Genomic DNA, 139,322 nt, shown 5'->3' with positions numbered 1-139,322 from the left:
TAAAAAAAAAAAGAAAGAAAATCATCTTGACCACACTGCAAGTTGATTGAATACTAGGGTGTTGCAGAGATTTCATCAAAAAACAAAAGCTAAAAGTCCACAAATTTTGTGATTAACCTCATGATATAGTTATTTTATCGATAAACATAAAAATAAATCATCTTGAATTGCAAGAGTTACGTTACACCAGGATATTGACCTTCAACCCAAAGGGAGCTAAAATCAGAACATCCATAATCGACCCTCCAACAAACAAATCAAGATACGAATCCTAACTAGATTAAAAGAAAGGTCCTTCCCTGGGTATAAAAATGCTCTTGATCCTTATAACTGCCTCACATTTTACAGAATAAAGGGTCAAAAGATTGAAGGAATTCACTGTGATAGTTATTCCAACCTGCTGCAGCTGGTTAGAAAACATACAATTACATAGGGATCATCGGGTCGCTTACATTGTGTAAGTGCCGTAGGGTGTACAAAATACAGTCAAGTAATCCAAATTTTGTCAGCTTAGCGTTGGGCAGCTCCCATCAGTTCCTGTTAAGCAAGAAAAAAAATAAATTTTACGTGGTTTGCATTAAAAAGCAATTACAACCTTATCAACTCTTTTGTCAAAGCCTTTCGTAACAACGAGAGTTGTACATCAAGGGTGCCCATTAATAGAGCAACGCATCATACAGTCATATGTTTCTGTTCAAGTAACAACTTTAGCAAGTCTTGTGAACATTATTCTGGTAGGCATTGCCAAATGAAGGGAAGCAAACTTCAAAAACCGCTACCAAGTTACTTAGCAACTGCAGTTATCTTGAACTTCTACAAAATGATGATATCCCTTGGCGCACAGTTTAGGTTGCACACAGTCATAGCTAACAAGAAAATCCTCCCCATCTTATGAAATCATTTTAAGAAATAATGTGGAGAATATTGTCTTTGGTGAAGTATCTAGAACTATGACAAGCATCAGCCTTTTCTTATCTCCTGAAATCCATTAAGATATATGGGGGAAAAGATCTTCCCCAAGCAAATCCCGAGTATTGTTTTCTGCCAGTTTAGATATTGAACAGTTGTGTTCATTCTACTTTTGCCTGTGAGAATTTGGCTGTACAAGAGTAAGAATTTGGCATGAAAGTTTGCTTCCTAGAAAATTTTCCAGTCTTCCCTTTAACAGAAGACATAACCCAAAGACAAAGGACAATTAAAATATTTATTATATTTTTCATGAACATTTTCTTGAAAATAAAAATAAAAACTGGGAAAATTTTCCAAACAAACAATAGTGTACCATGCCAAAAGAAACATTCTCCCACAGTTTTGGTATCTACAATATCTCATTTCATTTTTTCTCTTTTATGGGCAGTACGAGTTCATTAGTATCTGCCAGGGTTTTTGTTTATCTCCCCATTCGTGACCTCATTCTCCTAGCTATCTACTTTTTCTTCACCAAGTTATACCAAAAAATGAGGGCATTTACACACCCACAAAATAATTCAAACACATTAACAAAATCAGCTTTGACCTGAGCAATCAATCAAAAGCCCAAGCCACATTTCATTCTAGTAATAATGCAATTAATAATTCAGTGGAAGAAAAAAAAAATCATATATATATACACACACAATCTGTCACGATTGCAAGAATAAATGTGCATTAAGAACACTTACCAAATTCCAACAATTCTGGAGGAACAAACTGCTGCAAGACTAAAATGGGATATTATTCAACCAATTGTGAGCAAGATTAGATGGATATCAACTGAATGATCCATTTGATTCATCTGGAGTTGCTTCTAAACTACCTTCATTGACTACTCTAACACTAGAAACTTCTATGCATACAGATGGTTTCTTTTCACCATGCACTTCAAGTCCAGATGTGATAGTGGTAGTATTTTCATGCAAATGAGAAGTAGAAACTTTGACATTGCTCGACAAGTCTTGGTCGGAATTTTGTGCTACTGTTGCTTTATTGAAATGATTATTTTCAACAACCAAACTCTGTGAATCCATACTGTTATTTTCATCCAATGTTCTAGGCCGTACATTGGGACTTTCTTTTGTGTTAGCTGACACTGAACTATCACTCTCAAGGTTGTTATGATTCTCACAAGGCATATCCGAATTAGCACATGCAGCTCCAGTTGTTTCCTTTAAATGATTACCTCCTAATGCATTAGATTTTTCAATGACTCCTTTAACTCTGGTTGTGATCAAATTCATTTCTATGTCAATTGCTGCAGAATCTGGAATAGCCTCACGGGCACTGATGCCCTCATTTGCAGAACTTGAATTTTGAGACACACCAGAATTCCCATTAGCAATTGCTTTCAGCTGACTAACCTTAGGGCCTGAATCTTCTGTTTTCTTAGAAGCAGCAGAATTGGGAGCAACTTTTTGCGCTGGAACAGGAGCTCGTGTAACCTTCCCATATTTGGGGGGCAAGGGCTTTCCATTGCTTGATGCCAAGCAGTTTGGGCAGTGCCATTCTGCCTTGGAGACGGCTCTGCTACCGTAAGATTGAAGACATTTCAAATGGTTTCCTTTCTCACAAGCATCACACACAAGCAGACTTTCTATGTCTGCAATCACGTTGTTGCATATTTGGCAATTTAGAGGAGCATTCATGTACTCACTTGATGGAGGCGTCCAACTTGGATGATCTGGAACCTTTGGTTGCAAAATCTTCTGCACGCTTGTAGCAATGTCATTATGATTTGTATAAAGAGCAGGTGTGTGAATGAATGCCACACCTTGAGGAGGCTGATGTGGAATATGCAGGCCTCCTTGTCCTGCTTGGATTACAGAGGACTTGATATCCTGATTTTTCATCTGATGGGAAGCTTGGACTGCATTTACACCAGAAGCTCCCTCAGACTTAATTGAACTATGATCCAACCATTTGGTTGGTTGGCCAAACCTTGCAACAGCAGCAACAGAAGATGATTGCATGGAAGAGATGGTTGAACTTTTCTTTGGTAAATTTTCAACTACAGAATAAAAGAATTTAAACATGAATAAAAAAAAAACATACGATGAGTTTATCCTAGAGAAAGAATCAAATATGGCGAAACCAACTTCCAAGCAATTAGAATAGGGAAAAGGATTCTAAGGGAAGCATACTTTATATTTCACAAGGTTTTAATAAGCAAGCACCAAGCAGTATGTTCAAACCAAAACAAATTGCAGGTGGTATATAGAGCATCTGTGGGCTATATTTTCTAAAAAAACATTAGCTACCTTAACAATAAAGCATAACATCATGGGTAAAGAACATGAGTATACATCTAGTATATAATCCTAAACAATCCCTAAATATTAATCTAAACAACCAACTGATGCATTCATATAAAAAACAAACAATTGTATGAATAATGCAAACAATATGCTTCTTGCTTGTTATTTGATGTGGCTATAAAAGGATGCAACGTGGCTCTCATTGCATAAGCCTATGATGCGCCATGAGCAGCTTATGCAGAGGCTTTTAAGAACAATGATACCCTATGTTAAATGAATGCATGACCTCGATATTAATTAATTATCATCCAAATAGAAAGGATACTACCAATCTGCAAGCAAACAATTGCATAGTGACAAGACAGGTACTGATTCCAGAAATAAGAAAGCTTCTCTTTTCTTAAACTCTGAAACATTTAACATCTCAAGGAAAAGAAACAGAAACAAGAGTCAAAGGTATTTCTTTATTAGGTTTCTGAATTAATCAAATCAATGGATTCAGGATAAAGATATAAAAACCCAAACCCACTCATGGAAAAATAGAAGCCCGAACAATGACAAATATACAGAATTCACAAAATTTGACAGATAACAGAGAAAACTAGAGTCAAAAAATATCACCTTGATCTTGCGTCACATAAGATGGCCCACTGGATCTAACATTTAATCCAGTATGTGCTGAAGGCCAACCCTTATCAAGTGGACCAGATGAATGCTTTATTTTATTAACACCAGACTGCACATTACTAACATGCAGTTGCTTCAAAGGAGAAGCAGCACAAGCTAGCACAGGAACACGAGATATAGGTGAATGAAACCCTCCAGCATCATGAGCCAACGTGCCACAAGAATCAGATTTTACACCAAAGCCTAATGGAAATTGTTGAGGTGAAAGAACGGTTGAATGCACACTTGTTTCCTTGGATTCATCCATCTATATAATTGTACCCAAAAAAAAGTAATCAGATATAGTAACTAGGCTTTAGTGGACAGTAAATCTCACATCAAAGAGAATGCCATATCATACAAAATACATGCAAATGAATCGTGCTGTAAAATCTGAAAGTAGATTATTTTGGAATGTTTTTCTTACCTAAATAACCAACTATATCATCCCTATAGCATTGAATAAAATCCTGATGTTTTACATGTCCATTTTCTACTTCAAGAACAAATTTTAAAAAAAAAATCTGATACCACATGATTACACTGATTTCACAAAGTAGCAAACTTTATATTTTTTGCTGAAGTCGCAAGAACTGAAGAAATAAAAGATGTAGCATAACATAAATGCAAATTTCTTATTAGCCAATGTGGTAAAGTATACCGGTTCCATTTGAGGAAATGAATATCTGGGAGAGAATCACTGTGCCAAGAGAGGATTAATATGTGAATACCATACAGATATGGGCAATAAGGTATGTTATAACGAATGATGCTTTGTACAAGCTTCTTTCCTTTTTCTTATGATGCTTGCTTCTATAGGAGGCAGACTCTTTAAATAAACTCTTCATAATTTTATGATTCACATAATAAGTTTGACTATTAAAGGAAAGTTCATTATTAAACCCTGCATATCCTCATTTTTTTTATTTTTTTATTTTCAAGGGAAAAAAATTTGGCTTATTATAAGGTTTTTTGAATGTTAAAGTGGTAAAGTCTTAATGGAGGAGTCACTTTTAAGGAATCACATTTGTAGCATTATTATGATTTATCAAAGGATGTTTTAAGAAAATAATCATAGTTGCTATAATTTGGTTGAAGTGAACACATAGATGCAATTCATTTCAGTTGAAAATGCCACCTTCAGTTCAGAAAAAAATGCATGAATTAATTTGAACTTGTTTATAATTTGGAAGTGGTCAGAATTTGGATGAACTGAAAATGTCTAGTATAATTCAGACAGACGGAATATACCTCCGATTAAAATGTCATCCAAGTACATAATATGTGATAGCAATTCAGATGAAATTGCATTAGAATGAAATGGAAGTTTGGTTCAGTTATCCTAAATAACCACCAAGTAACCTACAGTGTGCCGCATTCTTATACGAGCTCATGAAAGTCCTGTAAGGCAAAATCTACATGCAAATTACATGTTGGATAAAGTTTCTTAAAACTCCATAAATGAGACGCAGATGAGAGTGGATCAAAGCGCCTAAAATATGGTAAAATGAGCAGATGAGGTTGACTGAAGTACCTATGCAAAAGAAACATGTAGATGAGGGTTGACTGAAAAGCCCAAAACCCTGTTGAAGTGGTATGCAAACAAGGGTTGACCAAAAATGACAAGCCATTCAAGTGACATAACAAGGAGGATTGACTAAAATTACCTAAAAATCATTAAAATGGAAGCAAAAGAGGGGTTGACCAAAAATGTTACAAAAAACTATTTAAACCGAGATGCAAAACAGGGTTGGTCAAAGTGTCTAAAAGCTCATGATAGTAACTCACGAATGAGGTTTCAATGATATGCCAATAAAATTGTTAATGCTACATAAATGATAAGGTAAGTCTATGCTATTCAAACAAAGTGCAGATCAGGATGACTGAAATGCAATTACAACTCGTTAAACCCATATGCAGATCAAGGATGATGACTGATGAGTGGCATAAAACCAAATGAAGCTCATCAAGAAAAAGTAAATGTATGATATATAAATTCATCAATTTTTTGAAAAAGGGTAGCTTACAACAATATTCAGATATGTGATATGTCATAAAATTGAGATAATAAGCAAATTGAGAGCTCAAGGCATTCACAAAATTCTGCATTTGTAAAAAAAAAATGAAACATAGGTAAAACTGGTAGAACCAAGTATCTAGGTGGACTGAGACACCTGCAAAAGACTATATGCATATAGCATAGTTCCAAGTTTTACAAAATTCAGAACTTAAAAAAATTAAACTAGAGAAAATTAAGCTGGCTGAGATAGTAAAGGAAGACTTTGTTAGGGTTAATCTGTTACTCCAACGTAAGATCATAGTTAAAGGCCCTTAATTTCTTCTCAAACATTTTAGAGGACTGGGTAGGTATTTTGAGTTATCAAAATCGATCACTCCAATGGAAACTTCTTGATATCGGCCTCTTGAACAAACCCACCATAAACAAGCTATCCACTAAACTTGGTTGATATCAAATTTCCCTGTAGTAGCAAGGTTATAGCCAAAGAGGAAAAGATTCTTGGAGATGATAGTCATCTATTCTCTCTACTTGGTTGATTGAACCTCCCTGTACTAGCAAGGTTGTAACCAAAGTAGGGAAATTATTGGCAGATTGAACTAGTCACATTTAGAAGTTGTTTGATTCTTTGTATTCGACAATGGTAAAATATTAGCCTTTTAAAATGGATTGAATCCCCAGATTTACAACAAGAAGGTATAGTTCATGAGATTTAACCGTTTTTTAAATCAGCTTCTGACAATCCTCTTACGAGGACTCTTCAGATCGATTTGACCTGGCGTTAGCTTCTCTAAGTTGCAACTCCTAGAGAACAGTATGGGTAATGCCTAGTTCATTTCACTTTAGTTAGTCACTTTGATAAAGACAAACTAACCTTCTCTTCCTGGTAAGATAAAGTAGCAAAGAGGCGTCAAGCATCACCTTGGGCAAATTGGGGGCACAACAAATGAAGAGGACGAGACACAAGCATAACTTCAGAGCTTTTGACATCCCCACTACTTATTGCATCACCTTAGAGCTATCCTACAAAGACCTGATTCTTTAAATATCCATGGACCAATATACCAGAGTCCTGTGCTCGTGTTATACCAAGAACGTTCCACTATCTGATTGCCGTTTAACCATATTGCTCACAATTTAGAAATGATAGAAGAAAAATGACATTGGAATGAATATGGCAGTCCGCATTGGCATGTCAATCCTAAATGCCATGACAGATAGCAATCTAGTGCGAGAATACAAAATTCGAAGCTATAACAAAAAAAAAACAAAACAGAGTCACAGACTAGTCGACTTTCACCAATACTCTTCGCCCATCAATTGACTTCTTGTGAGTTATCCCATACTAATATCAAGAGCAGTTCGTCCTTATTATTTCTCAGCAAAAAGGCTAGCATTCCTCCAAGGGAATTGCAATCCTTAGCCACAGGCGAAGAATCACCAAGAAGAGAAGAAGAAATACCTTTTTCTTGGTCAGCAACAACTTCTCTGCGATCGACATCTTAGGCGGCCGGAATCCCAGACCAGGATCCTTGGACCTGCTCAGCCCGAGATCATCCGCCACGACCCTGACGGCCTCCGTTGAGAATAGCTCCTTCGGCCTGATGGCCTCGCAGATCATCACTAGCCTCTCCCTCGCCTCGGCCACCAGCGCCTTCTCGGCCGCCGTAGGCTCCTTCCCGCCGCGCATCTGTCCCATGGCCGACAAAACCATCACGATCTCCGCCACCCGCTTCAAATCTCCCTCCTCCCTCGCCCTCTTCCTGGTCTCAGGATCGCCACTCGTGGCGGGGCCTTCCTCGCCCATGCTCGAGATGCGGACCTGAAACGAGGAAACAAACCGAGAGCCATAAGCGCGCAAGGAAGAAGGATGGAGGAAACCCTAACGAGAGCGGCAGAGAGGCGAGACGAGGCGGAGAGAACAGAAGGGGGAGAATGGTTAAGTTTAAATACCAAATTGGAGGCGAGGGAGGGCGTTCGATGGAGTTTTAGTAGAAGCGATCGCGGTGGGAGCTCGAGTCGTGGGAGAGATTTGGGAAGCAGAGGGAATAAAGAGAGGGTGCGGCAAAAAGGGCTTATTTTTATTTTTATTAATTTTTAATTTGTATTTCTGTTTCTTCTCGCCCTTGCGCTTCTCCCCTGGACCCCTGTAGACCACAGAGAGTCCGATCGGATTTAATACATTGTCCATCTTCGCGAAGACCTTAGTCGTCCAGTTGAAACTGTGCACGTGGTGATCGCCAACTAATGCCAGCCGCTTATGTATCCGATCATCCGATAGAGCTGATCTAAACGGTTGCGGATTGAGGGTCCAGTCGGGTTCCCCTATCGGATTTAGCAGTATAATTTTAGCAGAGAAATAAAACAGTATTTATTTATATTTTTCAATCTAATGGGCCTCCATAATGGGCCAACTCGTTAACCCCCTCCGGTCCTTCAATGCAAATTCTAGCTTTCCAACCCCATAATTTCACAATTTGACATTTTGCCCCCTTCGAAAAGTTAAAAAGATATGTTTCTTTTCCTCCCAGGAAATACAATTATCTTAAAATTAATAGTATAAATTTCCACAAGGATCATTGAGGATTTAAATCAACCAAAAATATCTTCGGAGCTGAACAACCTTTCACTTGCCTCTTCGCTCAACAATGGCAACTGGAGCTGCTCATAGTTCAGTTGTCTGGCTGCTTCATATACTGCAATCCCGACACTGACCGAAAGATTCAAGCATCGCACATATGTATCGATCATTGGAATCCTGATAGTTCCGCCACCAAGGCATTCTGTGCTGCAATCCATCAAAGCTTGAGGGGGTAGCCCAGTAGTCTCCGAACCGAAAACTAGCCAATCACCTTTCTTGTAGGAGAAATCCTGGATGTGAGAATTATTATAAGCATTCATATCATGAGAACCAAAGTTACAGAAACAAGGTTGCTGTTGTTCAATATGTTTCTTTTCTTTTGTCAAACTGTATTCCTGGAGATAGTTTCCCTACTTGTTCTGTTAAATATTAAAGAGACAAGGATGAGCTTATTCAGTAGGCAACTCGTATCGACAAGAAGTTGTGTTCCATAGCTAGTAATTAACAATCTCAACTAACTTCAAAGAGCAAACAAGATATTTAGAGTCCTTCATATCTTAAGATGGAATATAACTTAGATTTGTTATGAGAGTTGCTGAATAAAAGTAGCCAGTATAACTACTCACAGAGTGGATATGAGTGCCTCTCTTGGTGAATGCTAAAAGCCGTTTCTCACCATCCTGATGCAAAATGATGAATGGATTAAATGTCTAAACGGGACATCATGATACTGGTGGTTAGATAAAGAAATACCTGCTGTTTGAAGTAATCGTGAAATTCAGACCAAGAGTTGTGCACTTTGACAACTACATATCTTATTCAAGAATTCATTAACAATGGAAAACTAGCCTCATCAATAGTGAGCACATTGATCTGAATAAATCAATTAATCAAATTCTATATTGACATACACAAAATCAAAAATGGAGTAAAGTAGTCCAACACATAAGCAACAACTACATAGTCCATAGAACCTATTAAGATCAGCAGTGACACTCTGAGTCTTGAATTGCAGCGAAGGAATATTGCATTGAGTTAAAGAGTGGAGATACAACGCAATATCATTTCGAAAGATAGGAAGTAAATGCAACTTCATTTTGAATGATAGGAAGTAAATGGAACAACATTTTGATTACAGGATACGGCCAATAGTCCAATCCAGCACGCTTGAGTTTGGAATCTTCTATTTTATATCCCAAAGGCTGAAAGAAAACAAGAACAAGCTAGTAATGTAAGAACAAGCTAGTAATGTGGTCCAAAGATGAGCATATGGGATTTGAAGAGATAATATCCTAACAAAATTATTAGGCTTGGTCATATAACTGATCTTAATTATACACTTTTTTAAACAATTAACAGTAGTTTAACCATGACTAACAGTATGACTATGTCTAACATCAATCTATGTGTTCTTAAAGTAATATAGATGGGTTTTTTTTTCATTCATCTCATGTAACTAAGCTTCTCTATACCGAGCTTCATCTATACCCACCCACTAGAAGTGGGCGTAGTTTGATTAATTGATTTACCAGAAAATTTTACATCAAACCCAAATCTTTTAAGATAAACACTTTCAAACCGAACCAAACCAATCGAGTCATTCAATTTAATCCAAAACATAAAAATTAATACTATATTACCTTTTCAATAATAAAAGAATCATCAAATCATACATTAAAATTCCCTATCTTCATAAATATATATCTATACATATATCCTGATTTGTTCAGTTTGATTCAATAATGTAACATTTCCCCAAGCCCAATTTTTTATTTTATCAATTGCAACTGAACAGACAAACTGAATTTTTCAACTTGGTCTGATTTGGTTTTTCCATTCTTGATTTTGAATGCCCAATCCCTGCCACCAATCTCACACAAAAAGCATGTTATAAATGATGTAGATACTTTCATGATTCAAAAATGGTTGTCAATTTTTGGTAAAGACCAAAACAGAAGAAGCAAACTGTCTTGGGTGATCAGTGGCTTATAAGAGCATGCAAGCTGTCCCAAAAAGTTTTAAATGTAAACAAAGAGACAATTGCATTACAAGGGCCACAATAAAACAATGATAAAGGTACCCTTTACATGAAGAATATTAAGCACCACCCTTACCCCAACAAGATGGAGTCCAACAGCTGAAGCAGCACATGTTCTGGCAATGGATCCAGTATTTCCAGGAATCTTCAAGAAAAACTTTTGTCAGCAAGTCATTATTTTCTCCGACTAGTTGTCCTCAAAGAAGCTTTCTATATTATGATTTATGAAGTTCTTGAATAGGTTAAGCAATTTTTAAAAGACATCATCAACTAAAGATAGTCAATACTAGGACGTCATGCATTTACATTTACAAAACATGAGAGGAAATCTTTGATAAATGAAGCATGCCATTCTTGCCAAGTACTCTTAAGGGTGTGTTTGGTTGAGAGTTATCCTTGATAACCTTGGTTATCCATCCAAGGTTATCAACGAAAACCCTATTTGGTTTAGGTAATCGATGATTCTCGAGTAATGTTCCATGCCCGACACGTCAGCAAAAGGGGCATGCAATCCGGAATCGAAAAATCTCGGAAAACTGAGGTTTTTCTTGATTCCAGGGTTAACAAAAAAATTTTACCCAAAATACCCTCGAATAAGAGAAAAAATGTGATAAAAAAGAAAATGTAAAGAAAAAAATATAAAATATAAAAAATAAAATAAAAAACTTTTAAAAAAATAAAAAACATAAAAAATTTAAAAATAGAAAAAAACATTAAAAAAAAATAAAAAATGGAAAAAAAAATGTAAAAAAATTAAAAAAACATAAAAAAATTAAAAAATATATAAAAATAGAAAAACATAAAAAAAATTAAAAAACATAAAAAAAACAAAAAAACTTTAAAAATAAAGAAAAACATGAAAAAGAAAAATAAAAAAACGTAGAGTTTAAAAATAATAATAATAATTATTATTATTATTATAGTTGGTTTTGTAATTAAGGGTAATATAGTAAAATATTAAAATAGGTTATTCATTAAAACCTTTAAAGAAATAAGTTTTTGTTGCATTACCTAGATTGAACCAAACAACATTTCGTTATGTTTTATTCCCCGTAACTTTGGTTATGTGATTACTTGGTAATTATATAACCAAGATTATACATAATAACTTGAACCAAACGCACAGTTTTTCCCTTGAGTAAATGTATTGATGACAGGACCAATTCATATGTGAAAATATGCATCACAAATTTCTTTCATGATATCCTTACACCAGCATATCAACCCTTACATTGCACATCAGCCTGGAGTGTTCAATTAAACTTTTGCAGAATTTGGAATAGGTGGAGAAATTGGATCAATAATAGACAAGCTGATCATGATTGATGGTTCATACAATTTGAGAACATTACAAATCTGGATAAGTTAGGAACATGCTTATATAGACTTAAATTGAATATAAACAACTGGGTCACCAGATAGATTAGCTAAGCAACCATTTAAAGAGGAGGGGTGAATAGAAGGAACTTAAAAATTAAAATTTTTCTTGCAAAATAAAGCAATTCAAATTCGTTAGTAGCGTAGTGCGTTCGCATAGATTGGTTGATCATGTCAAGAATGTATACGCAGAAGGAATAAGTAAAACAATTAATACAATGCTAACACTAATACTAATTTCACATGGTTAATAGCCTCGCGCTTACTCCACAGCCTATCAATTCATGAAGTGAAACACTCCCTTACATCCACTATCAACCACTGATTTATACAAGGCGGATAAAGTCTCTCGCAATCCCAATACCTTGGGATGATTACAAGTATCTCCTCTTTAATAATAAACAATAATGTAAGCTAAGGGGCGAAGAATTACAAAGAGCCTGTTGAAGAAAGTCTTCGCTTTGAATCACAAGCCGTTAGACGTTCAGCTCGAGCAGTTGGTTACAACAAGATCACACTTACTCTCATACACCCTTGATAAGTCTGACAAGCTCTAATGCTTGTATAGAGCAGCCCCAAGGGCTCTATTTCGAATTGTCTAATTGTTTGAGCAATTCTACCCATTGAGCAATCAATGACTCTCTCGTTAGTCAACTATAACCCAGTTTGATCAATTGTTGCTCAATCAAATGCATTCTAATTTCTGAACCCTAGTGCTTAGGTGACTCCCAAGTCAATTGAACGACTTCACTCTGCTACACCCTCATAAATCTATGCAAAGTTACGAGATCAATCTTGACTGACAACTATAATAGGAACTTGTTGTCCATTATTCAAAATCTTCCTACAAGCTATTAGGTAGACTAAACCCCTACTCGATGCATGCATGAGTAACGCAAGACAATCCTAACTTAAAATTTTTGTCAAACAAATCAAACCGTGATCGAACACAACCGCTTGGGACCGTCTTTGCACTAAGAACAACTGCAAGCATGCACCTGTTGTACAACAAAACATACCAAGTAGAGCTCCACCAACAATGTTGGTTAACAAAAGATCATAAATCAACCATTTATTTGCTATGATTATTCACCCAAAGAATTCTCTTTACTCATTTTACTCGCAAACCCCACGCTTCATAGGTAGAAATTACCTCTCTACAAAGGTAGTTTAGTTACAGATTATTTTTGTACTTGTAACACTGCCTTTCTGTTTCAGGGTAGACAAAAAAGCCACAAGAGTTGTTGCTTTCGTGGAATATTTCAGCTGGCTGTTTGTTATTTATAAATAAATATATTTTAATAATTCTGAATTCAACAACAGGTTTGAGTGAACATATGATTCCTAAATTTTTCAATGCAGCAAAACACATTTGCATTAGATGATGGGTTTGCCTAGTCTTGTGAGCTAGCTCCAGACAGGTTGCCTCAGATATTTAATCAACTAACCCTTATTTGTATAGTGCTTATGCTGTAGCACACAAGGTCTCCCAAGAAGTATATGAGTTACTTTTATAGGAATAATATTACACAAATAGAGTTATTATAATTTTCACAAGAAAGAGAAATAAGGCGGTGTTGTATTATCGGAATAGTTGTGTTATGGATCCATTCGACCTTGTATGGCCGGGGATGTGGCTGCGTAGGAAGCTTGAGGCACTCTTCAATAGTGCTGAGACAACATTCATACAACTTCCTCCATCAATGAAAACCTTATTGCTTGATTACCACAACGAACCAACATCTAAAAAATAGATGCCCGTCGCCAGTCTCACCTTTGACTTTTGTATTAAGAATAAGCCTAAAAACACTTGCCAAAGAAGTGTCTTCATCTTCTTACAAATCATCTTCAATACAAACTCCAAAATCAAAAGAATTTTCTTCTCTTTTTGATTTTCAACATCATCTTCATGCTCTATCCCAATAAGTAGATTCTTTTTAGGACAATTATAAGCCATATGACCTGGTTGCTGACATTCGAAACATATGCCGCCCTTGTTCTTTAACTCAGTTAGGTTCAAAGGCGGTTTAGAGTCACTTTGCTGATTAAATGAGTTGACAAATCCACCTCTTGCTTGCTGGTTGGTTTCATGAATTCTTTTATTCATCGTTGAAAGTCCAGGCTTCTTACCAAATGAATAACTTAGATACTCCTCCATATCCAAGGCAACTTGGAAAGCTTGTTCTAGGTTGTAAAGTGGTTGTCTTAATAATTGCCTTCTAATTTCATACTTTAATCGACCTTTAAACCTTGCAAGAGTTTGTCTAGGATCTTCAACAATTTGGCTCCTTGTCTTTAACTCATCGAACTTTTACATATACTCAGCCACAAGTGATTCTGCTTTAAATTAATAAGTTGATCACATGATTTGTCATAGTAATTTGTAGGCAAATACTCTTCTCGTAATTTGGCTTTCATCTCCTGCCATGAGTTGATTAGTGGTTGTCCTAATCTTCTTATGTCTGCTTCCACACCAGTCCAACATTACAGCATACACACATTTATACTAGGACTCACAAAGAACTCAAGCAACATAAATGCTAATAGATGGGCTCATTGAAAACACAAAGGACTCATAAAGACACATAGGAAACTTAAAAGACCCATAAATATGCTACATTTTCCAAGCATGGGAAATTAAAGAATATTGGAATTGTTGGCCATTTAATGCTGACTTTTGACTTCAACCCTTAGTAATTTATGAACTTTATATCATTTCCCAAGTAGGTTTATCATCTTCCAAGACATGCCAAATTAATAGTGGAGTTTTAGAATCTTCATTTCTGTGCTTATAAACTTTTAATGGAGTTTGCCGCTTGTCTCCATCAGCTTATGTTCACATTCTTGGTTAGAAAATAATTTCTAGACATCTAGACAAAAAATGAAAAAACCCAGAAGTAATAATATCATATAATGAATACGAGGAAAGCAACTATATTTCAACATGAAGAATAACATGATAAACTACTTGTAGTAAAGGAACTGGAGTTTCTTTACTGTATGATCCGACACAGCTTTTTTAGTTTGTTTAATATCTTCTGCCAGGTATTTAGTTTCTGAGCTAAAGAGAGTTTGAATTCATACCAGAGGAGAAACAAGTACTACTTGAAGAAACTTGTTTGGCGAAGTTTCACTAACAGCTCCATTAGCGCTACTGGTACAACATTTGGCATGGCCAATTTCAACTGTCAAAATATAACAAGTGTACAAAATACTCCTATATGTTAGCTCATAAAAATGTTTGAATTCAACCCAAATGAACTTAAATCGGTAACAACAGAAGATATATGTTAAAAGACCCAAATTTTTTTGTCATTTTGATTTTTAATAATAGAATTAAACTAAAATTAATGAAAATCTTAATTCTTAAAATCGTATCCCTTTCAACTTCCATAGACCTCAAGTAATGAAAAGAACCAAAAAAAAATGATTAATAGTTTTAACCATATACCCTAGGAATTGCTAAACATAACCCAAAATGAGGTTGAGATGATTTTTCTTCTCATAAAGTTTCAAGATTTCAAGCTAAACGGCTGGATTGTTTGCATAATTGTTTAGTTTAGATAACACGAAAATTAATTTACTTGGAGTCGGAATTGACTGAAAAGGGACAAAAAATGAAACATTGATCGAGTTACACTACCTAGAAATTAGTGACACTAAAAGCAGGCAGTTGCAAAGCAAGGGCAAAGTCTTCGCAATGCCAGTTATTCCCAAAATTTGAGGTTCAATTGGATGCTAACCTCGGTAGGAAAAAGGCTCCAACGATGATGAAGAATGGAAGGAGAGCGAAGCTATTTTATGAGGCGTTCGGCCCGACACCCGAAAGAGTCGACGAGTCCTGAGGTCACAGCGAAGACGATCGATGAGTAAACGGGAAGAACACGGAGGCATAGTAGGAAAAGGGCGGAGAGACTTCGGTCACCGAAGCAGGTGGAGCGCTCGTTGGCCGGCGGCCTCCATCAACCGCGGCCTCCTCCTCTACCTAGCACTAGCAGAGACGAAGGGATAAGAGTGGCAACTGGGAGTTTAACCCACTGACGAAGAGAGGCTAAATCAACCCTAAAATTTTAAAATTATAAATATATATATAGATACACACATATAATTTAATATATATAATTATATATTACTTAAAAGTATAATTGTTTACAAATGGATTCCACTGACATGTAGCAAATTAATTATCTTTCACTTTATAACAAATAAATAATACCTTCCTATCTCTCATAAATCATTCCTTATATGTCCTTTAGAGGTGGTGTGGGGACAAGATTGACTTGATTAATACGGAGTAGAATTATTATCCTAGGACCAGGATTTAAATCTTGGTAAAATTGAAAAAAAATTCTCTTTTATATTGGTTAATTATAGTTTTTCAATTTATCTTTTCATAAATAATCATAGAATTAATCGTATAAAATTACTAGAGTGACGAATTTCACTTTTTACTATCTTTATGGACAATGTAATAATATAATATTTTAGAGTCAAAACTGCACATTCAAGTATTCTCCAATATCTTGATCATCCTCCATGTTGATCGACTAATTATAAACCATTCCTTACGCAAGTATTAATTACTTTATTTTATTTTATTGTATTACCATAAAAAAGTTTAAAGGTCAATTCCTAATCCTCCCCATTCAGGTATCCATAATTTTTTAAAAAATAATATTCTCTTTATTTAATAATTTCTCAAATTGCATTCTCAATCTAATTATCAAAAATATTTTAGTGACAAAATTTAAAATCCCAATCTAGTACAATTTCTCTATCGGAAATTTATAATTTAAAGTAAAAAATATATTTTTTAATCATAAAATGTATTGAAACTAATTAATGCTTATACATAGATACAAGTTTTCATGTCATAGTATCGTTGTAAGACATTCAGATTATCATTCAGTCACTCAGTTACGACGTATTTATAGGAATTTTTCTCTAAGTGAAAGACGTAACCAAAGAATGTTAGTTTCTAGGTTGATCGTCATGTCATGAAATCGAATCGATCACCTCAGAAATAATCAATAAGGTTAAACTATTTATTTTTTTTTTTGCTTTTATATATATAAACTCCAAATGAACAACTCGATACAAACAAAATGAAAATGCTTATCAATTTATTCAAGAATCCGGTATGCATATTTGTTGTCTGAGTACATAAAATAACTAAATCCGAAGAACAGCAAGACATCGAACAGTATAAATTCGAACCGATCATATAATCAACTAGAGGTGCAAGCTCACGTCCAATCCAGCATATTTCGACTTGTCGCCGTCGTCCATGTCTTTCGCACGCGGCAACGACATTTCCATCCGACGACTGGCCATGGCGGCGAGAAAGTTAACCGTCACTTTCTCCCTGTCGCTCTCCCTCCTGACGACCTCCCGTCGGAAATACTGAGGCAGAGCCGCCTCGCGGCCGACCTCATTCTCACAGCCGGCGCCGCCGCCGCGGCTCGCGAGGTATTGCGCGGAGGCGTAATAATTGTTGCGCGGGTTTTGCAGAGAAACCAACCGATCGCTCGCGTTCGCGGCGTGCGACGGCCCGAGGAGGAGAATTCGGCGGTACGAAGAACTCAGAGCTGCGGGACTAGCAGCAGGAGCAGCGCCGACATGCCCAGTCGGCGTCGGCACGTACCTTCTCTCCTGATGATTGACGACGTGGCCGTTTTGCTGCTCGTGCGCCTGCTGCTGCTGCTGCTGCTGCGGGTTCGTCGCATGCAACCTGCTGCGCCACTGCTCGTGCGCGTACGGATGGTACGGCTGCACCGACGCCTGCGGCGGCCGCACTTCCTTCCGCGTGTCCCTCAGCACCAGCCGTCGCGCCGCCAGCGCATGCGACCGGTCGGCGGCTGACCCAAAATAGTCCTGCGGGAATTCCATGAGACCAAAGTAGAGCTGATTCGTGGCATTCCATGGAAACTAGCGCACGTTTGTGCTATTTATAAACGGGAATTGTCCATGCATTAAACGTAGAGCTGGCTCACGTAGCCAAGAACTTAAGACTTGTTAAACAGTGCACGAGTTGCCAAATTCAGCTCCTAACTGAGACAAGTGTTGATGGTTCGCGTATTTTTTAAGTCATTCCATCCATAATTCGAACGAGGGTGGAAAATGATTTTTCGTTGGGAAGGTGAACTGTAATACTCCCATAAAAAGCCCTTCGTGGGGTCGTGGCATGGCCTGACATTAATTATGTCCAATCTGACCTAATTAATCTTTTTTTATAGATGTTTTTTTAATGTGGTTTTTTGGATTGCTATTATCATTGTATTTATTGAGAGAATCATTAATGATAATAAAGCAAGTGATTTAATTTTAGATAACAATGCAACGTGCGACGGAGCAATTGTTTTTTTTTTATAAAAGGAGACTAATTATGTGAAAATCTATTTAAGGGAAAAAATTAGAATCGGCTCTTTTTTGAAAATAAAAAAAAAGAGGGGGTTCAAGGACATTCTATTTTTATAAAATACCCACAAGTGTGTCGGTTATAAATGATCTAACTTTTAAAAAGTACTATAAATTATAAATAAAAAATTATAAAACTTATAAAAAATAATAAAGATTAAAGTGATTTGAGCTTCTGATGTGTTGCCACATATTTTAAAAAACGGCTATATTGATTATTATTATTTCTTAAAAAAGATAAAGAATTTAAATTTAAATAATTATCATAAGATATAATTTTAAAAAATAATAGTCATATAAATAAATAATATAATTCTCAAAGTTTAGAATCAAATTGTTTTATTTTTCAAAAAATAAAATTAATTATAAATATAAATGTGATAATTTGAGTAGAAGACAATTAACCTGCTAATTTAGATATTCAAATTTAAAATTTAAGTAAAAGACAATTTAACTAAAATTAGTACATGACCATTTTTAATCATTTAATTGCTTTAGAAAGTTTAATTAGTTTAAAAGAATGAGTGAATTTTAAGGATTTATTAAAGTGCATTTATTTAATTACATATAAATAGTCATTTGTTTAATCGTTTAATAGTGTTCTTAATGACCTCTTAAATTCAATCTATATATTCAAATTAAAAATTGAATAAAAACAATCTTTTAATTGTTTTAACAAAAATGCTATATGGTTAATTTTGATTAAAATTATTATTATTTTTATTTGAAAAAAAAAATCATATGAACTTACCAATTTTGTTTCACTTTAAATTTGTACTATTTTTAAAATGGGATCATTCACTATGTTTTCATTAGGGATTGAGCAGCTCGTGCATATCAGAGAGACAATATCCTAATTAGCATAACGGGCATCCCAGAGGCTATAGGATAGACCCTCTCTTCTTAGTTCAGTCAAAGGCAGGGTGAGGTTGTGAGGACATATGATAACTTCAGAGACATTATAACTAAGAAGCCCTGAGCGACCATAGTATGACAAAAGGCCCTCCAACCAAGTCATGCTTTCACAGTGCGGCTTTTGGCACATGGGAGGCTATCTATGCGAGCTGGACGGGATTACCTAGAGGACAGACTATGCACCTTCTACTGACATGATGAGGAGACGTTGGATCATATTTTCTTTAGATGTGAGCTGATCTAATAGCTATGGCGACAGATTAGAGTTTGGCTACATGTGCGCCCTTAGATGGCCACATACCTGTGCATGTTGTAGATTTTCAGACGACAGTATCGGGGGACCTCCACCTTGACCAAGCCCCGCCATCTTGCCATGTCAATGATGATACATCACATTTAGATGGCAAGGAATCACAACATATTTCAAGAAAAGGTTTGACGGTGAGCTGGTCCGGAGGAAGATACAAATACATGTCTTCAGGACACTTAGCATACTCTCGGATCATGTACTCAGACAGGAATGGTAATTTAGAGGTCATGCAATTTTTTTAGATACTATCCACTTTATACATCTCTTCATACATGCACAGATAGACCTAGATAGACCTCATTGGGGGCATACAGAATAGCACGAATGTAGATTAGTATAGTAAGGGCATGCATTTTGATACGGCTTAAGTGTAGGGATTATTGTACAATTAGTGAGAACATACATCTTACATTCATAGTCGTCACCTATATAGATAGGACACTACATACAGCTAGGCAATAGTTAGTATTCATCATACATCTACATTTTGAGGTTATATATATATATAGTTAGTTAGTGATTTAAAATGATTAAAATTGGAATTAAATGAATTTATTTGAGAAAATAAAATAATTAATAAGTAAATAAATTTATAGAATTTATTAGAAGTTTATAGAATTTTTTTTAGATTTTTAAATAATTAGTAGTTTTAGATTTTATGAGAATGAAGGAGAGTCTTAGAGCAACGGTAAAATTATTGTCATGTGACTAAAGGGTCACAGATTCGAATCCTGGAAATAACCTCTTGCAAAAGGTAGGATAAGCTACGTACAATGAATCCTTCCCTGGGATCCCGCATGACGGAAGTTTCGTGCTCATAAATATTTTATTTAAAGTGAAAGTTGATAGAATCAATTTACCTAAGTTTAATTATTAAAATCTAAGGTGGTGTTTGGTTTAGAGGTTTGGGAATGAGAAAATGGATTCATTCCCAAATCTTGTGTTTGGTTGATGGGAATAAAATCAAGATTTTGCAATGAAACCAAAAAACTTGGGTATGGATGAAACTCACCCCCTCCCTTGGATTTTGATGGAATGAGAATAAAAATTAAGTTTTGGACGAAAATACCCTTAGTATATTTGTTCAATTTTTCTTTCATTTCACTCTCTCTCCTTGTTCTCTCTCATCATACTTTCTCTTTTCCCATTCTATTATCACATTTTCTCTCTCAACATACTTTCTCTCTCATCACACATTTTTACCATCTTCTCTTTATATTCTCTCTCATCACACACACTCTCTCATTATTTCCTCTCTCTTCATTCTCTCCTTATTTTTCAATGTACTTTCTCTCACCTCAATCTCTCTTACCATACTCTCTCCATATTTCATCTCATCACACTTTCTCTCTCTTCATTCTCTTCCATCACACTATCTCTCTTCATTCTCTCTCAGCACACATTTTCTACTGATCCGATAGTAAGAGCAGGGGGCCCCGCCATGGGAAGTCAACGCCACGTGGAAAACATAGTGGTAGTCGTCCGTCCGGAAAGAGATGGGTCCGATCGGACGTCCGACCGGCCGATGGAATCGAACGCCCGGAGAGGGATGGGTCCGATCGGCTTGCTGACCGGACGATATACAGCTGATGGTTAAAGGCGCCCTGTCGAAAGCAGAGTTCCGGTGCTTAGGGGAAAAGGTCGTGGGCCGAGCGGACCCCACGCTCGGCCAAAGCCATAAGGTAACACTGCTAATAGTCCCCATAAAGCATGTGATGGAGAATCTCCCCAAGTAAACCACCGCATATGTCCGGCCGGATGTTGAGGGAGTTGTCCGCCCGGACGCTAGATCTGGAGCAAAGGGGAAAAGGACAAGGGAGGTCTTTTTCTGACAGCAGGTATGTTTTACGTGTAGGCCATGCTCCAAATCTTGTGACAGGGGATTCTGCTGTCCCATCGAGGACATGCTTTGACTGTAGCGGTATGGGTCAGGTGAGCTTTCTGACAACTGTATACCGAGGAAAGGACAGAGGACACATATGCACCTCGGTATGCGTGCCCTAACCCTTCACAACTCTGTATAAAGAGCCTCAGACTTCGCCGGAGGTACGCATTCTGAGACTTTGGGAGCCACCTTTTTCATCGTTGCTTACCTGACTTGAGCGTCGGAGGGTCGCCGCCGGGAACCCCATTCCCGGCTCGACTTCTGTGTAGGTTCGCCGGAGCTTCGTTCTAGCAGTTGAAGAGCCACGTCAGTAGTCGAAGAGCGCTCCGTGCCCAGCGTTCATTGATTCAGCCTTCGGACAGGATCATCTACCATTTTCTCTTTGTATTTTCTCTCATCACACACTCTCTCTCATTATTTTCTCTCTCTTCATTCTCTCTTCATTTTTTCATTGTACTTTCTCTCTACTTAATCTCTCTTACAATACTCTCTCTCCATATTTTATCTCATCACACTTTCTCTCTTTTCATTTTCTTCCATCACACACTCTCTTCTCATTCTCTCTCAACACACATTTTCTCTCCGTATTCTCTCTCATCACACACTCTCTCTCATTATTTTCTCTCTCTTCATTCTCTCCTCATTTTTTCATCAAACTTTTTCTCTCATCATACTTTCTCTCTCCTCAATCTCTCTTACCATACTTTCTCTCCATATTTTTCTCTCATCATACTTTCTCTCTCTTCATTCTTTTTCATCTCTCTCTCCTCATTTTCTCTCATCACATTTTCCCTCTCTTCATTTTTTCCCATAACACTTTCTCTCTCATCACATTTTCTCATTATACTTTCTCTCCTTAATCTCTCATTTTCTCTCATTATATTTTCTCTCTCTTCATTTTTTCCTACCACTCTTTTTCTCTTAACACACTTTCTCTCTCATCATACTTTTTCTCTTCTCAATCTCTCCTATCACGCTCTCTCTCCTCATTTTCTCTCATCACACTTTCCCTCTCTTCATTTTTTCCCATCACACTTTCTCTCTCTTCACACTTTCTCTCTTATCATATGTTTCTCTCACATTCAACTTTATCTTTCATCTATTTTTTTCTCTTATTTTCCTCTAAGAATAAAAAAGGAAATTTAGGTTCATTCCGATTAAAAATATTCAACTAACCAAACATTATTTTTAAGAATGATACCCAAGCTCATACTCATTCTCATTCCATAATACTATGATACCCATTACCATTTCGATTTCTAGGAGAGAACCAAACGCCCCCTAAGTTTTGTTACTCTTGTGTCGTTTCGCCACCCTGTCGCTCGTGGTGCTGCCGCGTGATCACCGCACAATTGACTGGAGTCGCCACTTACGGTTGGACGACGACGTTGCACTGCTATCCTCGCATGCAACCATCACCAGTGCCCCATTTCTCTTTTGCTTCCTCCCTACGTATGCACAGACGCCACCCGTGCATCGTTGCCCTCGCCGCCTAATGGGGAAATCGCTGGTGTTCTACAGAGGCACCTCCGCTGGTGTTCTACAGAGGCAATCACTAACGTCCGACCATGATTGTCGTTAACGATAAATAAAGGGTTATTAATTAAGGTTAGTTAGGTTGTACTGTTCAATTGGGTATATTAATCTGTTAATTTTATTAATTGGTTTAATTAGGTTGATTAAAGTGATTATACGATTTATTCATGATTAACAAAAATTATTAGATGATTAACTAATTATTTACAGTTGATTAGAATTAGATAAACCTTGATTAAATCAGATTATCATTAATATGAGTTTAATGGATTTATTTATGATTAATTAGGTTAATTATCTATACGTATTGATTAATTAATAACGTGATAAGAAGTAATATAAGTTGATATAATTAAACCATAACTTAAGTGAAGAATTGAAAAGTCTTGATACAAATTTGTTATACCATGATTAGGAGGTTAAATGATTACTAGAAAAGCAGAATATATAAATGATTAACTTATGTGTGTTATTTATGAATATTATAATTAGAGAGCATTAGAGAGAAAGTCGGAGTTGCATCTATTGAGGGAAAACTCCGAGATACACGTTTAAGATGGTACGGACATATACTTAGACGACCAATAAATGCTCCAGTTAGGCGATGTAAAACTATGATAAATATGCATATCAAACGAGGAAGAGGAAGACCAAAAAAGACTTGGTTAGCGACAATAAAACAAGATAAAATTTATTTAAATATAGATGATGATATAATAGGAGATAGAGCTCAATGACGTAAAAATATTCATACAGCCGACCCCACCTAATGGGAAGAGGCTTGGTTGTTGTTGTATTATAATTACACTAGTGCTTAATTTTGATTTGTATCCTATCCTTGTAGGGTTCAAGCTTGAGATAGACCCCTCCCTTAAAGACACTTAGGGTATTCTATAATTTAAGGTGGGTAGTTTTGATTTTTGACCTCTATAATTTTTTTTATCTTAGTATATGATTATTTATTTTTATTTATTGATTAGACATCACTTACTAACCTTGACTCCACTCTATTTATTTCTTGAGTTGATATTTTATTCCTTATCTTTACATTTAGTCAATTTGATATTCATATAGTCTTATTGCTATACATGTAATTTATTGTTATTTATACTGGTGTCTTTAGGTAGTAATACAGGTAGTGTAGGATATTGAGTATCCTATTAGAACTTTGTTTGTTATTTAGGCTCATGCATATACTTTAGTGAGGTTTGACTATAGTGTAGCTTGAAGAGCATTTCCTTGGATGGATTGCTACTACTTATTTGATTTATATTGCATTGCTATTTATACGCTCTAACTGGCCACTAGGCCCAGATAGTGGTAGCATGATTTTGCCCGCAGTCAATAGCTGAGGAGCTAGATGACTACCTCACCTGTCTGGCCACTAGACCATATAGTAATAGCATGAGTTTGCCCGGAGACAATACCTTGACTATCCACTAGATCAAATAGTGGTAGCATGAGTTTACACACAATTAAGACTTCTTATATGTTTGTTATATGCTGAGTTTGTGCATGTGGTTTTTGAATGTACTATATGTTGGATCGTAAGCGTTCGATAGAGAGGGGGGTGAATATCGATTTAAAACCTGTCGAAAGTATGCAGCGGAAAAGTAAATGCAAAATAATAAAGCAATGCTAACAAGAGTCATTTTTTACTTGGTTCGGAGCCTTTGTCGACTCCTACTCCAAGGCCCGCACGCAAGGGTGCTTTCGATGGACAATCCACTAGCAATTTGAATATTTGATTACAAACTAAATTACAGGGATGCTAATAGAAAAGCAATACCGACAAAAGAAAGAAAACAAAAGAACATCGCGTGGTCGGAGTAGCTTCGCAGCGTCGCAGGAGCACATGAGAGCAGATTCTGAGTTGTTGTTGGAGCTTCAGCCTTGACCCTCCCTATATAGGAGGTTCGGGGCGCCTAAAACCTTCAGGGCGCCCTGAACATGACGTAGCCGAGCCAACCAGGGCGCTCCATGTGGCGAGGTGACGCTGAGGATAAGTTTTTGCCTCCGAGCGCCCGGGTTCCTCCCGAGCACCCGGATCCATCCCGGGCGCCCGGACCCCAGTTTTCCAGCAGCTTCCTTCCTGCAAGAAAATGTTAGTCCGGAGACAAATATATAATACATATATCCTGTAAAATAAAGTGTTAACACAACTCAAGTTTAACAAGTAGAGTATTAATTAGATTCCGTCTCTCCGAGACCGGAATCTAGTCAAGATCTCGACTTAGAGTTCCGAAATGGTTCTAAGTTGGATCAGCGCCTAAGTTCCCTTTCCGGGAACGCGTCCTTACAGTCACTCTCCTCCAGTGACTTACCTTCACTTACCTGCCAGACGTCCGGTCAGCCCTTCAACCCGTCTGGACTTCGTGTCAGCTACCTGGTCAGTCTATCGACCTAGCTAAGCTTCCCTGCAATACTGAGTTAGCACAGTATTAACAGATACCAAGTATAACCTAGGGTTACATCCGAGGGTTGTCTAGCTTCACTCACAAGGACTTCCATTGTCTGGCTTCACTCATCATGACTTCCTCCACCTACCTTCACTCACTAGGATCTGGCTTCACTCACCAGGACTTCATCCACCTAGCTTCATTCACTAGGGTCTGACTTCACTCACCAGGACTTCCTCCACCTAACTTCACTCACTAGGGTCCAGCTTCACTCATCGGGACTTCCACCACATAGCTTCACTCATTAGAGTCTGACTTCACTCACTGAGACTTCCACCACTTAGCTTCACTCACTAGGGCCCGACTTCACTCACTGGACTTCCACTTTACCTAACATTTAGTTAGGACTTACCTTTGCTAGTCATCTAGTCCTGACTATACTTCTTTCTCCCAAACATCAGGTCTTGTTTGGGTCAACCCTTGGTCATATTGTCAAACATCGAAACTCTAGAGGTCGATTACACCAATATTATATGTACTCATAATTTATTAGCTGTACTTGGTGGAGCGGGTCAGTGAAGGATTGTGTTTTTGGTTACGATTTGTTGAATAAATGATTTTATGTCGATACTCTTAATTTTATAGTAAGTATTATTATTTGAGACTGCATCATTTGTTCTCCTTATAGTAGTATCATGCACTATCTTCTTATACTCACTGAGTTGTTATACACACTACCCTTTGCTTTCCTTTGACTTTCAGGTTAGTTGATAGAGGATGTACTGTATCATGCAAAGGTCCTTTACGAGTTGTTTGATTTTTTTTTGCTGCCTTTGTTTATGGGTGTATTTCCTAATTGAATCTTGGACTTTTGTTATAATAGTTTAACTGTTTAGTGTAGTATGATTACATGTATATACATAAATACATACATTGCCATTTGTATTTTGGTGATATTATATTGCATTGGTGTTTGATTTAGCTTGAATTGGTTTGATATTAATTGTTTCTTATATTGTCATTAGCGGGTACCATTCGGTTTACTAGACAAGTATACCCTTAAGGCGTGATACATACATTTTGGCTCAGTGCATTGAGGTCTGTCGGACGCACATACATTTCTGCTATAGATACAGAACTGGGACTCTACTCTAGCTGACACCCTATCAAGCAAAAGTACAACCTTCGTAAAAAAACCTTTGAGTACCTAATTCAAAGTCGGTAACGACATGAGACTACTTACGAAGGGGACCTAATTCAGAGCTGGTAGCGACATGAGACTACTTATGAAGGGGCACATGCATCGACTCCTCACTACATTACCATGGTGGAGGACACCTCCTTAAGATACACTGAGCGACGGGCGGTCCAAATACAAAGACATCTTCCCACAACTGATTGGGAGAGATATGCATATCGACTATCAAAGCAAGATGTTGGATGGGATGCAGGACACATGGAGAAGCACTCTGACACAGTGGACAGACCTTTCCCAGGAGTCATCATTGAGCGAGTATAGTGAGGAGTGAGGAGTGAGGAGTGAGGAGTACGGAGAGTTGAGCGAGAAGACCATAGCGGGTGGAGTCATGCAATAGAATGTGAGGACTATATGTGGGAAACATCCTAGGAGATGAGGATGATGTATGAGAGAGGAGACCACACCGAAGGGAGTCATGTAGTAGAGCATGATGATTGTTTATGGGAGATATGACATAGAGTGATGGTGATGTACAGGTGAATAGATTTATCTTAGAATGATCTATCTAATCAGCAGCAAACGACTAGCGACAAAGATATGTCAAATCCGTTTATGGTCGAGGCTTTGTCAAAAAACTTAAGAGGGTGAATAGACCCACCATAAAGGTCTATCTAGTCCGCATCAAACAACTCACTGTAAGAATAATATCAAATCCATTTATGGGTAGGGCTTTGCCAAAAAGCCCATGAGGGTGCATAGACCCACCACAAAGGCCTATCTAGTATGCAACAAATGACTCACGGCAAAGACACATCAAATCCGTTAATAGCTAGTCACTTACTAAAAGTAATACTATGAAACTTGGAGATGACACTGAGCGGTCCTAGTCTCATGACATAGGAGGAGGCTGATGGAGATGAGTAGGAGTCATTGGTGACTCATGGACATAGGACAACGACACACAACATAGGGGTTGCGGAGGCAATCACTGATAGAGGACATAGGACAGAGTATAGACAGTGACGACGATAGGATTATAAGGATGAGACACGTGTCCCTCACAATCTCCATATTAATGAGGTACTATCCTGCTATCAATCAATGTCCCGTCGTATGCTTACGTTGTATATATTAATCATATCAATATGGAGAAGGTATATTGCGTAAGTATCTGTATATAGATACGATCCTCTGACAAATTCAAGCGCTGTATTAATGACAAATGCTCTGACAAACTCACATGCTGTATTAATGGCAGCAAATGATCTTATGGCCAAAGAGCTTATTGGGCTCTTTAGCTGGAGAATGAGCCCGAAAATGGGCATGTTGCAAAGAGTCCATTTATTTATTTATTTATGTTGCATGAAAAGAGCCGCGTTTGTGGTTGATGTGGTTGACTGATTTGAGAGAGTACATGGAGCTAAACCTTGAGTGAGTTCAGTTAGAGCCGTAAATAAGACCTATAGAGAGCCTATCCGATCTGCATGACTGATCGAGAGAACAGGGAGTTGAGCTTCATGCGAGTTTGGTCAGAGTCGAGAATGAGGCTCATAGAGAGCCTGCTCGATTGGCAAGGTCAATCGGGAGAGTGGAGCCCTGCTAGACCAGCCATTCAGTTCTTTAATCCACCGTGGAGTTTGACTGCTGTCTATGCAAGTTTATTGACCCCTTGGCCTCCTGAGACGGCCTTTTCCCTATTCACCATCTCAATGTCGATTTAATTCGATTGCTAAATTAAAGATAGAATATAATTTTCATCAATAAATGAATCACTATTTTAGATTATTCTGACTGTAAATATAGAACAATTGATTCAAACATCTATAGATCTGCATCGAGTCCACGAAACCTGTCGAGGCCCTTCAGTTCTAACAACCCGATAACAAATGCTCCTATGAAAGCACCACTTAAATGCCTCGTGAAATCATCAACCACTTTCATATGCTCAATACAATTTATATATTTTATAGAACAACCACGATCTTCGAGTGGACGTATAGAGGAGATAAATTATTATAACCGAGGAGGCAAATGAAAGAGGAGATAAATTATTATAGCCGAGGAGACAAATGGATAAGAGTTAGTTATACGAGACATAAGGATTTATGTCTCGTTAATCTCAAAATTATATCCTAAAATAGCCCTCTATTTACCATTTAACTATTTATTTATTGTTTTTTCCTATAACGATATATTTTTATTTCTTCTAGATATTTAAGAATTAAATAATAATTTTAAAGAATCAACGGATGAATTTTTTCCTTTAAAAGGATTGGAGTGAAAAGTCGTCTGAGTTTTTTTTTCTTTATTGATGAAAAGAATTTATGAAGACAGTATTTTCTTAAGAGTAATTGGAAAAAAATATCTAATTATAACTTCAATTTTATATGTAGTCTGTGTATTTAAAAAACATTATTTCTATTTTTTTTGTATGTAAAATTTTATTTGCTTCAATTTCTTCATGCAAATATGTTATCTAATTATCCCTCATATTTTTTAGTTAGTCTAAAAATGAGTATAATTCATCTTAAATTCAATACTTTAAATTAAAATCGAATTGATTTTCTATCAAATTGAACACGACTTTTTTCCACTTAATATAATTTTCCTAACTTCAATATTATTTTAAAAGAATATAGTCTATTTTCTATCTGATTGAACATTATTTTAAAAAAATTTAATATGTTTTCTATCCAATTGAGATGAAAAAAAAAAGTCATGTTCAATTGATAGAAAATATATTAGATTATAATTTAATATGTTAAATTTAAAATAAATTATAAAATATAAGGAATAATTAGATAAATTAATATTTATTAGTTTTGTAAACATGAAAATTATATATAAAATTTAAATTGTGATTGAAAACACTATGCAAGTTTTCCCATTTCTTTTTCATGTTGATGGAAGATAAATTTCTATGGAGCTACATTAGGTAGATAATACCAACCAGTCAGTGTAGAGTTTGTTATTGTTATTACGTCATCAAACGTGGTTTCGGTTGTTCACCCATTGAAACGACGATTCTTTTCCCCCCAATTTCTCGGAAACGTGTCGACGAAGGAGAGAGAGATCGGAATGTAACGTGTGACACGGTGAGAGAGAAGGAGAGAGAGAGAGGAGCGGCGTGACTTCGCTTGCGAATTGCGATCCGCTCCATTCTTCCTCTCCCGTTAATTGCGTGTTTATCCTTTTTTTTTTTGAAAAAAAAGAAACTTCTTTCCCTTTCTGTTATTTACTTAACCCCATCTCATTCCTCCTCCGCTCCCAGAACCAAATCTGTGTGCAGACTTCAGCTTTCCCTAAAGAGAAAAAGGGCAGATCCAGGGTTTATCCGTCGAACAGGTGGAGGGCGGCAATGGCGTCGAAGCCCGTCAAGGTCGAGGAGCTGATCGCCAAGAAGCTGGCGCTGTGGCACACCCGTACGTTCCGCCCCATCATGACCCACGAGGAGCTGGAGCCCCTCCTGGCCGCCGCCGGCTTCGTCCCGCTCCCCCTCCCGCCGCCGCCGCCCGATGGGCAGAAGCAACCCCCGGCCGTCGTGTGGAGGGAGTACGCGTCGCGGTTGGAGGCGGCTGCGGAGGGAGGCGGGCGGGGGAAAAGGAGGAGGCACGCCGCGGTGGTGCCCCGCCCGCGTCTTCCGCACCCCCGCATCGACGGCCTGCACCTCATGACCTACAAGGCCTTCTTCCTGGCCCTCGAGTTCTACCTCGGACCCACCCTCGTCCCCAATCTCTTCCACGTCAGGTGCGCCATCACAGACCCCTCCTCCGCCCCCAATTTGTCCACGACTTCGAACAGTCCCAGTTCAATCGCCCTTGTTCTGTTCCAGGACCATGTCCCTCACGAGGGCGCACGACCGCGTGTTCGAGAGATCGTACCGGCCCATGAGGGACTGCGAGATGGACGACGAAGGCATCCTCGTGTACCGCGACGGAACCCTCGATCAAGTTACCAGGATCGTTTGCAGCCAACACGGCGGTGATGAAATCGACGACGACGACGACAGCAACCGCGGCACCGATGCTTCTCGAATCAGCTCCAGCGCCGATAACTCCACGAAGAAAACCAAGTGCGACGATGGCCTCAAGAACGCTGTTAACGCATCATCGTGCCTGGTTCCGCTCAAGGATCTTTTCCCAACCGGCGGCTTAAGTTCGCGTAGGGATGTTTCTTGATTTACTTCTTTCTTCTTTAGCATTCTTTAATATTCGTGGGATTTAGGCCTTTTTTAACATGTTCTACCGATTGTGCTGCCTAGGAGTGCGATCAAACTAACAACGGCAATCAGATTCTGTCAAGTGTAAATACATGTGAAGTAGGATTGTATGAACAACTTACTAGACTTGGCATGGTAAGAAGGATTCATGGAGTTTGCTAGTATTATCATCCAGTTAGTTATCTGAAACTACTTACAGATTTTAGATCGATCAAACTCTAGGAGATATTTTCAGTACTGATCCTTGGAAGAATGTGAATGGAGTTCAATACTTCATCTGTTGGATGCAAGTAGATGGGGGGAAGCAATGCCCCCCACCGAATACACAGCAGTTGTCGGTACCAGTGAGTCGTTGGTACCAGTGTGTTACCAGTGTGTTGAATATAAGTGAATGGAGAAGAGGTGGAAGAGAAAATGGATTTCATTTTGAATGGAACTTTAGTCCCACATTGGAAGTTTCATGGCATGATGGTTAGTTTATATTGATTCACATTCATTGAGGATGTGAACAAATGCATGAGGAGAGGTTCTCTCTCACGTGTGGGTGCACAAGGGGAGTGCAAATCCAGGATCTGAAGTATTGAACCATGTTGATTCGTGTGCGGGCACGACTTGCGTGCGTCGAATGTCAGACCGGTTGGGGCAAAATTTGATCTAAGCTTCCTATATAAGGCTGCAATCACTGGCACAAGCTTTTCTCCACCTTCATTCCCTCGTCCTCTGTCATGCAACTCATGCTCGACAAAGTGCCCGTGATAGCCCAACTGCTCTCTCAGTGCGCTCGCTCGGCCAATTTCTACACTTCGCTCGGTCGGTTGTGGTTGTTTGTTCGTCTGGTAGAAGCTCGCTCGACCTCGGTTGTTCAGCACGCCCGATTGGCTTCTCACTCGACCACTCGTTCAGTTCACTCGGTCGCTCACCTAGTTCGATCACCGACTTGTTCGCTCGGTTGCTCAGCTTTCGCCCATCTGGCCACACACTCGCTCGACCACCCATTCTTTCTGTCGGGCTTTCGCTCGTTCGGTCGCTCTGCTCGATCGGCCACTTGGCTGCTTCGCTCGCCCGACCGCACGTTCACTAGGTCGCCCGACTCGCCCACTCAGCCTCTTTGCCCGTCTGGCCCCCAACTTGCTCGGTCGTCTACTTGCTTGGCTAACTCGCCTAGCCAATCGCTCATTTCGCTTGCTGGGCCGAACTCTTGCCAGACGCTTGCTATGCTCGCTCGGCCACTGTGAAGCCTACGTTCAACACTTGGCAGACACCAGCCCTTGCTGGCAGCCTGAGATTATTAGCTTAGGTTATTTGAACAGATAAGTTGAATTTAAGTTTGTATATTTAAATTCAACTAAATACCTCGTAAATCTCCGGCATATTGTTTTTGTCTAGTAATCTTGAAACGAATTCGATCCTGTTGAGATGGCCACATAATAGAATGTTGAGGTGCAACAGACTCAACACATGCAGCCTCCCTTCGCCCCGATTGGAATTGTGCCAATCAATCACGAGGAAAAGCTAGAGGAGTTCAATGGACTGAACTTCAAGAGGTGGCAGCAGAAGATGCTTTTCTACTTAACCACGCTCAATCTGACGCGATTCATGACTAAGGACCCTCTTAAACGTGCTGAGGATACTGATGCGCAGATCATCAGTGCAGTGGAGGCATGAACTCATTCTAAGTTTTTTTTTGCCAAAACTACATCCTCAACTGTCTTGCCGACTCGCTGTACACTGTGTATAGCACGAAGAGAACGACTAAGGAGCTGTGGGAGTCCCTAGACAAGAAGTATAAGACGAAGGATGCAAGGGCCAAGAAGTTCATTGTGGGATGATTCCTGGACTACAAAATGGTTGACTCCAAGACAGTGATCAACCAAGTCCAGGAGCTTCAGGTGATCTTGCACGAGATCCACTCAGAAGGGATGGTTCTTAGTGAAATCTTCCAGGTGGCAGCTATCATTGAGAAGTTGTCTCCTAGCTGGAAGGACTTTAAAAACTACATGAAGCACAAGCGGAAGGAGATGAATGTGGAAGAACTCATTGTTCGACTTCGCATCGAAGAAGACAACAAGAGTTCAGAGAGGAAGTTATTATCTCAAGCTACTATGAAAGCCAACATGGTCAAGCACGGTCAAATCTCGAAATGGAAGAACCCCAAGTCTTCTAAGATGGGACCCAGAGTAGGCATCAGCAAAAAGTTCTCTGGGAAGTGCTTCAACTGTGACCGAGTCGGTCACAAATCTTTAGAGTGCAGAAAGCCGAAGAAGAAGCAGGAGGCCAACCTAAACGAGGGACCAGAAATGGATGACCTCTGCACAGTGGTCTCAGAACCAAACCTAGTCGGTTCAAACTCGCGGTAATGGTGGATCAATACTGGAGCCACCAGACATGTTTGCTGCAATAAGGAGCTGCTCCACAACTTCAAAGAAGTCGATAGAGACAAACTGTTCATGGGGAACTCAGCAACCTCGGACATCATGGGCCAAGGAAAAAGTGGTGCTAAAGATGATCTCGGGCAAGGACCTCATTATGAACAATATGTTGTATGTTCCGGAGATTCGGAAGAATCTAGTGTCTGGATCACTGTTAAGTAAGCATGGTTTTTGTATTATTTTTTAGTCAGATAGAGTTATACTGTCTAAGAATGGAATGTTTCTAGGAAGATGCTATGTATCTGATGGATTGTTTTAAGTTTAATGTAATAGCGATTCGGCCTAAGATAAATAAAAATGAAAGCTTTTCCACTTATATGCTTGATTCTTTATGTTTGTGGCATGGTAGACTAGGACATGTTAACTACGATGTGTTACATAGATTAATAAATATGTAAAGCATACTTGCATTCCATCTTGACCCAAAACACAAGTATGAGATTTGTATTGAAGCAAAAATGATAAGGTCATCCTTTCAACATATTGAAATAAGCAACGAATAACTCAAGCTAATTCACGCCCACGTGTGCGACCTCAAAGGTATACCAACACGTGGTGGGAATAAATAATTAATCACTTTTGTAGATGATAACACAAAATACTGTTATGTGTATCATCTCAAAAGTAAAGATGAAACTATAGAGAAATTTGTCGTCTGTAAAAATGAGGTTGAAAATCGGCTTAATAGAAAGATTAAGGTGGTTCGAAGTGATCGAGGTGGTGAATATGTTTCACCTTTCGTTGAATTGTGTGCTGAACATGGGATTAGATACGAAATTACAGCTCCTTATACTCCTTAGCAAAATGGAGTTGCTGAGCAAAATTACAGCTCCTTATACTCCTTAGCCCTAGGTAGTCTCTGCCAGAAGAAATTTCGACAATATCTCCCCTGTACGGGTGACAATATGAGACTTACTACAAAGCCCTCTGGGCCACATATACCTCGGCCAACACGGCCGGAACAATAAGAATAATAAAACAATCCATAACCATGCAATTTAACTATAAAACAGCCTCCAACTGTCAACACAAATACGAGAATCAAAAACAACATTTACACTTACCTCTTCTGTCGTCCGAGCAGGCACGTAGCAAGACAAATCAAATAACACCCATCGATACATAAAAGACCATATAAAATCCATGGTGCAAAACCAATACAAATCTGAAACATAAAGTAGATAGTATAATAAGAAAACAAAAGACCCAAACGAAAAATCCTTGCGATCTGGAGGGGGGACTAGCGACTGGAACCTTCTGACGATCTCAACCTGAAATAGATAATATCAACGGGGTGAGTCAACTCCTAAGCGGATACCAAATTGACATGCATAGTAAACTATAACTAATAGTAATAAATATGCGTACAGTCTCCTGAGATAATCTACAATGCAAAACTGAAAGAGAAGGGAGAAGCTATACTCACCAGGACCTCCTATCAGGATAGGTTGTCAGATCGAAAATAACATGTCCCTGTATGCATGTTAATTATATGTTATCCTGTCCGAATCGCTGAACCAACGGACGCTGGGCACGTGGCGCTCTCCTACTTGCTGACGTAGATCTCCGACTGGTCGTGTGGAGCTCCGGCGAACCTGCAAAGAAGTCGGGTTGGGAAAGGGTTCCCGGCGACGACCCTCCGACGCTCAAGTCAGGCAAGTGGACAACAAAGCAGTGACTTCGAATATGCAAGAATGCGTACCTCTGGCGAATGGTGAGGACCCTTTATATAGAGCTGTGAAGAGTCTCGGGCACATATACCGAGGTGCATACGTGTCCTCTGTCCATACCTCGGTATGAGCTTGTCAGAAGAGCTTACCTGACACCATACTGTTGCAGTCCGAGCACATCTATGATGGGACAGCGGGATCTTCTGTTGTAAGATCTTGCGTATGGCCTGGTCGTTGAACATACCCGCTGTCAGGAGATGTTCCCCCGATGTTTCCTTTGTCCTTTTGTCTCTTATGTTCCCGCGCCGAGCGGCCAGCCGCTCGGCAGGCATAGGTCCGACCGGGCGTAGGTATCGGTCCGACCGGGTGCTCGGCTGAGAGTGTTCCACAGCAACGATGCTTTATGCTTCGGCCGAGCGGGCTATCCGCTCGGCCAGGTGACCCTTTTCACTATGAGCGTCGGAAACCCGCCCATGGTCGGGTTGTCTTCTGTCCGGCCCGGGAAGCTCCTGGTCGAATGTCAGGTCGGCTCGGCATCCTTCCATTCGGCCCGGCATCCTTCCGTTCGGCCCTGCATCCTTCCGTTCGGCCCGGCATCCTTCCGTTCGGCCCTGCATCCTTCCGTTCGGCCTTGCATCCTTCCGTTCGGCCCTGCATCCTTCCGTTCGGCAGGGCATCCTTCCGTTCGGCCCGGCATGCTTCTGTTCGGTCCGGCATCCTTCCGTTCGGCCTGACATCATTCCGTTCGGCCCCACATCCTTCGTTCGGCCCCACATCCTTCGTTCGGCGCGAACTTGGGGTTGACATCCACGTGTCTTTGACCCTCCACCAATGAGGGTCCCCCGTCCTTACCACCGGATCACATGCCTCCCCTTCAAGTCTAGTCGAAGGAGGAGCATAGTCCGATTGACTAGACGTCCGTAGTGCCGAGCGGCGCATCCAAGAAACCATCCTCCGCTTCTCCTCGTTAATCGCCTCTCATCCCACCTCTCTTGCGTTTTGCAAGGGATTTCTCACGACGTATTTTGTATAGCTAGTCCGCTCGGCTGAATATATCTCGTTTCGCAAATGGGATTTTCGTCAGATGTTTACGGGGTACTCTTGGTAACCCGCCCGCTTTCACACTTGGTCCGCCAGACTCGCTTAGTTGAATACATGCATGGCTTTAACTGGAATTACCGCTAAACAGCATTACTTCCGGCTAGAGGGTTTATAGACGCCGGTCCGACTCTCGATATTTAACGTCGGAGCTCGACGGTCTTCTGCTCGGAGGGTTTATAGACGCCGGCTCGTCTCTCGATTTTTAACGTCGGAGCTCGACGGTCTTCCGCTCGGAGGGTTTATAGACGCCGGCTCGTCTCTCGATTTTTAATGTCGGAGCTCGACGGTCTTCCGCTCGGAGGGTTTATAGACGCCGGCTCGTCTCTCGATTTTTAACGTCGGAGCTCGACGGTCTTCCGCTCGGAAGGTTTATAGACGCCGGCTCGTCTCTCGATTTTTAACGTCGGAGCTCGACGGTCTTCCGCTCGGAGGGTTTATAGACGCCGGCTCGTCTCTCGATTTTTAACGTCGGAGCTCGACGGTCTTCCGCTCGGAGGGTTTATAGACGCCGGCTCGTCTCTCGATTTTTAACGTCGGAGCTCGACGGTCTTCCGCTCGGAGGGTTTATAGACGCCGGCTCGTCTCTCGATTTTTAACGTCGAAGCTCGACGGCCTTTAAGGCTAAATTTAACACTGATGATATACGCCCTACAGAGCGACGAGGGGTCTTCGTCTTCGATGACTTGGCTTGGATAATTTTTACGCCCGCCCGAACGGCACGGGATCTTTGCCATTGAGTCGGTGGCTCGGGTCTTATACATCAAGGAGATAGGCCGCTCGGCGAATAATGCCAATTGCGTTTTTTAACATTTTGCTTCCTGCATTTCAAATATACAGCCAAAGTGGAAAATATACAGCATACATTACATTGGCGCACCTTTCACCCTGCCCCGAAAAGGCTGGAGATAATTTGCACTTCATGGTTGATCCACGTCCCAATCCATCTTCATCCGCTCGGCGGTGCTCCCCCTTTAATGCCGGTTGGATCTTTGTCTCGGGGGAGGCGTCCGCTCGGGGAGCCTTGCTTGTTGCGACTTCATTAGACGTTCGAAATAGGGCCTGATGAAATGCAACCGTGGCAGGCGGTGCCTCCGCTCGGCCACCTGATGCTGACGTTGTTTGTTGCTTCAGCCGCTCGGCTTGCGCATTCTCTCTCTGTTGCTCCACGAGCTTAGCTCCTCTTGCCTTTATTAGAGCGTCGAGCTCCTTCGTGGAGAGCATCACCGTGTGCGGTCGTCCAGTTTCGTCCATTGCTTCCGATCGGATGCAGGAGCGTTCCCACAGACGGCGCCAAATTGATCTTGTCCGAATCGCTGAACCAACGGACGTTGGGCACGTGGCACTCTCCTAGTTGCTGACGGAGATCTCCTGACTATCCGCACGGACCTCCGATGATCCTGCACAGAAGTCGGGCCGGGAAGGGGTTCCCGGCGACGACCCTCCGACGCTCAAGTCAGGCAAGTGGACAACAAAACAGTGGCTTCGAATATGCAAGAATGCGTACCTCTGGCGAAGGGTGAGAACCCTTTATATAGAGCTGTGAAGAGGTTCAGGCACATATACCGAGGTACTTACGTGTCCTCTGTCCATACCTCGGTATGGGCTTGTCAGAAGAGCTTATCTGACACCATACTGCTACAGTCTGAGCACATCTATGATGGAACAGCGGGATCCTCTGTTGTAAGATCTTGCGTATGGCCTGGTCGTTGAACATACCCGCTGTCAGGAGATGTTCCCCCGATTTTTCCTTTGTCCTTTTGTCTCTTCTGTTCCCCCGCCGAGCGGCCAGCCGCTCGGCAGGCATAGGTCCGACCGGGCGTAGGTATCGGTCCGACCGAGTGCTCGGCTGAGAGTGTTCCACAGCAACGATGCTTTATGCTTCGGCCGAGCAGGCTATCCGCTCGGCCAGGTGACCCTTTTCACTATGAGCGTCGGAAACCCGCCCATGGTCGGGTTGTCTTCTGTCCGGCCCGGGAAGCTCTTGGCCGAATGTCAGGTCGGCTCGGCATCCTTCCGTTCGGCCCGGCATCCTTCCGTTCGGCCCTGCATCCTTCCGTTCGGCAGGGCATCCTTCCGTTCGGCCCGGCATCCTTCCGTTCGGCCCGACATCCTTCTGTTTGGCCCCACATCCTTCGTTCGGACCCACATCCTTCGTTCGGCGTGAACTTGGGGTTGACCTTCACGTGTTTTTGATCCTCCGCCCATGAGGGTCCCCCGTGTAGGGCCGTGATCGTTCGATAGAGGGGGGGTGAATATCGATTCGAAAACTCGAGTGTAAAAATACGCAGCGGAAAAGTAAATGGACACAATTAATTTTACTTCGTTCGGAGCCTGTGACGACTCATACTCGAAGGCCTGTGGTCCTTGACCACTTTCGTTGGGCAATCACTAGCAATTCGAATGTGATTACAAAAAGAGTACAAGAAATGCTAATGAAACAAAACACAAAGCTGTACCGACAGAAAAGAAAACTTAAAGAGCAAGGGCGCGTTGTCGGAGCTTTGTTGGCGTCGCTGGAGCACAGAGCAGCAAAGCAATCTGGGAATTCTGAGAGATATTCTTGAGAAGCTCCACCCCTGGGGCTTCTTTTATATGCTGCTCCGGGCGCCTGGATCCCTTCCGGGCGCCCTGGTGCGACGTTGAAAGTCCAATCAAGATGCTCCACGTGGCGAGGCGACGCAGAGGATAAAACTTACCTCCGGGCGCCCGGATCCCTTCCGGGCGCCTGGACCTCCGGGCGCCTGGATCCCCTCCGGGCGCCCGGACCACCTTTTTCCAGAGATTCCTTCTCCTGCAAACAAGGTTAGTCCGAGGTAAAATATACCCTGCAACACAGATTGTTAGCACAATTTATAAAGTATGAATTAACAGAAAAAGTATGACTTAGATTCCGTCTTTCCGAGACCGGAATCTAGTCACGATCTCGACTTAGATATCCGAAATGGATCTAAGCCGGATCGACGCCTAATGTTCCCTTCCCGGGAACGCGTCCTCGCAATCACTCCCCTCCAGTGACTTACCTCACTTACCTGCCAGACGTCCGGTCAGCCCTTCGACCCGTCTGGACTTCTTGCCAGCTATCCGGTCAGTCCGTCGACCTAGCTGGACTTCTCGCCAAGCGTCCGGTCAGCCCGTCGACCCGCTTGGACTTCTCGCCAGCTATCCGGTCAGCCCGTCGACCTAGCTGGGCTTCGTGCCAGACATCCGGTCAGCCCGTCGACCTGTCTGGACTTCTTCTGCACACTCGATCAGAGTGTTAGACAACAACAGACTAACTTAACCTGATTTGTCATTCATCAAAACCTGGGTTAAATCGTTAGTGCTAACCGCACCAACACCCCGTCCTTACCACCGGATCAATATTCATCCATCCAATATGTAGCAAATAAAGTGCAACAAACATAAGCAATAAATGCATCATGCATATGATACCAATGACATATCCTGGTCACCCCTGACGTCAGTCAGCCATCTCACACACAATGGTGAGACCGAGTGAGTAGGGCTTTGACAACTGTGCACTCTGTCATCACTGCTCCTGATGAGTGACCAAGTGGACAGGATGTTGTCGGAGTACACATATCCTCTTACCCCAAATCATAAGTGGGGGAGCTCAATGCTCTCATCTCCCTGAGTCAGTCCAGAGGAGGGATCTTTGACGTGCTACCACGCTGCAGTCACACTACCCATAAGCGGATCAGCGGAGCACTGACAGAGCAACCTGCTGCAACACACCCTGCCTGAATAAAAACCACTAACCCATGAGTGGTTGTGTGTGCAGATCCATATAATTGGCGATGTGCTCAACAATAATGGAGCTGTCAATCACTCAGCATGCAATCATGCGAGATGGTGCATGACACTAAATATGAAAAATCCTGACCATATCTACCTCCAAAAAAAAATATGTACCAAAATGTGTGGATCAAATAATCAGATCTAGGTACACAGGTCATATATGGTAAATGACTAGTCCAGTATATCACATGGCATGGTATGTCACTACCTCTATAACATAAATAATAAACAGGGGCATGAATGCTAAACAGGTAACAAACAAAATATGCTCGGAAAATAAATAGTGACATACTGATGCAGATATAAACATAATTATTACTACTTGTTAAAATCTACTAAGCATATCAACACGACATTATCTAAAATATAAGTCAAGGTACTCGCATCCAATGTAGATCGAGTTAATCAACCTCTATGTCGAAGTGCTCATCCTGAATCCGAATCACGTAATAAATCGTACGGTTTAGTTAAGTTTTATTGTAAACAAAATAACTAAACCAAAATCCTTATTCACCAGGAACCCTAATTATTCCAATTTTCCATTTTAGGTGTAACTACAGCAAGGATAAATTCCTCCTCTAATCAAATCCAAATATTTATCCCTTCTATATTGGCATATTACAATTATCCAACACAATTAACGAACCCTAATTAGATCCATCATACGCATTTACTTCATGAATAATACTAACCATTCCATAATCCAATAGTTTAACTAAACATAGATCAATGCCAACCACTCACCCAAGATATAGGGATTCCTCAGTTGGTCGATGTCGGAGGTACACGCTGCGATACCACTGTCCAACATGGTTAAATGCCCAAAAATTAGCAATCCATCACTGCATCACCAATTTTAGAGGCTAGGGTTAACGCTTACCTCAGATTTGGCAGCTAAGAAGGTTTTCCCTCGCTGCCGGAACAGAGATCCGACGGTGGGACAACGCTGGTTCCAGCAAGTAGCTACAGCTTCCCTCGGATCTGGCCGAAAGTGACGAGATCACTGCCCAACTCAGTTTGGTTGTCCAATTTAGCAACCCAGCACCTACAACATCTAGGTTAAGCTGCTGTAGCAGTTGGCGAAGAAGGGATCGAAGATGGGAACTCGGCACTAACCTCTGTCAAGATAAACTAATAGCAAATTACACTACAACCATTCCAATAGTTTGTCTCAATTCATCTTGGTTGTGAACTACTATTTATCATTTATAAGGAAATGATAATATTATCTTATGTGTGACACCACACACCATATTATCTACAATATAAATTAAATGGACAACTGCATTTAACTAAATGCAGACATTTGACCAATGTGATTCTTATTTCAAAATAAATGTTCATACAAAAAGTTAGGTTTTTAGTATACATCCTAACATATATATGAATGGAGAAGAGGTGGAAGAGGCATGAAACTCCATTGTGAATGAGACTTTAGTCCCACATTGGGAGTTTCAAAGCATATTGGTTGGTTAATATTGATTTACATGTTTTGATGATATGAACAAATGCATGGGGCGAGACTCTCTCTCGCGCGTGGTTACTCAGGGAGGTGTAAATCCAGGGTCTGGATTGCATTGAACCAAGTTGTCTCGTGTGCGAGCAAGACCTACGCCCGCCAAATGCCAGATCGGTCGGGACAAAATTTGCTTAAGTGGAACAACCAATATTTTACCACATAAATCTTTTTGCTACTTATTTAAGGGTGTAACAAATGCATTAAATTAGAAATTAATGCAGTCGAGTGCAACATTGGTGTTTCACTGTTGGCGAATAATGATCATGAACGTTGTATATTGGTCTGAGTTCCTATACAAAGAGGTTGCGTCCACAGGCAAAAGGTTACACGGTAAAAAAGTTGAAGCTCTATACCTGCGTTCCCCTTCTCCTCTATCGTGAATCTCTTGCTCGGCTGAGTGCCGTGATAGCAGTTTGGTACCAGTCAGTTCACCGTGACTACCTGTACTTAGTGGGAATCACGGTTCACCGTTGTATTATAGGAAACAGACGACCCGAGAAAGCCTCAAAGCTCAGTCAGAGGTGAGACAAATCTGTTTCAAGGAAACTGCGTCATCGCAGGCCTCAGTGTGCTCGCCCGACCACTCTCTCAGTGCGCTCGCCTGGCCAATTTCTATGCTTCGCCCGGTCGGTTGCTTCGTTCGTCCGGTAGAAGCTCGCTTGGCCCCTCTGCCTGACCGACCTCAAGTTCGCTCGGCCTCCAGCTCACTTAGTCATTCAGCGCACCCGGTCGGCCTCTCACCCAGCCACTCGTTTAGTTTACTCGGCCACTCACCCAGTTCTATCGGCCGCTTGTTCGCCTGGTCGCTCGGCTTCTGCCCGTCCAGACGCACACTCTCCCGGCCTCCCATTCGTTCAGCCACGCTTTCACTCATTCGTCGCTCTGCTGCTCTGCTTGACTGACCACTTGGCTGCTTCGCTCCCCCGACCGTGTGTTCACTCAATCGCCCGGCTCATTCGCTCGGCCTCTTTGCCTGTTTAGTCCTCAGCTCACTCATCCGTCTACTCACTCGCCCGACCGACCTCTCGTCCAGCCAACCACTCAGTTCGCTCGCCCAGTCGAACTCTTGCCAGACGCTCGCTCGGCTCGTTTAGCCATTGTGAAGCCTGCGTTCGACACTTGATGGACACTAGTCTCTGCTAGCAATTTGAAATTATCAGCTTAAGTTATTTTAATAAATAAATTGAATTTAAATTTATATTTTTAAATTTAACTAAATATCCGTAAATCTTCTACAGATTGTTTTTATCTAACATGGCCAACCAAAGGTATAAAGGAATTTTTGTTAAAAGGGCCAAAAGAAGACAGAGCAGTTCACAAGTTTGGTTAAGATTTTAGCATGTAACCTAGGAGAATAAGTTGCAAAATGGAATTACATGTCTAGAGTCTCCATGGACAAGATAAATTTATATAATGACGCATCATTATTTTTTTAAAACAAGCTGTTTTATATTTGAAAAATTATCCATCCTGCACATCAGTATAGTTTATATGCAATTAAAATACCTCTCCAGCCTTCACAGAAATAACATGATCGAACCCAATCCCTGCTGATTCTGCAAGGACAGTGAATTTTCTTCATCATCATGAAAAAAATACAGAAAACTAAAACATTGAATATCCATTTTCTTTTATCGAAACAACTTATTTGGCGACGAGAAGAACGTCAGAAGCTTGTGTGGATCATAAGAAAGAGACCTTTTAACTAAAAACTTAGATTGGGCCGGGTACAGTAAAAGTTAAGAATAACAATCAACAAGTTAATTTTTCGTTCAAACTGTAGAATAATGGCTAGAGAAAATTAAGCAAAACAAGCGACTTTAAAATTATTGGATATTTAAACTATTATTTTTTTGAAAATAAAGATTGGATTATATCTTCAAAGCAGCAAACCTCTAAACTAGAATCTCAACTGGTGTAGAAAACATAGAAGGCCATAGAGATATGGATGTAAGGGGTAGGATTTTATATCTTTCGCATTCATTCCTTATTATTAAATTTATCTCCGTACTTTTTCATATATCGTTATCCCACAGACCTCATATCCATCATTCTATTATTATCTATCATTTGTTTTTATTCTCATGTTCCTTTGATCTGATGAGGAGTTTTTTGGAAAAAAAAAATGAGATAATATTAATGGTCGAGTAAAAAGACAAATTAAATTTTTTCTTTCGATGCGGATTAAAGTTTTTTTTATGAGTAAGATTTTATCATATCCATTTACGTACTTAAATATCTAATTATTTAATCGTACCTAAAAATTTTCTCTATATCCTATTTCATTTGGATTGAATATTAAATTCTTCATCAGATTTAGAAAAATTATCATAATCTAGGAGATAGTCAAATACTAAACAAATTATCATATTGCATAGAGATAATCTGGCAGATATACTAAACAAGTAAACTCAATATTTTAGAGTTTCCATTCAAATCAAATCAGATATATTTACACTATAACACAGTGGGATGGAGGTTACCTAGAGCAGCCAACTGCTGCTTCTTGATGGAGTTATAAGAGTCTTGGGGTTTATGGTACTGTAATAGAATATTTAGGTATATGTGATTCGATTTTTAATTATAATATATTTGTAAGATTTTTTTTTTTTTTTTTCAAATGAGGATAGTAATCAAAGGATATGTTGAGTTCTTTGGTTACTCGCTGAGCACATTTTCCGATTTATCTTGACGGTTGGTAGAAAACTTTCATGACACCGGACTAATTACCCCAGGGATAGTGAATGAGACAAACTGGGATTATCAGTTTTTTTATTTTTTTTTATAAAGTTATAAGAGCATCCACAATTGTGGATGATAATTACTTTCCCCACCCCCTCTGACAGCGCACTCCCTCTCTCAATGACCTTTTTACCCTTTTTTAAAACAATAAAAAGTTATTTTATTTCTTTTTCAATTTTATTTGCTACTTTAATTTTTTTTTTTAAAATTTTATTTACTTCTTTAGTTTTATTTTTTTAATAAATTTTATTTATTATTTTTTCATCAATTTTTTATTTTTTATCCATATTTTACTTTTAAATATTTTATAAATAATAACCTTAAAACTACTATTAAAAAAAATTAAAAATTACAAAAGATCGAATCTTATGTCCTAATATCACCTATTTTTGTATCCCATTCGTCGCCCTAGCCCATCGTCGATGGCCTCGATCGTCGTCCTGATTAAAATTATATCATAGGAGAAGGTGAACGTAGTGAGGTCGTCATCGGCACGATCGACGTTGAAATTCGACCGGATTTGAGTAGACTTTCTTTCACCATCGATCTGAGTCCCTTCTCAGATTCGGCCGAATTTCGATGTCGATCATGTCGATGGTGACCCTTTGGGTTCATCTTTCCCCTAGGTTATAGTACTAATCGAGACGATGATCGAAGGTCGTTGATAGTGAATTAGAGATGACGAGTGAGATATAAAGATAGAAAATTATGGACAGAGAATCTGATCTCATATAATAAATATAAAAAATAACATAATATTCTTGTCAAAAAAAATATTTAATAAAAAATTTTAAAAAATAGAATCAGAAAAATAGTATAAAAGTAAATAATAGAAGTGGGTCGATGCAAAAATTTATAATTAAAAAATAAATAAAAAATTATAAATATATAATAAACAATTTTTGAAAAGGATAAAATTGATTAAAAATGATAAAAAAAACTGATTAAAAAACAAGAATTAATAAAAAAACAAAATAAAATAAAACGTGGTGGAGAATAGAAACTAGAAAGGGATATAAGAGTAAAAAAAATTAAGTGGGCCGAAAAAAGAGAGTGTCAAAGGGTGGGAAAAGCGCATCTCTTATGGATACCCTCAAGGGACTCCTTCAATATCACATCAATATCATATCAAAAGTAAAAAAAATTTCTCTATTTCTCTCTACTATACAAAAAAACATCCAGCAATTTCTTTATAAGATCCCATATTTTTTTAGTATATATATATTTTTTTTTATCTCTTCTCCATATTTTATCATATATATAATTAAATTTTTATAGAATTTAATTACATAAATGGTTAAGATTAATAATTAAAAAATATATAAATATTATCATATATCAAATCAAAAATATTTAATATTTTTTATATAAATGTTAAAAAATATTAAAAAATGTCACCCGTGGGAGCTCCTTTGTTTAAATTGATTAATAAATTTGTTTATGTTACCTTAAATACAAATAGGCTGAATAAATTTGAATAACTCAAATGAATAAATTTGAGTAGCTCAAATGAACAAATTGAATCCGGATGTGTTCATAGATTATGAATATTAACAAAATTTGTGAATCATATTAATCAACCAAGTAAAAAATAAATTAATATATTTTGAAAAAAAAATGAACAAATAAATTTTTATTATCCGGTTCAAATTAAATAAAAAATATTTAAAAAATTAAATAATCAAATAAATTTGAATTAAAAATTGATTAATTTTCTTATTAATCAAAATTAATTTATACAAAATACTCATTAATAGAACTAAGGATCTTCTAGTCCAAGATCTCATGTAAACGAGCTGAATCAAGCCGAACAGTATTAGGCTCGAGCTCGGCTCGTTTAAGTTATATTCGAACTCGAGCTCGGCTCGAGTTTGAATCGAACTTTTATCGAGCTCGATCGAACTTTTATTACAAGGCTCGAGCTCAGTTCGTTTTAAAATTATCAAGCTCGCAAACAGTTCGAGTTCGGCTCGTTATTAGCTCGATTATCATAGTTAACGAGCCTAATTCGTTAAGCGAGCTCGGGTTCGTTTTCGAACTTTAGAGCTCGTTTTTTTGACTCGTTTTAAAACTCATTTTAAGTTTCGTTTTAGAACTCGTTTTTTGACTCGTTTTAAGCTCATTTTTTGGTTCGATTTAAGACTCATTTTTTGACTCGTGAGCCTACAAACGAACATGTTCGCGAACTTACGAGCCGAATATCCTTAAGCTCGAGCTCGAGCTCGGCTCATTTTAGAGCTCGTTTTTTTGACTCGTTTTAAAACTCGTTTTAGAACTCGTTTTTTGACTCGTTTTAAGGTTTGTTTTTTGACTCGTGAGCCTACAAATGAATATGTTCACGAGCTTACGAGTCGAATATCCTTAAACTCGAGCTTTGCTCGATAAAACTATTGATCCGGCGGTTAGAACCGGGGACCCCTATTTTGAGGGGTCAACGCCCCGCGGAAGTCAAAGGGCCAGGTGGCCGACCGGAGACGTTTTGTGAGCCGGTCGGAACCTCCCGGCTGGCCGACCGAGGAATATCTGACGGTAAGAGGCGCCCCGGCGGGAGTCGGGGTTCCGACGCTCAGTGGAACAGTAGCAAGGAGCCGAGCGGAAGGCCTAAGAGAAGGTGATATACTGTTAACAGTCCTTACATAGCACCCTACCGAAATTCTCCCCAGCATATTGAAGTAAATGGCAGTCCGGACGGGAGGGGAGTTCCGTCCGGCCAGGGCGTGAGATGAGGTCCGTTCCAGCCGGACGGACGGACGTCCCGACCGATGGTGGGTGGGGATAGACAAGAACACCTTCTGACAGCCGTCAAGTCCTATGGCTAGGCCATACTCCAAGTCTGACAACGAGGTGTTCTGTTGTCCCATCAAGGACATATTCGGACTGTAGCAGTATGACGTCAGGTAAGCTTTCTGACAGACACATACCGAGGTATGGGTTGCGGACACGTATGCACCTCGGTGGACGTGCAGGAGCTCTTTCGCCGCACTATATAAAGAGCCGCATACTTCGCCGGAGGTACGCGTTCAACACCTCTGGAGCTACTTTCTTTACTGTTTGCTTGTCTGACTTGACCGTCGGAGGGTCGCCGCCGGGAACCCCTTCCCGGCCCGACTTCTGTGCAGGTTCGCCGGAGGAGCGTGCAACCAGTCGAAGATCCACGTCAGCAGCCGGGAGCGCCACGTGCCCAGCGTCCGTTGGTTCAGCATTCGGACTGGATCAATTTGGCGCCGTCTGTGGGAACGCTCCTGCATCCGAACGGAAACAATGGACGAGGCTGGACGACAACACACGGTGACGCTTTCGACGGAGGAACTCGACGCTCTGGTCGAATTGAGGGCCGCCAAGCTTGTGGAGCAAAAACAGAAAGCAGCAGCTGAGCGGCCGGAACAGCAAGCAACGTCAGCGTCTGGTGGTCGAGCGGAAGCACAACTGGCTACCGTTGCATTTCATCGAGCCCTATTTCGCACCCCCGAAGCTGCACCCACTCATAGAGATCGGGGATCTTCTTCGGATGAAATGCCGAGACGAGATGACAAAAAAGGAAAAGCCCCTCGAGCGGACTCATCGCCCGAGCGGATTAATCGCCAATTTTCAGAGGCTATTCTACGAGACCCTCTTCCCAATCACTACGCGCCTCCGACGATCGGCGAATACAATGGAACCACCAATCCGGACGATCATTTGGGCAAGTTTGATAATACGGCAACCTTGCATCAATACACAGATGGGGTGAAGTGTAGGGTTTTCCTCACCACCTTATCTGGATCGGCTCAACGATGGTTTCAGAGGCTGCCGGACGGATCCATCACCAATTTCAAGGACTTCCGGACGGTCTTCCTCCATCATTTTGCAAGCAGTCGGCGCTATCAAAAAACCAGCGTTAGTCTGTTCGCCATCAAACAAGAAGTCCGTGAATCGCTCCGAGCTTACATCCAGCGGTTCAACAAAGTGGCCATGGATATCCCAACGGCCACCTCGGAGACCATGATGAATGCCTTCACACAAGGCCTCGTGGATGGGGATTTCTTCCGATCGCTCATTCGGAAGCCACCCCGAGACTATGACCGCATGCTACACCGGGCCAACGAATACATCAACGTGGAGGAAGCGTAAGTGGCCAGGAAAAAAGAAACTCCAACCGAGCGGGCCCCTCCTGCCGAGCGGAAACAGCACGTCGCCCATCATCCGCCCATAGGACCGAGGGCCGAAGTAATCCGCTCCCCCCATGCCAGGTCTCACGTGCAAGAAGTAGCTGCCGCCCGGCCCAAGCCAAAGAAAAAATGGACCACGATGTTCTGCTCCTTCCACCGGACGGATACACACAACACAAGGGATTGTCGAAGTCTTCCCTTCGTGGCTCATCCCGTTCCCCGGAATGGCGGCCAACGGTCTCCCTCAGTAGACAGGCGACAAAGAACTCATGAAGCCAATCGGACGCGAGCTGATAGGCGACAGCAACAGACTCCCCGATCGGCATCGCTCTCCAAGGCAGGAGAATCGCCGAACGTCAAGAGAACGGTTTCGACCATCCGCTCGGGAGGAAGAAAATAGAAGTAATACTTCCCGAGGCGAGATCAACATTATCGCTGGCGGGCCGACCGGAGGAGACTCCAACCGAGCAAGAAAGGCGAGCGTCGGGCAGCTCCAGATCCATGCAGTCGGCTGTAGTCAAGAGCGGGCGAGTGGACCCGAAATCAGTTTTGGGCCTGTGGACTTGGAAGGAGTTGAAGTGCCCCACGACGATGCTCTGCTCATCAAAGCGGTAATAGCCAACTACACTATTCACCGCGTTTTTGTTGACACAGGAAGCTCTGTCAACATAATATTCAAAAAGGCGTTCGATTAACTTCAAATTGACCGTGCCGAGCTGCTGCCCATGACAACCCCCCTCTACGGGTTTACGGGCAATGAAGTCCTTCCGGTCGGACAAATCCGGATGACTATCTCGCTGGGAGAAGAGCCGCTCAGGAGGACGAGGACAGCAAACTTCGTGGTGGTCGATTCTCCTTCGTCCTACAACGTCATTTTGGGACGACCGGCGCTCAGCGAGTTCAGAGCAGCCGTTTCCACCTTCTATCAGAAGATCAAGTTCCCCGTGGAGGATAAAGTGGGTGAAGTACGGGGAGATCAACTCGCGGCTCGGCGATGCTACGTCGAGATGATCCGAGCAGAAGCCAACTCCGCTCGGAAGGCACCCCGGATCGAGGTAAACGCCATAACTGAAAAGCCACCCTCTTTAATTTATGAAGAAAAGGAGGAAGTGCAGATTCATCCAATCCGATCGGAGGCCACTACCTTTATTGCGTTCGATCTGGAGGCCAACCAGAAGGAGGAAGTGATCAAATGCCTCCAAAGAAACCATGATGTCTTTGTCTGGTCGACCCATGAGCTGCCCGGAATTTCACCAAGTGTAGCGCAGCATGGGCTCCACGTCCGGCCGGACGCTCGGCCAGTGAAGCAAAGAAAAAGAGATTTCAGCACCGAGCAGAATGTCATCATCCGGGCGGAAGTTGAGAAGCTTCTGGAGGCCGGCCATATACGCGAGGTGAAGTTCCCGAGCTGACTGGCTAACGTAGTATTAGTCTCCAAGTCGGGCAACAAGTGGAGAGTATGCACAGATTTTCGGGATCTCAACAAAGCTTGCCCGAAGGACTTTTATCCTCTGCCCCGGATAGATCAGCTGGTGGACTCTACGGCTGGCTGCGAATTAATATGTATGCTTGACGCTTACCAAGGATATCATCAAGTGTCGCTCGCCCGCGAAGATCAAGAAAAAGTCAGCTTCGTGACGGCCGACGACACCTATTGCTATAATGTGATGCCGTTCGGATTGAAGAATGCGGGGGCCACATATCAGCGCTTGATGAACAAAGTATTCAGAGAGCAGATCGGGCGAAATCTGGAAGTGTACGTGGATGACATTCTCATCAAGTCCGTCCGAGCGGCTGATCTCTTCAAGGACATGGAAGAAACTTTCCGAACGCTACGCAAATATGGAGTCAAGCTAAATCCTTAGAAGTGCATGTTCGGAGCAAAATGAGGGCGTTTCTTGGGGTACATAGTGACCGAGCAGGGTATTGAAGTAAATCCCAGCAATGTAAAAGCTCTACAAGACATGCCGCCCCCGAGAAATCTGAGGGAAGTCCAGTGTTTGACCGGTCGGATAACTGCTTTGTCCAGATTCATATCCAAAACCGCCGACCGGAGCCTGCCTTTTTTTCAAGATCTTGCGCAAGGCCACTAAATTTCATTGGGATGAAGAATGTGATCGGGCGTTCGAAGATTTGAAGGCATATCTGAATTCCCTCCCGGTATTAGCCAAGCCGGCTGTAGGTGAGCCACTTTGCATCTACCTGTCTTCCACCGAGCAAGCAATCGGCTCGGCACTAGTGAAGGCGAGTGGAGAGGAGCCTGTGTATTTCCTTAGTCATATTTTAAAAGATGTTGAATCTCGCTACACTGCGCTCGAAAAGCTGGCTTTTGCTCTGATCCTCGCCGCTCGGCGCCTTCGCCCGTACTTCCTGGCGCATACCATCATTGTCAAAACCAATAGCCCGCTTGGGCGTGTATTACTGAATCCAGAAGCATCCGGGCGGCTTATCAAATGGACGACGGAGTTGAGTGAATTTGACATCCAATACCAGCCCCGCTCGGCGATCAAAGCGCAGTCCTTGGCCGATTTTGTGACTGAGGTACAAAAGCCGGAGCGGGAAGCTATGTGGAGAATATATGTGGATGAGTCGTCCACTCGGCTCGGAAGCGGGATTGGAATATTGTTGCTCTTCCCTCAAGAAGAAAAGATGCACTTATCCGTCCGGCTGGATTATAAAGCTACAAACAATGAAGCAGAGTATGAGGCTCTCATAGCCGGCTTGCAGGCAGCTCGACATTTTGGCGCCGGTCGGGTAACGCTTCATTCGGATTCGCAGTTGGCTGCGCAGCAGCTCTCTGGCACTTTTGAAATTAACAACGCTCTGCTCAAGCTCTACGCTGAAGCGTTTGAGAAAACTTAAAGTCAATTTTAGAGAAGTTATTGTCCAGAAGATACCCAGAGCAGAAAATCAAGCAGCCGATGAGTTAGCCAAACTCGCGAGCTCAATAACGCCGGTCGCTATTCAGCAGCCAATTGAACAAGTATTGTTGGTGGCACACGTCGACCGAATGGAAGGCCTCACATTTCCAAGCGACTGGCGGACACCCATCATAGAGTTCCTCCGCTCGGGCGCCAAACCATCCAATGAGAATGAGGCACAGCTAAGGAGGAGAGCCGGTCGGTTCACACTCATCGGCGATCAACTTTACAAAAAGGCTTTCTCGCGCCCGCTGTTGAAATGCGTTAGCTCGGAGGACTCGGCTTACATCCTCCAAGAAGTACATCAAGGATCGTGCGGAGGGCATCCGGGCGGACGATCACTAACTAAGAAGATCCTGCTAGCTGGATACTTTTGGCCAACTTTACAAGCGGACGCCGCTCAGACCGTGTCGACGTGCCTTTCGTGCCAGAAGTACCATAACTTCTACCACCGACCGACAGAGGAAATGAAGACATCCACAGTCTCATGTCCGTTCGATCAGTGGGGAATGGATATCGTTGGTCCATTTCCTATGGCGACTGGGCAACGGAAATTTCTGTTAGTGGCGGTGGATTATTTTTCCAAGTGGGTGGAGGCCGAGCCGCTAGCCAAGATCACCGAGCAGATGGTCAAGAAATTTATTTGGCAGAACATCATTTGTCGGTTCGGCGTCCCCCGTCGACTTATCTCCGATAATGGGCGCCAATTCACTGGAAAGTTGCTCGAAGATTGGTGCCAAAGCTATGGCATCGAGCAACATTTCACGTCCGTGGCCTATCCCCAAAGCAACGGTCAAGCCGAAGTAGCCAACCGGGAAATTCTTCGTATTCTGCGTGCTCGGCTCTACCACTTGGGAGGAAGCTGGGTAGATGAAGTGTCAGGGGTCTTATGGGCCATCCGAACGACTCCAAAGGAAGGGACGGGCGTCACGCCTTTCCACATGGTGTATAGCGGCGAAGCGGTCATTCCTGTTGAAGTCGGCGTCGAATCCGTCCGGATCCAAAATTACGCTGACGACAACGCCGAGCGGAAACCTGGAGCTGGATTTGGTCGAAGAAGAAAGAGCCAAGGCATCCGTTCGGCTGATGGCGTACCGGCAGCGGATAAAGCAAAACTACAACCGCCGCGTAATCCCCAGATCATTCCAGATCGGCGATCTTGTGTGGAAGAAAGTCAAGCCGGTCGGCGACGTCGGCAAGCTGGAAGCACCATGGGCGGACCCCTTCAAGGTTATTGAAAAACTCCGCTCGGGCGCCTATTATTTGGAGGATGGAGACGGGCGTTAGCTGGACCTGCCGTGGAGCGCGAATCATCTCCAACCTTATCGGGCTGGGTGAAAGGTGCATTAATATAACTCATTTGTGCATATATTGTGGTCGCCCATGTCCTTGTAATGCAGGAAGCAAAATTAATTCAAAGGATGGCCAATGGGTTTTCCGAGCGGCTGTACTAAAGTTAGCCTTGGGAAGACCGTCGAGCTCCGACGTTAAATATCAAGAGACGAGCAGGCGTCTATAAACGTCCGAGCGGAAGACCGTCGAGCTCCGACGTTAAATATCGAGGGACGAGCCGGCGTCTATAAACGTCCGAGCGGAAGGTCGTTGAGCTCCGACGTTAAATATCGAGAGACGAGCCGGCGTCTATAAACGTCCGAGCGGAAGGCCGTCGAGCTCCGACGTTAAATATCGAGAGACGAGCCGACGTCTATAAACGTCCGAGCGGAAGACCGTCGAGCTCCGACGTTAAATATCGAGAGACGAGCCGGCGTCTTTAAACGTCCGAGCGGAAGTCCGTCGAGAGACGACTCGGCGTCTATAAACCCACCGATTGGACAGTAGTCAAGTTCCGAAGGTAAAATTCGACGGGCGACCGAAGCCTATAGGGCCGCCGGATGGAAGGTTTTCTGCGTAGACCTCGGTCGGATCCGACGTAATAGCGTAAGGTCGAGCGGCTCCTTTATAAAATGTACTTGGGGCACAAAAAGCTCAAGACCAAGGCGAAAAACAAAAATCGGACGCAGGAAGAATGGGCAAATAACAAGACACAGTTCATTCACGCCGACCGGCGGATAGACAAAACTTCTAAAGTTTGCCCCGACCGGCACGAATACAGAAAAATTACAAAATAGCCTCACAGACAGATTCTTAGTCATCAAAATTAAAAAGATGGTCCGGGATGGAGCCCATCATGGTCGCCAGGTCTTCGGCAGGGACGGACAGATCGGCAGGAGCATGGCCTTTGTTCTTCATGTAGTCCACCGCCACTTTGACTGCCTCCTCAAAAGTCAAGGAGAGCTTGTTGGTAAATTTCTCGCCAAACTCGTCCGAGCGGACGAAGGCTTTGCATACCTCCACCGATCGACCGGGCTCTCCATCGTGGTAATCCTTGAGAGCGGTCTGGGAAGTATCCAGGGCAGCCTGAAGATCTTGCAAGGCTCCTTCTGCTTTGGTCCGATCGGCGGAGCGACCCTCCCGCTCGGCAGTTAGTGAGGCGTCTAGCTCCTTCACCCGTTGTTCCAGCCCCCGGTTCTCCACCTTCATCAAGTCCATATCATCAATGGCCTTGAGCTTCCGAGCGGTCGCGGTCTTTACTTCTTTATCCCGCTGCTTAACTAAGGCTTCGAGGCGGGCAACCTCGCTTGTCAAGCCGGAAGTCTTACTCCGCTCAGCTTCCAGCAACCTTTTGGCCTTCTTCAGAGGGGCCGTCGATTGTCTACTGTCCCCCGCAGCCTTGAGCTTCTTCAGTTCATCCTCCAGTTCGGTCAGACGATTGCTGATGGCAATCTGCTCCACCCAGTTCTGCGAACGAATATGAGCAGGTTAGAAGCTCGATCCGAAATAACTAACAAAGCAAGACAACATACCCCGGTCGCCTGTTGTAGATTGCTGTCGCCGAGCTGATCAGGAGTCATCATGGCGATCCGAAGACGAGCATCCTCCCAAGCTTTGGCGAGGGGACCCGTGAGTGTGATTTGCTGCTCGGGGACGATAGGCCTATCAGCGGCTGCCATGTATTCTTCAGACGGGAGGCGCAAGATGGTCTTTATCAATGTCGGACCGCTCGGATCACCTTTAGAAGCAGTAGCCTTGCCGGACGGCTCACCGGCGGAGGAGGAAGGACGGTCGCCCAATCGCTTAATACGTCGCAGCGTTCTTGGAGGACTGGAGGGCGACACCTCAGAGGTTGCCCTTGGAGAGCCGAGCGGCGTCGGGGTACTCTCAATAGAAACCGTCCCGGACAACACTGGAGTTTCGTCGCCCCGCTCGGATTGCAGTTCATCGGATGGAATCGGTTGAGAGGTTGCCTCCGGCTGTTTGCGCTTCCGAGTTGCCAGCGGAACGTCGTCGGCCGAACGACCCTCTACCTCGACTTGAGCGGAGGGTTCTATGTCGCCCGCAGCCTCGTCGTGAGAGGCAGGAGCGGCTAAGGCTTCGGGGACATCCTGAGTCCCCTCACCTTCATCGCCGGCCGAATCCGCTGGAGCAAGGCTCCGCTCGGCGATCTCCTTATTCTTGGCTGCCTCGATCTCGGCGGCTCGCAGTTTCAGCCGCTCGGTAGCCTTGGCGCGCCACATAACTTCAGCTGCAGAAGCAGAAAATAAATCAGTTAGAACAAAATAAACGGGAAGATAAGGGAACTTACTCGTGCTGCAGGGCAGATCGGCTGGGGTAGAAGAATAGCCGAATATGTACATTACTCCCGGAAGGAGCAGCTTGTCGATGTGATATCGTTGGCCGACCAGCCGATCGGCTGCATGAAGATAGGCTGCATCGCCTCTAAATTTGCCGAGCTCCGGTTGCGTTGGCATCGCCGTCTGCCACTTGATACGGAAGGTCAGTGGCTCGGGAAAACGTACGTAGAAGAAATGCTCCTTCCAATGTTTGTTGGAGCTCGGCATGTTATCAAAGAGAACGAAACCTATCCTAGACTGGAAAATGAAAATACCCCACTCGGCTTGCTTGGGGTAATAAAAGTAATGAAAAATCTTAGGGTCTAGGGGGATGCCGTTCAGTTTAAAGAGAATTATCACCCCGCTCAGTAGCCTAATGGAGTAAGGAACTATCTGTCCGAGCGGGATGCGGAAGTAATTGCAGACTTGCAAGATAAACTTATGGGGTGGGAAGCGTAGCCCGGCCAAAAATTGGTCTCGGAAGAAAAGAACAGGTGATATACTGTTAACAGTCCTTACATGGCACCCTACCGAAATTCTCCCCAGCATATTGAAGTAAATGGCAGTCCGGACGGGAGGGGAGTTCCGTCCGGCCAGGGCGTGAGATGAGGTCCGTCCGGCCGGCGCATGAACTCCCCGTCCAGCCGGACGGACGGACGTCCCGACCGGTGGTGGGTGGGGATAGACAAGAACACCTTCTGATAGCCGTCAAGTCCTATGGCTATGCCATACTCCAAGTCTGACAACGAGGTGCTCTGTTGTCCCATCAAGGACATATTCGGACTGTAGCAGTATGACGTCAGGTAAGCTTTCTGACAGACACATACCGAGGTATGGTTGCGGACACGTATGCACCTCGGTGGACGTGCAGGAGCTCTTTCGCCGCTCTATATAAAGAGCCGCATACTTCGCCGGAGGTACGCGTTCAACACCTCTGGAGCCACTTTCTTCACTGTTTGCTTGTCTGACTTGAGCGTCGGAGGGTCGCCGCCGGGAACCCCTTCCCGGCCCGACTTCTGTGCAGGTTCATCGGAGGAGCGTGCAACCAGTCGAAGATCCACGTCAGCAACCGGGAGCGCCACGTGCCCAGCGTCCGTTGGTTCAGCATTCGGACATGATCAGCTATCGAGTTCAAAATTGAGCTCGAGCTCGGCTCGATAAGATAAACGAACGAATTCGAACAAATTTTTTATCGAACCGAGCTCCGAATAACTCACGAACCGTTTGGTTCATTTATATCCCTATGGACAAGTCCTAGACCCTATCCATTTATTAATAGAGTGAACTGAATTCCATCTATTTAACCGGCGGGGCCAGTTCATCTCTCAATGAACTTAAAGAGTCTCTTCTAATCTAAGAAATCTTGGACTAAAGAATTTGATCTTCACAAATAATCATTAATTTAATTAATTTGATAAAAAATCAAACTCCAATTGTCTGTCCATTTGCCAAATTATTAATGCTCTCTGCTCACATCAACATTGTTGAACAAGTCGATTATAAATACTATTTATTTATTTTTGTAAAAAAAACTCAAAAAGAAAAATCCATAGACACAAAGAGTCAAAGGTGTCCAACTCGACAAGGATATAACCTTTTATAGTTCTTTTTTGCCTTTTTAGGGGGTGATTCGTTCATCCTATTATCTCCGTTAATCTATCCCTAAGTTATAGCTGTTAGTATAAATAAATAAAATATAAAAAAAATATACTCAAACATATTAAATTTCGATCCTAAAATCTTTATAAAAATATCTAATCTCGCAACCATCACGTCCTTAGGATACCTTTATTTTTTTTTCCTTTTACAACACATACCTATCGAACGACGTGCTACCAACAACCTCATTTAATATACATATATTATTATTTATTTATTTATTTTCCTCCTCTTTAATTATTTTTCTTACAATTATTTATTATCATTTATCATGATGGTATTGTCACGATGAAATATGAGGTTTGAATTTTAACAAAGTCGAGTTAAATATCTTCTTTATGTGCTAGTCATTATTCCAAATATTAGTAGTCACTGCTAGTCACTATTTCAACGATTAGTAGCCGTCCATATTTTACCTCCTTCGTATTGATTTTGAGACAGATTAACAGAGATACTGGGATGAGCGTATTCACCTTTTATCACAATGATGGTGGCCAATGAATGACTCCCGTTCAACCATTTGTCGTTGCTTTTCTTTAAGACGGTCACACGTCATCATCCACCATCGGTAACAATAATTTAATTAAACGACCATTATAACAATTTTAATGATAATTTTTGACCATATGAAAAAGTTATTTTAGTCCATTTTTAATAACTAAGTTATAATTTTTTTATATAAAAGTATTATTTGAATCAAATTCAGTTAAAAGAAAAAAATAATTTAATATATTACAGATTAATCATGTCATATAGTTGGTATAATAATATTGAAATAAAAATATTTTTTAATAGTATGATAATTAAGGTATACTTTTAATTTTTTTTTTGACAGTTTTTAATTCTTTACCATTTAATGTAATGATCCATCATTACATTAATTATTGGAGCAAAAAGCGGATGTAAATATTTACTCCCATTTTTGCCAATAATTAAAGAAGCGAAGCGGCACGTGCACGGCAGGTTGGATGAACTTTGTTTTTTTTTACTTTGGTCCATTCACGGCAACTATTTCACATTCAGTCCTCTGTACCTTCTCCGTCCTCCCATGGCGGTTTCCCCCCTCTATCTTTCAATTCATTGGCTGTGAGCGTCATGTGCGCCAGTTGTGTCGGCGTTTGTGCAGGTCAGAAGAGACAGATCAAAGTCCGATTGTGTTAGATTAATCGCAGAGCAGCAGGTGCCCGGAGAGATCTCAATTAATGGGGGTTTGGAGTTTCAGATGCAGAGGATCTGGAGTTGCGTTCGGAGTTTGGATCACGAGTCGGTCGCAGAACAGAACAGCTCAGACGTCGCCTTCGCCACTGTGTAGGTCTTCCTTCCTCTCGCCGTTTGCTTATCATTATCGTCGTTGATTCATTGATCCATTGGACTTTTTGTTTCTCCCGCTCCAAGTTATCTCTTTGGCCTCCTTTTGTTTTTTTTTTGTGCCTACTCCTTTCTGATTTTCTTCCCTTTTATTGATCCGGTTGGCGCAGTGTAAGCATCAAGCAATAATAAGTGGTGGTAGTGGTGGAGGGACTGAGAGGAGGAGAGGTCGGTAGGTGTTTGCTGGCAATCGCATTACTTTAGCGGAAGGCCAAGGCATTGTCAGTTGGAGAAGAGGGAGGGATCGTCCTTGGCGCTCCAATGAGGTCGCAGCCGCTTTGATTTGAATCAAGTTGCTGTTTTTTTTAGTGTTTCAAGGAGGATTGAAGCAATACCTACCCCATGGAGGCGAGCGCGGGGCTGGTCGCCGGCTCTCACAACCGGAATGAACTCGTGGTCATCCGCCGCGACGGGGAATCTGGGGTAATTCTCCGCCTCCTTGTTCTTTGACTTTTTAGTTATTTCCGTCAAAATATGATTTTGATTCGATGTTTTGGCTTTGCAGCCGAGGCCACTGCAACACCTGAGCGGGCAAGTGTGCCAGATCTGTGGTGACGATGTCGGTCTCACCGTCGACGGCGATCTCTTCGTCGCCTGCAATGAATGCGCTTTCCCCATTTGCAGGACTTGCTATGAGTACGAGCGACGGGAGGGCAACCAAGTATGCCCTCAATGCAAGACCAGATTTAAGCGGCTCAAAGGTAAATACAAGAAAGAAACGAAAGGAAACCCTAATCTCTTATTTCTCTTTTATTTACAATTAACAATTATACCAAACACAGAAACTTCCCTCCCTTTCAGTAATCTATCGTTTTTGTTTCGAACGTACTACTGTTTCTTCCGTAATGCACTTACAGCGTTGCAGTAGATCTTTTTTCTCTTAGAGTCTTACTTGCATCAGATTGTTAAATTCCACTTTCTTGTATTTGCAGGGTGTCCTCGTGTGCCTGGCGATGAAGAAGAGGATGACCTTGATGATCTCGAACATGAGTTCGAATGGGGAGATGACCATGACTCACAGTACATGGCAGAAGCAATGCTGCACGGCCACATGAGCTATGGCCGCCAGGGTTACATAAACAACCCTCATGTGGCTCATCCTTTGCCCCAAGTCCCGCTTCTTACCAACGGTGAGATGGTATGAACAAATTAAAATTCGCTCTGGTTGTTTTGCATTCAGTAATGCCCCTCAGTTCTGGTGGATGAGTTCCATTTTTCATTTTCCAGGTTGATGACATTCCTCCAGAGCATCATGCTCTTGTTCCTTCTTTCATGGGTGGGGGTGGGAAAAGGATTCATCCGCTCCCCTTTCCAGATTCCAATATTCCAGGTGGGCACACTATCACTGGAATCTACTATTTGTTTGCAATTAGCTATGATAACATATGACTCATTAGGTTTTCAGTACAACTAAATGATAATAAAACTATCAATCTCACAGTGCAACCTAGATCCATGGACCCCTCGAAGGATCTTGCTGCTTATGGATATGGAAGTGTGGCATGGAAGGAGAGAATGGAGAGTTGGAAGCAAAAACAAGAGAAATTACAAATGGGCAGGAGCAATGGTGGTGATAAAGTCTGGGATAACAAGGATGATGAATCTGACTTACCATTGTAAGCCCTAAAGTCTTTTTGATGCCTTTATATTTGGAAATGATATTCCTGTTATTAGCATGTTGACATTGGCTGCGCCAATTTTTATTCACTAGTCGATGTTAGATAATACCAAAGGTTTTTTCTTCTGTAATTTGATATGCTATTCATCTTTGTAGAATGGACGAAGCTAGACAACCATTATCGAGAAAGCTTCCATTCCCTTCTAGCAAAATAAACCCATACAGAATGATCATCTTAATCCGGCTGGTAGTTGCTGGGTTCTTCTTCCATTACCGAATCACTAACCCTGCCAAAGATGCATATCCATTGTGGCTCATATCCGTCATATGTGAAATCTGGTTTGCTGTTTCTTGGATTCTTGATCAGTTTCCCAAGTGGCTTCCAATTGAAAGGGAAACTTATCTTGACAGATTATCACTCAGGTAGTTTAAGTTGACCATGAGATTTATTTATTCATCTTGATTAATTTCTTAGATATTTTCCTACACTGTTCAATTTTGTACCTAGGTATGAAAAAGAAGGGCAGGCTTCTCAATTAGCTTCAATTGACATATATGTGAGTACAGTTGATCCAATGAAGGAACCACCTTTAATTACTGCAAACACTGTTCTCTCGATCCTTGCTGTGGACTACCCGGTTGAAAAAGTATCTTGCTATGTTTCTGATGATGGTGCTGCTATGCTGACATTCGAAGCATTGTCTGAAACATCTGAGTTTGCAAAGAAATGGGTTCCTTTCTGTAAAAAATTCAATATAGAGCCCCGTGCACCAGAATGGTATTTTCAGCAAAAGATAGATTATCTGAAGGATAAAGTCCACCCTTCTTTTGTAAAAGAAAGAAGAGCTATGAAGGTTCCAAATAATTATATTATCATTATAATTTATATACGATAGCCGTGTAACTAAACTTTCTCTTTTATTTCAGAGAGAATATGAGGAATTTAAGGTACGAATAAATGCGCTGGTTGCGAAAGCACAAAAGGTGCCTGAAGAAGGGTGGACAATACAAGATGGAACTCCTTGGCCTGGAAATAATGTTCGTGATCATCCAGGCATGATTCAGGTGATTTTTTTGTTCTATTCAATTTTTTGTACTTGTATGAAATAATTATGTTTTCATTGGGTTTATGAATTCAATTTCTTGTTTTACTGATATAATATATTTTCAGGTCTTCTTGGGGCAAAGTGGTGGGTATGATATAGATGGAAATGAACTGCCACGTTTGGTTTATGTCTCAAGAGAAAAGAGGCCAGGTTTCAATCATCACAAAAAGGCTGGAGCCATGAATTCTTTGGTGAGCAAGTGCCTTTTTGATGGATTTGTCAACCTGAGTGTCACATAGTTGTAGTTTTGCTCATATTATAGTAATGGATTTGGCAGGTCCGAGTTTCTGCAGTACTTACAAATGCACCCTATCTGCTGAATGTTGATTGTGACCATTACTTCAACAATAGCAAGGCAATACGAGAAGCAATGTGCTTCATGATGGATCCACTTATAGGGAAGCGAGCGTGCTATGTGCAGTTTCCTCAGAGGTTTGATGGTATTGATCGACATGATCGATATGCTAATCGAAATGTTGTCTTTTTTGATGTAAGTGTGTGCATTTATTCTATGTTATGCATTCCTCAGTTTCTGATTTTTGTATTCATCACACATAGTTAACAGTTTATTTGCACATGTTGTGAGTACTGAGTACTAAAACAAACACACGATGCAGATCAATATGAAAGGTTTGGATGGTATTCAAGGACCAATTTATGTTGGTACTGGATGTGTTTTCAGAAGACAAGCACTATATGGAACTGATGCTCCCAAGAAAAAGAAACCTCCAAATAGGACTTGCAATTGCTGGCCTAAATGGTGCTGTTGTCCTGGTGGAAGGAAGAAGAAGGCAGCAAAAGCTAAGCAGGAAAAGAAAAGGTCTAGCTCTAAGATTGCTGAGAATGGAGCACCGGCATATGCTCTTGAAGGCATCAAAGAAGGTATCAAAAGTGTGTTGATGATTATGTCTGATTATAGCAATATTACTTGCTGTTATTGTTATTTACTATGCAGTGTAGTTTCATGTTTATCATTCTTTAGGTGGTGTTATGTTACTTCTTCCAGTTCTGATAATCATAGTAGGCAATGCAGTTCTCAGAAGTCGCTATCTAGTCATCTAATATCTTCTCAAGAGTCACCACAATGTATTATTAGCACTCAGGGATTGACTTGGATTTTCTGTCTCTCTTTATTTTCCATTCTGCTGTGTCCTTTAATTCATTTTGCTTTTCTATTGCATTCTTTAAGCATTGAGGCAAAAATGATTTATCAAAACTATTAAGCATCAGCTGGCTCTACAATCAGCTGGAATTCTATGTATTTGTGTTCACAAACTTCCACTCTAATCATTTTGTCTATTAACAGAAAATGGAACTGAAAAACCTTATACGACGGCTGAGCAGAAGTTAGAAAAGAAATTTGGGCAGTCTCCTGTTTTTGTCGCGTCTACTCTCCTAGATAATGGGAGAACACTTAAAGGTGCTACTCCAGCTTCTTTGTTAACGGAAGCTATCCATGTTATTAGCTGTGGCTATGAAGATAAGACAGACTGGGGAAAAGAGGTATTTATTGTTGTTTTGATTTTTTGTTTTCTAGCTACTGTCAAGCAATCTTTTCTTAATGTCATATGATTTTACTTGTTCCAGATTGGATGGATCTACGGCTCTGTGACAGAAGACATATTGACAGGTTTCAAGATGCATTGCCATGGGTGGAGATCCATATATTGTGTTCCATCAAGAGCTGCATTCAAAGGTTCTGCACCTCTGAATCTCTCAGATCGTCTTCACCAGGTGCTGAGATGGGCTCTTGGTTCTGTTGAAATTTTCTTGAGTAAACACTGTCCTCTCTGGTATGGATATGGAGGTGGGCTTAAATGGTTGGAGCGGATGTCATACATTAATGCTACTATCTACCCTTGGACCTCAATTCCTCTCCTGGCATACTGTACCTTGCCGGCTGTTTGCTTGCTTACTGGAAAATTTATCACCCCAGAGGTAGCCTTGCTTCTGTTTATTACATTCCAATCTGTTCTTTTATTATTGTTTCTCAAGGCTTTTAACAATTTGTGTTCTGGATTGCAGCTTTCCAATGTAGCAAGTCTTTGGTTCTTGTCACTTTTCATTTGTATCTTTGCTACTGGCATCCTGGAAATGAAATGGAGTGGTGTTGGCATTGATGACTGGTGGAGAAATGAGCAATTTTGGGTTATTGGAGGTGTTTCAGCACATCTCTTTGCTGTGTTCCAGGGGCTTCTAAAGGTTCTTGCCGGTATAGACACCAATTTTACTGTTACATCAAAGGCCGGTGACGATGAAGACTTTTCCGAATTGTATACATTCAAGTGGACCACCTTGCTCATCCCTCCTACAACATTGCTTATTGTGAACTTCGTCGGCATCGTAGCTGGAATCTCCAATGCAATAAACAATGGATACGAATCATGGGGACCTCTATTTGGAAAACTCTTTTTCTCCTTCTGGGTGATCGTCCACCTGTATCCATTCCTCAAAGGTCTTGTTGGTCGGCAAAACCGGACTCCTACAATTGTCATTGTCTGGTCCATTCTCCTCGCATCAATTTTCTCATTGCTCTGGGTACGAATCGATCCATTCCTGCCAAAATCAGATGGCCCTCTCTTGGAGGAGTGCGGATTAGATTGCAACTGAGCACAAGATTGGCATTGATGAAGTAAACTACATGGCATCCGCGCCTATGTACATAAAGTTCTGCATCAATTTATAGGTTGGAAGACAGTGTGCTACAGCATTTTTGTTCTCTTTATTCGCCGCCGAAACAGTAGCCTGATTGTCTCTGCAAGAACAGCAGCTGGATGAATGGCAAGACGAAGGTTCAGCTTTGTTGGTGTATCATTCCAGTCCAATCTGTACATTGGATTCATCACGGTAAGGCATGCCTGATTATTTATTTATGGTGATACTTAACGATATAAAAGAGAATATTTACATTGTGCATTCTTTTTTAATTTAATCACAACACTTGTGTCTTACATTAAACCTTCAAAGTTTTCTTTACATTCCATGAATTATATGCATAAATAAAACTGTGTTTGGGTTGGTTGAGCCATGTGTTTGACTGTTTTGGATGTGCTGAATCTTTGGTCGACGACACAGTTTGAGGTGAAGGCCAAATTCATGAATGAGAGCCTTGTCATTTTCCTCTTGTTCTGGCATCTAATACTCTTAATGGTCAGATGGGATTCACCTCACTTTTGGCTGGCATCTTATATTCTTTGCACGAAAAGATTAGATAGGGTGTTTATGTGACTCCGTGATCATCGAATCTTGGAACCGTCTCTTATACTACGTATAATAAATCTAATATGATCTCATCCTTCCTTGGGAGCTACCTTTTTACTTAATAATTTGAACTATCTAATGGTAAAAGATGTTATAATCTTGCAACCCTTTCAGGTCAATTTCATACACTCTGGAAGGGTTAAATCACAGAGACTTATTCAGCCTTAATCGAACTAAGATAACCTGAACAGTATTTGTATTGGTAGAAAATCGTATAATGTCTTTCAGATGGCAAGTCTTATCCAAGTACCAACTGGGTTACACGGCGGGGGTGATAATTTGAACTATCAAAGTACAACTTTTTATTTGGGAACGAACATTTATAGGTGTTGATGCGGTGACGATCCCCTGTTGTCACGGTGGAGATTAAAGGAGGTCAAAATTAAGACAGTCTACGGGTTGGCAGTGTTGGCCGGTCGAGCAAATCATACTTCGACCAGGTATTAAGCATTGACCCATCGACACCAAGAACAATCAAATCGACGCTCAAAGGACACGCAGAAGCCGAGCGGCTCCTTCGCTCGGCCTAGCAACAGACTTGACATTAGCCGAACACGCGGACAGTGAACTGCCCGTCGAGCGACTATCCTGCTCGGCCAAACAATAGAGCATGTGGACAGTTGGCTTCTGGTCGAGCGACCATCTCGCTCGGCCCAGCAACGAACGACACTTAGACAGTGGTATTTCAGCCGAGCGACTATCCCACTCGGCGTGACAGCAGACAGCGCGGGGATAGTAGAATTCCGGTCGGGCAGCCATTCCGCTCGGCCAAGCAATAGAAACAGTAGGATATCTTTGGACATCCTTTCGGGAACTAGTGTCGATGACAGGCGGCATGATCACACAGAAGATCGTACGACAGAATTTTCTACTGTCACTTTAGAGATATATGCTCGGCCGGTTAAGGTACTGTGTCAGGAACACTTTACTGATACGCCTTTTCAGTAAAAGCTTTGAGATGTGTGTTCATCTTGGGGAGCGTGCACGTGTACTTCCAGATTTCTATATAAAGGGGGTCCAAGCATTGACGGAAGTATGTTTTACACGTGATTTATACTGTTTCGTTACAGTTCTTGCTTCTTTTTGCTTCGCCGGAGACTGACTTAAACGTCGGAAGATCATCATTGGGGATTCCTTCTCTGACTCAATACTGACTGCTTATGTTGCAGGTGAAAATGAAATTTATCAGAGGTCTATAGGAGTGTCACGTTTCATCATCAATCTTTTCGAAGACGATCAGGTGTAAAATGAAAATATTGGAGAGGGAGTTTTGACGTACTGGTAAAATGATTTGGGAATGAACATTTACAGTTGTAAAATGTGCATATGCAGCTCCCTATAGAATATTCAAAGTAGGTCAAGAGAATGCCAGCCTTTTCCGCTGTCCCATCTCAATCAACCATGCATATTTTATCATCATTTCTGAACATGTTAAACATATTTTTATCTCATTAAGCTTTTAAAGAGAATTTAAAATTACTACTCAAGCAAAAAAACAATTCAACCCAACCTTTTTGTTTTTTTTTAAAGTCATTTTAAACAAATCTACACAAGTGCTTTAGACTTAATACTCTTCTTTTTTTAGGTCTCCTACACTCTACAATAATGGAGATGCTTGTGTAACATGCATTAGGTTACACTATCTTTTAATTTATTGTAACTTGTTGCTAATTAAGATTATTGCTTATATAAAAAAACAAGGGTAAAAATTAATTAAAAAGGGCATCCTTAATTATTATTTTCATTAAAAAGAGTATATATTTTTTTTAAAAAAAATCAAAACAATACCCTACTACCCTACCATATTTCTCATGTAGAAAATACTTTTATTTATATTTTTTACAATTCTAATAATTAGATCAGACACTCATTTGTTTTGTTTTGTTTTTTTGCTAAGAAATAAATGATATAATTAATTAGTCAAGCTGACTGTTACTAGTGTGGTCCTTAAGCTAGTTGAGTTTTGTGAGTAACATACAAAAAATTATCACATTAATTTCACTGCCAATGTTCATCAATGATATCGATGTGCTACTGACGAGGCGTTTGATGGCTCAATAATTCAGCTATAAAAGAAAAAGAAAAGGAAGTGCTTCCAAAATTTAATTTAAAAGGAAGAAAAGAAGAATTAATTAAGGAGGAGGAAGACAGGGCACCAACCTATCTCACTTCAAACAGTTTATATTAATCCTAGTCTCACTTTAATCATGTGGAGATTAATTAGCACAGTAGTATATTTCAATTGGTGTTAATTAAATAAATGGAGAGTGTTAACGTTAATGGCGGATTAAAGAGGGTTTCATGAGTGTCGGTGGCTCATATGTACATGGATAGAGCCATGTTACTTGATGTGTGGCGTGGAGGAGTTGAGGGAGGTGACTTTGCCTTTGTGTTCTTGTGGGGGTGGTTGAGACTTGAGATGTCAATGAATGATTGATTGATTGAGATTAGTGTTTATCTAAGTAATTAAAGGAGTCTTAATTAATGTAATCATGTGTCAATGTAAATAAACAAATGTTGTCAAGGCGGCCGGCGCGTTTAACTTAATTTTAAAAAATACCGCCCTCAACTTGTTCCTCTATGCAATTCATCTCCTTCGGCCTTTGTCAAAGCTACCACCTTGATGCTTCTCATGTTGTGATCTCTTAGATGTCCTATATTATTCTTATTTTTTTTTAATCTCTAACTAACCTTTAAACCATCGAGTCAATATCATCTTGATCGTACTAGGGTTGTACGTGCGCGTCCGGTCGCCTAGCCAGGGCACGTGGTTGAGGTTGATAAAAGGTGAAACCGTCATTCTAACGGCCCCCTGGTCCCGGCCCCATAAGATTCCAGAGGGAGTAAATCACGGTTAATGCTGGGCAAGATAGGTGACTGGGGGTCGAAAGAATTTTTGGCGCAGCAGACCAGAGTTTTATCCCCGAGTGCAACTGGCGACCTTCGACCCCACGACTTCAATGGCAAGCTGCAGGCACCTAACCAGCTGATCCAGCCCATGGGGGCTACAAGGCCGTCACCAAGCTGTCACTAAGAGAGGAGATGGAAAGAAGAAAGGGTTGAGTATATTGACGGGATGAATTTTCGATGTCGGAGATTGAAGATGAGAAGATCGGAACTTGCCGAAGATCGGAGAGAATATGATAGAGAGGATTTTAGAAGGGGGGGGGGGGGGGAGAAAAAAATAAGAATGAAAACACTAATTAGAAAGTAAACTACATAATTAAGTTTTTACCATTATTTTAGTTACAGAGATTCATTTCTGTCGCTAATTAAATATAAAAAATATAAAATTATGGTGAAAAATACTCAAATAACTACAAATTTAATTACGGTATTTTTTCCATCACTAATTAACAACCGATTTTAATATCCATCGCTAATTAATAATGAAATTTAAATTTTATTACTAATTAGTGACTAAAAGTTATTTCGGTTGCTAAATTAGTGACTTGATTCAGGGTGCCTGCCCATGAGCGAACTGTATAGGCACCTAGAATAATTCTAGGCGCCTATATTCATCTCAAGTTTTTTTTTTTTAAGTTTTATTTTAGGATATATTATATGTATTTAAGGTTTAAAATGGTAAGATTTAGGAGTTGAGTTATAATATATTTGAGTCCATAAGATTTTTTCGTCTAGGTTTAGGTCTCCCTTTTGAGTTATAGTGTTCAAAATTAAAAATTTTAAATGCTCACGGGGTATATTATATGTATTTAGAGTTTAAGATTTTAGTATTTAGGAGTTGGATTATAACGAATTTAAGCTAAGATTTATTTCTCTAGAATTCAGACTTCTCTATTGTGTTATAGTGTTGAGAATAAAAATTTTAAGTACTCATAGGTATAATATATATATTTAGGATATTTTAAGATTTAAAAAAAAAATAAAAAAATAATAGAGTCAAGATGTCTAGATTAAATTCAGACGCCCCAACCAAAACTTTTGAAAAAATTAAAAAACCAATCACAAACTATTTGATAGGAACGATTTACATGATATCATTACACATAAAAGATTTTGAAATGCTATGGATCTTGGGATGGGAAAGCAACATGATCCATTTTATCCTAATCCATCTTTTAATTTATTCAATATTTTATATATTGTAAAATATGATTATATTATCCTTTCAAAGATGTCTAATAATTAGTGCATGAAATATTATCATCATGAAATCTAAGATTGATCCTTTTGCCACCGTTAAATATGATTCTGTTGACTTTAAATATCCCTTATAATCATAGAATTAGTTTATAATAGATCATCAAATTAAATTAGCTAAGAGGTGGAAGAATTTTTTTTCTCCAAAAAATATATACATGAATAAATTTATCATCCTACCCTTTAACTAACTCGGCGTAAGGTGGGGACGAAGAAATATATAAGCAAGATCACTTTGAGATTAGTGTTTTTCCAAAAGGTTCCATTACAAGAACAATCGAGTGAATTTAATAAAAATTATTAAGAAAACTACAAATCGACAAAATGACAATAATAATCCCTCCACATTTGGGCATTAATAAAGTAAATGCACTTTTAATTAATTATAAGTGTGTTGTTTTTTTCCTCCCGCCCAATAAAAACCCTTTCTCTTTCTTAGCTGGCAAAAGAGAGAGAGAGAGGTTCCGTGTTTTTTCACGCAGAAACCGTGTCGGCGGACAGGTTAAAAAAGTAAACAGCGCACGGAATGCCTAAAAGAGGACCTAAATATTAAAAATTCTCAAATAGACCCCTTTTAAAAAATATCAGCTAAGTATATCAAAATAAAAAATATTCTATATCTAATAATTTTAATTATAATTTTTTCAGTTAAATAACAGATACCTTTTTTATTTACATAACATAATTGTGTCGGACAGAGTTAAGAAAAAAAAGGACTAAATTGAACATTTCTATAAACGCGGGCGGCGGACCGTGAAAATAAGTGTATTAAAACGAAAAAGAGTCTGCGTCGCTGCGTAGGGTTGAATTGTCTTTTGAAAATAAAAAAGAATTAAGATAGTCGTACGAGTGAGCCCTTCTGCCCTGGTGGCCCTCGTCCACCACCGACAGCGCCTCCTTCACTGGGCTGGTTGTTCATCCCTCGCTCTCATTAATCTACCCCTCCTTCCGCCTTCTTGATTCCCACCTCTCCTTCTTCCTCACCATTTCTTCAATTTTTAATTTTTCCTTTGTTTTTTTTTATACCGATAAAGCTGAAATCGCAATCCGGTTGGGCAGCGGATGTAAGAAAATGGAGATGGTGGAAGAATAAGAGCAATTGAGGCGTCTGAGGCAGAGAGACTGACTCTGCGTGTGTGTGTGTGGGAGGAGGAATTGCTCACTGGCTCCTGCTTTTCTGTGTTTTGCTCGTCGCGGCAAGTGGACTTAGGGCTGTTCGACGTAAAGGAGTTAACTTGAGTGGTTTGGGGGCCCCTCGAGCGAAGAAATGGAGGCCAGCGCAGGGCTGGTTGCTGGCTCGCATAACCGGAACGAGCTCGTGGTCATCCGCCGCGACGGCGAATCGGGGGTAATCGCGCGGCTGTTTGTTGTTTTTCGTCAATTTCTTTCGCTTGCCGTCGAGATCTGATTTTTGCGTTTCCTTTGTTTTTGTTTTGATATCGCCCCGCAGCCGAAGCCGCTGCGGCAGTTGAGCGGGCAAATCTGCCAGATCTGTGGCGATGACGTCGGCCTCACCGTCGACGGTGATCTCTTCGTCGCCTGCAACGAATGCGCCTTCCCCATTTGCAGGACCTGCTACGAGTACGAGCGCCGGGAGGGTAACCAGGTGTGCCCCCAGTGCAAAACCAGGTTCAAGCGGCTCAGGGGTAAAAAAACTAAACATTTGCGTTCTTGGTTCCTCTCTAGTTGCATTTGTCGCAGATCTCTTCAACTTTTGCCCTTTTTTTTTCCCTTCATGTTTATGTTTTATAACTTGAGTTTTTGTGAATTCTGCTGATTTCCAGTGCGAATATCCAAATCTTTTGCTTCAGTTTATCGAATATTGGAGTTGACCATTTGATACACCTACTATTCTTTTCTCTAGATCTTCTATAGTCCCAAGCTTTTATTGTGAAACTCCGTATTAGATCTCTCTGGTCCATTTCCATTTCTTTCATAAGTCTAATCTCGCAAGCATCTTGTTTGAGCTTTATAATTAATCTTTTATCTGTGCAGGGTGCCCTCGTGTGCCTGGTGATGATGAAGAGGATGATGTTGATGATCTTGAACACGAATTTGAGTGGGGTGATAATCATGACTCACAGTACATCGCGGAGGCAATGCTAAATGGTCACATGGGCCACGGCCGCCACGGTGACATCAACGCCGTTCAGGTGGTTCATCCCGTTCTCCAAGTCCCTCTTCTCACAAATGGCGAGATGGTACTTGGACTCACCTTTTTTAAATTCGTTATTTCACTCAGAAATTCCCTTCAATTCTGATTGATGATTACTAATTTTTTAATTTCCAGATTGATGACATTCCTCCGGAACAGCATGCTCTTGTCCCTTCTTTCATGGGTGGTGGAGTGAAAAGGATTCATCCTCTTCCTTTTCCAGATCACAATCTTCCAGGTATTTACAGTACCATGGGGATCTTCTACTGAACTAGAATGAGCTATTATAATGTCTACCCGTATAATTTAGTGCAAGAAGAAATTAATAACAAATATGATCCTTTGCAGTGCATCCTAGATCTATGGACCCTTCGAAAGACCTTGCTGCTTATGGATATGGAAGTATAGCCTGGAAGGAACGAATGGAAATTTGGAAGCAAAAACAAGAGAAATTGCACATGAATAGGAACAATGGTGGTGATAAAGGCTGGGATAACAATGATGATGAGTCTGATTTACCATTGTAAGTTCCAAAGTGACACCTTATATATTGAAAATTGTATTCTAGTTAATTGTTTGTTGACGTTGGTTTGCTCTGCGATTCTCTTTGGTTTACTCCCAATTTCTCTAGTCAACGTTATGTGACTATACTAAAGAAATCTTTTCTTCCATAATTTGACTTTCGATTCATTGTTTGTAGAATGGATGAAGCTAGACAACCATTGTCAAGAAAAATGCCAATTCCTTCTAGCAAAATAAACCCATACAGAATGATAATCTTAATTCGACTGGTTGTTGCTGGGTTTTTCTTCCATTACCGGATTACAAACCCTGCAAAAGATGCATATCCATTGTGGCTCATATCGGTCATTTGTGAAATTTGGTTTGCCATTTCTTGGATTCTCGATCAATTTCCCAAGTGGCTTCCAATTGAAAGGGAAACGTATCTTGACAGATTGTCATTAAGGTAACTTTTTCAACATAAAATTTAATTGTTTGTTTAATGGTACTTGCATCTAACTGTTCATTCATGTTCCTAGGTATGAAAAAGAAGGCCAACCTTCTCAATTAGCTTCCATAGACATATTTGTGAGTACAGTTGATCCAATGAAGGAACCCCCTTTAATCACTGCAAACACTGTTCTCTCAATCCTGGCTGTGGACTACCCAGTTGAAAAAGTATCTTGCTATGTCTCTGATGATGGTGCTGCTATGCTGACATTTGAAGCATTGTCCGAAACATCTGAATTTGCAAAGAAATGGGTTCCTTTTTGTAAAAAATTTAGTATAGAGCCTCGTGCACCAGAATGGTATTTTCAGCAAAAGATAGATTATCTCAAGGATAAAGTCCATCCTTCATTTGTTAAGGAAAGAAGAGCAATGAAGGTATCAAAATGTTATATTATTATTGACAATATGCGAAGAATTTGTATCACTGAAATTGATTCTATTTACAGAGAGAATATGAGGAATTTAAGGTGAGAATAAATGCCTTGGTTGCTAAAGCACAAAAGGTACCAGAAGAAGGGTGGACAATGCAGGATGGAACACTGTGGCCTGGAAATAATGTCCGTGATCATCCAGGCATGATTCAGGTAGATTTTCTTGTACCAGTATGCTATAAGCTTCTTTGTTTTCCCAAGTCAGTCTCTTGTTTTGGTGACATCATATAATTCTAGGTATTCTTGGGACAAAGTGGAGGGCATGATATTGATGGGAATGAACTACCGCGTTTGGTTTATGTTTCTAGAGAAAAGAGGCCAGGTTTCAATCACCACAAGAAGGCTGGTGCCATGAATGCTTTGGTTAGCAGTGTGCTTTGGATCAATTTGTTTGCTGGGGTTTTAGAAGTAGATATAGGTTTGAAAATTTGCCTAAATGCGTTTGACAGGTCCGAGTCTCTGCTGTACTCACAAATGCCCCGTATCTGCTGAATGTTGATTGTGACCATTACTTCAACAATAGCAAGGCAGTACGAGAAGCAATGTGCTTCATGATGGATCCACTTGTAGGAAAACAAGTGTGCTATGTGCAGTTTCCCCAGAGGTTTGATGGTATTGATCGGCATGATAGATATGCTAATCGAAATGTTGTCTTTTTTGATGTAAGTACCTGTATGTTATAACTGATTGATTCTCAGTTTCACATTTGAATATCTACTGCAGAATTCTTTAATTTAAAATTGCTTTGTTCACATGGTTCAAGTGCTAAAACAAAGACATGCTGCAGATCAATATGAAAGGTCTGGATGGGATTCAAGGACCTATTTATGTTGGTACTGGATGTGCTTTCAGAAGACAGTCTCTCTACGGAATTGATGCTCCTAAGAAAAAGAAGCCTCCAAATAGGACATGCAATTGCTGGCCAAACTGGTGCTGCTGCTGCTGCTGTTGTACTGGTAGTAGGAAGAAGAAGGCCACAAAAGCCAAGCAGGAAAATAAAAAGACTAGTTTTAAAAATGCTGAGAACGGAACACCAGCATCTGCACTTGAAGGCATTGAAGGAGGCATTAAAGGTACATATTTATGCTTGTATCTGATCAAGTAGGATTGTGGGCATCCTTTTTCTAATACTTTGTAGGGTAGTTCTTAGTTTAACAACATTTAGTTACCTTTTCTGACTTCTAGTTCTTGTAGCCACTAACCATATGGTGATATCAGGTCATGATTAAGGAAGGCCTTCTTTGCTAAGGAACGATTTCTTAGATGACTCGACATCTAGTTATCTATATCTTGTAAAAAGGCTGCTAAACTATTATGACCCAGGGATTAAATCGTTATGTTAGTTTTCTTTTTTCTAGGAATGGATGCCTTCTCTCAAAAGCCTAACAATAAAATAAGTCAATTCAGATAATTAAAAGATTTTGTATATCGTAACTCGTGATATATTGAAGGAACATCATGATATCCTTCTAGGAGCAGAGTGTTCAACTTTTAACTCTCCTGTAATTTCTAAGTTTCACGTCTTTGACAGATGTTGCTACTTTGTCATGCTGTTAAGGCATCGGGCACAGTTGTTTCAATAAAATACGTACATATGCAGCTGCTTTAAAATACGTTGGGATTATGTATGTTTATGTTATTTACAAAAAATTCTGCCAGTTTACCTTCAAATATATTTACAGCAAATGGGACAGATAAACAGAATCTGACATCTGAGCAGAAGTTAGAAAAGAAATTTGGGCAATCTCCTGTTTTTGTTGCATCTACTCTCCTGGAGAACGGTGGAATGCCTAAGGGTGCTACTCCAGCCTCGTTGTTGAAGGAAGCTATCCATGTTATTGGCTGTGGCTATGAGGACAAAACGGACTGGGGAAAAGAGGTGTTTCTTCGTCTGGAAATTTTGCTTATTTTAATGTTAAGATATCATTCATAGGCTATAATTTTGCTGCAGATTGGATGGATCTACGGTTCTGTGACAGAAGACATATTGACAGGTTTCAAGATGCATTGCCATGGGTGGCGATCTATATATTGCGTCCCATCAAGGCCTGCATTCAAAGGTTCTGCACCTCTGAATCTTTCAGATCGTCTTCACCAGGTTCTCAGGTGGGCTCTTGGGTCTGTTGAAATTTTCTTAAGCAAGCACTGTCCTCTCTGGTATGGATATGGAGGCGGGCTTAAATGGTTGGAACGGATGTCATACATTAACGCTACTATCTACCCTTGGACGTCAATTCCTCTTTTAGCCTACTGCACCTTGCCTGCTGTTTGCTTGCTTACTGGAAAATTTATCACCCCAGAGGTAGTTTTTTTTTATCTTTTATCTTTTCTCTTTTCCATTTTGTTTTCAAATTCCAAGTGATTTCCCCCCCCTCTTGATGCTTATAGTTATACACTCTTAATTGCAGCTTTCCAATGTAGCTAGTCTTTGGTTCTTGTCACTTTTCATTTGTATCTTTGCTACTGGCATCCTGGAAATGAGATGGAGTGGTGTTGGCATCGATGACTGGTGGAGAAATGAACAGTTTTGGGTTATTGGAGGTGTTTCAGCACATCTCTTTGCTGTGTTCCAGGGACTTCTAAAGGTTCTTGCCGGTATAGACACCAATTTCACTGTTACATCAAAGGCTGGTGACGATGAAGACTTTTCCGAATTGTATACATTCAAGTGGACCACATTGCTCATCCCTCCTACAACACTGCTTATTGTGAACTTCATTGGGGTTGTGGCCGGTGTCTCCAACGCAATAAATAATGGATACGAATCATGGGGACCTCTATTTGGAAAACTCTTTTTCTCCTTCTGGGTGATCGTCCACCTGTATCCATTCCTCAAAGGTCTCGTTGGTCGACAAAATCGGACTCCTACAATTGTAATTGTCTGGTCCATTCTCCTTGCATCAATTTTTTCTTTGCTCTGGGTGCGCATCGATCCATTCCTGCCAAAATCAGATGGCCCTCTTTTAGAAGAGTGCGGATTGGATTGCAACTGAGAGCCAGAGGTTTGGTTACTATTGAAAGTCCCTCAACCACGGCTTATTTCTTGTCATCGGCACATACATGTATGTACACTACTCCTTTGGTGTTTTCCACAAGTTCACGAGCGGGCAGTCCTACTTTAAGTTGTAGATAAAAGGCGTGCTGCAATTTTTTTTTCCTCTCTTGTATGCGTCTCAATCTCCTTTCTCCTATCATGTAATTTGCAGTTTGGTCTAGCCATTGTGTAGTTTGTTTGCGCAAGTTGTTACAGATCTAGCTATTTATTAGTTGATTAAACCAGTGGGAGTCATGTATTGAATTGTGGCAGTCCATCTCTTTAGTGATTCATCTCAATAAGGCAGGCCTCGCCTTAAACATGCCACATGAAGAAGCTTCATCAAATATTTTGTTAGTTGATTCTATTTGCTCCTAGACTTGGTTCGTGTGTTCTTGTTGCTAATGATGTTCTTGTTATTAATAGTGAGACAGCATGATAATGTGTTCCTCTGCAGTTGTCCAGAAGAAGCCTTTGTGTCTGGAATTAATTACACCTGCTCTGCTCTCTCTTCAAGACTGTACCACTGCCTGAAATCATCTTTTCAGGTTCTCTGGTGATTACTTTTGGATCCCAGCTGCCAAAGGAACATGAAGGGGGACTGGCAATAGCAAAGTGAATTTTCACTTTCCAGTTCATTCTTCTTGATTTTGTGTGTTGGGTTTTCCAAGGCGGTCTTGCTGTCCTTTGGTGCAGGTCGTTGTCTCGATTAGCTGTCGGTGGAGCTAGGGCGAATACAGCTGTCTTGGATTGGTCCACTGGTAGGACTGTAAACCAATAAGTAAGTTTTGTGGTGTTGAAATTAAATTAAGTTGAACCTAAAATGAACTAAGTTAAGATTTTGAAATGTTTGTCTTAGTTTTTTTTCTTCTACCGAGTTTAAGTTTGATTATTTTAGATATTTTCGAGTTCTCAATTTAAATTTATTTAATTATTTAAAATTTTTATATTTTAAATTTGTTTGATTAGTTATTGAACTAGTCAATCTTGGTTGTTGTTGTTGATTAGTTATTGAACTTGGTTACTAAGAATATAAATTTATTTATTCATTTTAAATTCTAAACATTATTCACAAATTTCGTTCATAAACATGGTTCAAGAATATTAAATGAAATGAACACATGTATTCAAGTTTGTTTGTTTAGTTTAACGAGTTATTTAAAAAATGTGAAATTGTCACATCAGCGGCCTTCCTAAAGTCGGTCCTATAGTTATGGAAGGAGGTAAATGCAGGTACACAGCTGAAAGCGCATAGTCGGGACATTAACCTCAGACAACGAAATCATACACCCCCAGCTGTGCTACGCCCTGGGGACAAACGAGTTATTCAAACTTATACATTTAATTGATCTGGTATATTGAACGAATATAAATAAATTTTTACATAGTTGAATACTAAATTTATTTACAAACATTTAATTCATTTCTAGCCTTATCCACTAGATCTAAAATTCATAGAACTTTTTATTATTTTTCAGATAATAAGAAATATGCGTATTTTATAACCCATAGATAGCACAATATGACCTGATTAGGGTAAATTTGTGCCAATCAAGTTGCGTTGAGCAAAGCCCAAGTCGTGCCAAGCTTATTACGTTGAGACACAACGAATCAGAATTAGTTATAACGGTTTCGCAAGGAAAAAAACAGATGTATTGATTGATTAGTATTTCTAACACTCTTTCAATCCTTCTTAGCCAGGGTTTATAACCAGCAGCGTAGTCTAGAGGCTAGCCGGTCGTAGCCAAGAGGCTGCGACCAACCAAGCTGCAGTTTCGCTACCAGAGACTGAGACCGACTTGGCTGCGACCGGCGACCGAGACAGACCTAGCCACGATCACAACCGAGATCGACCTGGCCACGACCAGCAGCCGTGGCTGATCGTTATTGTCATCTATTGCACCGGTTGCCTTCGAATCAGCATTAGCAGCATAATAGCTAATCTTTCTAAAAAAGCCGGTAATCATTCTCTTTTCCCCCTAACTCACTGATTGTTGGCTCAACTGTATTACTAATATGTAGCAAAAGTAATGCCAAAGTCCTAGATCATTGCTTGAAGAAATCCAAATTAATACTAAACATTAGCACATGATCATTACATTCATATTCTTTATTCACAACCTTTGCCAGCAGCAATTGTTTCCAGAACATTGATCAATGTGGAAGTGTTGGGTAGGCTCAAACAATTTATCTCTCAACTAGCTACTAGATTTTAACCTTCCACCATTTCAAACAAAACAAACTTTAATCGAATGAACCTCTTCCCTCAGTTAAAGGAAAGGCACAAGCAACTAGGCATATAATTGATGAACACAATCTGCCTATCATATATATAAACAGAGAGCTACTTTTCCCCCTCCCGATCTAACATCCACCCCTCTTCTTCTCCCCTCTCTCCCTGCCAAATGACGCATGTAGTCCCCTCCTCTTTTTTTTTTTCCTTTTTTTTTATTTCATTTAATTTTTATTTAGTTTTAATTTTTTAATTAATTTTATTTAAAAATAACTCTCAGTATATTTTAAATTTTCTTTTTTAATTAATTTAATTTATTATTTTTTATCAATACTTATTTTTTCAGTTTTATATAAATTTTATTTAGTTTTTATTTTTTAATTAATTTAATTTATTAATTTATTTAGTTTTATTTTTTTATTAATTTTGTTTATTATTTTTCATTAATACTTATATTTTTTTAAATTTTATTTAAGTTTTATTTTTAATTAATTTTATTTATTATTTTTTTAATATTTATTTCTTTAATCAATTTTATTTATTATTATTGTTATCAAATTTTTTTAATTTTATATAATTTTTAAATTACTCATTTCCTGTATATTACCTTCCTAATTTGACACTTAAATTATCCTCATCCAACTATTGATACATGTCATAATCTTCTCTCCCTTTAAATCATCCCTCCCTCCAACCATTGACATGGTTGGAGGATGGGTAATTTAAAAAGGGTGAGAGATTCTGACATGTGTTATATGTCAATGATTGGAGGGAAGGATAATTTAAAGGGAGAGAAGATTATGACATGTGTCAAGGGGTAATTTAAGTATCAAATTAGAAAAATAATTTACAGGAAAAGAGTAATTTAAAAATTATATAAAATAAAAAAATTTAAAAAATTTGATAATAATAATAATAAACAAAATTAATTAAAGAAATAAAACTAAATAAATATTAAAAAATAATAAATAAAACTTAAATAAAATTTAAAAAATATAAGTATTAATGAAAAATAATAAATAAAATTAATTAAAAAATAAAACTAAATTAATTAATAAATATATATAAGTATTAATGAAAAATAATAAATAAAATTGATTAAAAAATTAAAATTAAATAGAAATTTAAAAATATATAAGTATGAATGAAAAAATTAATAAATTAAATTAAATTTAAAAATAAAACTAAAAAAAATCAAAAAAAAAATCAAAAAAGATAGAGGGGCAGAACAGACATTTAAAGGGGAGAGAGAGAGAGAGGGGGGAGGAGAGGTGCGCGTGTCAGGGAGGGGGGAAAAGCAATTTACATATAAACATCTCATTTCCCATTTCTGGACTTACAAGACTACCAATGCATATAGAAGCAGGCATTCAAAGTTCTACATCTGCAAACAAACATAAGAAAAGAGATAACATCACAGTCGAAGCTAGCCAGGCACAAAAGGAGCCATGGCAGAATCAGCAACATGACTGCTGCATTGTTTCAATCTATTTCCATTAGTCGATTGTGTTCGATGGACAATGGAGTTCGTTCCACTGATTTAATTAAAAAAAAAAGGGTTCAATGAGCTCACCTCAGATCCTGCGAATTTGCTCAAAATCAAGAAAAAGGAATGCTGCAGAGATTAGTTTAAGGAGGCGGTCGCCGTTGCTGGATCTGCCTGAGAAGGAGCGACCTGGCACGGTTAACAGCCGCTAAGAAGAGGCAAATGTGCTCTTCCAGGTCCTCGAGTTGGCGGAGGAAGGTGTAAAGGTTTCTGCGGAGCTGACGTGCTACCTCCACGATTAGATGTTGCTGCTGATCCCTCCCACCACTCTCCAGCCCCAGCCGCACCAGCTCGCGGTCACTCTCCACGTTCGCGTGCAGTCTCGCCACCAGGCGTTCAATCGTATCTAGGTCGGTGTTCAGCGCGTAAGCCCCCCTCGAGGCAGCGTCCAACTGGGCCATGTCGCGCCGTGTCCTCCGTCTCGGTCTCGCCGGCGAATCCCTCGTCGGGAGGCAACCGCCGAGGAGGAAGGAGGGCCCGGCCATGAGCACGACCAATGCGTGGGTTGCCAGGAACACTCCGGTGACGGCGAGGCTGACTGTGGAGATGATTAAGCAGGCGCCGGATGCTTGGGCGGAGCGGCGCAGTAGCCGGCGCCTCTGGCGGGCCTTCAGGAGGCGGAGTTCAAGCTGCTTCTTCAGATCTGCGAAGCGGCCCCGCATGAGCTGGAAGCTGCGTGTATCGCCGGAAGGGGGCGGAAAAGGGTTTCCAAGACGGTCGAATTGAAGGAGAATGTCGAAGGCCCGGTCGCACTGGGCGTCCGTCAGGCGGGCGCGACGGCTATCGGCGGAGGAAATCAGATCGATCAGCTCTTCGATTGGGGCATAGAGGGAGTAAGCGCGGCCGACAGCTCGGCGGAGGGAGATGCAGTAGCGAGACGAATGCTCGCTGCTCTGGAAGTAGTCATCAACGAGTCGGGTGAGGTGATCGGGTGTCACGCCACGAAGTGTTTCCTCGACGGAGGCTCGGTCTGGATCGAGGACGCGCGAGATCAAGCCGGCCGACGAGGGCGTCTCCGCCGAGTCACTAGCCTCTACCTCCTCCGAATCCCCTTCTCCCCCCTCGGAACGGTGGCGATGGATCTTGTACCATATCTCCTTATAGGAACTCGTGTTGACGGCGAGCATGTACTCTCCGCTGAGGTTGATGGTGGGTGAGGCGGCTGAAGACGCTGCTGCTGATGTCGTCGGGAGACAGCACTCCGAGAGCCGGCTGAGATCTCTACGCCGCTGCCTGTTCTCTCCATTGATCCTATCGAACCCGTCACATTCTTCATTCTCCTCACCGGAGCCTGTAACAAGCTTATGAGAAGGAAGGGATGGATTATCGACAATGTAGATGATCAGTGTTTCTACCTGAAGGTGCTGGGACTGGAGCAGATGAGGAAGCCGGTGGCGGCGGGTGCCCTGCTCTTCTGGATCTGCCGCCGCCGCCGCCGCCGCCGCCTAAGCAACGCATGGAGGAAGGCGAGAGAAAAAGAAGCGGCCGTGAATTAGTAAAGACGAAGAAAGTTATCTATTTTGAAAATATATATTAAAAATTATTATTATTATTTTATAATTTAAGTATATAATTTTTAAGATATAATTAATTTTGAAAGTGATTAATACGATCTTATAAAAATATAAAAACTTATTATCGATCAAGAATAAATTAAATTTATTATCTATCATCAGAATAAATTAAAAATTATAATAATAATCACATAGCAATCCAAACTTGTTAGGATGCTTCAATGTACACACATTGTGGAAGCCATACAACTTGCCAAAAAGAAAGGCAAAAATTAAATGGGCACTATCTTTGTGTTTTGTCTCATTTAAAGTAATCTATACAAAATACTCTTGTATTATCTTATCATTCGACCATATATAAACTAGTAACTAGCTTCAACAATTGTAAAAGTTAATATCTAATTTCTACATGTAGAATCTAACAACTAGTTTCTGCACTATATTATCTAATCATTCAAATCGTCTATAACAATTACTCTATATTATTTTAATTTTACTTATTTCAATGATAATTTTGTTAGAACAACATTTTAACGAACAAAATAAATAATTAGAATTCCAAGACACTTATTACATTTCAAATGAATATTATTTGATCACAATCGACCGTGCAGAGCTAGCATGTAGCTTCTATAACATACAAAAGCTAGTTGTTAGCTTTTACAATGACGACTTTATATCATTTTGACTTTGCTTTTTTAAGTGATAACTTGATTAAAATAATATTTTAATGAACAAATTAAAGGATGACACTACATGACACTTATTACATTTCAATGAACATAATCTAATCATAATTGAGCATCTTCTACACGTTATAAAAGCTAACTGATAACTGCTACACGTTGTAGAAACTACATGCTAACTTCATAATCGTGATGAATCTAGGAGTATTTTTGAGATAAAATCACAAGAGTGACGCTCGTTTAACCTTTTTTTAATATAAAAAAGAATGTTAATATGATGTTTTTGTTAATTTGAGATGCTATTTTGATTTTTTACATTTTTACAATACAACTAATTTTAAAAGTGATGGATCCGGCATTACAAAAATTTATCATGGATGACCAAAGTAAATCGAGAATCACAATTAATCACATTGCAATCAGCAACTTATTGGGATACTTCAACGCACACATTGTGGAAGCCATCAGAAAAGAAAGAGTGAACCATTCGTTTAACTGAGTCAAATAGATAGCTAGGGCCCAATATACACACCCTGAATTATTATTAGTCACTCCATTCTAATTACAGAAAGGTACTTCCAAGTACAAACACTATGAGAAAATCAACAAGTCAACTGACTCCATCTGCCAGAGCAAGCAAAATTGTTAGCATTTCCTTCTACTCAAGGTGGTGGCTTGTGTTACCTTTGTGATGACAGACAAAGGAATGATAGCCTTATGGCCTTGGTTACCATAGAGACCGATTCTTCAGAAACTAACAGAGGTGCTATTTATAATGGCATTTAGCACAAAAGTTAGGCTCTGTTGCTGTCCACTCGCGATAAAGAATTGTGTCGGAGCGACTGAAAGGGAAACTCCACAAGGAGAACTCCATAAGGGAAACTCCATAAGGAGAACTCAAATGGTGACAACTAGTTGAAAGCTAAAAGAAAACAATCTTCCAGTTTGATCATATCCTAGAGTTAGCTACTAAAGCAATTAGTAAACTAAAAATATATAAAAGAATTCAAAACAATGAGGTTGCCTTATGTTGTATATGTATTCGAATAGTGGATAGTTTGTATAGAGGGTGGACAAGTTAATATAGTTGGAACATCATATCTTGATCATACTCATACTAAAATAGCAACAATATTTGGTTGTTGAACAGTAATAATACCTTGAAAGTCAGTTGAATCAGTTCCTAATGAGCTCCAAGCACCCCATATTAGATTACCGAGAGCTATAAGATTAGGTTTCATGATATCAGCATCAGCTAGTGATGTGTCTTCTGGATCTGGTCCTCTAGCAGAATAGTACATCACTTTGGGGGCAGAATTATTGCTATAGTTAGCCTTAAGACCACCTAATATGTTTGCAGTGCCACCAAACTTGATAATGGCCTTTGAGGTTTCGTCTCTCACTAAGGTACTATTATAGTAATTCAGAAACATCTGGACAGAAAAACACAAACAAATAATCACTAAAAGAACTAGAAACAATAACATGACAGAAAAGATTTACTAAATTAGAGCTCAAATCACATGGAGGTTTCTGTTTAGTCATCGGTATCAAGAACTTTTTGTTACATTGCCACAAAAATATAAACTCAATATTCCTGAATCTGTACTGATACCTTGGAGTCATGTGTAGATGGTATTACCATGCCAGGCATATTCATAGGAGTTAGGTTAAGACGAAACCCGCTGACAAATGGATCCATGTAGAATATAACTCCAATTGCGCTGACATTTTTAGCTGTCTCCAGGGCTTGCTTTATAGAGGATAGGCCCAGAATGAATCTGATAGAATAACTGCAGATCAATATTTTGCCATCAGTCAGATCTTCGTTTAGATAATTAGAATCTTGGCATTCTCCTGAATACTCCTTCACTTCGGTTGTGCCATTTTCAGAGCATGAATAGCAGCAATAAGATGATACATTGAACCATTGTCTGTTCCACCTACAGAAGGCAAACAACGATAGGGATGATCAGTTGATGTATCAGTGAAAGAAACCAAGTCACAATGAAATTATCTCAAGGAAGAAAAAATAATGCTCACGAGCAAGTCCAATTCCTGAGATTGTTAGATTGTTGCCAAGCACTAGACAGTTTTTGTATTCCCTATCATGAGCAGAAGCACCCACAGTGAATATCCAAGGGCTGAAGGAAGATACACTCTTAGGTGATGGTCCGACATTCCCTGCTGCTTGCACAACAAATATTCCAGATTTTATAGTCGAGAGCAATGACATATCTATAGGATTGAAAAAGGTCGCTAGCCCAAAAGGACGCCTGTTTGGCGTGATCGATAAGCTTATAATGTCAACACCATCTTGAGCTGCTTGAAGTTGCATGCCACACAAGTTACTATACAACAAATTGCTGTTCTATGGGATCAAATAAATAAGGAAATGTTTCTACCCATGAACTGACCAACCCCCTCCCAAAATGCTAAATTTTATTAAATTCTGCACTGGATTTCTTATGCCATAACCTTCCAACATGATGACAATTTATTGCTATTTCAAAGCTACTCAAGTCAAGTATCTTATTTGTGGAGCTCAAATTCAATCTTTCCCTCCTTAACTTTTATTTTGATCACAATCAAGTTACAGAAATATATCAATTTAGATGACAGAAACTGGGTTGTTGTTAAATAAATATAGAATAATTTAATCAAATAGAAGAAAAAAACTTATGTCATTTGATTTGTGGAATAACTGATGCATTTTCACCTGGTCAATTGCAGCAACAACGTCAGTAGCAAAACCTCCAAAGCTTTTGTAGAGAGCTTTATAAATAGCTATGCTGTAAAAAAAAATCATCATCAGGTCAATAGTAAATAGAACGACACATTCTAAAAGATTAACACTTATTTAGTATTTCGACTTACTATGCACGAGAGGCCATTCCACTGGCATTTCCAAAATGATATCCAAACACATTCACAGGAACTTCATGGTTGCCAGCAATTTAAGCAATGTGCCTGTATGCATAGTGAAAACATTCATTGCATAAGTAAAATCTAAACTTGAAAGACAAAAGCATGCTACTGAAAGAGATTGTGCAGGAAAAATCATCCAATGTGAGAGTTGCAACTTTCTTAAAGAATAATGTCCTCGAAAAGTACTTACGAATCATGGGGTAGTCAGGGCATAATTTCTTGGTCCCTGTGCACCTCTTCCTATTGTGCACTAACTTCTCCAGCTACCGTGATTTACCTCCCTCGTGAAGACCTTGGGCGTGGTGCGGCGGGGGTGCTGGGGGCGAGCGATATCGCTTTTTTTGTCACTCGTTTGTTGATACCGGAGGCTTATGACCTCTCACTTTTCCTGTAAGAAACTCTCTCCAACATTTTAATGTTTCAGTGAGGGAGGAGGCACTCTAGTACTGCAAACGTCGTAGCAATGCATGGATTTATCAAACTAGAAACTGAATAGGACGTCGTCATTCTGCAATTCGAATCTAAGTATGCAAAAGAAGATTACTAATCACTGTTCTCCTCAAATATTAATCTTGTCATCCGTTAGATTCAAATTAGTTTCATGGTGGTAAAAGATGAATACGTTCGTCGTTGACCCTCCGATGCTTAAGTCAGTCACCGGAATAGTGGAAGAAAGTGGAGCAACAGTAACTTTAGCGCAAACAATGAATCACACGTACCTCCGTTGGTGATGGACTCTTCATAATATAGAGTCATGGTGGGCGACATGCACGCTCCTTGAGGCGTGGACACGTTCTCCAATATGTCTTATGAAGGGACATGTCATGGCTAATAAGATAGTATAAGCTTTCGTCGTACGATCCGTCTGTTGTTTATGTTGGTGCAATATCCCTTAGGTTAAGGTTGACTGAGTTGACCAAGCTTGAGTCTTGGTCATAGTTTCGATGTTTGACAATACATGTAGACACATGGACAATGCAGGTGCAGTTGTTCATATGGGGAGATTCTGATCAGGGACTGATCAGTATGAATGAAGAAGAGTCAAGTAGGTCAAAAGTGACCGGATACCTGACTGGAAAGTCTTAGTGAGTGAAGCTAGGCAGAAGGAAATCCTGGTGAGTGAAGCCAGGTGAAAGTCCTAGTGAGTGAAGCTAGGCAGATGGAAAGTCCTAGTGAGTGAAGCTAGGCAGAAGGAAATCATGGTGAGTGAAGCCAGGTGAAAGTCCTAGTGAGTGAAGCTAGGCAGATGGAAAGTCCTAGTGAGTGAAGCTAGGCAGAATGGAAGTCCTGGTGAATGAAGCCAGGTGAAAGTCCTAGTGAGTGAAGCTAGGCAGATGGAAAGTCCTAGTGAGTGAAGCTAGGCAGAAGGCAAGGGAAAATCCAGATGGATCAAGGATAATCGGACATTTGGTGTTGGGAAGTCCAAGTAGGTCAAGGGAGTGACCGGATACTTAGCACGAAGAGAAAAGTCCAAGTGGGTCAAAGGGATTGACCGGACACTTGGTGGGAAGTCCTAGCAGGTCAAAGGAGTGACCAGATGCTAGGCATGATGTACCAACAGGTCAAGGTTGACCGGATGTTGGTTTGAGAGGCTTGGGACTTGGTTTTGGGCAAAAACCAAGAGCTGGATCGATCCAGGCCTTTCCCAGCGAACAGAGAGTCTCTGGATCGATCAGTGGATCGATCCAGAGGTCCCAATCGATCAGTGGATCGATTGAGACGCTGCTGCTTCGCGCGATAAGCGCTGGATCAATCCATGGATCGATCCAGGCGTTTTTCCAGAGCACAGAGGCGCTCTGGATCGATCGGTGGATCGATCCAAAGCCTCCCCGATCGATTGGGAATAATCGAATCGATCGGGATCCGACCGTTGCGTCGTATTTGAGCCGCAGGCGAGCGTTGTCTTCGGCATCTCTTCACCAATTCATTTCAGACCTTCACCAGCTTCTCCACAGCTCTTCTCAAGCTCGAGATCGCCAGTTCTTGAAGGCTCTTGGAAGTTCTTCCAAGTCAAGAGGCGGATCAAAGCAAGAAGAAGAAACTAGGGTTAGGGTTTTTGCTCTTATTGTAAGCTTGTAAGCTTGTATTTCATTACCTTTCCCTTTCTTCTTGTATTGAGTCTTGTAGGGCTTCTCCGCCCTTGGTAGTTACCATAAAGGAGAGTTTTATTAGTGGAGGGTGTGTGTGTAGGTGTGGATTCTTGGACTAGTCACCTCTTGTGAGGTGGATACCAAGTAAACCAACCTTGTTAGCGTTGTGTGGTTTGTTTCTGTATTTTCCGCTGCACATCTTGAAGAAACAAGCAACGACGAGCATCTAGCATGCGACGAGCTATTCACCCCCCCTCTAGCTACTTCTCGGTCCCAACAGTTTATACCTGGTGTCAGCGGTACCACCTCCCATAAGGATATCGAGGGATACGACAATGGTCTCATTGCTTGGCCGAGTGAGGTAGCTGCTTGGCCGGGACACTTCCGCTCTGCTGACCTCAACTGCTCTTCTCTGCGGTGACTGAGTGTAGTAGCGTACCTCTCCCGTTTGGACAAACTCTCCGATCTTCTTAGTGTCCTGTTGCTCCATACTGAGTGTCTGATTGTCTTACTGTAGTATCCAAGCTAGATTGCTGGCCCGCTCAGACATGTCTCCCACCAGTCTGACACTGACTGTCCCAACCGACCATTGTAATCGTCCTTCGTTTGACCCTTTGACACCTTGACGTTGACCACCTTAACTTTGACCTCTATTTTAGTAGTCGACCCGTGTAAGGTGAGCCTCCCTATATCGCCGCATCAACCACCATGAACACTTTCCCATTTATCCAAAGGGTGGAAAACTTCCATAGGTTGGGCATGTCTCTCTAGGTTCAGAGGGGTCGTTTGGTTCTTTCCTAGGAATAGGAATCAGAATGAGAATCATTGTATTGTGGAATGAGAATGAGTATGAGCATGAATATCACTCTTAAAAGCAATGTTTGGTTAGTTGTATATCTTCTATCGGAATAAATCAAAGTTTTCTTTTTTACCCTTAAATGAAAATAAGAGAAAAAATTAGATGTGAGAGAAATATGAATGTGAGAGAATAATATGATGAAAGAGAATTATGAGAGAGAACGTATTATGAGAGAGAAAGTGTGATAAGAAAGAATGAAGAGAGAGAAAGTGTGATGAGAGAAAATGAAAAAAGAGAGTGTGATTGAAGAGAGCATGATGAGAGAAAATATGATGTGAGAGAAAGTATGATAGGAGAGGATGAAGAGAGAGAAAATATAGTGAGAAAAAAATGAGGAGAGAGAGTGTGATGAGAGAGATTGAGGAGAGAGAAAGTATGATGAGAGAGAAAGTGTGTTGAGGAAAAAATGAGTAAGTGTGATAAGAGAGATTGATGAGAGAGAAAGTGTGATGAGAGAGAAAATGTGTTGAGGAAAAAAGGAGGAAGTGTGGCAAGAGAGATTGAGGAGAGAGAAAGTATAATGAGAGAGAAAGTGTGATGAGAAAAAAGAGAAAAGTGAGTGTGATGGGAGAGATTGAGGAGAGAGAAAGTGTGATGAGGAACAAAAGAAGGAAGAGAGTGCGATGGAAGAGATTGAGGAGAGAGAAAGTATGATGAGAGAGAAAGTGTAATGAGAAAAAAAAAGGAAAGAGAGTGTGATAGGAGAGATTAAGGAGAGAGAAAGTGTGTGATAAAATGATGAGAGAGAAACTATGATGAGAGAGAAAATATAATGAGAGAGAATAAGGAGAGATAAGTGATATGAAAGAAAAAATAAATAAATATATTTTGATATTTGATATTAATTGAGAAAATTTTAGTTTTAAGTCAAGGGTATTTTTGGAATAAGGGAATATTTTGATTGATGAAAATAGGGTAATGGCTCATTGAAGGGGAGGTACATGGGAATGAGTCATTACCCAATTTTAAGGATTCATTCCCTTATTTATATTCCTATTCCTATAATCCAAACATTAACAATGAGAATCAATGATTCTCATTCCCATTCCCCACTCCAATTAGCCTAAACCAAACGCCCCCTCAGTGTTATTTCAATATTTTTCAAAGGTCCAAATGTTATTCGCGGTTCTATCCCTATCTACTATAGGGATTTTTTCCTCTGAATAAGGTGCGTAACTACAAGATACTAGGTTTTTGGACTTTCTATTGCGAGCGCTTTTTGATTATCCAAGTGGTTGGTGGGAAATTTTCGTGGGGCCAGGTCGATCGTCCCAGATTCAATATTACCTGGTTCAACATTACGTGCAATAGAAGGATGACAAATTGTCATCCATACATTCGTAGTTCGTTTCCCAGCTACTGTGCACTTGTAGAGATTTTTCCTCCAAATGAGGTCTGCAACGACGGGATACTGGACTTCTGGACCACCACAAGCGCTTCTCAATTTACCCCGTCGACCGATAGAAAATCACCTCATATTTAGTGTTACCAGATTCAACATTCAACCGTCCAAATGCGCTTTTGTGATGAGGAGGGACAACTGAAAGTGGTGTCTTGTTGGGAGAAGCCGTCAGGGTGGAGGTTGTTCCACTGCTGAGTCTGGGTGGTGCTTTTGTTTGGTAATGGCAGAAGCTGCGAGAGCGTTGTGGTTGTGGTGCCCGTGAGTTTTGTCCGTGTCATAGAATTTGTAGTGTTCTACTCCTCTCCGCACTTCAATTTATTGTTCGATCGGACAAAGGGACAAAAGCAAAGGGATAAAGAATCCAGTTCCAACACAGAATTCCTTTGATGATTAGCTGCACAAGAGCTATTTGATATCTGACAACCCGCTACTAGCATTTTTATGTTTCTAATCACAACAAGGATTATCATAGCCAAATTTGTCTGATAATTTTTTCTAATTGTTGGATACATAAACAAGGGATTTTATGATCAGGAATTGAGTCAATTCACAGCCTCCTTTGCCACATTATTGATAACATAAAACATACATAGAACAATCACCAAATCCTCACAACCCAACTAGAACAAACATAGACATACACTTTTAGAGATTCAGGAAGCCTCAAACTCTCCTTTCTCTTTATCCTCTTCATACTCCTCAGCAGTAGCGTCTTGATACTGCTGATATTCGGCAACCAAATCATTCATATTGCTTTCTGCCTCAGTGAATTCCATCTCATCCATTCCTTCACCAGTATACCAGTGAAGGAAGGCCTTCCTCCTAAACATAAGACTGAACTGTTCACTAACCCGCCTGAACATGCCATTCAAATTCCCTATAAATGTTGATGACATCTTCAGCCCTTTGGGCGGGATGTCACACACATTAGATTTTGACATTGTTTGGAATCCACTCTACAAAGTAGGAGGAATTTTTGTTTTGGACATTGAGGATCTGTCCATCCACTTCCTTGGTGCTCATCTTTCCATGGAACATGGCTGAAGCAGTAAGATACCGGCCATGGCGTGGATCAGTAGCGCACATCATGTTCTTAGCATCCCACATCTGCTGCGTCAGCTCTGGCACAGTTAGTGCACGGTACTGCTGTGATCCTCTTGAGGTCAAGGGTGCAAAGCCAACCCTGAAGATATGAAGCCGAGGAAAAGGGATCAAATTGACTGCATTTTCTCAGGTCTGAGTTCAGCTGACCAGGGAATCTTAAACAGCATGTGACACCGCTCATGGTAGCAGAGATAAGGTGATTCAAGTCACCAACTGGCACATATAAACACCATAGAGAATATCAGAATGCAACCAAGAGAGGATGATAAAAATAACCATACAATTCACAGGCTACTGCCAAAGAAATAGCTATTTAATCAAACTTTGTTTTTTCAAAATTTTGCTTATATAATTACCTCAGTTTGAATAACTTAACACTAATAAGAACAATATGATACATATCTCTTATCACATCAATTGAATTAGTAGACAATCAATATCCATCTAAAAGGAAGAAAATAAGATATGTGAACCTATAGATCTCTATATCTACAAATTCAGAAACTTACTTTCTTGAACGAAAGATGAAATAAATATGGCTACTAAATTGTGCTCACTAGAGAACCTACACAGTGAAACTTTAAAAATTTGAAAATTTTGTGCCATACCAAAATTTGTCATGAATGCATAAATATTGTTATTAATTATTTATGAATTCTAGTGTCATGAATGCTCACTAGAGGCCGACGAGTCGTCAGTCAGTTGGCGGAGTCGAGAAACCAGCTTTTCTCCAACGCTAAATCGACTTTCCGTTGAAAGAAAAATACATAATATATAATTTTATATTAATTAAATCATATAAAATAAATAACCGAATAATATTAGTATAACTGCAATTCATTTATTCTGGCATAAAAGTTTCCAACAAATGGACCAATGTGCTCTGTCAAAACCGTACAACTCTAAAAAAATCAAAATAAATTAAAAAAGGGAATAAAATCAGTAAAAGGATCGGACGGTGGGCTGAGACCCATCCTTACGTCACTGGACGGTGCCGAAAGCTAGTCCGCTTTGTCGCGTCCCAATCAATCCAGTCGAAAAGGTCAAGCCGCCGCGTCCTCCCTCGCATCACCGTCTATATTCCATCGAACGGCTGAAAACAATAACAACCTGTGCGCTGCGGTTCGACTTCCAGCGGATAAAGAGAATTCATCGAATCTTTTCTCTTTATTATTCCTCCTTCCCTTTAATTCCATTTCTCCGTCTGCGTGCTTCCGCCACTCTGTTTGCCTTCTCGTCTTTCCAAATGGCTTTTGTTCGATCGTATGTAAGTTGTATTACCCTCTGATCGTTGTTCCTTTTTGTTTTTGTTTTTGTTTTTTTTTTGGGAATTTAGGTATAGTGACGAAATGATATCATTGATTGATTATTCTTGATGGGTTGTATTTTTTTGTTTTGTTTTACGCTCTAGGATTTTATCTAGACCGGATCCTTGTATGTTCGCGAAATTGTTACCGTCGGGATTTTGTTTGAGTGAATTCTTCTGGCTTTGTTGTAGGCGGAGTATGTTGTTGGGTGATCATTTTTACATCTTATTAGATGTGAAATTACTGAGTTCTATCTTCTATATGGATTATTGTTCTCCCAACGATCGGTTTGTTTGTGCTGTTTTATGTGAATTTTGTTTAACCATGCGAATAGTCTGTGATTCCTGATACATAAGCAATGATATTTAGTGTCTTTCCTTGAATGTTTTGCTGATAGCTTAGATTGATTTTAGTATAAAAGTTTTACCTTGCATTCCTTTGCAAGCGATCGAGTACTTACAAGTTCGCTAGAGCATCATCAAGGTCTTTTCCAATTAAGTCTTCAGTATAGTCAGATCGTGTTTCGCATACTATGTCTACCTGCATCCATTTCTTCAAATTCTTTAAATAGCAAACTTATGAAGTGCCCGGATAGTCTTGATATTTATTTGGCTGATTCTCCTCTGCAAAGTTATGACCATTCTTCATGTAAAATTTTCTTGGTCAAAAATCTTGAGACTATGGAATGTAATCACTTGAACATAACTAATCTGTTTTTACAATATCTAGTTTGGACTTCATTGCTATATATAAGTTATAGTTGCTGCTAAGTGCTTAAAGTTCTTGGTGCTTTGGCTTGAACCAAATGCAACAAATAACACTTTGTGTTATTAGTAAAATAAAGTGATCTTGAACATTATTGTCTTTTCATATCTATGGGATAAGAGGAAACTCCTCAATTCATTCAGGAGCTACCATTTAGCTCTTATTAGTCATACCTTTTAGTTTCTCTCTTTGCTAAGAATCCTAGGATCTTGGAATTTACTTATTTCTTTTATAATTACAATTGTGGATACTGCGGTCGCCCAAAGGCATTGTGAGTTGTTTTTCATTTCTTTTAATTATTATTTGTACTAATCGAGTAATTGGAACTGTTGCAAACGGTTTAAGGGCTTTTGCCCCCTTCCTTATTTGTGCTAGGCTGCATGTTTTAGCGTTTTGCTGTTTCATTTTTATTTGTTATACTGATTGGACATAGTTATGATACGCTAATAGATGCTTTGGATGGAACTTTAATTGAAATGTTCATTAATGTGGATCAAGGTCCATAAAGATTGTGGCGTGGGTGTCTTTCTATGATCTTCTAGAATAGCTGGTACCTGGTTTAGGTTGTTGATTACTAGCAAGTAGTTAATCACGTAAGGCATTGTGATTCTCATGCAACAAGGAGAGTTTGAGCAAACTTCATAAAAGTTTTTAGTTACTCGCGCTGCTAATCTTGAAGTTTTTAATGCACTCTTTGGATGTTCAAGGTCTTTTTGTGCTCTTTTTGCACACCTGAACGAAATTTTTATGAAGTTGTCGTAAATCTAGATGATTCTACACCCTTTGCCAGCCATTTATGTAGTACTTGTACGGTGTTTGGCATATGCCTGAATCAAACAACGCCTCTCTTTTATCTTGTCTCTGTAGTTGAGAATGGTTGTATTTTCTATCATGCATCTTCTAATCTCTTTGGAGAACATAATCATATAGTTTAAGTATCAAACCATACTCTGGTTGCTCTCTCATTATTTTTAAAAGATTCGTACCCTTTGTTCCATGTCTAACTATCATTCGACTTTAGTCAAATGCATCTTCTGGAATGGGTGTTGCTGAGGATTGCAAAGAAATATTCCGAGAACTTCAGAGGAAGAAGAGTCATCGTTATGTGATTTTCAAAATAGATGACAAGCAAAAGCAGGTTGTTGTGGAGAAGACTGGAAAAGTCACGGAAAGTTATGATGATTTCACGGCATCTCTTCCAGAGAATGATTGTCGTTATGCTATCTATGACTTCGACTTTGTCACTGAAGAGAATTGCCAGAAAAGCAAAATATTCTTCATTGCTTGGTAAGTCTCTTCATTCTAGCAAGTCTTTTTTTCTTATATGGTTGATCTTTTCTCATGTTTGAAACACGTGTACATATATTTTATGCTATGAAATGAATCTAGAATGCTCGAAATGGATGCATGTGATTAGGATCTTACTCCTGTTGTTATTTCTCAGTGGAACTAAAATTGAAGCTAAAGACTAGACGGTTAGTCTGATGTGTCTCAAATGTGCCATTTTACATGAGCCTTTTTGTCTATCAATAACTGGAGCCTGTTCTAGAAGTTGCTTCATCTTCTCCACATAGCTACAAGTTGTACATATTTGTGCTGCATTATATTTTCTCTATACTTCTTTACAATATCTTTGAATTCAAAAAAACGGTATAACTATTCTCCTGTTGCTTCTGCGAACATCAGGTCCCCGGCTATATCCCGAATCCGAGCTAAGATGTTGTATGCTACCTCAAAGGATCGGTTCAGGCGAGAGCTTGATGGTGTTCACTACGAGCTTCAGGCTACTGATCCAACAGAGCTCGACCTCGAGATTCTGAGAGAACGAGCCCATTAATTTATGAACTGCATTGAAGGCGCTGTTTTAAGTATTCATTTTATCGGGAGGATGTCTTTCGAGTTCTCAAGTTTCCAGTAATCACTGGGTTATGCTGCTGGGATTTATGTATTAATCAAGCATCAACAGAATCGTGTATTGATAAATGGTTGAAGCAAGAGCGAATTTGTACAACTTCGACTTTATGATCAATATTATTTATCGGTATTATTATTTATATAATCAAAGATATGAAAATTAATGAGTTGATATCTAGTATTTACTGCAATAAGTTTGGCGTCAATTTTGATATTATCTATTAGCACCTGTTTCCTATTGTAAAATTTTTTTTTTTATAAATAAATCTGAAATTATTTTTTTTATCTATTTTGTTACCCAATGAACCAAATTTTCCTTTTTATTATTTATTAATTTTATTTTCTTGAAATGATTATTTTGTTATCTATGCACTCCATTCCATCAGCTAAAAGTCGCAGCTAAAATTTCCGTACAAAGTTTTTAACTTTAGTGCAGTCCCTGTATTAAAGAATATTTATTTTAACTTGCTAATTTATTCAACTGTATATTTTTTTTTTTTTAAATACGTGATAAAATATAATATAAAAAATTCATAATACAATATAAGTTCTTTTAAATTTAAAATCATTTAAATTAAAAAGGAGTTGAAATAAATATTTTCTGAGATTTTAGCGTAATTTAACTGTTATTTTAACGTATAAAATCCATAATTTTTCTATTCCGTTTTGATTCAAATGTGGGTCCCACAGTCACGTGGCTGGGAATGTGTTTGATGGAAACGGTTCGGCGACCTCCCACTCGTCTACTAAAGAAAACTCCGTTGATACTTCGTCGCCACTCCCTTATCGCACAAGCCGCGTTTGGCGCTGCCGCAGTAACTGCTGCCTGCCGACGCCGACAGCCCATTTGCCAAATTCTGGCGCCGTCGGTGCCCTGCTCTTCTCCCCCTCTTTTTTCTCGCTTCTTCTTTTGTTTTTTCTCCTCTGGTTCTGTCTCCACATAGAGTTCGCAAATGGCCGGGGGCGTTCTCCTCGGCGATGTCATCGGCGGCGAGGGAATCAACCCGAACCTGGTGAGAATCGTCCTTGTTGTGATGGCCCTCGGCCTCGCCGGATACATCGTCGGCCCTCCGCTCTACTGGCACGTCGCCGAAGCCCTCGGCAACTCCTCTGCCTGCCCTCCTTGCGCCGCATGCGATTGTTCTGCTCAGCCCCTCCTCTCCCTTCCTGAAGGTTCTCCCTCACCCCTCCACATTCTCGTTATCTTTTATACAGTCCTTGATCAGATCTGACGACGATCTGGCGCATCTTTCCTCTTGGATCTAAGGATCTCTCTCTCTCTCTCTCTTTTGATTTCTAGATATATTAGTGAGTTGATCATAATTATGGATTTCTTGTGTTCTAAGGTTCTGAATTATATTTTCTGTTTTCTGTTTGCAGAGTTGATCAATTTGTCCTCCACAGGTTAGTCGCATGTTTTTCATCCCTAATCTTTAATTGTGTTAAATTTACATTCGATGAATAAATGAGATTTTTGAGTCCGAGGATTATCTGATTAATTACTTTGGGAGACTGGTATTAATAATTTCTAAATCGGTGAGCTTCATAAATTTGGTTAGCTTTTGATTAAAATGACGACTGTTAAAGTGTCGAGTGCTTTATTTACTATTTCTTTTTTGGTGGCAAATAAACGGCAAGATAGATGCATCATGGTGAATATCTGATCCTGAATTATTGGATATGTTTCTAACTATAATCTAGTGTCTTTGAGCTGCAACCATTCTTGTTCCTTGGAAGTGATTGCATTGAAAGAGTTACAATTTTTCAATCACTTTGGATTTTGCTTGTTATACATCCATACTAGTCCATAGTCCATATACATGTTATGTGAATTACCTAAAACATTGATCTTTGTTAACATTTTTCACTCCTTTTTCATTAAAATTTGTCAAATGTTTCTGAAAATAGTCTCAAAAGTGAAGATAATCACTGATTGGCTTAAAGTTATGGAGTTGATTGTGTCCATGTATTAATAGTATGTCCTAAATTCATGGCGATGGTGATATCAAGTCTAGTATTCATAAATGCCTGAAAAAGCTGTATTCAAGTCCATCTTAAGGTTAGTTCTAGTATCTTCTGACCTTTCTGAACCTGTCCAAACCAACAACTGTAATATCTGGTTAAGAGGTCAAATACTCAACAAAACCCAACTCTGAGTAATATCTAACAGGAGGATGCTTGTTTATGTTCTAGGTGTTGTGGAAGAAAACATAGGATATTAAAAATAAATAAATAAATAAATAAAGGTATAGAAAGGAAAGAATTGACATATAAATGCTGCAAACAACATGTAAGAAAGAGAGAGATAACAAGCAGGAGATCTGCAATAAGAGTCTTATTTAGATATTTGGGCCATACACAAACCAACGACATTTCAGTATAGTTCCACCCTAACCTCTAACCACAGAAGTTTCCAGTATCCTATGTCATGAACTGACTCAATGGTAGCATGGGAATTACTCTCTCAACTGACATTCAACGGTAGAATGGGAATTTATCTTTCAACTGATGTCCAATCTAAGTTGTATGGAAAAGGAAAATATAGTTGATCACGTCGCATGTACCTCAGTGTATTACAAGACAGAAAAAAAACTGCTGCAGCTGATCTTACATTTTTAAATGAGGAGATGAAGGAACTGAGAGATTGGGGAGTAGAAATGATGCAATATCACCATAATGTGGAACTAGAAGGCTCCAAAGCTACTTGAAGGTTAGTCACCACCAGTAGTCACTTCAAAGTGTAGAAAACTAGTCAGTCTGCGTGTCATCAATGATGCTGTTGTTGGTGATGCCACAATTTCAATCCGGTGCTTGTCTGAGTCAGAAATAATCAACTATAGCACAGGCAACTTGAACATATAAGTGAGGGAGGGTTGACCAAGTTGTGTAGACTGAGTAGAGTGGTCTCCCATTTAGAAATCTTATAGCCAAATTGGAACTCTATGAAGGTTATTTGTTCGATAGATATAGCAACATTACTATGTTAGTTTAAGCACAGGTGAATGATGGATGAAGGTCACACTTGATTAGATTTATTGTTATGTTTGTAGGTCATCTTAAATTTCTTGACAGATGGAGAAAATGGAACAAGGTATATGCTCATTTTGATGACTTCCTAAAAAATGTGGGCATACTTCCTCCAGCAGAGGAGAAGTGTTCAAGGCTACATGGTTTTGATGGTGCTGACTGAAGATGTCTGAGGACTAATCAACATGTCAGATGGATTTACATAAACAATTTTTTTTTTTCTCAATGGAATTTAATAAATTATGCTATACGGGCATTGTCTGACACCTATTGTGCCCAGGACTAACAACAAAAAGTGGGTTTCTAAGAGGATGAAGCATGTTGTCTTATGCACTCTGCCTAAGACATGTCTGTGGAGGATGAAAATTAGAGTCAAGATCTAACAAAAAACTTTCGTCAAGGGCAACATCCATTTGAGCATCCGTCATTAAGTGTGCTAACTTTAGAATTTCTCCTATGTCATGTATAGCATAGTAGTGCATACATGTTACCCTGTAGATTTCTCAGTGTCACACATAGAGAAAGATGAGATTCAAAATAGTATATAACAACAACAACCAAGCTTTATCCCACTAGGTGGGGTCGGCTCAAAATAGTATATAACATTAGTTTTAATGAGGCTTAACAGGTTTGATTATTGTGGTTATTTTGCCATTATATGTTTAATTGTAGCCTACTTCTAGTGATTTTCTCCTCATCTTGGACTTTCCATGTATATCTGTATTTGCATTTGGTTTATGTTGTTGTGGGTTGTTGTTTTGCCATAGGTTAGATCATATAGTTACAATGGCAACACACAAAACATGAGCTGGTGTCCAAGTTAAGAGACCTTGCCATATCATGCATCTAAGTTCATATGATAGTATATTCAGAAATTTTATGACTAATAATCACAAAAAGTTGCCCAAGGCTTTAAAATTACTCGAACAAGAATTAAATATGACTGTATTTTCTGATAAATCAGAACTACCTCCTAGAGGAATTGAATATTCAATCTAAATTTTTCTTTCAATCACAACACTTGAATCACATGGTAGATCCAAGTGCACACGTGTAAAAATAATATATAAAATATGCAGTGAAAAGATAATCAAACGAGAATAATAAGTAATTGACAATTGATCCTGTCCAAACTCGATGAACGCAGCTGGCTAGGGATGTGGCTCCTTGGTGGATTGTGCAAAGACTACGCCCGATCTGCAAGGACAAAAATGTTAGTTCTGGGCTGGGGAAGGGGTCCCAGCGTTCGCCCTCCGACGCTCAAGTCAGTCACTGCAGCAGCAAAGAGGAACACGAACAGTAGACGAGAGCTCTAAATAGTAGAATAGGTGCACACGTGTTCCTCCTTCGGTAGTTGGACCCCCCCCTTTATATAGAGCTGCGGTGATGTGCGAGCACATGCCCTCGCGTATGGAGCCGTAGAAACGTGTGGGCACACGTCCCAAGGCGTATGCACGTTTCCATACTTGTCCTATGAAAGGATGTGTCAGTAAAGCGTCTCTAACACCTCACCTTAATGGGGCGTGCAAACCTCTGATGAGACAGTGGAAACTCTGTTGACCATGCTTGGTGTCAACGGCATTATCTCCCAAAAGAATATTGAGAGATATGTCAGTGATCCCTTTGCTCGGCCGAGCGGGATAGCCGCTCGGCCGAGTACTCCCCCTCTCAGCTGCTTTTCCATAGGGTAACGCGATCTAACAGCTTGTGTTCGCCCGACTGAGCTAACGCCTCGGTCGCCCTAACTCCCTTCTGCTCCATGATGAGCGTCCAATGATCTTGGCTGCACGGGCCTTCTGCTCGGACCAGATCATGGCCGGTCGGGCGCCTCATTCCCGATCGGTTATTGCAGTAGCGACCTGTTCTAGACAAATCATTGCCTGCTGAGAGCCTCATTCCCGATCGGCCGTAGAGACTGACTCGGGCCCCTTCAGGGCGTGTTTGTCGGTTCTCTGACGTTGAACTCCTTGACTTTGACTTCCACGTTGGCCTCTATCTTTGTCCTTTGACCTGCACTTAGTAGGCCCCCCTTTATCACCGCATCAATCATAAAATAACTTGTGAAGATAAAATAAAATAACTTGCAATAGTATAATAAAGTGAGATGTGATGACAAAATAAATTAATTTGCAATGATAAAATTGAGTGAGATGCTATGGGAAAATTTAATAAATGCAATGAGAAAAATAATTAAAGTACAATGAGAAAATAATTAAGTATAATTAGAAAATAATTAACTTGCAATGAGAAAGATCAATAAATAGCAATAAGAAAAGTAATTAAGTTGCAACGAAAAGAGTAATTAAATTGTGCTGAGAAAAATAATTAAATTGCAATGAAAAGAATAATTAAATTGCAATGAGAAAAATAATTAAGCTTGTTATAGATTTGAATATTACCTGTTATATTGTCTTGCATAGATTCATATATTCAATCCCAAATTATTGGGGGCAAATATGGCTTGATGAGGAAGGGGATCATAACAAAAGTTGTCCAAGGTTATTTGTTATTGATACTTAAGTGGCTTTTTCAATGTAGGCACTATGACTATGTTACTGCAATTCAGCATTCTTGTTTCATCCATATCACATATTACCACAGTTTCTTTACAGTTAATTATTTCATAGAGATGAAAATGAAATGACAGACAAACCTTCATCTAGGTTTGTAAATGAACTAAGCGTTCATGAACAAACTTGGTGTTCGACTTGGTAAGAGCTTGTTTATGTTCATTCAATATATACAAGATTAATTAAACAAACAAGCTTAAACAGCTCATTAAACTAAACAAACAAGCTTGAACACATATGCGTTTAGCTCGTTAAACTAAACTAACAAGCTTGAACACATATGTGTTCAGTTCTTTAACATTCGTGAACAATATTCACGAACCATATTCATTATAAAATTCTTTTCAATATGCTAAATAAACAATAAAATAAAAAAAAAAAAAAGTTTGAATTATCAAACTTAATAACCAATCAAACAATTAAAAGTTTCAAATAATCAAACAAGCTTGAATAAAAAGTTCGATAACATCTAAACGAATCAAGCTCAAGCCAAGCTTGAATTGAGAGCTCGATAACATTTAAACGAATCAAGCTCGAACCAAGCTCAAGTTCATAAAAAATAAACCAAGCTAAGCTTAAACAATCATTTCAAAAGCTTGGTTCATTTTAAGCTCGGCTCTACTTGTCTCGGTTACCTTATCAAACAATCTTGAACACCCCACAACTTGGTTTGACTCAGCTCGTTTACAACCCTGCCTTCATCCTATTTTATGTAAAATAGTCTTTTCTGGTTCCATTATAATCATTGCTCTCCAACTTAGGCTCTATATGGTTCTTTCCATTACACTGGTGATCAATGGGTGCCAAACTCCTAGCTTTGATTAGGTTAGACTCTTGATCACTGAAAACGTGGTTCTGAATAGCTAGGATTTCCTCAATCTACATCATATGTTCTCGTTATCTCTTCTTGCTTTGATGCTTTAGTAAAATAAATTCTGCACTAGCTGAATAAGATGATTTCTCATTTTAACTACAGAGTATGCAGTTCATTCAATGATGCTACTCTTTTAAGAGGATCCGAGAACTAAGCATATGCATCTGATAAAATATAAATAAAAAATGATTGCTGTCGTTATTTCTTGCGCTGTATGAACATATTTAGCAAGGTTTTTAGGCGGTAGTTTGACTACCCTCTGTGGTTGTGACTAACAATAAAGTCGCAAATGCTATCATATGCACGTGTTGCTAGCAACAGCAAGCTATGTAATGCATGATTAAAGAATGCTATCATGCTCATTACTTGTTATATGTTCGTTTTCATCCTGTTTGCTGCATCATCTTTGTTTAGTTATATTTTCGATCGATTGGCCCTATTCACTCAATCCTTTATAGCTTTTGCCGTTCCTTTGGTGCAGATTGTGCAAAACCCGACCCAGAGGTCAGTGAAGAAATGGATAAGAATTTCATAGATCTTCTTGCTGAGGAATTGAAGTTGAAAGAGGAACATGCAACTGAAGCTCAACATCGTGCCGATGTTACATTGCTCGAGGCAAAGAAGTTGGCATCACAATATCAAAAGGAAGCCGACAAATGCAGTTCAGGGATGGATACTTGTGAAGAAGCCCGAGAGAGAGCTGAGGCAGCACTATTTCAACAAAAGAAACTAACAGCGCTGTGGGAGCAGAGAGCTAGGCGGCGAGGATGGAAGAATGCTCGTTCTTACTGACGAATATTATGATCCATCTCCTGGTCCAATGACTTAACCCAGTCCTAGAATCTGACGTATTTGCTCGCAGCCTCCTAAGTGATCTCCCAATTTGTCCAAACTAGATCTTCTCCTTAAAAGGAAGTGCCCTAATGAAAAATTGATTACATATTTATTATAATGAGTTTAAGCCATATATATGTGCAGGATAATATCCCACTGCAATCCACATTGTTTTCCACTGTATGTCGTCGCTTTTTGTGTCCTGCTATATAAAAAAAAACTGAAACCCCCTAATTAGAGGCATGAAAGATTTTATGCTTATTATATTGAGTGTGTTTGCTGTTTAGTCGCCCGAATATCACGATTAACCATATTTGGCGGCTATGCAATTAATAAATTCTCCTACTCTGAGCCATTTGCTTTCTTAATAGAATCCAGCGCAACCGAAGCCTGCACATGCCCAAGCACCGAGCCATGCCAAATGAGAGTCATGGAGTCACTTTAAACCTCCCAATTCAGATTGAATGATCCTCTTACAACCCTAAACAAAAGTCACAATTTTCTGCTATTCCGCTCTGTTTTCTCACATGGAGCTCTGGCCACTGGAAAGTGAAAGCGAACCGTTGCCTTAATGCCTTCTCCCAGTCCCCACCCTGCTGATAAGGGAGCGCTCTTGTCTTTCCCCGTAGCTTCCCATCGTCTTCACGGCAAAAGCAACAGTTCAACTGGAGATAGGACCCAGCCAAGAACAAGCAAGTACTCTAAGCAACAGTTCGACTGGAGATAGGACCTCTGCGACTTGGAAGCTCTCATACCTCCAATAATGGGTGGTCAAAATGAAGCATATCCGAGCAGCACAGTACTCACCCACCCACCGATCCTCCTCTCAAACCGAGGTTGGAATTGTAGTTTGATTTGCAGTTCTCCTTTCCTGTGAGCGTGTGTGGCTCTCTTTCCTTATCTTCTCCCCTCCATTCAACTTTATTCCTTCACACCTGTGCATCAGTCCCGTCTTTTGCTCCTGGCACGCCATGTCCCAAGAAGAGATCAGCTCCCTTGCATGGCTGGAGGAGCTGCAGCTCTCCGACGTTCTCGCGTCCGACGCCGTTCGCTCGCTGCACGAGACGATCGAGCACGAGTGGGACTTCCTCCGGCGCAGCGCCTGCCAGACAGCGGCCGGCCGCGCCCTGTGGAGCCACGTCGTGCATGACCCCATGGCCGCGGTGTTTGCAGGGGAGAGCTACCTCAGGAGCCTCTACGAGAAGATGAGGCAGGACAAGCTCAACAATGCCCGGGAAATCTCCGGCGTGATTCTTGCCATCCGAACTCTGTGGTTCGATTCCCGGCTGGAAGCCGCCATCGACTCCTTCGCCAGCAGGGCCCCTCAGGTTGTTCTCCTCGGTGCAGGTCAGTGCGCAGTTAACCGTCACTGCAAACACCTACATTAAGTTATCCAGAAGCTTTCCAATTCACAGGCATGGATGCGAGAGCTTACAGGCTCAGCTGCCTCAAGGAAAGCACGGTGTTCGAGGTCGACTTTCCGGAGCTGTTGCAGATCAAGGCGTCTCTGCTCAAGGAAGTAATGGCGTCTGCCAAAGAGCACCAGATCGCGATGCGAGCCAAGTCGTTGACCAGAGTGACAGCCGACATCAGAGAAGGAGACTGGATGGAGAAGCTGCAGAGGAGCGGGTACCTGCCCGAGAGGCAAACAGTGTGGGTGCTCGAGGGCATTCTTTACTACCTCCCTCACCTCCACGCCATGCAAGTCCTGAAGACCATAGCCGCCAGTTGCTCCTCCGCACACAGTGTTCTCCTAGCGGACTTCATGAACAAGTCTTCCATCTCACTCTCCAACTCCACCTACCAATTCTATAGCGATTGGCCTGATCATTTGTTACCTAGCCTCGGGTATGGCCACGTTAAGCTGTCGCAAATAGGGGACCCTGACGCCCACTTTGGGCTGTTGACTGACTCCCAGAACCTGTTCAATAAGCTAAGGAGCTTGCCGAGGTCCATGGAGATCCACCCGGAAGATGGAACACCTTGCCGGAGGTTGTACCTGGTGGAGGCCTCTGGGTGCTTGAAACAGGATCCCTAACTAATGAATCAACAGGAGATTTGTGGTTTTGTAATTCTCTTCTATGATTTTGCATGAAAAATAGACGATCCTAATACGAAATTTATTTTGGATCCTGCCTAAAGACGGATCCTGTGCTTAAATTGCAGAATTAGCTTATCATAGGCAATCTAACCTGGAGACGATGAATGACGTGTTCTCCTATGTTCTTGGTGGTCAACGATTAAATTTCAACGAAAGATAGTTGTTTATTTTGAATTCAAATTGGAGGAGAAAATACAAGTGGCACTTTTACCTAGGCCGGTGCGTCGGCCCGTTGGGCCTATGGTCTTACCTTCCAATTCACTAACCGCGGTTAGCTAATCCTGGTTAACCGAAACCCTAACATCGCTCCTCACCACCCGCCTCTATTTAAAATCCATGGCCGAGGCACGAAATGGAGCTCAAGGCATTTGACGGCGTCTTTGCACACGCCTCAATTTCTTCTCCATTTCCATCCTTTTTTCTTTTTCTTTTCCTTTTGCCCCTCGATTCCATTCCTGATCTGCGAAGATGAGAGAGTGCATCTCGATCCATATCGGGCAGGCCGGTATTCAGGTTGGAAATGCCTGTTGGGAACTTTATTGCCTCGAGCACGGCATCCAGGTTTGTTTTTCCTTATTTTTATTCCCCATTGATCTTCTAGTGTTCTTCTTCCCCTTTGTTAGATCTAAGAATTTTTATGGAGGCTGTTGTTGGATCTAGATAGTCTTTGTTGATCTGCCGATACTTGCTGTTTTTGCGTTGATCTGTTTTTCATTGATGAAGTCTGATTATTTTGCTTGTCTGTTCTTATTTGTGGAAACTAGGTCCATGGTTTGCTTGCGATTTGTTTGTGATCGTATCTCAAATTTTTAATGTGATGCTGTATTCCTTTTGCACCTCCAATTTTTTGCATTCTAATAATGAATGATAATAGAGATCTGTTTTGTTGCTCGATGGATCTAGTTATCCCCGTATGATGATGTCCAAATGCCAAAGATATACATTGCTAATATAGTTGGAGTCCATCTCTGATATATGTGGATTTTGTTCCTCTAATTTTTAGTTGTCAGATCCATTTCTGCAGTTTAGAGCCTTTCTTTTTTTGCATAATTTTCCTTCCCTCTATATTTTATGAGTGAAAGTTGGAATTGTATAAATTTCTGGCTATTTTAACTTGTGTTCTGTTTGATTAATCTTCTAGTTTAATGTCAAATCCGTTATTTTTGTACATTGCGCATATTTCATATTGGTAATTCCGATCTGCACATTTTGTAACAGATCATTAATTTATTATACATCGCGATAGTTTAATGCTTCTTGTTTTGGCGAGTTGTCAATTAGCTGATCAATTTCTCTCACGTTGTAAGGGTAAAAGAGCATTGCGCTTGCCAGTCGGACAATTTCTATACGTATACGCATGTGGTATTGAATGATGTTCACCAGCATTAACAATACGCTTTTCTCCAGCCTGATGGCCAAATGCTTAGTGATAAAACCATTGGTGGCGGCGACGATGCATTCAACACCTTTTTCAGCGAGACTGGAGCTGGGAAGCATGTCCCCCGTGCGGTCTTTGTTGATTTAGAACCTAATGTCATCGATGAAGTAAGAACTGGCGCATACCGCCAGCTCTTCCACCCTGAACAGCTAATTAACGGCAAGGAAGATGCTGCAAATAACTTCGCCCGGGGCCACTATACCAGTAATTACATTAACACCTAAGTTCGTTTTCGTTTTATGCAATTTTAATCAATTGCAACATGTTTAATAATTTTTATGTTCCTTCCATTGCAGTTGGCAAAGAAATTGTTGATCTCTGCCTTGATCGCATCAGAAAGCTAGCCGACAATTGCACTGGTCTCCAAGGGTTCCTGGTTTTCAATGCTGTTGGTGGAGGCACTGGCTCTGGCCTTGGTTCACTTCTCCTTGAGCGTTTGTCCGTGGACTACGGCAAGAAATCTAAGTTGGGTTTCACTGTCTACCCATCTCCTCAGGTCTCTACCTCTGTGGTTGAGCCCTACAACAGTGTTTTGTCGACCCATTCTCTTCTGGAGCACACTGATGTGTCCGTTCTCCTTGACAATGAGGCAATCTATGACATCTGTAGGCGTTCCCTCGACATTGAACGCCCCACCTACACCAATCTCAATCGCCTCGTTTCTCAGGTCTGTCGCTGCTGCTTCATGCGGCTGTGAACCCTCAAAATGTTCTTTGGCAGTTAATTTATGACTAACCTGTTCAAGGACAGGTCATTTCTTCTTTGACCGCATCACTGAGGTTCGATGGTGCTCTGAACGTCGATGTCACCGAGTTCCAGACCAATCTGGTTCCATATCCAAGGATCCACTTCATGCTCTCATCCTATGCCCCTGTCATCTCTGCGGAGAAGGCTTACCATGAACAACTCTCCGTTGCTGAAATCACCAATACCGCCTTCGAGCCTTCTTCCATGATGGCAAAATGCGACCCGCGTCATGGGAAGTACATGGCTTGTTGTCTCATGTACCGTGGAGACGTCGTGCCTAAGGATGTTAATGCCGCTGTTGTCACCATCAAGACCAAACGCACCATTCAGTTCGTCGACTGGTGCCCGACCGGGTTCAAGTGCGGGATCAACTACCAACCGCCTACTGCGGTGCCTGGCGGTGATCTGGCCAAAGTGCAGAGGGCTGTGTGCATGATATCCAACTCCACCAGCGTCGCTGAAGTCTTCTCACGCATCGATCACAAGTTCGACCTCATGTACGCCAAGAGGGCCTTCGTGCACTGGTATGTTGGTGAGGGAATGGAGGAAGGAGAATTCTCTGAGGCTCGTGAGGATCTTGCTGCACTTGAGAAGGACTACGAGGAAGTTGGCGCAGAGTGCCCTGTGGATGAAGAAGGCGAAGAGGATGAGTATTAAGTGTTCTTTGCCAGCTGCCTTTGTGAAGCACATCGATGTTTCAGGCTTCGTGCCTTTGTTTCCTGCCTGCTGGGCGTTGCGTATATGCCATATCGTCGAGTTCACTGTTTGTGTGTGTAATGCGTGAGGCTTCCGGTCATCGTGGTTTCTACTGTTAAACGGGTACCATTAATAAGATACATCGGCTCGTCTGATTTAGTGTATGAAACTGGTTGGAGTGACATCGCACTCGTTGCAAGGCCCTACATATAATGGAGTGGCCTTGACTGGACCAATCAGTTCGAATCAATCTTGGACCTCACTTGAGCAGATATAGTATCATTGGCAGCGAGTCATCTGTCTACTCACCTTATCTCCAAATTCCTCTCCTTTCCTTTATCATACGAACCTCTCTCTATTCCCCACGCAAACTGTTTGATTTTCCAAAACTTCATGGCAGCCATCTCCGCAGCAGCACTCTCAGCCGCGGCGGCCGCCATTACATCCTCCGGAGCGAGGAGGGCGCCCACAGTGCGGTATGTCGGAGGCCTGAACTCCTTCTCAGGGCTCAAGGCCGACAACGAGGTGTCATCCCTCGGCCAGCCGACGACCGCCGCACGGTCCTTCGCTAAGGTCGCGAGCTCCCTGCGAGCGCCGCCGAAAGGGAAGCGGAGCAGCGGCGGAGCATTGTCGACGACCTGCAACGCCGCGGGGGAAATTTTCCAGATCGCGGTCATCATGAACGGCCTTGTCTTGGTCGGCGTCGGCGTCGGGTTCGTCCTCCTGCGAGTGGAGGCGTGGGTGGAGGAATCGGAGTAGGCGCATGCGTGCAGCATTATTAATATATTGTTAATTCTGTCCCCGCAAGCTTTTGTTCCAGATTTCCAGACGTTCATTTGGTTTATTTGCAAGCAACAATTTCTTTTCTGAATATATATACGTATATTTTAGAGGAATCAATAGACTACTACTTTGGTTAATGAATCAATAGACTGCAGTTGCTATTCATACAAGTGTTAATATCAATTTATCATTTTTATATTGTGAATGTAAATGAAACAATATCCAAAATGTGTAATTTAAGAGGGCCAGAATGGGATCAGAGTTCCAGGTCCAGAAAATCCAGAACCGCCTCCCCTGCACCACCACCGCAGCCATCGCCGTTCTGCAAGAGTGCATGCCACTTTAATGAGTGCGGCAAGTATCCAACCATGATATGCCAATTCCTTCTTTTAAGCCCACTTGCTGCTTCTCTTTAGCAGCGGCAGCACCCACCACGCACGCCAGGATTCCTGCTAATTCTGCTACCCATTCCGCGGTTAATCCCGTTCTCATGCCGCCCTCTTGTGAGGCCTTTTTCTGCCCCAGAAGCTGCGCCACCGTCCGAGGCCGGCGCGCCAACCGCTCGCTGCCCGCCCGTGCGCCGCCTGCAGCCTGTAGTAGGCTTGACCGGGCGGCCGCGTGGGTCGGTAACGGCATCTCCGCGGCGTTCTTCGCGTCTCTGGAGCGCTGCTCCTGTATCAACCTCGCCACCGAGGAGGAGGACGAGGCCAAGGACGTGCCTTTGATCCGCGACTGCGGCGACTTCGAAGGTGGAAAGAAGAGAGGAAACGCAAGGAATAAGACTTATTAGAAGCTCTGTGTGCTTCAGTTGGTCGTCTGTCAATCTAAATAATTCCGGTGATTGTGCGAGTTTATTTATGCCTAATTATTCTCCAATCTGCCAGAAATCAACTAGTTATCGTAGAACAGAGGACGATACATGTTGGATAGCGAAATCGATCATTACTCTCCAAAAATTAACTTAAATCCATCCATTCTTTATTCAATTTTTGCAATATTCGATCACCGATCAGTGATCGATGCATGAGCACGCACAATCCCAAGCATCGTTACATCCCACAGAAAGGCATGCTACTGGATGGTGCAGGCGCAGGCAGAGAGGGGATGATACTTCGAATCAGAAGGCAGAGGAGTAGGAGGCGGAGTTGTTTTGAGGTCGACGAGGCTCACGCCCGGCCAGTCGCGGCACAGGCAGCGCTGCGCCTCGGGGATCCGGCGGTACACCGCGGCGACGTGGTCGCCGCAGCCGCCCCAGGTGGTCTTCCCACACCTGCCGCACTCCTCCTCGTAGCACATTCTTGTAAAGTGTGATTGCTGCAGTAAGCATGGTGTAATTATACTCGCAGATTAAAAAGGATCCTATAGATATCTCCTCCCATCCATGATCCATCACCAATGTTCTTTGGAGTTTTCTCCAGGAACAGAGAGATCCCGTCCCACCCATCACACTATTGTTCTTTGAAGTTTTCTCCTAAGAAAAAGAATACACGACAGCTTAGTAAAAAGATATTTATATTATAATTTGTTGAAACAAATAAAGCCGAATACAAACATGAAATCATCCATGCCAAAAGATTGCAATAATCTGACATCAATTTCCCTTTTAAAATCAACCTCTCACACTCGCCAACGCACACTGAAGAAGGAAGGTTAAACAAGTCGATAGAGATTATGTAAATGGGTGGAGTAAACATGCGCTTCAGACATTGATTGGAACACACAGTGATGAATTCTTCTGTGTAAAATTGATAATCCTAGTTGACTTTATTGATTATTTTTAAAGTGATCGATTTGATCTTACGAAAGTTTCCTATCGATCATCAAGATAAATCAGAAAGTATACGCGACGGTCAGCCTAGAAGTCCAACATCCTTTGATTACGCCTCCCATTTCGAGAAAAAATTCCTACAAATACGCCATAGTTAGGGTTCGAACCATAAGTACTTAGGTGACAACCTAGATATCCTACCGTCACACCAGGGCCCCGGAGACGACGAATTCTTCCTTTGTGTTCATTGATACGTTGGGTAAATGAGGGACCCGATAAAGTCAGAATGTCAATAGTCAAGTAAACGTGACAGACAATAGTTAAGAGGACATGACGGTCAACAGTCGAGGAAAGACAGGAGTTAGGCCTCTTTGCGTTACCAGCAGTATAATTCCCGATCGGTCACAAGCAGGCGGGTTCGAGCAACGTGAGCAACATCCTGATTAGTTCACCGATCCACCAGAGGGCGCCCCCTAGGTCAGGGTACGTTCTCCATTCTTATTCTATATGCATTTCATTATTATACGTCTTAGCTTGTTTCTTATATATTCATTGGATCTGTCTCGAGCATCTGGTACTAGAAACTGGGGTGACTCAGTCGCTGGCTGCAGGTAGCGTTAACCAGAGGACTTTTGACGACTTGGTCAATATAAAAGTCATCTCAACATACCCCCCCCTCTAGGCCATAGCGATTCGGTCAATATTTCATCCACCTCACACGGCGGTCCGTCTGACTCAGCTTTCGGACAGAATCAATTTGGCATTGTCTATGGAAATCTCCTCCACTTGTTCTGGAACGTGAAGATTGACGACGTCGGGAGGTTCTCTGCCATTATCACAGTCCTGGAGGATCCTGACGAACATATTATCTTTTCCCCTCGCTCCACATGTATTCAGGAGTAGAGAGATTGACTTGGATCTTCAGCTAACCGACAGGTTAGTTTTTCCATTATATTTTTTTCTCAACTCCACGGGTATTCGAGAGTCGAGGGACCGAGACAGATCCTCAATCGGGTGGCAAGGCTCCTCGATTATATACGTTATGGGCTCTGCTCCCTTTTTACGATTTCAGGATCTGCTATATCTTCCTGATAAGAGAGTAAGATCCTAATCTTTTGATAAAAACCTAAGGTCCTAGATCTTCAATCGGACACTAGGGGCACAACTCTCCAAAAAGACATTAGGGGCATAGCTCCCCAATCAAATACACTAGGGACACAACTCCCCGATCAGAATCTAGGAACCTCGCTCTTTGATTACAAGCAAGGGGCCTTACTCTCCGATCAGGGACTAGGGGCCCAACTCTCGATCAGGTGTGTTATAAACTCTGCACCCTTCATTATGGGGCTCTACATCCTCTTACTATTATAGGGCTTTACACCCTTCATCCATAGGGCTCCGCACCCTATTATTACTATATGCTCTGCACCCTCTATCTATGTGGTTTTGCATCCTCTTACGTCTACAGGCTCTGCACCCTTCACCCATGGCACTCTGCTTCCTTCTATTGCTATGGGCTTTGCTCTCTTATATTACTATGTGCTTCACTCCCTTTGACGGTCATGGCTCAGATTATTATCTTCTCCCCTAGTTTCACGGGTATTCGGGAGTCAAGGGATTGACTTTGAGCTTTAGCTGGCCGACAAGTTAGTTTTTCATTATATTTCTTTCCTAACTCCACGAGTATTCAGGAGTTGAGGGACCGAGACAGATCCTCAGCCGGTAGACACCACTCCGCGATCAGGTATGATAAAGGCTATGCTCTCTCATATTGTTACGGGCTCCTCTTCTATGGACTTCAACGCTTAACCTCCCCGTTCAGGTTTGAGCTATCGCTACTAGTTTCGGACCAGACTATCGTCACTGGTCTTGGGCCAGAGTATCGTCACTGGTCTCAGATCGGAGTATCGCCAACGACCTCTCGGTCGGCGTTCTAAACTTTTGCCCCAGTGCAAGCTATAAGCGAGCATGCTCTCGCGACCAACGACCTCTCAGTCGGCGTTCCAGACTCTCGGCCCAACCCAAATTATAAGCGAGCATGCTCTCGCGACCAAAGACCTCTCCGTCAGCGTTCCAGACACTCACCCCAGTGTGAGTTATAAGCGAGCATGCTTTTGCGACCAACGACCTCTCGGTCGGGGTCCCAGACTCTTGCCCCAACGCGAGTTATAATCGAGCATGCTCTCGCGACCAACGACCTCTCAGTCGACGCTCCAGACTCTCGCCCCAGTGCGAGTTATAAGCGAGCATACTCTCACGACCAACGACCTCTCAGTCGGGTTCCAGACTCTCGCCCTAGCACGAGTTATAAGTGAGCATGCTCTTGCGACCAACGACCTCTCGATCAACGTTCCAAACTCTCGCTCCAGTGTGAGTTATAAGCGAGCATGCTCTCATGACCAACGACATCTCGATCAAGATTCCAGACTCCCGTCCCAGCGCGAGTTATAAGTGAGCATGCTCTCACGACCAACGACCTCTCGGTCGGGCTCTAGACTCTCACCCCAGCACGAGTAATAAGTTCTTAGTCAGGCTCCAAACTCTTACCTCAGCACAAGTTATAAGCGAGTATGCTCTCGCAACTAACGACCTCTCGGTCAGCATTCCAGACTCTCTCCCCAACGCGAGTTATAAGCGAGCATGCTTTACGACCAACGACCTCTTGGTCGGATTCCAGACTCTCGCCCTAGCGCGAGTTATAACCGAGCATGCTCTCGCGACCAACGACCTCTCGGTCGGCGTTCCAAACTCTCGCCCCAGTATGAGTTATAAGCGAGAATGCTCTCGTGACCAACGACCTCCCGGTTGGGTTCTCGTGACCAATGACCTCTAGTCGGGCACAACGACTATTCGGTCAAGTTTGCTCCTCTACCCGGCACTCACTATTCGTGTTTCACTCGCCGCTCTGCCTGACTTGTTGCTCAGTTAGCACTAGACCCACCTGCCGCTAGGCTCACGGACTTTGCACCCACTTAGCTCCCCGGCTTTTCCCCGGGCCATCTCGTGTTCGCCTTCGATTTCACGGGCTCCAAGCCCGCCCCGTTCACATGATTTGCTCCCGTTCAGCTCACGGCTTTCGCTCTCATTCGCCATCGACCTCTGGGTTCCACTCGGCATTGTCTTTGTTGCTAGATCAACACTTTCTCGGTCGTGCGCTCGGCTCTGCTTACCCATCCTCTGTACCCACTCGACATTATCTCGGGCGCATGCTCGACTCTGCTTACCGATCCTTTGTCTACCCACTCGACATTATCTCGATCTCCCGTTCGACATTTTTTCGACCACTCGGTCGGCATCTTCGTAGCCGCTCAATCAGTATCATTTGGTTGTTCACTCGACCACTCACTGGTACCACTCGGCCACTCGCCAAGTATTCTCTTGGATGCTTGATCAACTTTCTCTCGAATGCCTGGTCTGCATTCTTTTGGTCATCCGATCAGCATCTTTGTAGTCGCTCGATTAGTATCACCCGACCGTTCGCTTGACTACTCGCTTTATTCCGGTTGGCCTATCGCTCAATGTTTCTCTCGGCTGCGCGCTCGACACCGCTTGCCTATCGTCTTTCCACCTGCTCGGTGTTCTCCCGATTATTCGGTCGGCATTTTCTCGATCGCGCGCTCAACACCGCTTGCACATCGTCTTTCCACCCGCTTGGCATTGTCTCGCTTGCCCGGTCGGCACTTTCTCAATCGCGTGCTGGACACCGCTCGCCCGTCGTCACCCCACCTGCTCTGCATTCTCTCGATTGCTCGGTTGGCATTTTTCGGCCATCCAACCGTGGTTTATTGTCGCGCGATTGAGATTTTCTCGATTGTGCGCTGGACGCCGCTCACCCATCATCTCTCAACCCGCTCTGCGTTCTCCCGATTGTCCGATTGGCATTTTTCGCTAGACTGGTCCGGGCGCTCGGACTACGAAAGTCAACTTAGTTGACTTTTGATCTGGGCGCCTGGAATGGGTCCGGGTGCCCGGACTACTAAAGTCAACTTAGTTGACTTTTGGTCCGGGCCCTCTGCTCCGGTGCTGCTTTTCTCGGTCCGGGTCTTCCGCTCTGGCTCCGCTCGCTTGGGTGATTTCAGCCAACCAAAATAAGGCTAACCCGAACCCAATTTTGACCTTCTCGAGCAACCTTCCGCTCCGGCTTCTCGTCCCTCGGAAACGCCGCGCGCTTCCTTCTCGTCCGCTCGCGTACTCTTCCGCAGCACCTCGTCCTTCAGACGCACCGAGCCTATCGACTCTCTCTCGTGTCGTCTTTCTCGCTAGCTGCGTATTTTGCTCGACTCCTTGTGCTCCTAAGCTTTTGCATACTTAGACACAAGGTTAAAACACCACAGGACCTAACTTAACTTGTTGATCATATCAAAACAACCTTAGGGTTCCAACATTTTGTAGGCTGCTTAGTGAACATGATGTCTTAAACTGCTCAATCATTCGTGTAAACCAAGACAATGGTACCTACAAAATAACTTCTCACACTTCTTTATAGTTCTCACTATTTTATCCATTTTGGCTATGGACAACTTCTTGAATTCATAAGTATTTCATTGAAGCGGCTCATCTTCATACTTATATAGGTGACCTCCTATAAAAAGTATCTTATCGAACTCTACTTTTTCAAGTATAGGAGTCATTAAAAGTTTATAACTTAACCTCACTACATATCATAGGTAGCACTTTTCCATCCTATGAATGAAAGGGGAACTAATCCAAGTGCTTATAGGAACTTTTATAATTTCATTGTCCCATTGAACCAAGATCTTGGGATCTTCAATCAACAAGGTTATGTTACTACTATGAATGTTCTTGTTTATAGATTTTTAATCTCATTTCTCTTGATGTACAGTATATTTTGTCTCTATTTAACCCTTTTGTAAAAGGAGTCATCGAGTTATCTTTTGATTTGACATAATCAACAGAAATAACTCCGTTACAGATCAACTACCTAATGACATTGTGTCGTCGACGAATATGTCATGACTTACCATTATATAAACTATTTGTGCCCTTGTAATTGCTGATTGATTATCACAATATATCATCACGGTAGGCACTGGTTTTTCCTAACATGGAATATCTTCTAAGAGGTTACGGTAGGCATTGATTATCTACTTCTTCTGTGCCTTTATCTAAGGCTATAAACTCATATTCCATAATTGATCGAGCTATGCAGGTTTGTTTCATGGATTTCCATGACACTGCTCCACCACTAACGGTAAATACATATCCACTGGTAGATTTAGAGTTTTTTTGTAGTAGATATATAATTTGCATTACAATAGCCTTCTAGTACCACTGGATATCTCGTATAATGTAATTCATACTCTAAGGTATATCTTAAATATTTAAGAACTCTTATTAATGTCTTCCAATGGTCATCATTTAGATTACTTGTAAATCTACTTAATTTGTTGATTGCGTAGGCAATATTCGGACGTGTGCAGTTAGTGATATGCATCAAATTATCAATTATCCTCGAATATTCCAATTGAGATACAGGTTCACCATGGTTCTTAGCTAAGTGCAAGCTTAAGTCCATCGGTGTTTTTACAAGGAAAAAATCATATACATTAAATTTTCTTAGTACTGTCTCAATATAATGAGACTGTGAAAGGATAATTCCATCTAATATCTTATTGATCTTAATCCCGAGTATAATGTCTGCTATACTCATATCTTTTATATTAAAGGTTTTGGTCAACATCTTCTTAGTAGTCATGATTATATCATAATTACTATCCATGATAAACATATTGTCTACATATAGACAGATAATAACAAACGAGTCAGGTGTGCCTTTGATATATATACATTTATCGCACTTATTTATTTTAAATTCATTTGACATCATAATTTTATCAAATTTCTCATGTCACTATTTTCGTGCTTGTTTTAGCCCATATAGTGACTTCACGAGTCTACACACCTTATTTTCTTGTCTTGGAGCCACAAACCTTTCAAATTACTCAATATATATTTTATTCTTCTAATTCACCATTTAGAAAGATTATTTTCACATCCATTTGATGTATCTCAAGGTTATGTATTGCAGCAATAGCAATGAGTACTCAAATAAATATGATCCTTGTTACTAATGAATATGTATCAAAGAAGTCAAGACCTTCCTTTTGTTTGAATCCCTTTGTCACTAGTCTTGCTTTGTATTTTTCAATAGTCCTATCAGCCTTATATTTCTTCTTTAGGATCCATTTACATTCTAAAGGCTTGATTCCAGGTGGAATATCCACCAATTTCCAAGTATGGTTTTGCATGATGGAATTTATTTCACTATTGATGGTTTTTTTCCAAAAGGGAGCCTCGAGACTTGATAAGGCTTCGCTTATTGTCCTTGATTCATTTTCCAACATAGAAGTCATGAAATCAAGACCAAATGAATTTACTATTCTGGCTCTTTTGCTGCGTATTGGTTCTTCATTATTTCCTAGATTACTCATAGTTTTATAAGTTCTTTTATTTGAACTTTCCTCTTTCTATCTTTGCAAGGAAAAATATTTTTAAAAAATATAGCATTCCTTGATTTAATGGTTATTCTAACATATACATCAAGGACTACTGATTTATGCACCAAGACTCGATATGCACTACTATTATTGACATATCAAATAAAAATACAATCAATTGTCTTTGGTCCTATTTTGGTTTGCTTTGACTTAGGCACTTCTACCTTAACCAAACATCCCCACACTTTTAGATATTTATAAGAAGGCTTATGACCCTTCCATAACTCATAAGGAGTTTTATCTTTCCTTTTGTGAGGGATTTTATTGAGAATACGATTTTCCAATAAAATAGTTTTCCCCCATAAATTCTAGGGTAAGCTCGAACTTATCAACATAGCATTCATCATTTCTTTAAGAGTTCGATTCTTACGCTCAACAATCCTACTTGATTGAGGAGAGTAAGGAATTATCATTTAATGAATAATGTCATATTCTGCACAAAATTCATCAAATGAACTATCATATTCTCCTCCTCGATCACTTCAAATTCTTTTAATTAGTTGACCAATTTGATTCTCAACTCCATTCTTATAATTTTTGAATTCTTCTAAAACTTCATCTTTGTCTTTCAATAGATACACATAACAATATCTAGTGCAAATCATCAATGAAAGTAACGAAATACTTTTTGCTTCCTCTAGTTTGTGTAAATTTTAAGTCACATATGTCACTGTGAATTAATTCTAGAGGGGTCGTGCTTCTTTCCACTGAATGAAAAGATAACTTTATCATTGTAGCTTCATTTATGTGTTGAATCAATATTGAATATTAGCAATAAATTTAGATTCATAAGTCGTCGCAAAGTGCTATAATTTACATGTCCAAGTCAAACATACCATAAATTGGAACACTCGACCAAATAAGTAAATTTTATCATTTTATTGTCATTGAATTCATGGTGTGCAACCATTACATTCATTTTAAATAGACCATTCTACATGAACCCTCTGCCTATTAATTGATAATTTTTTGTCAATACATATTTATTCGACTCAACCACTAGCTTGAATCCAGCTTTGACAAGAGCCGACTCTGACACTAAATTCTTCTGAATGTCGGGAAATATGAAGCACATTGACTAGTGCCACTTCTTTGCCTAGTGTCATCTTTAATACCACATTGTCAAGACCAACAATGTTGGAAGTTGTAGAATTGCCCATAATTAGTTTTCTGTCATTAATAGAGGTATAAGTTGAAAATTGAGCCTTGTCAGAGTAAATGTGTCATGTGGCACCAGTATTGACCCACCACTACCTTGGATTGTCCACCAAGTTGGGTTCAAATACAATGGCAGACAGGTCTAATTCTGATATATCTATTGGCATTGACTTATCTTCAGTCATTTGTACTTGAGTGACTTTCTTTGGACGTCGATAGTCTTTGCCCTTGTGATTCAGTTTGCCACAGTTGTGGCATGTTCCTTAGAACTTCTTAACCCTCCCTTGGCTCTGTCATTTGCCAGGATACTTTCTTTTTCTGCTAGTGTTTAGTTCTAGCATATTTGCCTTTGTAAATATATGCATTTTTATTGATTCTTATTGCTTGCGATTGTCTTCTTCAATCCACAGTCTTACAATCAGATCCTCAAGTCTCATCTCCTTTTGCTTATACTTTAGATAATTTTTTAATTCCCTCCACGAAGGTGAAAGTTTCTCGATTATCGTGAAAATTTAAAAGGACTCATTCATTATCATGCCCTCAGCATGCAAATTATGTAGGATCAACTACAACTCTTGGACTTGAGTTGTCACAGTTTTGACCTCAATCATCTTGAAATCTAAGAATTTGCCGACGATAATTTTTTTTCAATCTGTCATCTTCTATTTTGTACTTCCTTTCGAGAGATTCCCATAACTCTTTGTAGTTGTTATTGGAATATACACGTTGTATAACGTGTTATCCAAGTCATTGAGGATATAGTTTCGACATAAGAAGTCACTATATCCCCAGGCATCATATGCCACCCTCTTTTCTTTTTCAGTCTCATCTTGAGATATAGAGGGGGCATCTTCACGTAAGAACCTCGCAATGTTCAACATGGTTAGGTAAAACAACATCTTTCACTGCCACCTCTTAAACTATGTACCTGTGAACTTTTCTAGCTTCTCGCCATGCGCCGATGGAACAGGAGTCATTGATGATAAATCCATTAAGATTGCACAGAAAAATTCGTCTTAAAATTTTTAGAATCTTTTGATAATGGTGCAATCTTATCGCCGTTTTGGCGAAGTTGAGGTTAGAGTTAAACTCTATCTCTTTAAGACGAATTTGCCCCGCACACGGTGCTCGCAGAACACGATAATCATCTCCCAAAATACAACGATTTTATCTTGTGACAACAGCACTACAAATCGCAAGACCTCCGAACTGAAGAAGCTTCTTGAACTCTCCAATGCAAGTATGGAATGCAATGCTTACTTTGCTTATAAGTAATTGAGTGAGTTAAATGACGATATAAGAGACCTTATTTATACTAAATGAAGGGGTATAAGAACTTCTTAGTTCAATTATATTTCATCCATTCATTTTGAATTGGATGATGTAGATCGCATCTTTTCTTAAGAGACACACTATCTCTTCATTAGATGTCACCCTTTAGAAATTAATGAATGAGATTTAGTCATTCAAAGGACGCTTAAACCTTTCAAATTGAATGAACAAGATTTATCAATCTTAATTCAACGATCAAAATTTAATTTCTCATATACATTAAATTTCTAACAGGCTATTCAAGGTTCGCTAATGATATCTTCCTAAATCAACACATTTCTTGGTTTCACCAAAACATGGGAAAGACTCTTCAGGTAGATATATGCCAACTGTTCTTTAAAAACATGTATCTGAATGCTCGATTTCGAATTAAATTAGCTATCATATCAAAGAATAAAAACACTTGCAGGTTCTGCAGTCCTGTACTTATAGTTCCTGTAGTATGTGTTGTGGGATCACTTGGGCTGTTTGAGAGAGGCTTTCCTCAGGTCTGATCTTTTATTAATCAAATCCTTCAACAAAAGAGATTTTACCTGATAATAATGCAACCATTTGTTCAGGTAGGAAAATGTGTGGAAATTGGATTACCAGCATTCTTATTGCTAATGTCAACTTGAAACACAATTTTTCATCAGGAAAACTTGGGGCTTTCTTCGCCTCGATTCCATTACCAATATTTGCCGCAATATACTGTGTCCTCTTTGGATTTGTTGGTGAGTAATGAACAAAAAACTCAAGTCATGCCCCCCTTCTTCCTATTTTTCTTTAGTATCCTACTAATAACCATCTTTTTTCGATGGTATAGCTGCTGTCGGTATCTCATTCATTCAGTTTGCCAACAGTAACTCCTTGAGGAATCTGTACATCTTAGGCGCTTCACTTTTTCTCGGCATGTCGGTTCCTTAGTACTCAAAGAATGCACAGCTTCAGCAGGCCATGGACTTGCTAAAACAGATGCCGGATGGGTTAGTTGTTGCAGTGTTCATTGGTCGGTAGCGAAGTGAATGACAACTGATTTGTTGTTGATTTGCAGTTCAATGGCATACTGAATTCAATCTTCTCATCGGCTTCAACAGTGGTTTTAATGGTAGCAATCGTTCTAGACAACACACTGGAGGTAAAGATTTTTTACTCAGACGGGTTTCTCATGGTTGAAACCCTTCAATAGGCATGATGTCAGAAATGAGGAATTCTACAGCTTCCCTATTAAGTTGCATGAATGGATATTGATCTTGTCCGGAATCTGAGTTAGACGAAAGCCGGATAAGCTGTCGATGGTGTTGACCGAGAGGTGACTATGACACCCTTATCGTACGTGCCCCGATGAATAGACCCCCATGTGGCGCTGACGGACAGCGATAACTAAACCGGTGGTACTGGAACTCTGTGCACACTCAGACAAGCACACAGAACGTTAGAGGCAAGAAACCAGGGAAAAAGTCCCCGGAGCAGACCCTCCGACGGTTAAGTCAGGTACTTTTTTCCCAGAAAATAGTGTATGAAGAAGAAAGAAAAGTAGAAGACAAGTGCGAATGTGCGAGAGAGCGTACCTGCTAAAGGGAGAGAACCTCCTTTTTTATATGATCGTGCGTGCCTCTGGAGACTGACCGATGTCAGGGAATGTCAGGTGTAAGGACCTGTCTGGTGATGGAGGGCGCGTGACATCCTTTTATAGACTGGAAGAAGGTTTCATTCGCAGATGACCGCGGACCATTGGAATATTTCCTGACATACAGCAGTTATTCTCTGATAGACGGTTAGGATTCCCTGACCTTGTTGTCGTGTAACACCTTCTGTCCCGCCTGAGTATGACTAGGACATCTCGAGATGATCGGGAGTTGGCCTACTGAGAGAACTAGGCCTGGATATAATCAATCTGTGAAAACCCGACCAGTTAGATCTAGGTCAAGCATCACCCCGGTTGCTCACCACGATTTAGATATGGGATCCCGATATGTAAGCACCCGACCTGGCATTATACATCTAACGACACCGGGCGGTCCCACCCCTTCTTTCCCTACCTGTTGACTGTCACGTCTTCTTGACTGTTGACTATCACGTCCCCTTGACTTCTGACTATTATGTTTCCTTGACTTCTGACTATCACGTCTCCTTGACTTTCGATAATCGAGTCCTATCCATATGCACCGTATCATATACCGACATGATTCCCTGATTAACCTTATGCCAATAAGCCTTGGTATTACTTGTTTTGATGCATGTCTGAAATGCTTCATAGTTTAATTTTCTGAAGGACTAATTTGAGTATCCACAGAGTTTGTGACAGTGTACAGCCTTTAGAGGCAGTGTTGTTCATTCTAGCAACTTGCCCTCTAACATCTTCTCCAGATTTGTTCTTCTTGTTTGCTCTCCTAATAATAAATCAGTTATTGCATTTATTGAGCATGGTTATGCACAATGATAGCTAATGGTCAACCCTAAGCATAAAACATTTTAATATGATGACACTGAGTTCAAAAGTCCAAATTACCCAAGTGACATTAAATGGAAATCACTAGATGCATGGTGAAGTGTTAGTTAAGAAATTTAAGCTTGAATTACAAGATTGATGCATACCTTAATAATCACATGTCGTGTATTATAAGTAGACACTGTCGACATAGATAATATAAAATTTGATATCACCAGGGGTAAATCACGTGCATGAGAAATAAGTTTTGCTTAGAACTTTGGTTGAGTTTGACCAGCTCCAAATCAAGTTTGATTTGAGTAGGATGGTCCAGCTTAGGTATAAGTCATAATCAAATTTAATTTTGGGCCAAACGAGCGTTTCAGTTGATTTGATTTTGGTTCGATCAAGTTCATTCTACCTATGGTATAGCGATAAGGATGTTCAATTATCTCTCAGTATCTACGGCTCAATTCCTAATTATGTCATATTTGTAAGAATTTTTTTTTCAAATGAGACTTATAATTAAGAAATATCGTGCTTCTAGGTCACTCGCTACCCGTGTTTTCCGATTAATCTATCCTGATAGTCTATAAAAAAACTTTCGTAGGACCGCCTAATTAATTGTTTTTTTTTTTGGTACGTTAATATGGACTGTGTAATAATAGAGTTCGTACTTCTCTAGTTGCTTCTTTCTCTATTATTGCATTGTTTACGCATTTTGGACTCATCTATTTTGATATTCTTATTATTAGTTCTAACCCAGAGGCTAAGGCACTTTAATTAGGTCAATTCTATTTGCATGCCTTAATTTCGTAGTTCTTGACGTTACAGTGAAGTTAATTAAAGCTCTTGACTTTTTGGAATGATATAACAATATAATAACTTTGATTTTTCAATATAACCATTCAATCCTTCTCCTTCTATCTATACCACAAGGCACGTAACAGTTTCCTATCACCACTACTCTTCAGATGCATGATGAGAAAGTGTGATCCCATGTCAGAGTAGTGCAGCTAAGATTTATACACAGATTTCGGATCACATATTCCCAGTCCTGAGCTCATCTTTCTTTGTTTCTAGGGTTGGGTAAGAGTGCAGTTTGTCCTTCTCACCTTTAATTTATTTCAGTGCCCAAGTCCACGAAGGCTCCTCTAGTCCTCTTTAAGAAGAAATTATATTAAAAGACTACATGTAATCCTGAAGAATAATGAAATTTGAACTAGCGAACACAGAACATTCTGTAAGCAATAAATTCTATCTATGATCTATTCATAATAGATATTCACCTCGGGCTAGCATTTATGTGTGTGCAACAAAAAAATTGAAAGCTAGCAATAAATAATGAAACAGAAGAATCAGAAGGTGACATAACCAGAGTGTGCCAAAACAAGGCTGAGAGTCAGGACGAGTGCAAAATGGCTATTGTATGAGGCGGCAAAAAGAAGCAGGTGAGCTCACGGCAGAGAGAATATTAATGAGCGGGGACTGCCACAACCGCATCACAATCCCTGCAGCCTCGGCATTCCTTTTGCCTGTTATCTCTCTTTTACTGACAGGACTCTTTTCTCTCTGCTGCTGGTCGCTTGTCAGTTGTCTGCTTCGGCGATCCTTAATGCACTGCCACCAAATCAACGAGGGCGAAGAATTGAAGTGGTCCTATCCTGTAGCCATGCGTCGTAGTAAGTGCACCATTTTTCTTTGGGGTTAACAAAATCAAAACGAAGGTAAAACAAATAAAAAGAAACTTTTTTCTGTCAATTTCAAGACTCACCGATGGAAAAAGAGGAGAGTTGATACACTTGTGTAAAAAGCTTATCGGGCTACAATAAACTACTGTTCATTCGAGAAAGAACTCGATTCGATAGGCAAGGTAAAATTGGTTGATGTACATACCTTTCAAGAAGATCGATCTCTGGTTATTGGGAATAGTTCAAGAGAAGAAGATTTTTCGGGGTAGCTAGCTAACTCACAATCTATCTTTCTTATTTCTTGCACGGACGTTCAAGACGAACGGCCGCTGCCACTCCTCCTATCTTCGCTCGTCGTCTGCTGCTGCTGCGGCTGCTGCTCGGTGTAGTACTGTTGTTGCACAAAGTCACTCTGGAATTCTTGCGCAGGAAGAAACGCCATTAACGAGCCACCACCCATCTGCTCAAATCCCCTCCGACCGTTAAATCTCGCGAGTTCCTGTTGCTGGTCGTACCTCGTCATCATATCTGCTACCACGGCCATGCCAATTTGCTGCGCCTCCATCGACTCGGGCGGCGGCGGCGGCGGCGGCGGGGGAGGGTCGTGAATAAAATTTTGGGCGTGGTGGTGTGCGGCCGCCGCATCCTGCGCCGCGAGACCGAGACCCATCCCGACGCCCATCACAGGGACGCCGTACGGAGAGTCGGAGCCAGGGGGGCCGTGGGCGAAGAACGGGCTAAGGGTGGCTGGGCCAAGGGTGGCTGGGCCAATGTAGGTGGAGAGCTCCTTCTTGGCTTCGTAGAGCTCGAGTTGGACATGCTTGAGCTTTTGCTGGAGGTACGAGATGTAGGCGACGCAACCATAGATGGGGTCGTGCAGCCTCGCCTGCGCCTCATACGCCAGCGAGTTGGCGGCGTGCTCCCTCTGCGGCGGGGGCAGGTCGCTGAGGATCTTTCCGACGTTGCTCGCCCCGAAAACCTTGTGCACGCACGCGAACTTCCCGGGCTGATCCGGGGGGAAGTACGGCGCGAAAACGCACCCCGGCGTGCACTTCCGCCGCAGGCATTTGCACGCGGCGCAAGGGGAGTGGGTTGACATCGCCGGCGATGATTGATCCTTGAAAAAAAAATGCAAAAAAGCATTTGAATCACACACGGATCAACCAGGACACGCTCGCTAGGGTTAATCAAAAGCATCGACGGATATTCGAGATATTAGATCGTACCTTTTTCAAATCTCCTAGTTCAAAACAGGCTCAACCGCATCGGATCAAGACACGACCGAAGATAAGAAATCATTTCTCGCATTTGAGATCGATTTGAAGCCCTCCCTTGCCAGAAACAAAGAAAATTGTTTGTCGATTCAGGCCAACTCGATTAGAAAGAGGAAATGAGATTGCCGCGGGGCATCTTGCGAGATTTGATGTGCGGCCGTGTAGCGGAGGAGATCGAGAGACCACCGGCCGATCAGACGCGACGCAGTGAGCGCAAAAAGGGGAGGAAGTCGGAGTGAGAGGAAGGGGGAACGGAATGAACACAGCTGGAGAGAGAAGGAGAAAGAGAGAGAGAGAGACGGATGGATTTGCGCCTCCTTTTCAGATCCGAATACAAGTCTGGGCGAAGACGAAGAGCCTTAAAATAAACAAAAAATCACGGTGATAAAAACTTTGGCTTATTTCTAAACAAACCGCGTTCAGTGATTTGTACACGTCAGAATAGCGAACCGGTCAAACAAAAATCTCGATTGTAATTAATTTCTACCTTAAACACCATCTTAGCTCCCATGGACACCCGTCCGTCAATTGGTTCATGCCCACCGCACCGCGTTCTCCGGCGTACGTCGCCAGCATACAATTAATTTGTAATTTTTTTTCATTATATATTTTTATCTAGTAATTAATTAAGCTTTATAATAACGTTTCCATTAATTGTTGAATCTTCTCACACGGCCGTCGCCGTCGTCGTCTCTTGCATTCCTTTTGGTGCCTTGCATCGATAGCACAGCTTCCTGCTTGCGAAGTTGTGCTGGTTGCAGCCCGACCTGCGCATACATATATGTGTTTGATCATCTGATTAATTAATATTATATCGTTCATCTTCTTGTGCAACCTAATTAACCTAATTAAACTTCATGCACCTGGTGCACAGCCAATCCCCAGGCTTCCACCCGCTGCCTGGTCCGTGTTCCGCACCTCCCGAGCCATGCACGACGTCGTAGATGTTGACAACGGAGCCGTTGCTGGGCGCACCGCAGAAGTGGCAGCTCGATCGATTCGCGAAGTTATGACCACCGCAGAGGCAATACCAGTCGCCGGGCAGGAAGTTGGACCCCCCGTCGACGGCAGCGGCGCCGTCGGTCGATTTCACGGCGCCGCATTGCTGGCAGGAGTCGCGCCAGCTGAAGTTGTGGTGGCGGCATGATCCACAGTTCCAGTCCCCTGGCCGCCGCTGGCTACTCATCAGTAGTGGAGAGGAAGAATCGGACAGTGCTCTACTGCTCTTGCTCTTGTTAACAATTCCCTGACTTCCCCTTGGCTTTTATACTTCCGTCCATGGGCCTCAATTAACATAATTGAGAATAAAATTTACCAGTGCAATTGTTGATTTCATTCCAGGGAAGCTAAAAATGTACGGTCCCTACGTTCTCTCATAATTTAAGCTTTGGTTTGGAGGAATCAGGCATCGTCATTGTCTCAACTTTGCAGGATTCTTATATATCGACCTAAATCTTGTTAAAAAGGAAGGAAAGTCTCAATTATTAAGCACTTCTTTAGTGCTCTCCCCTGTTAATGAACCATGTCATGTAAGTTTACATAGAGCCTTCGGCAGCATGCATGCATGCATGCATATATATAAAGATTATTTAGATCACCCCACTCTGCAGTGTAAGAATCAGTTCACATGGCATGAAGACAATCTCTTAGTTATCGCCTTTAGCACCCCCTTTAACAATAATTGAAAAGGAGCATCCAACTGTTTGCGTAGGTTCACTTCACTTAAGGTAATGTTCACTAATATGTGCAAATAGATAGAAAGAGCTGACTCAATATGATGTGCACGTATGATAAACTAGACAGGATGGGCAAGGTCGATATAAAATGGTAAACGCAAATCAATAGAAAAATCAACAAACAAAACAAATAATACAAGTAGAGTAACAGCGTCGTCGTCGCCTTCTGGTTTACACTACGACATTAGGATATTTGCATTTCACGAGCAAGATGTCAAAGAAAGTTGTGTCAAAAACTGGCTGTAAAGTAGAGCAGTATGTTGAGCAATCCCATGTTGCATATCACGGAACATGGGCACGCTTGGGCCTCCACTCCGTCCGCGCCCTCAAAATCTCTGCCCCGCTCTCTAGCCGTAGAAGATGCTGACAATCGAACCCAGTGTCCAGCGATCCATGGTCACAGCTGTCGCTGGAGATGGCGGCCAGCGATTGCAGCACGCTGTCCTTCCCGCACTCCCTCCTATACTCCATCGTTATGCCAGCAAGCTCATGGCTCTCCAGGATTGAAATTGGCGCGCTCTGCACATGAACACAAACACACACAAAAAAACGGCATTTTTGATTAATCCATGCCTTTGCAAATGATTAGCAGGTCCACCACAAAGTGACGTTATTAGATACAACCGGATAGTACTCGTAGGAAAATTTAACATAATTCAATAATTGAATTTTTTTTTTTAAGTTTGATACAGTGAAATTGGGAGAAAAGAGAGGAAACATGTGATGCAGCAGTGGTACTCAATGGACCAACGCCGTGCGCTGTCAAACAGATAGGATTGAGATGTTTCATCAACTTTTGAAAGTTGAGAAGATTCTCCTAGGTGTCAGTAAAGTTAATCATGTTTGAGAATTTGTGTGCCAGTGAGATTGAGACAGTATCAGATGGATGATTTTTTCCGAGTAGATGAAGTCTGACTATATACAATGGCTCTGTAAAGATGCAAGGCATTGATGACTACAAGGGAAAGATGAAGCTAGATAGGCAGCTCATTGCTTTTCTAAACCTTTTTGTGCTCTCCTCTTTTGGCTCGTGCAATCTAGTCTCATCTTAAAGAGATACAGGTTTGTACATTCAACAATAGTGTGCTAGGTGACGGTTCCAACAATTTCAGTCTTTAAAGTAAACTTTATGAAGTGGAAATAATTTCTTAGTATACATTCTAGGAATAGACTTCTTTATTCCTAATATTAAAGAGAGATTTACCTTCCACGAGATGGTAAGACACTAGTGATAAGTACTAAATAGGATAATCTCAACCACAATGTCATATACTCCATCAGAAACCATGAACATCGAAAACAGATTCATTATAATCTACTGGAAACATTTGAAAAAAAAAAACAATATAATTGTGGTGTCTTCAAAATATGAATTAATATTTCAAATAAATAATTGTATCATAAAATAAACTACCTCAAGGATCCAACCAATGTATTTAACATTGTTAACATGTTGATTGACATCCAAATCACCCCATCGAGGCTGCATTCGACAACAACACAAAAACATTTACAGCACATTCGGGGACTGAGAGTTAAGAGTTAAGATGCATATCACAGACTTACATTTAGCCCTGTTCGAACATAATCTGCATTATCATCTCCAAGCTTTGAAAGTTTTCTGCCATCATCATCTATTATAGGATCATGGTCCATAAAATAGGATCCTATTTCTGCACGGACTTCATCTGGAATTTTTGACAGTCTCCTAGTCTGTTTGTTGATCATTACCCACACACTGCATGTGAAGGTCAAAAGGAAACCACATTAGCCACATTAAATTTCCAAAAAAAGAAATTTCAAGTCGCTGAAATAGCAAAAAATTGCTGTGAAGAAAAAAAATTGTCATAATGTACGGTATACACACTAACACACAGAAACCAACCTAGTCGCTCTCAGAACAGTTTGGCCAGTTCGATAGTCACGAACATGCCAATCACGGCGCATACCATTTTTCCCAGATGGAGCGACCCATGTATCTACTTGAACAACATCTTCCCTGAAAAATTGAGAAACAATGCATATTAAACTTGTTACACAAAATACATAATAAATCAATTCCTCAGTAAGCAAATAGAAATCTTATTTTTGAGGCATAGGCAACTGGGAGCATATGACAGAAGTACAAGATTTATCTACTTGAGCAAAGCAATAAACTTTGACAGGAGAATTTTGAAAAAAAAAATTACAAAAAGTGAAGCAGCTTGATCAGAAAAATCAAAAATTTTCCAATCCAAAATAAACAATAAATGAAAAAAAAAATGTTTGAGTAAAACATGAGAATAGAATCAAGCAAATATCTTCACTAAAAGGGCAAGTTCTACCAAGAACAATAGTACTAGAGTTTGAACCAAAAAACAAAACTTAATATAGGCACAAAGACACTATTGAAGCAAAGTCACAACAAGTATGGCCACAACCAATTTTAGTTTGAATTTCTGTAATGAATTCAATGTATGAAGAATTGACGTGTGTGACAAGAACTTAAACGACAAATTGGTACTTTGCAGGAAAAAACAACCATTGCAAAACAAACAGTGGAGGACAAAAGGAAATTTCTCTCATTAACTTAGGAAACACCACGACCGTTTTTGTAATGAGAAAAAAGGAAAACAACAACAACAAGATTTGACATGAAAAGATAATATACCAGGAAGGATATTGTTCTACAAGGACCTGCATCTTGGTAACAACCCAAATCAAATTTCTCTTAGTCATTTCAGGGGTTGAACCAAAGCCAGCACCCATTAACCCAGCACTTCTTACATGGTTCAGAGCAGTTTCCTGCAGAGTATGTATACCAAATGCTAAAATTGGAATAATGAAAGCTAAAACGAAAGTGAATCAAGCAATCATCCACCACCAAACCAAACCTGTAGATGGTTCATCAAGGTCTCTATAGAAGCTGTTCGATCTGCTCCTATTTCATATGACCGAATGGAGAAATTCTGTCTGAACACCATACCATCCTGCATGATCTTCCCGAGACCAAATGCATCTGCAAGCATGTCAGGCCGCTTGGGCTTCCAGTCAACAAGTGTAAATTGTTTCTCTGCAGCCAAAAAGATAGTAGTTACGGCAGCAAAAAGAAAACTCCAGTCTGGCAACTGGTTGTAGAATGTCCTTGGAGCTGAGGGTGCTTCTTCATTGATCTGGGATTCAACTTTCAGGCTGACTTTTGTCCCATTGACCTTAGGAGGTGCTTGGGCATGGGCCTTAACCTGCACAGCTCCAGATGACGAGGCAGGCTTGGCTACAATGCCTCGGACGCTCAAACTTTCAGGAGATTCATTAATGGACCTTGATGCTTTACATGACGCTATAGACGAGGACGAGGGGGCTGGAAAGAAAGCAGAAGCAGCCACAGACGCAACCATGATGAAAGCTAAAAGTTGAAGCACTTCTCCTGCTTAACCCAAACTGAAGAACAGAGCTGGGAAACCAATTATAAGATATTAGTAAGGAATTTCATCGACATCTCATAAAGCTTAAATTTTTAGAACAAAAACGATAAGAAAAAACGGTCCTTAATCAACTAAATCTAATGACAGAACCGAGCAAAAGAAACCGCAACAAATCCGACAAAGATAAATACTTTAAGAAAGAGATGCACCTCTACGTCGGTAGATTTCAATAGCTCAACACAGGCAAAGAAAAAAGAGGCTAAAGAACCTTCCCCGAAAAAGGAAAAAGTAAGTTAGGTAGGAAAGACAAATTCCTTTTCCAGCTCACGAAAAAAAAAAGGCAAGAGTCATCCCAAACTCAAACCTAGATCCCTCGATTCCAGTTAAAAATCAAACAAAATCGAAAATCATTGGCCCGGAGCCACACTTTGCAGATTGATTCCGTGAGGAGGAAGAATCTAACAGAGAACGGAATGCCGTGAAAAGAAAAACAACAAAACGGAAGGAAAACATATTCGCTCAAACCTCCGGTTGAACGCGACCCTTGGAGAAGCAAGGAGACAGTCGGCCGGCTTTCTCTTCCCAAACGAACCACCGCCTGCTCTCCTCGCCGATCCCTTCGACCTTTCCTGGTGACCTTTTCTTCTCGATCTGTCCAATTTCCAACGGAGAGCCGACGAAGAGGAGGAAAAAAAACAACCAAGAGCCTTCCTTTACCCTTTTTCCAAATCCCGAAAACAGCGGTTTTTGCCGATGCGTAAGGGCCCTTTCTGATTTATATAGACTCACGCTGTCAACTCGACGACCACATAGCCTTCTCTCAATTTACTCTCGAAGCAACGGTTCTCATAATTCACTACATGCGGATTCAAATCCGCCGTCCACGATTCTACTTAATCCGATCTGTGCTCTTCATCGTCGTGGCTGCGACAAAATTGGCAACGTATGATTCAGGTTACGATGTCGCCTCCGCTCCGCCTGCCAGCGCATTCTTTAATTAAAAAAATGTCATTAAATTAAATTCAATGTTTTTATAATCGATATAAATCTAATTTATTTTATTATGATTATCATCAAAGGGCTTTTTTAGAACTGTCGTAATCCAATAAAATAAGAGTAAAGTAGAGAAAAATTTTTAATCATAATTTAAATTTTGTATGTAATTCCTACTCATAAAAAATTTTGTTTCCATTCTCTATATATAAAGTTTTATTTGTTTCAACTTTCTCATGTAAATATTGTGACCTAATTGCCCCTCAAATTTTTTAGGTATAAAAGGTCTAAAAATGAGTATAATTTAAAGAAAATCTAGTATATTTTCTATCCAATTGAGTATCATTTAAAGAAAATCTAGTATATTCGAGTATATTTTTAATTAAAATTATCCTTCATATATTTTAGGTATAAATAGTCTAAAAATGAGTATAATTCCTATTAAATTCAACATTTTAAATTAGAATCGAGTATATTTTCTATTAAATTGAGTACGACTTTTTTCCTATTTAATACAATTCCTCCTAAATTCAGTATCATTTGAAAAAAATCTAGTATATTTTTCATCCAATTGAGTATCATTTAAAGAAAATCTAATATATTTTACATCTAATTGAGTATCATTTAAGGAAAATCTAGTATATTTTCCATCCAATTGAGGTGGAAAAAGAATCGTACTCAATTTGATAGAAAATATACTAGATTTTAGTTTAATGTACTGAATTTAAGAGGATTTATACTCATTTTTAGATTTTTTTTATACTTAAAATATCAGGGGTAATTAGGTAAGTATATTAGACTAGCAAGTGAAAAGAAAGATTTTTTTTAATGGGGAGTACATGCAAAGTTGTATTTGTCAATGGGGACTGTATGTAAATTTTCCCATAAAATAATGATTAATTTATGAAATCATGATTACTTGATCAAGTTAGCTAGCTCGACTACCTTGCGGCCACTTAACACGCGAGTTAGCTTTGAAATCGAAGTCAATTTGATTGCAAAATTGTGCCTGAGTCACAGTTGCTTGATTGGACGGTAAAGTTAGCTGGATTTGCTACCAAACTAACTGCCAGTTGTGGTGATTTTGTAGTCATCTAATGGTTGCTTAACCAAGCGAGTATGATTTTAAGTCAATTAATTTGACATTCAAATGGCAGGAGCATATTTTAAAATAATAATAATAATAATTCAAACAGTAAAGCGATTATTAAATTGAACACTTGGGAAATAAATTGAAATAATTGCAGATGCCGTGGAACATATGACACGTTAAAGTGTGCAGGTGACCGGCTGATAAAAACCCATATTCCATCCTCGATCCTTCCATCTTGTTTCGTGTCCAACGGACTTAGGTCTTCTTTTGGTTGGTCCAAATGAAAAGTGACCGGCTGGACTTCCATGGATCTTCCAGATAGAACGAAGTCGAAGATGATTTTGTTCACCCGAATATTTTTCATGGTCGATCTCACAATAAAATAAAGGAAGATAAATCATGATATTAATCTCCTAGATGAAAAGACATTTAATGTTCAGAATAAACTTTACGGGATTCAATATTTGTCTAATGAAATAACTCTCTCACGTAAATAACAACTAGAGTTGATAGAGAGAAAATGAGTTGAGTGCAAATAAGAAGTCGTTGAAGAAATCTGAATTGGAGAAACGATTCTAGTATTCTGATTTTGCCTCTATGATTGTTATATTCTAAGTTCTATTTATTTTTTTTTTCTCTATTATTATTAACATCAGGTAGATAGTCAATCCCGATATATTAATATAAACTTTTGGAATTGTATTGGTGTACATACTCAAACTCGACACATACTTTAAAAGTAACCTTACTAGAGGGAGGCTCATTACACGATGTCCCATGGTTCCCTAGAGTCTTGTCATCGCTTTCCAAGTGTCCACTCCTGGCTCACCATTTACACTGAGAACTTTCTCTTTCTTAAAAAATTTACAGAGATGGAGAAGTCTTTTATAAACTTGAGCACAAGAATATTTGAAGAAACTAGAATGTAAAGACAAATAAAATTGAAAATGACTTTACAATCAAAATCTTGCTTTGCTTTACCTCTTGTTGCTTGAAAATATTTTTTATTGGTCCAAAAATGTAGCAACAGTTTGCTCCAAAACCCCTAAGAATCAGTAGTGAGAATCCTCCTCGAAATCCCCTTTATATGGATGTTGTTTGGACTGATTTCCTCCTAGCAATCGATTGACCTTACTCACCAATCGATTGTCATGTCAGATTCGACCATTCAAATTTGTAAAACGACTCATTTTCGATTAGTGAGTCACACCAATCGATTACTGGATGTCCATCGATTGCCCCAATCGATTATGTATCCTTTTCTTTGCTCGAGAAAACACTGTCAATCGATAATCTCAATCGATTGTCTTCGCATCCTTCTGTTCACTCGAGAAAACACTATCAATCGAATGATTTAAGTTAAGTCAATTGATTGTCTCAATCGATCCCGAACCTTTCTTTTCACTAGCCATCTTCATCAAATTGATTGGTGAATCTCATCAATCGATTGACTATACAACAAACTCGGAATTCCGGATTTAGGATTTGTAAATTGATTGACACTTCCTACCAATCGAATTATAACCCTGATTTCAGCCATTTTAAGGTTGAATTCGCATTTTTCTTAGTATATGATTGACCTTAACCTACTAAGATTTTATTTGCTTAATATCTAGTCACTCTTGACCTGTCAAGATTTTTCGTTCCCCAATATCCGATCAACCTTGACCTATTAGGATTTTATCGTTGTCTAACATCCGATCAACATTGACCTACTGGGATTTCCTTAATCATGCCAATTGTCTGGATCTCTTTGATTCACTTAGACTTTCCTAATGCCAATTTCTCGTTGGACTTCCAATCATTAAGTGTTAGGTCCTTCTTGATTCACTTAGACTTTCCTTTTGTCAACTTTTCGTTAGATTTCTAATCACCAAATATCTAGTCCTCTTTTATCCCACTTAGATTTTCCTTTTACCAACTTCCGGTTGGACTTTTTGGTTGCCAAGTGTATAGTCAATATTTGTCTCACTTGGACTTTCCTCTTATGCTAAGTGTCTAGTCGTTCATGACCCACTTAGACTTCTTATCCATGCCAAATGACTGGTCCTCCATGTCCCACTCAGATTTTTCTCTTGCCAACTTTCCGTTGAACTTTTAACATTTTTAAGTATTCGGTAAATCTTTACCTACCTGACTTCTTTCTCATATATTGATCAAATATCGAAATTCAACCTCGAATCAATCCGAACTTGGTCAACCTAATTAATCTTGACCCTTGGTCAATTACACCGATAACATATATATATATATATATATATATATATATATATATATATATGGAAACATGTCCACGTTGCCTACTACTCTTAATAGAAAAGGTCTATTTTACTCCTAGGTTATTTTCCCTATATAAAGGGTACGTCCAATGATCATTAAAAGGTAAGGAACAGAAAGACAGGGGTGAGTAAAGAGAGGAGGAAAACATCCAAGGTTGCAGGATTTGGTTCGTAGACTTGTGGAGAGCTTTCTGATTGTGTGATCGTTCTCCCGACAATAAGTCCTGTTGTCACTGATTATAGATTTGCGGAAGATCGTTGTAAGTATTTTCTATTTATCATTTTAATTTGTTTCAATTCATGCATTTAGAATTGTCAACATTGGTATCAGAGCTTTATTCTAAATGCTTGAAATGAATCATGAAACGTTTATGAAATGCATGTTCGGATATTTTCTATAAAATGGCTTGCATGAAAATATTTGTGCCTCTTTGTTGCCTTTAAGGATTGCGAACTTATTGCAATCTGCGATTGTCCCAAGGTAATAGACCTTGTTGCAAACCATGGATAACGTTGTTCTTGTGCTCTTAAAGTCGGGAAATGTATCACGGCAAAGGGATATGTGTTAGTGTGGGAAACATCCGACGATCAAACTCAAGTTTTGATAATGGCAAAGGAATTCAAAGTTAAGTTATTTTGTTATCTAAACATGTGTGAATGAGGTTTTTCAGGAAAGTCTTAACTGCGGTTAGGCAGGTAGAAAACCCTAGGGGGTGGTAAACCTAGATGAAGAAAAATCCTAAGGGGCGGTAACCTTAGGTCCTAGGGGGTGGTAACCCTAGGTGGAGGAAATTCTAAGGAGAGTAACCTTAGGTCCTAGGGGTGGTAACCTTAGGTGGCGAAAACCCCTAGGGGGTGGTAACCCTAGGCAGCAAGTCCAGTAGGTCTGGAGAATTGGACTGGCATTAGGTATGCTCTTCTGAGTGGAGTAGGTGATGACGCATTCCCCGGAAGAGGGAACAGTAGGCGTCGGTTCGACCTAGGGTTTTCGGTCAGAAATCTGAAGTCAGAACCGGACAGTCTGTGACTGTCAAACTTTCATATTATTATGTTTATTGTGTGTGCTAACTTTGTTTTGTAGGATATGTGGTTGGTTTGTGGATTAACATGTTTTGCAAGGACAAAGGAGCAAGATTAGCCTCGGATGAACAGTACCCGAGGCGCCCTCATAGAGTTTGAGGCGCCTCGAGTGCAAAGGAGAAGAGTTTGCGCACAGCAAAGCTGGAGGCACCCTCATGGTAGCTTGAGGTGCCTCGGGTAGCATTGGAGGCGCCTTCAAGGCTTATGGAGGCGCCTTCAACAAGATAGACGAAGACTTCTTCTCAGCTTATCCACGCGCGGTTGATTCGGCGGTTGGAGGCGCCCTCAAGGGGGTTTGAGGCGCCTCCAACAGCCCTTATAAGGAGCACTCGACCAGCAGCTCAAATCAACAATTCTAAAGTGATCCTTCTGCAACGTGTTGTTCACGAGACACTCCGACTAAGCTACGACAAGTCCCAAACGACCCGGAGCCTTAATTCTTGTAATTCTGTTGTCGGTATAACCTTCTTAATTTTATTTTGTAATCCATATTTGTACTTTGCGATCTGAAAGTGAATTGCCCAAAGTAAACGCTCAACAAGCGTAGGCCTTGGAGTAGGAGTCGCCCAAGGCTCCGAACCAAGTAAAAAATATTTGGGTCCTTTTCGTGTGATTGTTTTTTAATTCCGCTGCTTTACTCTCGAACGTTTTCCGAATACGAAAAGTGAAAACCACAAGCGATATTCAGCCCCCCCCCCCCTTTAGCACTTCTCGATCTAACAATACGTTCTCTTGGTCGTCATATTATTGCAGGCAAGGCTAGTGATCGGCTTCTGTGGCCGGAGAGTGCTAATGACCGCATCAGGATGCCAACGGTGACATTCCGAGGCTGGTGATGAATTCCTTGTTGGAAAAAATAATCTGTTGTCGGAGATTTTGGGGACTTAGCTGAATTTAAAATTATACAGAATATAAATTTAACTTACAATAGAGATGACATGAGCGGATAATCTTAGGCTGCCAGCAAGGACTGGTTTCTGCTACGTGCCGAAAAACAGCAGATCGGACTCAATCGTTGAGTGGGCAGATCTATGAAATCGAGTAGTCGAGAGCACAGAGTCCATTTTGATTCTGCATTAATCTAGACTTTAATGCATCAACTACATAGCAGCAAAAGGTTTACGTGGTAAAATGTTGGTTGTTATACTTGAGCAAATTTTACCCCGATCAGTCCAGCATTCAGCGCATGCAGGTCGTACTCGCACACGAGTCAACATGGTTCAATGCAAATCTGGGCCCTAGATTTGCACCCCCCTGCGCATCCACGCGTGAAGGAGTCTCTCCCCATGTCTTTGTTCACATCATCAATGCATGTGAATCAATATAAACCAACTAATATACCATGAAACCCTCAATGTGAGACTAAAATCTCATTCACAATGGAGTCTCTTTTCTCTTTCACCTCTTCTCCATCCACATCACTTATATCCAACCGTCCTGTTTGGGACAAAATCCTATTTGATCGGCTGCGTACTAAGGCAGCCTGAAGACAACGACGTCTTTGAGCGAGGGGCGATCGGCGTCCAGTGCTGGAAAGGACTGGTGACTGCCCAAGTAAGCCGGAGATGGGCTATCGCGGGCGACGACTGTGACTGTTACGGTTGCGTGGAGGCAGTGGCATGCGGCGTGGGCTTTCGTGGCTGACGACCGTGTTTGTCCCGGTTGCGTGGAGGCAGTGGGCCAGTGGCATGCGGCGTGGGAGGCCTGGGATGGGAAAATCAAATTAAAAAACAAAATAACGTTTTTTTTCATCTGCATGATAACTTGTGTATATAGAAGAATTCACAATCAAAATAAAAAAAATGTGAGCAGTAGCTTCACGTAAATGAACAGTGAGAAAAAAAATCAACAATCTGGTTCAAACCGTATGGGTGTGGGTGTGAACCAATGGTCAAATTAGATCATTAGATCTCGGTCTAATTTGACTTATTAATTGGTTTAGCTTAACTAATTTGATCTAAATCTAAATTAATTTGGATTGATTAATTGAGTATTGGATCAAATATGATAAATGATCATATTTATTTTATTGGGTCTAATTTGATTAAATGTATTAGATTTGTTCTAATTTAATGGGCATTAGTTTGATAAAAAAAACTTGCGTCCCAATTGGTTGGTGTTCTACAAGCAATTTATTCTTGTCGATGATGGAGCATATTTGTATTTTATCTATTATATTGGATGTCATTTACTTTGCACCATCAGTATTTTGTCCACAGAAACCTTGGGAGAACTGTGCAATCTGGTTCATTTACATAGAGTTGATTTAATAAATCTTTGTTACCTCAACTCATTTCAAGTAGAGATATTTCTTGCCTATTTTTGGAATTCACAAAAATTGCTATATGTTTTTTATTAATACTAGTGATCGTGCACACGCGTCATGTGTAATATAATACATTGAAATCACATTAACGTTTTATAATGAAATTATATTAATTAAAGTATTTTAGCATTAAAATACTAAAGTACAGTCATTAGGGTAAAGTACCTGACTTTTGAAAATCTGAATTATTTTGGTCTAAAATCCAAATTGTTTGGATTTTCGAGTGTCACCCTTACTGCTTCCCTATGAAAAAAAAATTAATTTAATTTAAAAAATAAGAAAAGTATATTTTTTAACATTGTCGGCCTAAAATATTTATAGAAGTTTCTTTCATCATAGTGTTGTCAATTCTAAGATTGGGACTAAAGATAATTATATTTTTTTATATAAAACAACCAGAGAAAATTAATGATGAGAAACATTCATAATAATATGTCGTAGATGAGTCTCGAACTCTAGATCACTGATTGTTTCACTTATAGAATTACTAATAAACCTTGGAATTATTTTTAGTGTGAACAGACAAAAGAATATTAACTTAAATTTATTTTAGACTTCACCAAAGTTAGTTAGTAAAGAGGAGAGATTTTTAATAAAATAGTAAGATGACTCTCGTTTTCAATATGCTGCCACTTGTGGAACTCTTTCTTCTTATATCACATGCAATGCAATCTATGGCATCTAGTTTGTGCACCCCAAAACCATCCTTCCGCCTAAACCAAATAGAAAGAACTGGATGGTTCACTTTTATTTTATAATTCCCATAAGTCTAGATTGTTGGTTGGTCCTAGGAGGATCTTACCGGTTCCACTGTACAAAAATTTTGTACAAGTGTCGAACCTTTTTCTAAACAACCTATTGTGTTCTTTAAAAGTTAAATTAGGAATCGCAAACGGAACTTAACATTATTGATTCCAAATTTAACTTATCTGTTTTTAATGGTTTAGACTTGAATCGCAAGCGAAACTTAATAATATTGATCCAAATCAACCTATGTTATAAATTCAATTAAATATTAATTTCCAAAATTTGTTTCCAGGACTGCATGGTGAGGCACATGACCTTCTTGGGTATGAGAGCATCCACCACCGCCTAGACAAAGCCTTTAAGGAAAGCTAATATTTAATTTCCTTATATAACTTTAGGTTTAACCAAAAAGAACAATCGAATCACAAATTCGAAAAACAAAGAAAAACGCAAACTCGAATTACAATTCGAAAAACTAGAATCTAATGCCTCTTGTGTTTGGAATTCATGCAAAAGAAAAACTAAAATGATGCGGAAAATAGTTACTAGTTATACCTTCCTTTGTATGCAACGACCTCTTGATCTTCTACCGTATTCCTCTTCTTATCCCGGACGTTGTGTGGGCAACGATCTACCGAGATGAGAACCACCCAAGCCCTTCTCCTTCCTCCTTGCAAGTTTCGGCCAAATCAAGAATCCTCCAAGGATGTAGAATTTCGGCCACCACCACCAAGCTCCAAGGGACGCAAGAAACAAAGTCTCCTTTCTCTCCTTCTTCTCCTAGCTAGAACCGGCCACCATCAAAAGCTTCAAGAGAAGGATGAAACCGGCCACTAAAAAAGAAGAGGAGAGGAGAGGAAGAACCTCTAGGGCCGGCCACAACCAAGGAAGAAAAGAGAGGAAGAAATAGAATAGAGTTGTCACCTATGAAGACACCTCTACCCCCTCTTTTATATTCCTTGGTCTTGGCAAATAAAGAAATTAAAATAAAAACTTCCTTAATTCCTTTGCCATGAAAAGGAAAATTTAATTGATTTAAAATCAATTTCCCTTTTCTTAAACAACATGGCCGGCCACAACCAAATCTCCAAGTAAGAAAAGTTTTAAACACAAATTAAAACTTCCTTATTTGTTTCCGGAAATTTTAAAATAAAATTTCTCTAACAATTTATCCCTTCATGGTGGGTTATAAAAGGAAATTTTATACCAAAAAAGAAATTTTTCTCTAAAATTAAAATCTCCTTTCAATCTACAAATAAAGAAAGATATCAAATCTTCTCTTAATCTTTTGTAGAAACTTATAAAAGGAAATATTTAATTTTAAAACTCTCTTTGAAATCATGAACATAGTTACAAAAAAGGAAAGATATCGAATCTTTTCTTAATCTTTTGTAGAAAACTATAAAAGGAAATATTTAAATTTTAAACTCTCTTTTAAAACAATGATATCCACATAAGAAATAATTTTAAATAAAAATCCTTTTTTATTTTCTAGTGGCCGACCACCTAAGCTTGGGACCCAAGCTTTGGCCGGCCACCTTAATTTGGCTCCACCATTAGCTTTGGGCGGCCCTAGCTTGGGCTCCAAGCTAGCTTGGCCGGCTACCTCAAGGTGGGTAGAAAGGTGGGTATGCGATGGGTATAAATCTCTATATACAATAGGCTACGATAGGGACCGAGAAGAGGAATTGGTTTTGATCTCCCGATGAAATTAAGCTTCTCGTGTTCGCCCCGAACGCTCAACTTAATTTCATCAATAATAATTCATACCACTAAAAAAATTTTATTGAACTACCGCACCAATCCTAAATTACGTTTTGGGCTCCTTCTTATTATGAGTGTGTTAGTCTCCCTGTGTTTAAGATGTCGAATGTCCACTAATTAAATGAGTTATTGATAACTCACTTAATTAATATCTTAGTCCAAGAGTAGTACTACTCAACCTCATCATCATGTCGGACTAAATCCACCTGCAGGGTTTAACATGACAATCCTTATGAGCTCCTCTTGGGGACATTCTCAACCTACATTACTAGGACACAATTTCCTTCTATAATCAACAACACACACTATAAGTAATATCATTTCCCAACTTATCGGGCTTATTGATTTATCGAGCTAAATCTCACTCATTGATAAGTCAAAGAAATAAATACTAAATATATGTGCTTGTTATTATACTAGGATTAATAGTACACACTTCCATAATAACTAAGGTCTTGTTCTTTTATTAAATCAGTATAAAAAGAACTTACCTTAAATGGTCCTGCTCAGTACACTCAAAGTGTACTAGTGTAATTTATCAGTCAAGATAAACTAACACCTAATTACATTACGACTATTCCAATGATTTATTCCTTTACATCTTAGTCGCGAGCTACTGTTTATAATTTATAAAAAACCGATAACATGATCTTCTGTGTGTGACACCACATACCATGTTATCTATAATATAAATTAATTGAACAACTATACTTAGCATAAATGTAGATATTTTTGACCAATGTGATTTTTTATTTCAAAATAAATATTTACAAAAACTAGGTTTTTACTATACACTTTAACATAGATGATATTTAAGTTTATTCCACTAAGGTTCAACATACCCTAGATATTATTTTAAGCTTACCCAATCAGGTTCAACATGCCCTTTACTAGTTAGATACATCATAGATTGAAGAAACAATGTCAGCCATCTAGAAGATGTGTTCAGAACAAGAAACAGTGTCAGTTCGAAAGGCATTCTCCTGCTAAAAATTCCAGGTTATTTATAAGAGATCTGAGATCTCTGAACATTTTTTCTTGTCAATTTCGTGTTCACTTTTTTTAATCTATTATTGCTTATAAATGCATTTTTTGAATTCAGTCTGCTTACCAATTTTTCATCAGAGCTTATGAGATATAAGTAATTATCAGACGTTTGTACATTTGAAAATATCAAGCATCCAAAATGCTTTCTTTTCTCTTTAAACCTGTTTTTTACACTTGACTACTGGAAAATACTGTTTTGTTGTATATATTTTCTCACATCTATTCTGCTTCTGAACTTTGTTGCCATACAATCGACAAAGCCAAGAGCAGCTTCGACATGGAGCTTCTAGACGAGGTGGACTCTCGCCACTGATGCAGCAGCAGGTAAGCATTCATTTGTGGCAATTCTGTCTAATTTGGCAAATGGCATCCCAGACTATGTGCTAAAGCAATTCTGTTTGGACTCCATCTAATTTTAAAGGTCCAATGAGTCTATATAGCCTGCAGCACCAACGGAATGAAAGATGGCGGTGAGTTTATGATGAGTCATGCCCGCTGGTTTCATCTTGCTGGCTCTACTACCTGCGTCGTTGAATCAAACACTGCATTCTAACAACAATTTGAAATTTCATTGCCAAATTTCATTCTAATGATGCTGTCTTGGCATCATTTTGCCAATAATTTCATAATGTGAAATGCTCTAGATGTGGTTGATCTTACATTGATGCGTCAAGTTCCGATTGGTAGCTC

The 139,322-nt window shown here is 40.6% G+C and overlaps 14 protein-coding genes and 3 pseudogenes across 20 annotated transcripts; 9 read left to right on the top strand and 8 right to left on the bottom strand.

Moving 5' to 3' along the window:
• Window positions 1–304: 304 nt before the first annotated feature.
• Window positions 305–7,973, bottom strand: LOC122034644. Of its 2 annotated transcripts, XM_042593962.1 has the most exons (5): window positions 7,867–7,973; window positions 7,376–7,735; window positions 3,852–4,164; window positions 1,662–2,983; window positions 305–537 (listed from the first exon to the last, which is right to left on the bottom strand). In XM_042593962.1, exons 2-4 carry the CDS (start codon window positions 7,718–7,720, stop codon window positions 1,749–1,751), a joined length of 1,893 nt encoding a protein of 630 aa, XP_042449896.1. In that variant the 5' UTR covers window positions 7,721–7,735; window positions 7,867–7,973; the 3' UTR covers window positions 305–537; window positions 1,662–1,748. The 2 variants fall into 2 exon arrangements, with proteins under 2 accessions (XP_042449896.1, XP_042449897.1); XM_042593963.1 differs by lacking the exons at window positions 305–537; window positions 7,867–7,973 and adding an exon at window positions 566–1,099 and having other exon boundaries at window positions 7,376–7,855.
• A 372-nt stretch (window positions 7,974–8,345) lies between these two features.
• Window positions 8,346–15,972, bottom strand: LOC122034675 (putative tRNA (cytidine(34)-2'-O)-methyltransferase). Of its 2 annotated transcripts, XM_042594001.1 has the most exons (9): window positions 15,835–15,972; window positions 15,653–15,750; window positions 14,994–15,094; window positions 10,609–10,677; window positions 9,638–9,696; window positions 9,406–9,497; window positions 9,248–9,300; window positions 9,121–9,174; window positions 8,346–8,784 (listed from the first exon to the last, which is right to left on the bottom strand). In XM_042594001.1, the coding sequence occupies exons 1-9, from the start codon at window positions 15,870–15,872 to the stop codon at window positions 8,506–8,508; spliced, it is 843 nt and encodes a 280-aa protein (XP_042449935.1). In that variant the 5' UTR covers window positions 15,873–15,972; the 3' UTR covers window positions 8,346–8,505. The 2 variants fall into 2 exon arrangements, with proteins under 2 accessions (XP_042449935.1, XP_042449936.1); XM_042594002.1 differs by lacking the exon at window positions 9,406–9,497 and having other exon boundaries at window positions 9,248–9,308; window positions 15,835–15,939.
• Window positions 15,973–29,645: 13,673 nt separating this feature from the next.
• On the top strand, window positions 29,646–31,224 carry LOC122034492. Its single transcript, XM_042593771.1, has 3 exons — window positions 29,646–29,664; window positions 29,841–30,316; window positions 30,402–31,224. The coding sequence occupies exons 2-3, from the start codon at window positions 29,928–29,930 to the stop codon at window positions 30,745–30,747; spliced, it is 735 nt and encodes a 244-aa protein (XP_042449705.1). The 5' UTR covers window positions 29,646–29,664; window positions 29,841–29,927; the 3' UTR covers window positions 30,748–31,224.
• Window positions 31,225–58,075: 26,851 nt separating this feature from the next.
• On the top strand, window positions 58,076–63,566 carry LOC122034763 (probable cellulose synthase A catalytic subunit 5 [UDP-forming]). Of its 2 annotated transcripts, XM_042594104.1 has the most exons (14): window positions 58,076–58,237; window positions 58,320–58,515; window positions 58,747–58,952; window positions 59,042–59,144; window positions 59,256–59,430; window positions 59,589–59,855; window positions 59,941–60,286; window positions 60,360–60,497; window positions 60,604–60,729; window positions 60,816–61,028; window positions 61,156–61,420; window positions 61,845–62,041; window positions 62,126–62,476; window positions 62,564–63,566. In XM_042594104.1, exons 1-14 carry the CDS (start codon window positions 58,157–58,159, stop codon window positions 63,146–63,148), a joined length of 3,249 nt encoding a protein of 1,082 aa, XP_042450038.1. In that variant the 5' UTR covers window positions 58,076–58,156; the 3' UTR covers window positions 63,149–63,566. The 2 variants fall into 2 exon arrangements, with proteins under 2 accessions (XP_042450038.1, XP_042450039.1); XM_042594105.1 differs by lacking the exons at window positions 58,076–58,237; window positions 58,320–58,515 and having other exon boundaries at window positions 58,764–58,944.
• A 5,271-nt stretch (window positions 63,567–68,837) lies between these two features.
• LOC122034762 (probable cellulose synthase A catalytic subunit 5 [UDP-forming]) lies at window positions 68,838–74,971 on the top strand. Its single transcript, XM_042594103.1, has 14 exons — window positions 68,838–69,311; window positions 69,414–69,609; window positions 69,959–70,164; window positions 70,254–70,356; window positions 70,467–70,641; window positions 70,819–71,085; window positions 71,159–71,504; window positions 71,576–71,713; window positions 71,798–71,923; window positions 72,010–72,222; window positions 72,348–72,633; window positions 73,243–73,439; window positions 73,512–73,862; window positions 73,969–74,971. Exons 1-14 carry the CDS (start codon window positions 69,231–69,233, stop codon window positions 74,551–74,553), a joined length of 3,270 nt encoding a protein of 1,089 aa, XP_042450037.1. The 5' UTR covers window positions 68,838–69,230; the 3' UTR covers window positions 74,554–74,971.
• Window positions 74,972–78,149: 3,178 nt separating this feature from the next.
• Window positions 78,150–79,854, bottom strand: LOC122034764 (UPF0496 protein At3g19330-like). Its single transcript, XM_042594106.1, has 2 exons — window positions 79,729–79,854; window positions 78,150–79,664 (listed from the first exon to the last, which is right to left on the bottom strand). The coding sequence occupies exons 1-2, from the start codon at window positions 79,829–79,831 to the stop codon at window positions 78,457–78,459; spliced, it is 1,311 nt and encodes a 436-aa protein (XP_042450040.1). The 5' UTR covers window positions 79,832–79,854; the 3' UTR covers window positions 78,150–78,456.
• Window positions 79,855–81,685: 1,831 nt separating this feature from the next.
• On the bottom strand, window positions 81,686–83,530 carry LOC122034176 (annotated as a pseudogene).
• Window positions 83,531–83,921: 391 nt separating this feature from the next.
• LOC122034175 lies at window positions 83,922–89,137 on the bottom strand (annotated as a pseudogene).
• Window positions 89,138–90,084: 947 nt separating this feature from the next.
• Window positions 90,085–93,092, top strand: LOC122034898 (actin-depolymerizing factor 11). Its single transcript, XM_042594254.1, has 3 exons — window positions 90,085–90,223; window positions 92,050–92,315; window positions 92,715–93,092. The coding sequence occupies exons 1-3, from the start codon at window positions 90,203–90,205 to the stop codon at window positions 92,863–92,865; spliced, it is 438 nt and encodes a 145-aa protein (XP_042450188.1). The 5' UTR covers window positions 90,085–90,202; the 3' UTR covers window positions 92,866–93,092.
• Window positions 93,093–93,706: 614 nt separating this feature from the next.
• LOC122034572 lies at window positions 93,707–100,430 on the top strand. Its single transcript, XM_042593876.1, has 3 exons — window positions 93,707–94,115; window positions 94,323–94,346; window positions 99,895–100,430. The coding sequence occupies exons 1-3, from the start codon at window positions 93,896–93,898 to the stop codon at window positions 100,203–100,205; spliced, it is 555 nt and encodes a 184-aa protein (XP_042449810.1). The 5' UTR covers window positions 93,707–93,895; the 3' UTR covers window positions 100,206–100,430.
• A 529-nt stretch (window positions 100,431–100,959) lies between these two features.
• On the top strand, window positions 100,960–102,407 carry LOC122034571 (putative S-adenosyl-L-methionine-dependent methyltransferase Mjls_1072). Of its 2 annotated transcripts, XM_042593875.1 has the most exons (3): window positions 100,960–101,083; window positions 101,194–101,594; window positions 101,663–102,407. In XM_042593875.1, the coding sequence occupies exons 2-3, from the start codon at window positions 101,219–101,221 to the stop codon at window positions 102,283–102,285; spliced, it is 999 nt and encodes a 332-aa protein (XP_042449809.1). In that variant the 5' UTR covers window positions 100,960–101,083; window positions 101,194–101,218; the 3' UTR covers window positions 102,286–102,407. The 2 variants fall into 2 exon arrangements, with proteins under 2 accessions (XP_042449809.1, XP_042449808.1); XM_042593874.1 differs by having other exon boundaries at window positions 101,028–101,594.
• A 150-nt stretch (window positions 102,408–102,557) lies between these two features.
• On the top strand, window positions 102,558–106,100 carry LOC122034570 (tubulin alpha-2 chain-like). 2 transcript variants are annotated; one of them, XM_042593872.1, is made up of 4 exons: window positions 102,558–102,909; window positions 103,756–103,990; window positions 104,083–104,453; window positions 104,537–106,100. In XM_042593872.1, exons 1-4 carry the CDS (start codon window positions 102,817–102,819, stop codon window positions 105,188–105,190), a joined length of 1,353 nt encoding a protein of 450 aa, XP_042449806.1. In that variant the 5' UTR covers window positions 102,558–102,816; the 3' UTR covers window positions 105,191–106,100. The 2 variants fall into 2 exon arrangements, with proteins under 2 accessions (XP_042449806.1, XP_042449807.1); XM_042593873.1 differs by having other exon boundaries at window positions 103,656–103,990.
• On the top strand, window positions 105,623–106,100 carry LOC122034573 (cytochrome b6-f complex subunit 7, chloroplastic-like). The gene has a single exon (XM_042593877.1). It carries the CDS (start codon window positions 105,623–105,625, stop codon window positions 105,986–105,988), a length of 366 nt encoding a protein of 121 aa, XP_042449811.1. The 3' UTR covers window positions 105,989–106,100.
• An 11,256-nt stretch (window positions 106,101–117,356) lies between these two features.
• Window positions 117,357–120,814, top strand: LOC122034173 (annotated as a pseudogene).
• Window positions 120,102–122,497, bottom strand: LOC122034221 (LOB domain-containing protein 36-like). 2 transcript variants are annotated; one of them, XR_006126649.1, is made up of 3 exons: window positions 122,116–122,497; window positions 121,095–122,006; window positions 120,105–120,862 (listed from the first exon to the last, which is right to left on the bottom strand). XR_006126649.1 is itself a non-coding variant. In XM_042593369.1 (2 exons), exon 2 carries the CDS (start codon window positions 121,986–121,988, stop codon window positions 121,203–121,205), a length of 786 nt encoding a protein of 261 aa, XP_042449303.1. In that variant the 5' UTR covers window positions 121,989–122,006; window positions 122,116–122,497; the 3' UTR covers window positions 120,102–121,202. The 2 variants fall into 2 exon arrangements, 1 of the variants encoding a protein (XP_042449303.1); XM_042593369.1 differs by having other exon boundaries at window positions 120,102–122,006.
• Window positions 122,498–122,662: 165 nt separating this feature from the next.
• On the bottom strand, window positions 122,663–123,407 carry LOC122034222 (uncharacterized RNA-binding protein C17H9.04c-like). The gene is made up of 2 exons (XM_042593370.1): window positions 123,027–123,407; window positions 122,663–122,930 (listed from the first exon to the last, which is right to left on the bottom strand). Exons 1-2 carry the CDS (start codon window positions 123,347–123,349, stop codon window positions 122,831–122,833), a joined length of 423 nt encoding a protein of 140 aa, XP_042449304.1. The 5' UTR covers window positions 123,350–123,407; the 3' UTR covers window positions 122,663–122,830.
• A 576-nt stretch (window positions 123,408–123,983) lies between these two features.
• LOC122034220 (palmitoyl-acyl carrier protein thioesterase, chloroplastic-like) lies at window positions 123,984–128,068 on the bottom strand. The gene is made up of 7 exons (XM_042593368.1): window positions 127,829–128,068; window positions 126,773–127,332; window positions 126,550–126,683; window positions 125,785–125,898; window positions 125,466–125,637; window positions 125,314–125,382; window positions 123,984–124,418 (listed from the first exon to the last, which is right to left on the bottom strand). Exons 2-7 carry the CDS (start codon window positions 127,274–127,276, stop codon window positions 124,182–124,184), a joined length of 1,230 nt encoding a protein of 409 aa, XP_042449302.1. The 5' UTR covers window positions 127,277–127,332; window positions 127,829–128,068; the 3' UTR covers window positions 123,984–124,181.
• Between the last annotated feature and the right edge of the window lie 11,254 nt (window positions 128,069–139,322).

The sequence above is a fragment of the Zingiber officinale genome, chromosome 11B (genome assembly GCF_018446385.1).
Source record: "Zingiber officinale cultivar Zhangliang chromosome 11B, Zo_v1.1, whole genome shotgun sequence".
In the NCBI taxonomy this organism is placed as follows: domain Eukaryota; kingdom Viridiplantae; phylum Streptophyta; class Magnoliopsida; order Zingiberales; family Zingiberaceae; genus Zingiber; species Zingiber officinale.
The sequence above is the reverse complement of the archived record's forward strand: the minus strand, read 5'-3'. Positions and strand labels throughout refer to the sequence as shown.

What these genes read in the sequence shown, in the direction of transcription:
- LOC122034644 (XM_042593962.1), bottom strand. Translation starts at nt 7,720, where the DNA reads ATGGGCGAGGAAGGCCCCGCCACGAGTGGCGATCCTGAGACCAGGAAG. An exon ending in TGTTGCTGACCAAGAAAAAG is followed by an intron (nt 4,165 to 7,375) that starts GTATTTCTTCTT and finishes ACAATTATATAG; the next exon opens with ATGGATGAATCCAAGGAAAC. An exon ending in TTATGTGACGCAAGATCAAG is followed by an intron (nt 2,984 to 3,851) that starts GTGATATTTTTT and finishes TTTATTCTGTAG; the next exon opens with TTGAAAATTTACCAAAGAAA.
- LOC122034675 (XM_042594001.1), bottom strand. Translation starts at nt 15,872, where the DNA reads ATGGAGGCCGCCGGCCAACGAGCGCTCCACCTGCTTCG. An exon ending in GCTGGATTGGACTATTGGCC is followed by an intron (nt 9,498 to 9,637) that starts GTATCCTGTAAT and finishes CTGCAATTCAAG; the next exon opens with ACTCAGAGTGTCACTGCTGA. An exon ending in ACGATTACTTCAAACAGCAG is followed by an intron (nt 9,175 to 9,247) that starts GTATTTCTTTAT and finishes ATTTTGCATCAG; the next exon opens with GATGGTGAGAAACGGCTTTT.
- LOC122034492 (XM_042593771.1), top strand. Translation starts at nt 29,928, where the DNA reads ATGGCGTCGAAGCCCGTCAAGGTCGAGGAGCTGATCGCCAAGAAGCTG. An exon ending in CCCAATCTCTTCCACGTCAG is followed by an intron (nt 30,317 to 30,401) that starts GTGCGCCATCAC and finishes GTTCTGTTCCAG; the next exon opens with GACCATGTCCCTCACGAGGG.
- LOC122034763 (XM_042594104.1), top strand. Translation starts at nt 58,157, where the DNA reads ATGGAGGCGAGCGCGGGGCTGGTCGCCGGCTCTCACAACCGGAATGAA. An exon ending in TTCTTACCAACGGTGAGATG is followed by an intron (nt 58,953 to 59,041) that starts GTATGAACAAAT and finishes TTCATTTTCCAG; the next exon opens with GTTGATGACATTCCTCCAGA. An exon ending in CTGGAGCCATGAATTCTTTG is followed by an intron (nt 60,730 to 60,815) that starts GTGAGCAAGTGC and finishes TGGATTTGGCAG; the next exon opens with GTCCGAGTTTCTGCAGTACT.
- LOC122034762 (XM_042594103.1), top strand. Translation starts at nt 69,231, where the DNA reads ATGGAGGCCAGCGCAGGGCTGGTTGCTGGCTCGCATAACCGGAACGAG. An exon ending in TTCTCACAAATGGCGAGATG is followed by an intron (nt 70,165 to 70,253) that starts GTACTTGGACTC and finishes TTTAATTTCCAG; the next exon opens with ATTGATGACATTCCTCCGGA. An exon ending in AAACGGACTGGGGAAAAGAG is followed by an intron (nt 73,440 to 73,511) that starts GTGTTTCTTCGT and finishes ATTTTGCTGCAG; the next exon opens with ATTGGATGGATCTACGGTTC.
- LOC122034764 (XM_042594106.1), bottom strand. Translation starts at nt 79,831, where the DNA reads ATGCGTTGCTTAGGCGGCGGCGGCGGCGGCGGCGGCAGATCCAGAAGA. An exon ending in TCCAGTCCCAGCACCTTCAG is followed by an intron (nt 79,665 to 79,728) that starts GTAGAAACACTG and finishes AGCTTGTTACAG; the next exon opens with GCTCCGGTGAGGAGAATGAA.
- LOC122034898 (XM_042594254.1), top strand. Translation starts at nt 90,203, where the DNA reads ATGGCTTTTGTTCGATCGTAT. An exon ending in TGGCTTTTGTTCGATCGTAT is followed by an intron (nt 90,224 to 92,049) that starts GTAAGTTGTATT and finishes ATTCGACTTTAG; the next exon opens with TCAAATGCATCTTCTGGAAT. An exon ending in AAAATATTCTTCATTGCTTG is followed by an intron (nt 92,316 to 92,714) that starts GTAAGTCTCTTC and finishes TGCGAACATCAG; the next exon opens with GTCCCCGGCTATATCCCGAA.
- LOC122034572 (XM_042593876.1), top strand. Translation starts at nt 93,896, where the DNA reads ATGGCCGGGGGCGTTCTCCTCGGCGATGTCATCGGCGGCGAGGGAATC. An exon ending in CCTCCTCTCCCTTCCTGAAG is followed by an intron (nt 94,116 to 94,322) that starts GTTCTCCCTCAC and finishes TTCTGTTTGCAG; the next exon opens with AGTTGATCAATTTGTCCTCC. An exon ending in GATCAATTTGTCCTCCACAG is followed by an intron (nt 94,347 to 99,894) that starts GTTAGTCGCATG and finishes CCTTTGGTGCAG; the next exon opens with ATTGTGCAAAACCCGACCCA.
- LOC122034571 (XM_042593875.1), top strand. Translation starts at nt 101,219, where the DNA reads ATGTCCCAAGAAGAGATCAGCTCCCTTGCATGGCTGGAGGAGCTGCAG. An exon ending in GGTTGTTCTCCTCGGTGCAG is followed by an intron (nt 101,595 to 101,662) that starts GTCAGTGCGCAG and finishes TCCAATTCACAG; the next exon opens with GCATGGATGCGAGAGCTTAC.
- LOC122034570 (XM_042593872.1), top strand. Translation starts at nt 102,817, where the DNA reads ATGAGAGAGTGCATCTCGATCCATATCGGGCAGGCCGGTATTCAGGTT. An exon ending in GCCTCGAGCACGGCATCCAG is followed by an intron (nt 102,910 to 103,755) that starts GTTTGTTTTTCC and finishes GCTTTTCTCCAG; the next exon opens with CCTGATGGCCAAATGCTTAG. An exon ending in TCAATCGCCTCGTTTCTCAG is followed by an intron (nt 104,454 to 104,536) that starts GTCTGTCGCTGC and finishes GTTCAAGGACAG; the next exon opens with GTCATTTCTTCTTTGACCGC.
- LOC122034573 (XM_042593877.1), top strand. Translation starts at nt 105,623, where the DNA reads ATGGCAGCCATCTCCGCAGCAGCACTCTCAGCCGCGGCGGCCGCCATT.
- LOC122034221 (XM_042593369.1), bottom strand. Translation starts at nt 121,988, where the DNA reads ATGTCAACCCACTCCCCTTGCGCCGCGTGCAAATGCCTGCGGCGGAAG.
- LOC122034222 (XM_042593370.1), bottom strand. Translation starts at nt 123,349, where the DNA reads ATGAGTAGCCAGCGGCGGCCAGGGGACTGGAACTGTGGATCATGCCGC. An exon ending in GGGGATTGGCTGTGCACCAG is followed by an intron (nt 122,931 to 123,026) that starts GTGCATGAAGTT and finishes ATGTATGCGCAG; the next exon opens with GTCGGGCTGCAACCAGCACA.
- LOC122034220 (XM_042593368.1), bottom strand. Translation starts at nt 127,276, where the DNA reads ATGGTTGCGTCTGTGGCTGCTTCTGCTTTCTTTCCAGCCCCCTCGTCC. An exon ending in CCTTGATGAACCATCTACAG is followed by an intron (nt 126,684 to 126,772) that starts GTTTGGTTTGGT and finishes CATACTCTGCAG; the next exon opens with GAAACTGCTCTGAACCATGT. An exon ending in GTAGAACAATATCCTTCCTG is followed by an intron (nt 125,899 to 126,549) that starts GTATATTATCTT and finishes TCAATTTTTCAG; the next exon opens with GGAAGATGTTGTTCAAGTAG.